At 47.2% G+C, this 143486-nt stretch overlaps 1 protein-coding gene and 1 long non-coding RNA gene across 5 annotated transcripts; both read left to right on the forward strand.

The window, feature by feature from the left end:
• The first annotated feature begins 4685 nt into the window (after nucleotides 1-4685).
• On the forward strand, nucleotides 4686-9148 carry LOC122236947. The gene is made up of 3 exons (XR_006215126.1): nucleotides 4686-5735; nucleotides 7611-7745; nucleotides 8758-9148. It is a non-coding gene; the product is annotated as an uncharacterized LOC122236947 (long non-coding RNA).
• An 8120-nt stretch (nucleotides 9149-17268) lies between these two features.
• Nucleotides 17269-105691, forward strand: ZFP64 (ZFP64 zinc finger protein). Of its 4 annotated transcripts, XM_042980135.1 has the most exons (9): nucleotides 17269-17760; nucleotides 21268-21507; nucleotides 36387-36548; nucleotides 37611-37673; nucleotides 41328-41579; nucleotides 91061-91207; nucleotides 91877-91939; nucleotides 100744-100995; nucleotides 103744-105675. In XM_042980135.1, exons 1-9 carry the CDS (start codon nucleotides 17715-17717, stop codon nucleotides 104451-104453), a joined length of 1935 nt encoding a protein of 644 aa, XP_042836069.1. In that variant the 5' UTR covers nucleotides 17269-17714; the 3' UTR covers nucleotides 104454-105675. The 4 variants fall into 4 exon arrangements, with proteins under 4 accessions (XP_042836069.1, XP_042836066.1, XP_042836068.1 ...); XM_042980132.1 differs by lacking the exons at nucleotides 91061-91207; nucleotides 91877-91939; nucleotides 100744-100995; nucleotides 103744-105675 and adding an exon at nucleotides 47229-48665; XM_042980134.1 differs by lacking the exons at nucleotides 91061-91207; nucleotides 91877-91939; nucleotides 100744-100995; nucleotides 103744-105675 and adding an exon at nucleotides 47229-48665 and having other exon boundaries at nucleotides 21274-21507.
• Nucleotides 105692-143486: the final 37795 nt, after the last annotated feature.

The following is a 143486-nucleotide window of genomic DNA, read 5'->3' on the forward strand; positions in this document are numbered from 1 at the left end:
ATTTATACCATTAAAATGGGGAGATATTCTGGGCAGCAAGAAAATCGTGAACAGTCTTCAGAAGTATATATCTGCGTCTCCAAATATTGATAAAACTTTCCCAAAATGCGTGCACATCCCCACACATACACAGTTAAAAATTCCTTTTTATTATTTATCTATTGATTGATTGATTGATTTAGAGAGACAGAGAGAAAGCACGCATGAGCAGGAAAAAGGAGCAGAGGGAGAGAGAGAGAATCTTAAGCAAGCTCCACGCTCACTGCGGAGTCTGATGCAGAGCTGGATGTGGGGATCGATCCGGGGACCATGAGATCATGACCTGAGCCAAAATCAAGAGGCAGATACTTAACTGATTGAGCCACCCCAGTGCCCCTAAAAATCCCCTGTATTTTTTTTTAAGTTAATTTATTTTGAGAGAGAGAGAGAGAGAGAGAGAGAGAGAGAGAGAGAGGTGGGGGGAGGGGCAGAGAGACAGGGAGACACAGAATCCAAAGCAGGCTCCAGGCTCGGAGCTGTGGGCACAGAGTCCATCACGGGGCTCGAACTCATGAACCGTGAGATCATGACCTGAGCCAAAGTCGGACGCTTAACTGACTGAGCCACCCAGGCGCCCCTAAAAATCTCTTTTTAAAAGGAGCCCTAGGGGCACCTGGGTGGCTCGGTCGGTTAACTGTCCAAACTCTTGATTTGAGCTCAGGTCGTGATCTCACGGTTCACGGGTTGGAGACCATGACGTCATGGGCTCTAGCTCTAGCCTATGGGTTGGGGTCCGAGCTGACATCAAGGAGCCTGCTTGGGATCCTCTGTCTCCCTCTCTCTGCTCCTCTCCCACTCGTTCTCTCTCTCTCTCTCTCTCTCTCTCTCTCTCAAAATAAATTAAAAAACTTAAAAAAAAGAGAAAGTTAAGGTAAAGATAATATCAATAGAAGGATTTTTTTTTTTTTTTAGAAAAAGGATCCCTAAGTTTCCTTTAAGCTTTAGAACTATTTAATTGTCTTTATATTTATGTCCTTAGTTACTGGGGCACTTTTTCGTGTACTCTTGTATTTAGCTGGTGAGTTTTGCTTGATTTTACTTTGTTTCAGTCAGGCCTCTCTTTCCATCCCATGTGGGCTCGGGACACAATGTGACGCCCTACGGGAAGACAGCAAACAGACGTTGGCAAGTCTTCACTGGCATAAAATCTAGACTTGTCCAGAAAATCTTTTTACCACGAAGTTCAAAATTATTTCCTTTCACTGACATGGTTTTTATCTCTTATTTCACTGGAACCCTGTAGGGGGGATTGGCTGGAGGAGCGGGAGCCTGGGTGCCCGTCAGCAACGGCATCACTGTAAGAAGGGAACAAAGTCCTCGGGTGCCATGCACCCCCCCCCCCTGCCCCCTAGTCACCTCTCTGCCTCTCGTCTGTGGACACGCTCCTACCAGCAAGTGACGTGAGCAGCTAGGGCCATTTGGAAAAGAAGCAGGTGACCAACTTACAGACAAAAGCCAGGTGCTGACCCAGCTGGGGCAGAAGGTTGGGGAAAGCCCAGTCTCCGGGGGACACATGAAGCAGCCTGTCCCTGGACAGGCTACCTGCATCCAGGCTTCTTCAGAATCGGCCACGGCCACCTTCAGGTTTGCATCCACCATCACTTACGTTCTCTGCTACCTGCGGCCGGTGGGATCCAAGGGAATAAGTGGCTTTGAATCATTTCACAGGGACTGACTGCTAATCCTCACCATTCCTCTCCCCCAGCCTTGAGCCTCCCTCTAAATAAATCTTGGACAGGGGCACCTGGGTGGCTCAGTTGGTTGAGCGTCTGACTCTTGATTTCGGCTCAGGTCGTGATCTCACGGTTCGTGAGTTCGAGCCCCGCTTCGGGCTCTGTGCTGACAGCACGGAACCTGCTTGGGATTCTCTCTCTCCCTCTCTCTCTCTGCCCCTTCCCCACTCGTGCTGTCTGTGTCTCTCTCAAAATAAGTAAGCTTAAAATTCTTTGAAAATTTAAATAAATCTTGGACAAATGTCTACAAACAGTCTGAAGGGACTGTACAACGTAAGTGTGACCCAGAAGGTCCTCTCTAATGTATACGAAGGGCAGAAACGAGCACAACAAAATTCATGGTGTTTTCTGTTCCCTGACTCAGCAGTTCACACACTTCATGTGTCTCCTATGGCAGTCACTTGGGGAGGCTGGTGAAAATACATAGTGTGGGGTCCCACCCTTGTATATTCAGAGTCAACATTCTCTGCCCAGAAATCTGCACTCTTACCAAGTTGTGCCCCCGAGACGGTGCGAGGCAGGGGTCTGCAGGTGTGGTTCTGAACATTCAAGCATGGCTTCCTAATGGGCCTCCTGTGTGGCCCAAGGAGGGAAACGCAGAGAATCCAAGTCCCCCCATTATCCAGAGGGGAGAAACGCGCCAGGAGGTAACGCAGGACTTGAGGATGCTGTGTGGGAAACAAACACTGCACCCAGAGTCGTCGGCAACTAGAAAGTGGTTTATCGGTCAAAAGAATGAACAGGGTTCGCTATAATCAGCGTGACTGGCTACACCCCAATCATTGCAGTGGACAGAAGATTCCTAAACGAGAAACCAGTGGCTCTCAACCACAATCACAGGGGTGATTTGGTCCCCAGGGGACATTTGACAATACCTGCAGACACTTTTGGCTGTCGCAAGTGGGCAGGTCCCACTGGCATCCAGTGGGTGGATGCCAGGGATCCTGCTAAACATCCCACAATCCACAGGGCAGCCCCCGTGACAAGGAATTATCTGGCCCCAAATGTCAAGAGCGCTGTGGTTGACGAGCTGTCTTCATTTCCCGTGGCTCCTATAACATTAAGCCACAAACTGAGTGGCTTAAAACAGCAGAAATGAATTCTCTCACGGGGCTGGAGCCTGGAAATCCAAAATCAAGATGGCAGCACGGTCGTGTTCTCTCGGAAGACTGGAGGGGAGAATCTGACCATGTCTATTTCTTGGCTGCTGGTGCTGCCCACAATCCGTGGCGTCCTTGGCTTGTAGCGGTATCTGTTCAATCTCTGCCTCTGTCCCCACACGGCATTCTCCTGTGTGTGTGTGCCTGTCTGTGTCTCTTCTCTTCTTACAAGGATACCAATCCTATTGGATTAAGGGCCCACCCTCCTCCAGTCTGACCTCATCCTTACTTACGTCTGCAAAGACCCTGTTTCCAAATAAGGTTACATTCACAAGTACCAGGGGTAAAGTCTTCAACATATTGTAGAGGGGGATTCAGTTCAACCCACGACAGGATCCAGAGCCTAAACTAGGTTATTCATGTGTCTTTTAAGCAGTTCCCAAGTAGGAGGCCATTAAGAAAAAAAACCAAACAAACAAGGAATAAATATGTGGAACTTAGGCCACAAATGAGCCGCTATAACTCAGTGACTTTTCTTAGTCAATTCTGTTCTTTTTTTTTTTTTTTTTCTTTTTCATTCTAGGCCTGGTCAGCCAAATGCACGGACCAAAGTCAACCCCCCCTTTTTTTTTTCTTTTTAACTTGAGCCAAATATACTAGGACACTGGAGTAAAGAGTCATGACACCTTGAAGTGCTGAATAAGTTCTTTTGGAAAAAAAATATGTCACATAACTGCCAACAACAAAAAAAAAAAATGAAGAGGAAGGCAAAATCTCTGGTAAAAATCAAAGAGGAAGTCAGTTGTGATGTTTCAACCGCGAAGTCACCTTCGCGATGTGGGAAAGGAGATTAACAGCAGTGGCTCTCACTGTGCACCTTCCTTCTGCCTTGGACACCTCCTGGCCGTGGCCTTGTTAACACCGGCTTCATGTCCTACGACTACAGGAGGTCTCGGGAACCTTTCATGTCCTGCGGGCAGACATTCGCACTGACCCAACAGGATCTCTGGCTCTCACACTTTTAGTTCAATTTCGGTTACATCACTAGGAGCGCGGGGATGTGCATACATTTCAAAAACCGTATAAGTGATCCTGGTACAATAAAAGCTGACTTTTTTCCTGCAGGCTGCGGGCTTCCTTTTGAGTTATTTATTAAGTTAGTGAGTTATTCGAGAATGTCTCCCCGCCAACCTTTTCATCCCAGGCACACGGTACTAAAATGCCCTGTGCGTGCCAAAGCCGAGGGAAGTACGTCAGTTTCCTCCCGCTGCTCCACCAAATTGCCATGAACTTAGAGGCTTGCAGCAATGAGGATCTTACAGTCCAGGTGCCCAGAAGTCCAAACGCAGTCTCACTGGGCTGGTCCCTTTGGGAGGTGTTGGACCTCATTCAAAGGAGGACCCAAAGAACAGACCTATGCCCAGATCAGGAAGAATTGAAATGAATGTGCCAACTGAGGTGTAGTAGTTTCCTACCGCTGCTGTGATAAGTTACCACCAACTGTGTGGCTTAAAACACGAAGTGGCTCATTATCTTACAGGTCCGCAGGTCAGAAGTCCACAAACCAAGGTGTTGGTAGGGCTGGATCCTTCTGGAGGCTCTAGGAGAGAATCCGTTTCCCATCTGTTCCATCCACATTCCTTGGATTGTGGCCTCTTCCTCCATCTTCAAAGCCAGCAGCTTGAAGGTCCTTCTCTGACCTCTTTGTCCATTACCACACCTTCTGTGACTCTGACCCTCCTGCCTCCCCTCTGTGAGGTCACTGCCATTGCACTGGGCTCACCCAGACAACCCAGGGCAATCTCCCCAGTTCAAGACCCTTCATTTAATCACATCTGGAAAGTGCCTTGTGTTAGGTAAGGTCTCTGGACAGGGAGCTTTAGGCACAGGGACTAAACTGAAAATAGAGAGGACAAGAGAAGGGTTACAAACTGATTGCCGAGGTCCCTTGACCTTCCCCCCACCACCACCTCCCAAGACCACAGGCAAGATGGCGGCCATCCTCCAGCAGCTGGGTGGCACGCATTCTCTGGGAAATCTGCCCAGCATAGAAAAAGGAAACCTGTGGGTGTGAGGAGGTGAAGGCAAGGACACAATGATGCTCAGCCTTGACAAGCAGCCAAGCCTCCCCCCTGCGTTCAGAACTGCCAATCAGCGCTTTCGTGCCTCTTTCTACAGTAAGGTCGGGTAGCCAAGGAGCACGGGACCTTGGCCAAGGCAAAAACAGCTGAACAGAGAAGTGTGAGGCCACCCGCAGGAAACCACAACTCGGTGACAGGGAAAAAAATCCCCTCCCCCAAACATCAGCATCCTCAGAGAAGAGAAAGTATTGCCTCCACAAAGTAAGAATCAGGCGGCATTTTCTTAATCCAGATAACAAAAATAGAGTCCTGGGAAGTTAAAAAACACGAGAGTAGGAGTGGAAGATGGCATAGAAAGCCTGAAAGATACAGTAGAGGAAATATCCCAGAAGGCAAAGCAAAAAGACCAAGACACGGAAGTTAGAGAGAAATGATACGTAACGACAGGACCAAGGCAGGAAGGAGTTCCGCTTCCAAGTGCCGGGGGTTCTAGCAAGAGAACAGAGAAAACAGGGGAAGAGAAAAAGTCGATACAATGTCCCAGAGCCCACGACAGAGGACACTAGTTGTTAGATGACAGGGCTCCTCTGGGTACCCCGTGCCACAGGCGGACATCGACCCCACCGATGAACATTGTCACCAAATTCTAGGTTACTAGGAAACAAGGAGAAGCAGCTAAAAGCTAGTGAGAACACGCAGAAGTTTTCATCTAACAGCACAACGACCAGAGAATGGCATCACACTTAGGTCCTCGGGGACGTGGGAAACACAGCGACACGGAGGTGATTACAGTAGACCTCATTATTCCCAAGTTCAGTATTTGTAATTTACCTGCTGGCTCAAATTTCACACTGAAATCAATACTCGACACGTTTTCCTGGTCATTCAGGGACATGCGCAGAAGGGCAAGAAACTTGGGTCTTGGGACAGCACCTTCCCAGCTGACGTCAAGCAAACCAAGGCGATGTTCTGCCTCCTCAATTCTGCCCTCATTCTCTGAGCAAGGGTCTTCATGGTCTGTTTTGTGCCACGTTTTACACACTGTTTGTGGCTTTTGTTGGTGATTTCAAACTGTTCATTTTTTTTAATGTTTATTTATTTTAGGGGAAAGAGAAAGAGTGTGTGTGTATGTGAGAGAGAGAGAGAGCAGGGGAGGAACAGAGAGAGAGAGAGAGAGAGAGAGAGAGAGAGAGAGAGAAGCCCAAGCAGATTCCATGCTGCCAGCACAGGGCCCCATGAAGGTCTCAATCCCATGAACCATGAGACCATGACCTCAGCCAAAATCAAAAGTCAGACGCTTAACCCACTGACCCACCCAAGCACCCCTCAAACTGTTTAAAACAGCCCCCAAAAATACAAAGCAAAACCACACTCAGATATCACCTCAACACCAGTCAGAGTGGCCAAAATGAACAAATCAGGAGACTATAGATGCTGGAGAGGATGTGGAGAAACAGGAACCCTCTTGCACTGTTGGTGGGAATGCAAATTGGTGCAGCCGCTCTGGAAAGCAGTGTGGAGGTTCCTCAGAAAATTAAAAATAGACCTACCCTATGACCCAGCAATAGCACTGCTAGGAATTTACCCAAGGGATACAGGAGTACTGATGCATAGGGGCACTTGTACCCCAATGTTTATAGCAGCACTCTCAACAATAGCCAAATTATGGAAAGAGCCTAAATGTCCATCAACTGATGAATGGATAAAGAAATTGTGGTTTATATACACAATGGAGTACTACGTGGCAATGAGAAAGAATGAAATATGGCCTTTTGTAGCAACGTGGATGGAACTGGAGAGTGTGATGCTAAGTGAAATAAGCCATACAGAGAAAGACAGATACCATATGGTTTCACTCTTATGTGGATCCTGAGAAACGTAACAGAAACCCATGGGGGAGGGGAAGGGGAAAAAAAAAAAAAGAAGTTAGAGTGGGAGAGAGCCAAAGCATAAGAGACTCTTAAAAACTGAGAACAAACTGAGGGCTGATGGGGGGTGGGAGGGAGGGAAGGGTGGGTGATGGGTATTGAGGAGGGCACCTTTTGGGATGAGCACTGGGTGTTGTATGGAAACCAATTTGACAATAAATTTCATATATTAAATTAATTAATTAATTAATTAATTAATTAAATAAATAAACAAAACAGCCCCCAAGCAGGGGCAACTGGCGGGCTCAGTCGGTAGAGCATGTAACTTGATCTTGGGGTCATGGGTTCGAGCCCCACGTTGGGCACAGACATTCCTTAATAAAATTAACAATGAAACGGCCCCAAGCAAAGTGCCGAAGCGACGTCTAGTGCTCTACAGGCAGGAAGGCTGTGACATCCTTAGAGAGAACATTGGTGTGTTGGGTAAGGTTTGTTCAGGCATAAGTAACAATGCTATTGTCAGACTTCAGTGCTAACGAATCGACAATATATGTTAAATAAAATGTCTTTAAACAGAAGCACACATAAGATTATGCACTGATGAAAATATCATAAGCAGAGGCTCAAGAGACCCAACCTTGTTTTTCGCCTAGGAGCTCTGTAATTCAACGGTTACGATAACTATAGAACACAACTACAGCAAATAATAAGAATCAACTAGAATTTTAATATAGAATGGGTTTTTTATATTATAATACAATGAGATTTTTTTTTTCTTTCCGTGTATAGTTCTGTGAATTTCAACACAGGTATAGATTTGGGTGACCATCACCCCAATCAGGACACAGAATGTTTCCAGCACCCCACCATATTGGCTCATGTCACCTCCGTGCAGTCAAACCCTCCCCCTCCTGTTAAACCCTGGTAAGCACTGATGTACTTCCCGTCACTGTCACTGTCTTTTTAGAGAATGCCAGATAAACGGGATCACCGTATGGGGACGCCTGGGTGGCTCAGTCGGTTAACCGTCCGGCTTTGGCTCAGGTCATGATCTCACGGCTATTCATGAGTTCAAGCCCCATGTCGGGCTCTGTGCTGACAGAGATATCAAGACTATGAAAACATCTTTGGCAGGAGCTGGGTGGAGGGTACGAGGGTATGAAAGTTTCACAACTTTTGGGGGCTCAAACTATATCATGACAAAAGGAGGGTATAAAAACATCTCCCAAAAAGGTTTAAAAAAATTTTTTTTCAAATAGTTTCGGATTCCCACAAGAATGGGAGGGACTCGGTTTCCCTCTCCGCAAAATAAGAACTAGATCAGTAGTTTTCAAACCTTAGTGTCACAAAGAGTGTTCCAACAGCTCAGCAAATACCTGATTTGAATTTCATCTTTAATGTATAATTAACACCATTTGAAAACGGCACACCCAGATGTGTTACATGCTAACTTTTAACACACTGAGGACCCCCAGGAGGTCCGCTTTCAGATTCCGTCTTTGGAGTTCAAACTTTGGAACAAAGTGTCTCTCCCGTCATATATGCATTATATTTGAACCTCTTATAAGTCAATAATTACACAGAATGTAACGACAGGGTTTGGTTTTGTTGGAGAGCAGCGTTGAGAATTTGCCTTCGGGGCACCCGGGTGGCTCAGTGGGTTAAGCGTCCCACTTCCGCTCAGGCCAGGATCTCATTGGGTTTGTGAGTTCGAGCCCTGCGCCCGACTCTGTGCTGACAGCGCGGAGCCTGGAGCCTGCTTTGGATTCTGGGTCTCCGCTCCCTCTGCTCCTCCCCCACTCACACTCTGTCTCTCTCTCTTAAAAATAAATAAACATTAAAAAAAATTGCTTTCATTTTGCTTAAATTCAGGCCTGTATCATAATTAAAGACATGCAAATGAAATCTACAACTTAGCATTTTTTTTACCCATCAGATTGACAAAGATCAGAAATGTGATAATATCATGTGAGCAGGTGGGAGACTGGTGCCCTGACAAGTTACTGGTAGGAGCTCTACGTGGCACAACCCCGTCGGAATCGCATCAAAATTTTAAATGGCGTCGGACCCAGCCGTTCTAGTCTAGGAAAGTATTCTACAGATATACTCTCTCCTGTACCGATATAAAAACAGACACAGATATTTGTTGCAGCTTTGTTTGCAGTAACAAAGAAACTCACAAACGAACTAAATGTCCATTAACAGAAATGGTTTGAATACACTTTACCATACGTAGGTGTACAATGGACAAGTGAACTCTTCCTAAAGCAATAAGGCAGATCTGGAGCCCTACAAACCAGTGTTTCCCAAGATACATTGGCATGAACAAAAGGGGATATAGAATGTTGTTTGCATTATGGTGTCATTTGGAAAACAGAAATGGATGAGTATACATAAACTTTTTTGTACATACGTAGGAAACTTCTGAAGAACGCCCAAGAAACTGATCATAGCAGTTGCTTCCTAAGAAAGGAAACTTGGGGGCCTGAGGGAGGTTGAAGGCAACCCACTTTTCCCTGTACACTCTTTTATGCTGTTGGAGTATTTTCATGTTGATGCATTAACTATATAAAGGAGTGGGGGGAAGAAAAAGCAAGGCCTGTGTATGCTTGCTCCTCTGAAATTATCTAAGTCAATATAACTATTAAAACACAGGTGTGCCACCCTTGGTTAGGGGCCAGGCAAGACTCAAAGCCAACTCTCATCAAAATAATTGGTTGTGTAATCACCACTTAATGCACAACGGGTTGAGTCTTGAGCGGACCCCATCACAGAGGGTTTTAGCGCTTCGTTTAACTGTCCTCTTTTTCTTCGTGGACTTTTATGTTTATGTAAGGGCTGTGGCTGAATATCGCTAGTGAATCAATTTTGGGATACATTTTGCCCTGGGCCCCTTCAAAGATTTCAGATGGGCTTTCAGTGATGCGGTCAGGGGGTGCTGGTTAGAGTCACCCAAGTTGTGACTCCACACTGCGTGCCTGGACCATACGCCCTGAGATTCTGTTCCAGCGCCTTTGGGTGGTGCCTGAGCCTGTGAGTTCCCAGCAAGCTCCCGTGGAGAGTCGGAGGCGCTCTCCAGTTAGGAATCCGCCATAGGATCCAGAAAAGCAACAAAATTGCAAGCCCTACAAGCCTTATTACAGCTACTCCAGTCAGGGCCCAACCAGAAACAGAGAAGCAAACTCTGAGGATTTAGGTGTAAATTTAAAGCAGGGAATTTGATACACTCGGGATAATGGAGCCGAAAAGCCAAACCCGGGCAGTTAGGCAACCAAGAGATTAATAATGACTGGAAGCCACTACCCCTCCTCCCCAGGGATGCGGCTGGGGACAAAGGGAGAAGGGGTGTTTTCAGAGACAAGGGAGTAGTGTCACCTGGCAGAAGATGAGACCACAGTGGCCTGTCTGGGATCTGGGGCCACAGAGCGGACGCAGCCACAGCCACCAAGGTAGAGAGGTTCGGGAAGGCATCCTCTGGCTTCTCCCTTCTGTCCATTAACCAAACCCAGCGGGAAGCCAGAAGTCCTAAAAGCCTGGAAAATACAAAGGGGGGTCAGCTGCCCTGGCAGGGAGAGCTGAGCAGGGGAAGCAGACAATGGATCAGAGGACAACAGACCCAGGGCGGGGCCCCCCTCCTTTGATTAAATATATAGCCGATGCCTTGCGCCATGATTTTCTGTGCAATTGTGACAAACTCTGGGCGGAGACGTGGTTCATACAAGTGCTTTTGAAAGTACAAAGCCCTGGGTTGGCCATTCTTGTTAGCCTCTGTCTGGAAAAATAAGGGAGGTTTAAAAATATTTCCATACCAGTTACCATACAGTTTCAATGGAAATTGAAATGTTTCAATTTTCACTGGAAAATTTTTCAGAGGAAATTCTTCTAGACTCAGTCATCGTATCACACTTTTGTCTGTATGTTTCACTAAAAAGGGAAAAATGCTTTCTTCTGATGGCCCAAGGTTTGCTCTAATAGTGATCTTCCAAAGGAACTTGGATACTATCTATCCGTCCGTCACTTTTTACGTACCAGGCCCTATTGTAGATGATGAAGTAAGGAAGAAAATAAACAAAAGTTGCTGTCCTGAGAACTTACATTTTAGTGGACTGTGCACGATCGCTATAGCAAACTGTTTTTGTTAAAATGTTTACAACAGGAGGGGCACCTGGGTGGCTCAGTCAGGTAAATGTCCAACTTCGGCTTTGGTCATGATCTCACAGTTTGTGAGTTCGAGCCCCACGTCGGGCTCCGTGCTGACAGCTCAGACCCTGGAGCCTGTTTCAGGTTCTGTGTGTATGTCTCTCTCTCTCTCTCTCTGCCCTCCCTCCCTTGCTCATGCTCTCTCTCTCTCTCTCTCTCTCTCTCTCAAAAATAAATAAACATTAAAAAAAGAAGAAGAAGAAAAATGTTTACAATGGGAGAAAAAAATCGGTTACTTGAATCAATGAACTATCTTGCTAAGAGAAGGTTATCTTTGCTCATAAAACTTATGACAGTTAATCCAGTGATTATGACCTTGTTATTCTGGTTATTATTAACATTACCAGGATTTAAAAATGTATATTCTCTTAATAAGTTAAGAAAGTATCTGAAAATCTCCTTCCAGAAATTAAGAAAATAATTCTCATAGATTGATTTTGAAACACTGTGCAAATCTCAGTTCTTCTGCAGTTTATGTTACCTGCCCTCAAAGATTCTAACCTAAAATCATCCTTTATTGGCCTTCTGACTGGAGGAAATCTATTTACCCTTTATGAGACTCAGTTTCTACATCAATAAAATCATGACAATAGTGTCTACCCCTCTATTGTTCTGAGGGTTAAATGACAAACACAGGTAATGTAGGTAATTCCTTGGCAGAGATTTTTAGTCAAAAGAAATATTTAAACCATAGGAAAGGACAAATCCCTTTTTCTATCAGAAACATATTGGAAATTTTGGGTAAATTCAAATACATGCAGCACAAGGGCAATGATCTAGGGGACTAAAACTCAATCTTGATATCAAGAAGTAATAGGGAGGAGTGGAGACTGGGGTAAATTGGCGAGGCCGGGCTTTATATGAAGGGGAGGCTTCTCAGACCCAGGCAAGTGCTGCTATCACACATATGATAATCCAGGCCCAGATTTGCCAGATCTCTCCATTTAAAAAAAAAAAAAAAAAAAAAAAAAAAAAAAAAGAATGCTATAAATCCCTAGTTTTCTGAGAAATTTGTCATCTTTTAAGGATTGGCAATAGATTTCAAGTTCATTTATTTATTTTGAGACAGAGCGTGAGCAGGGGAGGGGCAGAGAGAGAGGGAGAGAGAAAATCGCAAGCAGGCTCCAAACAGTCAGTGAAGAGCCTGACATGGGACTCGATCCCATGAACTGTGAGATCATGACCTGAGCTGAAACCAAGAGTCAGATACTTAACGACCAAGCCACCCAGGCACCCCGGGATTGACACCAGATTTAAATTTATTCTAGAGTCTAGATTTCCAACATGTAGCAGGATTATATCTAAAACCTACAGGAAGTTTGCCATTGCTTGGTTGTATCTTATCTATTAAATGAGAAGTAGTCAAAACCGTAAGAACAGAAGAGACCATGAGCATTCTAGTCAGGCCAAGCCTTTTTAAGAAATGTAATTCTTTTTTTTTTTTTTAAGTTTATTTATTTTTGAGAGAGAGAGAGAGAAAGAGAGAGAGACAGAGTGCAAGTGGGGAAAGGGCAGGGAGAGAGGGAGACACAGAATCCGAAGCAGGCTCCAGGCTCTGAGCTGTCAGCACAGAGCCCGATGCGGGGCTTGAACTCACAGACCGCGAGATCATGACCTGAGCCAAAGTCGGATGCTTAGCTGACTGAGCCACCCAGGTAACCCTAAGAAATGTAATCCTTAACCCAGAAATTCATCTGGAAGGAAACCATATTGAGAAAATGATCTGAAAAGAAAAGGGGAGGAAAAACCCTTCCAAATGGTGTTGAAACAAGTTCTCATAGCCGCTCTGTTCAGGACGGCTGGCAGAGAGAGGCAATGGGTTCGCCTGGGCCAATAAAAAAGCCACTGAGGGTATGACTTGTGACATTTAAAAAGTAATTAACAACATCCAATAGCACATCAAATAAATTATGATGCAATCCTATAATAAAATATCATGCAACCATTAAAACTAACAGTGAGAAGCACAAGCTTGCACACACCAAGAACATCACCATCACCCAAGGAGCTCATCGAGCATAAAGACGCCCAAGCTTCCTGCCAGTCCACCTGTACCAGGGTCTCCACAAATGGAGTGGGGGGAATCTGCATATTTCGCAACTTCCCAGGTGATTCTAATGCACCAACCAAACTGGGAAAACCCTTCTACATCAAAGCCAGTTATGAAACAGTCCGCAAAGTATTGAGTTTGATGAGGATTTGATTCCACTGCATGTGAAAGAAACACACACACACACACACACACACACACACACACACAAGTAACAGTGGCTGAAACAAAATAAAAGTGCATTTCTCCTGTAAACGAAGCCCAGAAGTCGGCAGTCCAGCTGACAGCTCCACAAAGAAGTTAGGGACCTAACCAGCCATACCTAGAGTATAACTTCCTTCTCATAGTCCAAAGTGGCAGCTAAAGCTCCAGCCATCACATCTTCTTTCCAAGCAAGGACAGGAGGGAGTGAAAAAGAAGAAGGGGCAAATGGCTACGTCCACTGTTATGTTTAGGAGATTTCTGGGAAGTTCCATCACAACATTTCATTTACATTGTGAGAATGCAGTCATGGATCCATGTCTGGCAGCAAAGGAGGCTGGAAAAAGTCTTTTTCCAGGAGGCCATGCACTCAGCTGCAAATCAAACATTCTGCAACTACGAATTTGAGACAATCAGTGTATATAAACAGCATTCCCTACCAGAAGTCTAATATTAATATGGTGACTCGTATCGATTTGAACCGTATGAAATTAACATTTTTAACTTAAAATTAGACAAACATCAGCAGTTCATTTGATTCATTCTATTGTATTTCTATGGAAAAATCTAAAAAGATATATAGTACATAAGTGAATACTGGTTATCTCTGGATGGTGGGATCTCCGGTAGCCATACATTATTTGTATAACTTTTAAAAATAATGATCATAATACATACCCCAAAAAGGGAGCTTAAAATGCCATGTAAGTGAAAATCACATTTTTATAAAATATATGAATACAACGTGTGTGTTTATGCATATATACATATACACAGATGTACATAGACACAAAGAAAAAAAGACTTTAGGTATATTTATCAATCAGATATTATTTCTTGGGGGTGCCTGTGTGGCTCAGTCAGTGAAGCATGTGATTCTTGATCTTAGGGTTGTGAGTTCAAGCCCCACAAGGAAGGTAGAGCTCACTTTTAAAGAAATGCTATTTCTGGGTACTATATTATAAATGTGTTTTATTTTCTTCCTTATGTTTTCCTGGGTTTTTTTCCCCAAATTTCTAACACTGACCCTGTAATACTCCTACAATAAGAAAAACAAGCATGGAAAGAAAAAAGAAAAAAAAAGAAAAAACAAGAAAAGAGGGAATTTTAAGACCAGAAAAAACACCACTGCAGTGATCTACATGTACAAGGGTAAATATGGCTGGGCATAGTAGCAAATGGTTAAATTCGAGCTGATGGAAACATACACAAGTTCATTCAACAACAAAAAAATGTATTGGGGCCACCTGTGAACCAGGCCCTGTCCTAGGCTCTGAGAATACAAGGTTAATAAAGTAAGTCAGGTCTATGCCCTCTTGGAGCTTATAGCCAGTGGGGAGATAGGTAATAACCAAGTAAAAATGAAAAATACATAGGGGCCCCCGGGTGGCTCAGTCGGTTAAGCGACCGACTTCGGCTCAGGTCATGATCTCGCGGTTCGTGAGTTCGAGCCCCGCGTCGGGCTCTGTGCTGACAGCTCGGAGCCTGGAGCCCGCTTCGGATTCTGTGACTCCCTCTCTCTCTCTGCCTCTCCCCCCGCTCACGCTCTCTCTCTCAAAAAATAAATAAGCATTTCAAAATTAAAAAGGAAAAAAAAGTAATGAGAGCTGGGATGTGTTGCCCAGTTATACGAGCCATGCACTGTTGTAAGCCGGTTATACGTATGGACCGGCTTCCTCTGAAAAACAACTTAATGAAGTAGCTACTCCTATTATCTCCACTTACAGAAAATTGAGACACAGAGCAGTTGCCCAAGGTCACCCAACTAGTCACCGCGAAGCAGCTCCCGGATTTACGTGGCCATGGAACAGGCGGTCTGCCTCCAGATCCTACAGACTTCACCACCAGTTGGCAAAGCCCAGGCTTTTATCTCAATAAGAATTACCTGCGGCGCTTGTGAAATACGTGCAAATTACCAGGTCTTGCCCTAGGAAAAGCTGCAGTAGGTCCAGACTGGGACTTGAGAATTTGGTCTCTCCAGGCGTTTCTTCTCTGCAGGCAAATAGGAAGAATTCTGGTCCCAACAAAAGGAATCTGTGGCAACAGTCGCAGAGGGGCGCTTACCTCTCAGGGCTTGGGGAGCTGGGGCATCATTGACCGGGAAAGGTGGCGAGGCTGGAAATCGTCTGCATCTTGATCCGGGTGGGGCTGATTGAGGTGTGCACCTGGGCGCACAGTAATCAAGCATTCGAAAATAAACATTGCCCTAAGCAGGAGGGCCTTTCTAGATCCTGTCAGCTGGGGATAGGTATAGTGAAGGTGGTGTGGCAGAGTGCCGAGAGGGGCAGATGCTTTAGATAGGAGACAGGAAAAATCGCCCTAGGAAGGGGACATTCCTTTTGGCCCTGGATGACAGAAAGCATTCAGTCCTGGGAAAAGAGTCCAGACAGAGGGTGGTACAGATGCAGAGGCCCTGGGGCAACAGCAGGATGGCAGAAGGCACTGGCCTGAGCAAAGCAAGAGGGGAGTGGTAAGGCGCGCAGAGGGCGGGGATTGGCCAATTCGCATCCAGCTCATTCCTGCCTCAGGGCTCTTGCTCCCCTCCACCACCTACCACCTACAGATCTTCCCTGCTCTCAGTGTGATTATTAGCTACTCAGAGAGGCCTTCCTTGACCATTCCTGCAGCCATTATCGCAGCCTTGTTTTATGTCTCCTGAGACTTTATCGCTGTTACGAAATCACACTGCTGATAGGACTATATTTAGTGTTGGCTCAATCACTAGCCACTCGCCAAGTTCCATTAGAGAGGTACCAAATCATCTGGATCACCCTCGTACCTCCAGGGATGAGCACAGTGCCTGGCACATTGCAACACACAGAAAGAATTGGAGGAATGAACAAATCCTTAAAGGAAGCAGCAGGGAAAGTTCCATTAGTTATACAGTCATATTTACTGAGAAGCTACTATGTGCCAGGCCCTAGGCCAAGTCGCTGGGGATAAATATAGCAGTGAAGCAAAGAGATATTTTTTTTTAATCCCACTTTCTTGGGAGCTTCTGAATGTGTAAGGGGGAACAGGTAATACACAAGTAAATTATCTATCTCCTAGATCCACGGATCCATGGATGGATAGATACACTACAGAAACATAACGCCAACTGTAATAAGTTCTGAGAAGAAAGAAAAGGCAGACCAGAGAGAGACAGGGAGCAGTCGGGTGAGGGAAGAGGAAGCTTCAATATTAGAATGGGCTAGCCAATGGGGTGCCTGGGTGGCTCAGTGGATTGAGCGTCCGACTTCAGCTCAGGTCGGGATCTCACAGCTCCTGAGTTCGAGCCCCGCATGGGGTTCTATCCTGACAGCTCAGAGCCTGGAGCCTGCTTCCCATTCTGTGTCTCCCTCTCCCTCTGCCCCTCCCCCACCCACACACACTCTCTTTCAAAAAGTAAATAAACATTAAAACATTTTTAAATAGAATGGGTTAGCCAAGACTGGCCTCCCCAAGAACGTGAATTTGAATCAAGACCCGAAGAGAGTAGGGAGTGGCAGGTGGATAAGGAGAGACCGGTAGCACAGGAGACTTGAGGCTGGTGAGCGGTTTGCCGCTGAAGCCCGAGGGAAGTAGGGGACGAGGTCCACCGAGCGGGCACCGGTCAGGGAGGGCTGCGTCCACCAACGACTGGGACTTCACTTGGAAACTTGGAAATGCTTGTTCTCGGACCTCCCACCAGACTTCACTGAATCAGAAACTCTGGGGTGGACCCCGCAGCCGGCGTTCTAGGAGGGGCCCGCCAGGTGACAGTGCGCGATAAAGTGCGCAGAACCCGCGGGGTGGGCGTTCGAGCCCAGTTGTTACTCTTACGATCCACGTGATCACGGTCCTCGGTATTTCACTAGCTGGGCAGGGGACCCGCCCAGCGCTTCGCTGATTTGCCGGGCGCTGACGCTCAGCTGGGGTTTCTCCCCAGCCCGCCGCGCCCCGCGCACCCACCCCCCAACCGCAGCCTGACGCGGTCCCCTCTGCAAAGCGCCCCCCGTGATCCGGGAGCGACGCCCAGGGCGGCAGGTGCAAAAGCGACCGAGCCGGGGAGGCCAGACTCCTCGGCCAAGACCGCAGGGGTTCGGGCCGGGCGGCGGCGGCCGGGGGTGGGGGCGCGTCCCTCGCCGCCCGCGGTCGCCCAACCCGCCGGGACGCTGGTGCGCGGTCCAGATCCCGGGGGATTCCGCGCTCCCAGGCCGCGCGGCCCGGGCGTCGGGATTGGCCCGCAGCTTCCCCCGGGAGCCGCTGATGCAAAGCCAGGCTGGGGCGGCCGGGCCCGGCCAGCGCCCTCTAGGCAGCGGAAGTGGAGCTTGCTTTACATCCGTCCTCCCCGCCTGGCGGAGTTGGGAGAAGGAAGGCTGGGGGGTGTGGAAAAATAAAAGGAAAAGTGCTTGCACCATGTAGATCAGCGCCCCCCACCCTGGCACCCCGGCCGGCCGGGGACCTCCCAGTCTGCGGCCATGAACGCGACCAGCGAGGGCGAGAGCTTCCCGGGCTCGGTGCAAAGTAAGTGCTTTTCCGGGCGCAGTGCGCGCTCCGGGGCCCAGTGCGCGCTCCGGGGCCCGGGCCCAAGCACGTCTGCGACGCAGCGAGCAGGCCCGGGGCCCCGAAATCGGGGTGACGGCCCGGAGCCGGCGTCTCGGGCACCGCGGCGGGCGCGCCGGGCAGGGGGCGCCGGAGTGGGCTTGGGATGGGGGCACCCAAGCCAGGGGAAGGCGGGGGGCGCTCTCCAGCCTGGCGAGACCCCTTGCAAAGGGACGGTGGGGGAGGGCACGCCGTTCAGACAATCGCCACCCCCTCGGGGTATTCCCCGCCCCCCTCCGGGCGGAGTTTGGGGGGTTTGGGGGGTAACTGCGATTACGCTGATGGGAAAACTTCTGCCTTGGCGGCTCAAAAATCATTGAAGTCTGGGGATCCGAGGGTTGCATGAGGTCTGGCGGGCTGGGCTGGCCGCGGCACTGCAAAGCCTTTTACGCATGAAAGGTGGAGATCTGAATGGGGAATGGGGCGGTGGTCGCTTTCTTTGAGTTTGGGATTCATTTGAATTTGCCTGACGAGGACAGCAGCCTGATTCACGTCCCTCATTTCTCCCGCTGCATTGTTTCCCAAAGTGGGGTCCGGAGCCTGAGCGCCAACCAGCCACCTGGGAGCGCGAGCGCTTATTTTTAAAAAAAAGAGAAAAGAAAAAAAAGCTCCCTGGGCCCCACCCATGAGATGGGGGACGTGGGGGAGGGGATCCTTGGCCTTACCCCGAACGATTCGGACGCACACAGCCTAGAGAACCCACCTCTGGCACAGGGGGTTGCAGATACCGGGCGCATAGTAAGCGCTTCTCTTAGCTGTTTTGAAGACATTGCCTCCCAAACTTGGCTGGGTATTCCTTGCATAACTTGTGAAAAGCCCTGATTTCTCTAAACGCCAGCCCCTTCTGCGCCCACCTCCATTATGACTCAGTATCTCCAAAGTGGGGCTCAGATGTGTCCATGTTCAACACCCCCCCACACACACACCCCCAGATTTTTCTGATAGGAGACAGATTTGGAGTACGGAATGAAGATAAAGGGATTCTTTCTGGTTGCTGTTAAAAGCTTGTGCCCGTGCCCAGTGTTTTTTATCTGGTCTGTTAATTCTCACTACAAATGCAGGAGGTTAGGTATATTTTATCAGTCCCAAGTTTTCAGAGGGGGATACCCTCCCATTCAAATGGGGTAGCTTAGTGCACCACCAGACTCCTGCCGGGGGACGGAGACCCTGTGCTGGCCTTTTACAAGCACGATCTCGGTTAATCCTTGGCACCTTCCTCTGCAACAGAAACTTCCCATTTTACAGACGAGAGAGACGAAGCCCGAGTCACTGTAAATCGTAGTGTCTGAATTCTAAGGAAGTCTCGGTCATGACCTGTACACTTGGCCACATCCTGGAGCCATTCTTATTAAGACCCTTCCATACTGGGTATCAGTCTTGTTCGGTCATTAAGGAATCCTCATCGATGCAAATCACTTCATTTCCTGGTTCCTGTTTCCCTGTTAGTCTCATGGGCACCTCAGCGACAGGGAGGCAGTGTTCCAGAGGAATAGAAAAGGCTTCGTTTCTTCCATCCATCGACTTTGATGTACTTAAGTGCACACGGCACTCTGCAAGACGGCTTATACAACGTGGCAACACAGGGGTGCCTGGGTGGCTCAGTCGGTTGGGTGTCCAGATCTCGACTTCAGCTCAGGTCTTGATCTCACGATTTGTGAGTTCGAGCCCCACATCGGGCTCTGCACGGACAGCGTGGAGCCTGCTTGGGATTCTCTGCTCTCCCACTCTCTCTTCCCCTCTGCCGTTTATGTGCTCTCTTTCTCTCTCTTTCAAAATAAATAAATAAACCTAAAAAAAGTAAAATAAAATTAAAAAAGTGACAGCACAGCCCAGCACCGGTGTCTTTAGCAAGTCGGCCAAATTGTATTTCCACACAGAGGTTACTTGCCTTTGCTCAACTTGGGGGAAAAGGGAACCTAATGGAAATATTTATAAATTTTCAGAAAGTTATGATGCATATATACCAACCACATATGCACAAAGGTAGTTTTCATAGGATTTAGACTTGAGGAAAATTAGAAATAATATAAAGACCTTGTAAGTACTGAGGTTATGATGCATGGATAACATATGATCGTGTGCTATTAAATAATAAGATTTATAAAAACTTTAGTGATCTAGCCATAACGCTTATGTGATGTTATGTGGGGAAAAGACCGATTTAACAGTACATTATGATCTTAATTTTTAAGCGTTAATGAATGGAAGAAAATGTTTTGTAATGTTCATGGTACCCAGAGGTGGAAAGATTGTGAGTGATTTTCCTTCTGCTTCTTCTCTTCCCAATTTTCTGTGATTAACATGAGTTTCCTTATGATGAGGCAAAGAAAATTTGAAAAATAAAAATAAAGGTAGTCCTATTAGAGACTCATTCATTGATTGTGTATCTTTTTTATATGTTTTTAACTTTTATTTATTCTGAGAGAGAGAGAGAGAGAGAGTGCATGCGTGTGTGCTCACACAAGCAGGGGAGGGGTGGAGAGAGGATCCCGAGCAGGCTTCACCCCATCAGCACAGAGTCAGACACAGGGCTTGAACCCACGAACCTGTGAGATCATGACCCAAGCCGAAGTCTGATGCTTAACTGTCTGAGCCAGGCAGGTACCTGATTGTATTTATTTAGCAAACATTTACATAGCACTTTCTTATACAGTGCCAGATATTGTGGGAAGTGCTTTGCAAATGTTAACACGGTGTTAACTTTTGGTATCATTATGGTTAACTTTTGGTATCATTATGGACTGTTGAGAAACAGTACCCCTATCAGTTAGGAGTGAATTTTGGCTACAGGTAACAAACTGAACTATCCCAGCCTAATGAAAAGTCTGGGATTGGTTGATTCAGGGGATCAGTGAAGTAAGGATGAGCATCTGTAGGGACTTTAGCATTTCCCTTATAGTAACAACATGGCTGCAGAAGCTCCTCGCGTCACATCCGCATGCAAGTCCAGAAGAGCAGGGGACCAGTGCCAACCATGTCTAATCCCTTTTTATCACGAAAGCCAGATTTTCCCAGAAGTTCCCAAGTATGTAAGGGACCAAGATTATTTAGACTAGTAGTTCTCCTGGATGGGAGCGGGAGGATTGTCCAAGCGGAGGGGTTGGTTTTCCTAACGACTGGGAAGTACAACTACCTTTTGTTGGGATAGGACTAGCTCCTGGTCCTTCAGAGGGCAAGCAGCCCTGCACACCAAAGAACTTTCTTGCGTAAAATGCCACCGGTGTCCCCACGGGCAACGGCCCAAAGGTGTCAAGGAGCCGGAAGTTGGGTCTGGGAACGCTGCTGCTGGCTGGGACAAAAGAAGGGAGCAGAACGGACATCGCGCCAACAACTGGCCCTCGCTGCCGCGAGTCTGGTCGGTGTTGCGATTTGAAGCTGTTTGGAATTGACCGCTTAATTAATCTGTGACTTTGCCTTTGTCCCATGGAGTTCCAGGTGGCACAACGGTGCTGGTGGAACTTACTCCGGACATCCACATCTGCGGCATCTGCAAGCAGCAGTTTAACAACCTGGATGCCTTTGTGGCTCATAAGCAGAGCGGCTGCCCGCTGACCGGCTCGTCCGGGGCCGCCCCCAGCACGGTCCAGTTTGTGTCTGAAGAAACCGTGCCTGCCGCCCAGACTCAGGCCACCACCAGGACCATCACCTCCGAGACCCAGACGATCACAGGTACGGCCGGGGGGACGGGAGAGGCGTCCTGCTTATGTCCCAGGCACCTCCGTGGAACTCATTGAAAACGTGGATTCCCGGGGTCCACCCCGTGGGGTTGTGGATTCTTTTTCTTTTTTCTTTAATGTTTATTTATTTTTAATTTTGAGAGAGGGAGAGCATGAGAGGAGCACAGAGACGGGGAGACACAGAACCCGACGCGGGGCTCGAACTCATGACCCGAGCCACAGTTGGACGCTTAACCGACCGAGCCACCCGGGCACCCCACGGATTCACTCTTTTTAAACAAGCTCCACTGGGAAGCCAGCTGCCCAGCCAGGTTTGGGAACTGCTGGGTGAAAACGTCAAGCGTCAGCAGTTAGAGATGCTGTCACATGTTGAAACAGGCAAAAAACAGATTTCTGAAACAAAAACCTGTACATACTGAGGAAACAAAAATACTTGCAGGAAATACGTTGCATGGGAAAAAGGCAGTTGTTTTGGGTGGTGGGACTATGTGTGTCATCCCAGAATTTGCTTCATTTTTATAAAGGGACAAGCAACATAGGTTTGTTTTGAATCTACCAGCAGGCATTGACGTCCACCCTCCCCCGTGCTGCCTGCCAGAAAGATAGAAAAGTTGGTCCTAGTTCTTGGTTGTGTTCATTTACTCCACCAAAAATAAATTGCAGAGGCCCCCCCCGGGGGCTCCGTCAGTTAAGCAACCGACTCTTGGTCGCAGCTCAGGTCTTGATCTCAGGGTCGTGAGTTCAAGCCCCGCACTGGGCTCCACGCTGGGCTTGAAGCCCGCTTCGAAAAAATTGCAGATGGATCCAAAATTGAAATGGTTTCATTTCACAACGAAACCATCAAAGTTCTAGAGTAAATATATACACACACATACACACTCACATAAAAACACTCGTGCACAAACATATATCTCTACTTATACCTCTATAATCTGTCTCAAGGGACTAGACAGACAACTTTAAAAACATGAAGTCACCCATTATGAGGACACAGTACAAACACTGCTGGATCCTGTGGGGAAATAAAGAATGTAATTCCTTAGTTAAAAGCATTCAGGTTTTTAAATTCAAATCTGTGAGGCGCCTGGCTGGCTCAGTTGGCATAACATGCAACTCTTGATCTCGGGGCTGTGAATTTGAGCCCCACATTGGGTATAGAAATTACTTAAAAATAAAGACTTGAAAAATACTATATATATATATATATATATAAACAAAACATATACATATACATACATACACATACATGTATGTATGTATATGTGTGTATATGTATATACATACATATATACATATACATACACACATACGTATGTATATGTATGTATATGTATATATGTATATGTATATGTGTGTATATGTATACATGTACATATATACATATATACATATACACACATATATATACATATACACATATACATATATATGTGTATATGTATATATATGTATGTATATGTATATATGTATATATACATAGGGGTGCCTGAGTGGCTTATTCGGTGAAGTGCCCGATTCTTGGTTTCGGCTCAGGTCATGATCTCATGACTCCAAGAGTTCGAGCCCCGTTTTGGGCTCTGTGCTCATAGTGTGTAGCCTGCTTGGGATTCTCTCTCTGCCTCTCTCTCTCAAAATAAATACACTTAAATCCTCTAGCAAAAGGAAAAGAATCGTGTGTGTGGCTACAAATAAAGTTACAATTTTTCCAAAGTAAAAACAATGTATAAAATTAAAGACCCACAATTGGGGGCGGGGTGGGGGGGAAACTGCAGCATCGATGGCCAAGGCCTAATGTCCTTCGTATACAAAGAACTCCTAAAATCAGACGAGATCGGGCGCGTTCAGGGTGGTATGGCCGTAGACAGAACTCCTAAAATCAATAAAAGTAGAGAAAAAGAACCAAATGGAAAAGTCAGCAAAGGGCAACAGATGATATACGAAGGGCCACCAAACATGAAAGGATGTTCTGTCACCTTAGTCATTAAAGAAATGTAAGTGAAAAGACTTCGGACAGGAAACGGCTTCCATTTTCCAGGGATGTAAACTCATATAACCTGGGCAATTTTGTGATATCTTTTAAACTTAAAATCTTTCAAATTTTAAAATGTGCATTAACACATTTACCCAGTAAGTCTACTTCGCGGTATTTATCCCGTAAAATTTTATAAACCTATGTATCCTGTAAAATTTTATTCATTTACGGTATATACGGTCAAGAAAGTGGAACCTTTAGGGGTGCCTGGGTGGCTCAGTCAGTTGAACGTCTGACTGTGGATTTCGGCCCAGGTCACGATCTCGAGGTTCGTGAGTTCAAGCCCCGAGTCGGGCTCTACACCGACCATGCAGCCTGCTTGGGATCCTCTCTCTCCCTGCCCTTCCCATGTCTCTCTAAATAAAGAAATAAACATTAAAAGAAAGAAAGTGGAACCTTTGTATATATACATGTATACATCAAGAGACGATGAGATAAGTAGGCATCAGAGATTTGGACAACTGGACAATGAAGTATGACTTAGCCTTGAAAAGGGGAGCTAGATCTTTGTACGGACATAGATTCCCAGGGTAAGTGTAAAAAAAAAAAAAATACACATACATATGCATACATGCATAGTATTCAAGGCAGGCTTCTAGAAGAGGAATGAGGTAGGTAATGTTAATGATAGAAGCTGTACGTCAGGTGACGGGCACTGCTGGGGTGGGAGGGGGGACTGTGGTAGAGAACAAGCATAGAGAAAAACCATGTGCGACTCATCCAAAGGTACAGCTGCCCTTTGGATCCGGTCACTTAGATATTTGGGTTCTTCAGAGAGGCTGAAAAATATAAAATGTCCTACATTTTCAAACTTTGTTGGCCAAACAAAATACATCTATAAGCTTGACGGAGTCTGCAGGCTTCTTCTAGCCTTTCTCCGACACTGTTCAGCAGGTGGTTAGCCTGGAGCTGAGGAGTGGAGAGAACGTCTGACCGGGGGCGGGCCACCAACCTGCACCTTGCTGATTCTGTCCTGTGTTGGTGTTTCCATTTTTTTGGCAATAAGCAAAGTTTTGTGGTTGTCTTCTTAACGCATCCAGAAGAATGTTTCTGCTGAGTTTTTTTTTTCCCAAAGTGTATTTGTTTTTGAGTGAGAGAGAGTGAGCACGAGTGGGGGAGGGGGAGAGAGAGGGCAACAGAGGATCTGAAGTGGGTTCTACGCGGACAGCAGAGACCCGGATGCGGGGCTTGAACTTGTCACCTGCAAGATCATGACCTGAGCCGAAGGCCAACGCTTAACCGACTGAGCCACCCAGGTGCCCCTCTGCTGAGTTTTTAAAACGCTGAAATATAATGATCTGATCACTCACAAGCCTTAAGGGGGCAACCTTCTGATTTTACTGCTGGTCCAAGGGAAGCTGTAAGTGGGGAGGAGACACGGCCAGCGGCCACCACAAGTTCGGGACAGTCCCAGGACTTACACATTTTGGCCTTTACCCCAGCGGCCCTGTCCCCGTTCACTGTCCTCACAGTCAAACTCCCATCACCCCACACACTGGGTACGAAGCCTGTAGAACAATGCCTCGGGTTCAGGAGGCTTTTACTTGTGGCCATTGCCCCTTTCTGGGTTCTGAGCCTTTCCTCGGGCTGTTCCCCGGGCCTGAAATACTTTTCCTGCCTTTACCTGGCATGACCGTCCACACAGAGGATCTGGTTTCATCTCAGGACACCCCCTTCACTCTGGCGGCAGCCCAGCCGAAGTCCTCTGTTTTCCAATGAACCCCGTTTCCTTGCCTTGGCGGCTTCGTACCGTGTTGTTCCCTCTGCGTGGGACTCCTTCTTACGCAGACGTCAGAGCAGAGCTTAAAGGCATCTCCTCGGAGATCCCGTCTCGAACATCACACACACACGCTGTTCCCCCGAGCCAGGCCAGGTCCCTGTAATTAAATGAATATCTGGGGAACAAACTTCAGGTCTGTCCCGTCACTGAGCCATGGGCACCGTGAGGTCAAGGGCAGCACCCCTCCCGTCCACCACCGGATCCCCAGCACCAGCCTTTGCTCAGGGAATGACCAGCTGCCCCAGTCTCCCGTCCGTCGTGAGGCTGATCCCGCACCCACAAACCTGCTCCTTCTTGCGTCCTGTGTCTTTGCTCAAGGACGCTTACCCTTCCTTGGCATTTCTACTACCCTGCCATCCCTCACGCTGGCCATGCCTGGGTTGTGCCGGCCGCCCCATACGTTCAGGCTGGGCCTGGAGACCCCTGTGTGCCCAGCTCATGGCGCTGCAGGGAGCTCCGAGCTCCAGAGACAGACTGCCAGGCTTGCACCCCTGTCTGCCACCCACCAGCCCTAGACCGCGGGCAAGCTGCTCTCTTGCTCTCTGCTTAATATTCCTCGTGTGCAAAAAGAGGTTACGGTGACACCTAATGCTGTTAGGTAATAGAATTAGGTGCCTAATACCTAGTAATCATTGTGTTATTGGAGGACTCTGTGATAATCCACATAAAGGGTCTGGGACGGAGTCATTGGGCTCAGTAAACCACCGCCGTTATGAACAGGTGGCGAATGGACGTGAGATCTGCAGTCTGTTAATCATTCCTGCTTCTGTGCCACACAACAACCGGAAGCCTGCCTTCTCCCCCCTTCTTCCACACTGTTTCGTTTGGTCTTCTGGGCCTGACTCCCCGAAAGCTTGGGCTTCCCTGTTCCATTTAGTGGCAGTTCCGAGACCCTCCCGTGGACCAGAGTCTCTGGGGAGCTTGTTAAAGATACCGATGCCCGGGCCCCACCTCCTGCAGCCGAGTCTCTGGGGCCGAGGCTCAGGCATCTGTATTTTTAACAAGCTCCTAAGGGATTCCACGTCTCGGCCAAGTTGGAGAGTCCCTCGCTGCTCGAGGCCACGGTCTGACCCCCGGCAGGCAGATTTCTCCAGATATTCTCACGCAGACACTGTCCAAACTTGTTTGTGCCTCCCAGTCGTTGACTAAAGCCAAACCTTGCCGGATCGCTCAACTCATCTCCGTCCCTTCTCTGTCCAATAATATAGTTGAATCTAAAAGAGAATCCTAGTAGTAGGTGGATGTAAAGTAAACTTGATTCTCTGCCTGCTTCGAAAGCTGCCTTTTGTCTGGCGTTTGGCTAAAGAACTTTTCTACAGGTGCAGTAATAGTAGATATTGATGCTGGTGAAAAAAATAGTGAGCAGCCCACATACATTTTCTAAGATTCTAAAAATCACGGGGCTTAGGAGTTAGGCTCCTGAGTTGGAATCCCGGCCGTGACCATGGCAAATTATAGGAGCTCCTGGTGTCTTGTTTTCGAAGTGGGGATAAGAATAGATAGAAAGGCCACAGGGTTTGATGGTTAAAGAGTCTGGGTCCGATTGCCTTGAGTTCGATTCCCAGCCGCCCCCACCTGCGGTCAGGTAACCTTGGGCAGGTAACAGGATCTCAGTGTCTGTTTCCCCAGCTATATAACATGCCGGTACTCACCTCAGAGGGCTCTAGCCAGGCCTCCCCCATGGAAGATGCTTAGAGCTGTCAGTGTTAGCCCCTCGTACTTAACCACATCCGAGGGCTGTGAAAATGCAATGAAACAGCACAGAAAATGCGGCTGCAGGGCCCGGCCCATGACAAGCCCCCAGCCAAGAGTAGTTGAATCGATCTCTTGACCCAGAAGGATCTTTCTTTCTCTCCCCTTCTAGTTAATTCCTACCCTTTGGGTCCCACGCTAAAGGTCACCTCCACCTAGAAGCTCTCCGTGATTTCTCACTCCCCACACCCCCGAGGTTACGTGTTTTACCGCTTCCCCACCCGGCACTTATTTATCTCGCTTGTGATTCACTAGCAATTTGGGGATAAGCAGTCTTTAGTTAGCTGGAGAAGTGGGTTCAGATGCTGTCACAGGGCAGGTGGAGACGGTGAATTCAGGAGCAGATATGCCACGATGGGGAGTGGGAGGGCCTGGGGACCACCAGCTGGGAAAGGAAAGCTTCCTGATAGCCAGGAACCGGCACCAGCTTCCTCTTGGTATGACTAGGAGGTGGGCTGGCTCTACCAGGCAGGCTGTGCTGGTCCCCTGTCCTCTGTTCTCCTGGGAAACAGTTCCCAGAAGGCCAGCATGAGCTGGGCCGCTCTGGGACCATGGTGGGACAGGACCACAACTAGACCGCTCCCTCCTGAGACGCCAGATACCCGACATCCCCTCCCCCACGCATGGGGGTGACAGCTGCTTCTCTGCCTATTACAGGTGAGCCTTTTCTCCTCCTCAGTCTTAACTAAGATACCAAATCCTAGGCTTTTCCCCACTTTCTGACGGCTTGCAGGCCGGCTTCCTCAGGCCTCCCCAAACCTCACTTAACATGAGCCCCAAACCAGTTAGAAGTCCTTTGTAGCCACCGGTTACTGAGATGCCCCGTGGCTCTCGTGGAATGACTCTTTCCTGCCGCAATGAGTGACAGACTTACTCAGCCACAGGCATGTCCCTAGTGTCTCTGGCCAGAGGACATTGATACAGGGAAGGTCCAGCCCACCTAGCTGGTTTTGGAAGCCTTGAAAGAGAATCTGAAGGCTCAGTTTGGCCCGTGGGCCCCCAATCAGTGGTTTAATTTCTTGTTTACTGGATTGTAGATCTCCCTGCCCGCAGGGACCTAATCGTCTTGCTTTCCTGCCCCCTCAGCACCAGACCTGGCACACCGGAGACCCTCAATAAAACAGTTCTGGAAGGGACACGGGAAAGGGCAGCTGTAGGATTAGATTAATGTGCGTGTAGCATGTGACTTGGTGTCTGCCCCATCCTGAGGGTCCAGGGAGGGCAGTCCCGTGAGACTGTTGTGCAGCAGACGTGGGAGCCGAGATAATGGAGATGCCTGCCCCTGGAGAATTCCAAGCCCACGGGGGAGGAGAATTTAGTTGCAAGACATACAAAACCAGCCGTCGGTGACAAGTCTGGCCTTGTGCAAAGAGTTAATGGAGTAGATTGGTCCCAGTGGGGAAAGCCAAGGGGGGGAAATGAGATCAAATGTATAATAGTCCTTGAAAGACTCACTGGCCTTTGGGAGGAAGATGGTGGGAAGGGGGTATTTCCTAATGGTGCTTTAGATGTCGAGAAGCTCCAGGCAGTATCTGGTAACAGTGGCTGGAGTGACAAAGAGTGTATGTGCAAGGAACCATGCTTCAGCTCTGGCCTTTATTCCAAAGGAACCGGGGAGCCATTGAAGGTTGTTGAGCAGGTGAGCGGTTTAGTAAGATAAACTATATAATGATTTGCTGGAAGAATCCGATAATAATAGAGCCAATTCTTATGTGAGTGCTTATTCACCATGTCTTTTCTAAGCACTGCATATGAGCCATAAATTAGATGCGAAGAATGATTAATCCCCATGTTACCAATAACCAGCTAAGGCACAAAGGGGTTAAATAGCTGTCCAAGTTGACAGAGCCAGAAAGTAGCAAATCCAAGCCACCTGGCTAGAGAATCTGTGCACTTGACCACTTACACACCAGCCCTTAGAACACCCTCATGACAGTGTTTCTCAAACGTGTCTGTGCCTCAGAAGCCCCTGAAACTTCGGTGAAACGTGGAAATATCCAGATCCCCTTTCCCTGGCAGTAACATCTCCGTGGCTCTGAAAGGGCCCTGGGAATTTGAACCAGCCGATGAAGGCTTGTTTTAATTTTTTTTTTTTTTAACGTTTATTTATTTTTGAGACAGAGAGAGGCAGAGCATGAACGGGGGAGGGTCAGAGAGAGAGGGAGACACAGAATCTGAAACAGGCTCCGGGCTCTGAGCTGTCAGCACAGAGCCCGACGTGGGGCTCGAACCCACGGACCGCGAGATCGTGACCTGAGCCGAAGTCGGATGCTTAACCGACTGAGCCACCCAGGCGCCCCGAAGGCTTGTTTTAAAGAACTACTGAATTGCACCTGCGTTTTACAGAGATCCCCCAGATCTGTCTATTCCCAGATAGATCCCAAGATCCCAAGAAGCTATCTGCATGACTGCCCCCAGGTTTTATGCCTTTTTTCCCCCCACAAAAGGAAAGTTCACACCAGACTGCGGGATCTTAGTCCCAATTCCTACCTTCCGGGCGAGCGGGTCTGGTTGGCTCAGCTCCTGGAGGTATCTGCTGCTGGACCAATCAGCTGCCGCAGAGGAGACGGGGCGGTGTCAGGCTGGGACCTCACGTCGGACATGCGTGAAAACCCTTTGGAGGGGCATGAGTGGCCTTTTTTCTTAGGAGATGAATTCTGAGTTTGCATTTGGTTCCAGAACCCTAAATGTCAATCGTACGCGTGGACAACATTGGAAGAAACAGAAAAGTACAATCGATTTGAATATATGACAATGTAACGATATCCTTAATCTGTAAAGCTCATGTACAAGTCAATAAGAAAAAAGTGAAATGCAATAGAAAAAAAAACAAAAGAAAAAATAGCATGAACAGGGAGTTCACTACAGAAGGTACAGGGATGGATTAAAAAAAAAAATGTCAAAAGGAATTCATCCTCACCAGTTGTTTGAAAAAAATGTGGGTTAACTAAAATGATCTCATTTTGTTCTGTCAAATAGCTGATGTGCTAGCAAAAGTGAAGGGGAGAATGTAAATTGATTTAGATTTGCAGAAAGGATCTTACAATCATGTATCACCAAGGAACACGGTGACCATACCACTCTGACCAATCCTGCAACTTAGAGGAATGTATCCAAAGTATCCAGAGGTCAGTTAAAAATCTGGGGTGGGGGTGCCTGGGTGGCGTAGTCCGTTGGGTGACTGACTTTGGTTTAGGCGGTGATACCACGGTTGGTGAGTTCGAGCCCCTCGTCGGGCTCTGTGCTGACAGCTCACAGCCTGGAACCTGCTTCGGATTCTGTGTCTCCCTCTCTCTCTGCCCTTCCCCTGCTCGTGCTCTGTCTCTCAAAAGTAAATAAACATGAAAAAAATTTTTTTTAATTTGGGGTAGGTGTTATTTATACAAATAAATACCCAGAAGCCAACTCAGTGTTAAAAACAGGGGAATGGATGATATAGCTCAACCAAAATGAAGGAATAGAATGTAGCCATTTGAAATTGTGATGTAGGTGAATGATAGCCTGACCAACAGCTTCAAATGGTGACATTTTTTAACAAAAGGGGACTGTAAATGATTCAAGCCATGATCCCAGTTTTACACGTTTGAAATCTACATACAAAGAATGTGTTAGCCATTAGGTATCATTAATTCACAAATATTTTTTGAGCCCCTGCCCTTTGCCAAGTTCTGTGTTAGTTGCTGGGAGACAGAGATGGAGAGGACAAGCGTGACCTCGGGTGTCTCATCCAACCAGAGGGAGGGGAGGACCACGATTAGATAATTTCCCAAGTAATTTTTTTTTAATTTTTTTTTTTTAACGTTTATTTATTTTTGAGACAGAGAGAGACACAGAGCACGAGCAGGGGAGGGGCAGAGAGAGAGGGAGACACAGAATCCGAAACAGGCTCCAGGCTCCGAGCTGTCAGCACAGAGCCCGACGCAGGGCTCGAACTCACGGACCACGAGATCACGACCTGAGCCGAAGTCGGACGCTTAACCGACCGAGCCACCCAGGCGCCCCCCAAGTAATTATTTTATCACAGTAGAGATTAGTGCTTTAGAGAAAAAAATACAGAATGTAATGAGCACATAATGCACGCGTATATATTGCCATGTTGACGGCCTTGGGCAGTTTTTATTTTCTTCTCTCTGATTTTTCTGTATCCCTAGATTTTCTACAGTTAATGTTTACTTTTATTTAAAAAAAAAAAAAAAAACAACAGGGGTGCCTGGGTGGCTCAGTGGCTTAAGCGTTTGACTTCGTCTCAGGTCCTGATCTCACAGTTTGTGAGTTCGAGCCCCACGTCGGGCTCTGTGCTGATAGTGCAGAGCCTGCTTGAGATTTTCTGTCTCCCTCTCTCTCTTTCCCTTCCCCACTTGCAGTCTCTCTCTCTTTCTCTGTCTCTCTCTCTCTCAAAAGTAATTAATTAATTTTTAAAAATGCAGGGGCTCCTGGGTGGCTCAGTCGGTTAAGCGTCCGACTTCGGCTCAGGTCATGATCTCACAGTTCGTGAGTTCGAGCCCCGCGTCGGGCTTGGTGCTGACAGCTCGGAGCCTGGAGCCTGCTTCGGATTCTGGGTCTTCCTCTCTCTCTGCCCCTCCCCTGCTCACGCTCTGTCTCTCAAAAATAAATAAACATTTAAAAAAATTTAATAAAAATAAAAGAGATAAAAAAGGGGAGTCTTTAAAAATTGAAGGAGAGGGGCGCCTGGGTGGCTCAGTCGGTTGGGCGTCCGACTTTGGCTCAGGTCATGATCTCCTGGTTCGTGAGTTCAAGCCCCGCGTCGGGCTCTGTGCTGACAGCTCAGAGCCTGGAGCCTGTTTCAGAGTCTGTGTCTCCCTCTCTCTCTGACCCTCCCCCCTCTCTGTCTCTCCCTGTCTCAAAAATAAATAAACGTTAAAAAAATTTTTTTAAATAAAAATTGAAGGAGAGACGGGAGAAGCCAGAAGCGCTGGAGGATGTGAACGATGCCGTCAGATATCCGAAGGGCCGAAGGGCCGTTATGCAGAAAAGGAGCTCCCGCTGGTCCACGTGAGCCCAGCAGGTTAAGACACTGAGGGGCGTGACCTCCGAGACATTTGGCTTCTGTAACACTCGTCTAACAGTCTTATATTTTAAGCAGCCTCATAACCGAGTAACCCAACACCCACGGTGCTCTGGCCACAAACCGGGACTTAACTACAACAGACGGGCTCTCGGGTGCACGCCTGGACACCCAGAAAGCCGGGGAAATCCCCCAGGGACAAGAAACAAGACCGAAAGCCCAAAGCAGGTGTGTGAGGCCGTGAGCTGCCGCAGGGTGTGGGGGCAGGGGGTGGATCTCACTGAACGTGGGACTTGACTTTCATAGCCAAGCCAGAGGAGGAGGTGGCGAGGCCCTGAACCGCTTGCAAAAGCCTCGGGTCAGTGGGACTGTTCACACCCCCTCAACGCCTGGGTCACATCACACACAGACACCTAAAGGGGCCTGAGGCCGCCCCCCAGTGACCAAGGCCACTTGAAGCCTTCCCCTGGGTATCTGTAGTCCCTGCTATTCCCAGGGCCTCCTAGAAAGAAGCCAGAGGGGACGGCGGGGACGGGGGACCCTTTCTAAAGCCAGCCCAGAGGCTCCAGCAAGATTGGTAACCAGAGACCCCAGTGCTCCTTTCTCGCGAGTTGAATTCCAGGCACCTGCAACACGCACTATGAACAGTTACGTGCTTCCGTGTTCTGAAATGTCACCTTCTCCCCGAAGCCCTCACAGATCCCCCTACTTGAGACTGCACGGCCCCCCAGCACTCCCTGGACCCCTTCTCTGTGTATCTTCCTCCATAGCGTTTAGCTATATATCTGTATTAGCTATATGGCGTGTGGGTAAGTTACTGCCTGCACCAACTAGAGTGTGGGCTCCATGAAGGCAGGGATTTTTTTCTGAGTGCGGGGAGGGGCGGAGAAAGAAGGAGAGAGAAAATCCCAAGCAGGCTCTATGCTATCCGCGCAGAGCCCGACACGCGGCTTGATCTCACGAACTGGGAGGTGAGGACCTAGGCCAAAATCAAGAGTCGGACGCTCGGCTGACTGAGTCACCCAGGCACGAAGGCAGGGACTTTTGTCCCTTTGGCTCACTGATGTGTTTCTAGTGCCTAGAACGGTGTCTGGCCCGCAGTAGGTGCTTAATAAACGAGGGACGCCTCGGTGGCTCAGTTAAACAACTCTCACTCTCTCTCAAAATAAACAAACATTTAAAGAAATATTTGCTCTGGGGAGCCTGGGTGGCCCAGTCAGTTAAGCGTCGGACTTCAGCTCAGGTCACGATCTCGCAGCTGTTGAGTTCAAGCCCCGTGTCGGGCTCTGGGCTCACAGCTCGGAGCCTGGAGCCTGCTTCGGATTCTGGGTCTCCCTCTCTCTCTGCCCCTCCCCCACTCATGCTGTCTCTGTCTCTCAAAAATTAATAAACATTAAAAAAAATTTTTTTAATATTTGCTGAGTAAGTCCATGAAAAATGACAACAGCGGTAGCAGTTTTCCATGCGTGATTTCTACTCTTCACAATAGCTCTAGGAGGTAGGAATAGAAATTGTACCCATTCTCCAGGTGAGGAAACTGAGGCTCAAGGAGATAAGACTTAAGAGCCCAAGCTCTTGAGCAAACCCTTTCTGGTCTTGGACGCAGCTACTTTGGGATGACTCACTCATTATGTGTCATTAGACCCACCCCAAAATGACCCCTGCAGCTGGGTGCCTGGCTCCCTTTGTTTCCTGCTGCCTCCCCCAGGACACCAAAAGCACAGGCAATTTGTCTATTTTGCCTAAAGGCGGAAATAGACAAATGGAAATCCATCAAACTTCTGTGCATCAGAGGAAACAAGGCTGAAAAGACAACCTTGAGGTGCCTGGGTGGCTCAGTCCGTTAAGCAACTGACTCTTGATTTCGGCTCGGGTCACGATCTCACGCGTGATTCGTGAGATCGAGCCCCACATCGGGCTCTGCGCTGACCGTGCAGAGCCTGCTTGGGATTTTCTCTCTCCTTCTCTTGCTGCCCCTTGCCCCCCCTCAAAATAAATAAATAAACATGTTTTTTTAAAAAGGCAACCAAGGGGCTCCTGGGTGGCTCAGTTGGTTAAGCGTCCAACTTCGGCTCAGGTCATGATCTCACAGCTCGTGGGTTCGAGCCCCGCGCCCAGCTCTGTGCTGACAGCTAGGAGCCTGGAGCCTGCTTCAGGTTCTGTGTCTCCCTCTCTCTCTCTCTCTCTACCCCTCCCCCCACTCACGCTCTCTCTCAAGACAAATATTAAAAAAAAAAAAAGTTTTTTTAAACCCCAAATGTCTTTGCGAGCCTGCAAACAGACTTGAGCACTGTTGAACACCTTGTTGTCACTCAGCAGAAGGGTGTGCATTTGGGGGGACTACGTATATCGAGCTTCGTTGTTTAAACATCTCCCAAGATGTCGCATGATGAATCGGGTTGAAGATGAAAAGTAACCGTGTACGCAGAAATACCTGCAAAGAGTAGCAGGTCGTTGGAGGAACAACACAGTTCTTGCCGTTCTTGCAAAGCAACAACCAGGAGAGATGAACTCCCTCAGTTAGACAAAGCTGCGTTAAGTGTTACTGAGGCGCATGGAGAGTGTTCTCAAACTCGACCACGCATCAGAACGACCTGGGTGGCTTGTTAGGACACAGGTTGCTGGGTTTCTGAGTCCGTGGGCTGGGGCGGGACCGGAGGATCGGCCTTGGTAGCAAGCTCGGCCGTGGGCCCAGGGCTGCTGGCCGAGGACCACGCTTTGAGAACTGAGCAGAGCGCTGGAAGCAAAATCCCACGGCGTAAATGAAACGTTCCAACAAGAGGCAAGTGTGGTTGGTACCTGCATCCAAGGGACTCGGCGTGCAGACAGGATATCGGTTTGTCAGAATCTTTTGGCCAGCTTTAAACAAAAGCCACTCAACTTCCGGGGCAACCGGGTGGCTCCGTCGGTGGAGCCTCCGACTTCGGCTCAGGTCACGATCTCGCGGTTCGTGGGTTCGAGCCCCGCGTCAGGCTCTGTGCCGACAGCTCGGAGCCTGGAGCCTGCTTGGGATTCTGTGTGTGTGTGTGTGTGTGTGTGTGTGTGTGTGTCTGGTCCTCTTCCGCTCATGCTCTGTCTCTCTCTGTCTCTCAAAAATAAATAGTAAAAATTTTTTAAAAAGCCACTCAACTCGCCGTGCATATTGCAGTTGAAACCGTGAAACCATTTACTTGCATAGCAAGTGCTGCTGGAACCCAGGCGTTCTTGGGCTTCATGCTGTCCTTGCCAAAGGTCCTTAAGAGGTGGAGATAAGAAGCCTGGGTTTCCTCAAACGTCCAAAGAAATCGAAAATAATTCATTCCATACGTTCACGGTTTCGCCATCGTTAGGACCTCTCAGCCTGAAAAATACACCCAACGAACAGACCTGCCACTGGTCATATTGACTCTTCCTCTGAAACCAAGTCTCCATGTAACAAATTATGTGTCATAAAGGAAGAAAATATTTCCAAACCCAAAACCATAACTGTAGTTAATGAAGTAGTCACAAAAGTTTTTATAAGCAGGAAAAGAAACTTGAGACTGCCTGTTTTATTCTTTATAATAATAAAAACAAAGATCAAGATGATGAAGATGTTTGGTTTCTTTTTTTCCCTTGAAAACTTCAGTAAGAATACAAGGAGTTTTTGATTTTTGTTTTGTTTTTTGGGTTTTTTGTTTTTTTTTTTTTTTTTTTGGTTTTTGTCTGTCTGTTTGTTCGTTTTTGGAATACTTGAGTTTTTAGAGAGTATTTGTAGTTTGGGTCAGAATTCCTTTGATCAGTTCCTCTCCAATTGCTTGTTAGGATTTTGCGATAAAACTTATGAAGGTACCAAGTGCATTTGGCCAGAGATAATAGAAAGCTTGCCTGGTATAAATGATAGGCACATTTCTTGTTTATTTAATAAGTCTAGATTTGGATAGTCTCAGAGTTCTGGCTCAACATCAGATTTCCTTGCTCTTTCCTCATGGTCATAGAATGGCTGCCACAGATCCAGGCATCACATCCTTACTCCAGCACATCCCAAGACAGAAAATGGGACAACCAGGACAGTAAGAATGAGCTTTCCTCGACTGCCTCTTTTTTTATTTTTAAATCAGGAAGAAAATCTCTTCCAGAAGCCCCTCAACAGATGTTCTCTGGTGCCTCACTGGCTAGAAAAGGGTCACAGGATCCGTCCTAAACAGCAAAGGAAACTGGGAAAGCAATTTAACCTGTTCATTCTCTGTGGAGGAGGGTAGGCAAAGGGAAGAGCTGTCGGGTATTCATATGATGAGAGCTAACATCCATCGTATCTTTCAGTTTCAGCTCCGGAATTTGTGTTTGAACATGGCTATCAAACTTATCTGCCCACGGAAAGCAATGAAAACCAGACAGCCACTGTCATCTCTCTCCCTGCCAAGTCACGTGCCAAAAAGCCCACAGCCCCACCTGCTCAGAAAAGGCTTAACTGTTGCTATCCAGGTAAAGGCAGCCTTGGGTCCCGCTTGTGTAAAGGATGTGACATTCACGGATTCCAGGGCCCTCGGTGGTGAATCCCTGACAAGTGGACATAGACGTGCTCCAAAGCGCTTGGCTTAAAAATCAGAGCCCCATAGCATTTACATCATCGCATAGGACCTCTCTCTAGCTGTCCCTGGTTACTGTGCATGTGGACTCTAAACTTTTACAGCCATGGGCTTTGAAATGAAACTCGTGAGTATCCAGGGGACTGTGAATTTTTCTCCCTGTTTTGTAGCTTACAAAGACATCCAGAAAGATTGTTGTTTCCTTTAAAAATAAAGCGAAACTTTGTATTTGGGAATAATTTCAGACTTACAGAAAAGTTGCACAAATAGTACAAAAAAATGTACGTATGCCCTTCATCTGGATTTCCCAAATGTTAACATATTGTCTTTGCTCTGCATTCTTTCTGTATATAAATATTTTCCCCCAAAACCATTTTAGACTAAGTTACAGACATGATGTCCCTTTACCCCTAAATGACCACAATTTATGTTTCCTAGAACCAAGGAAATTCTTTTATATAACCACAGTACAATCATCAAAATCAGGAAATTAACATTCATACACACTATTATCAAACTACTGACCTTATTAAGATCTTACCAGTTTCTCAGTAACGTGAGAAATGAGAAGAAAAACATTTTCCCCTGGTTTAGAATCCAGATCATGATCCCCCATTGATTTGCGTTTTCGTCCGTCTTTAGTTTCCTTTAATCCTAAAGTTTTGTCTTCCATGGCCTTGATATTTTGCCAAGTACAGTTATTTTGTAAAATGCTCCTCGGTGTGGGTTTGCCTGATATTTCTTCACGATCAGATTGGAGCTCTGCAGTTCGGACAGGAAGCACAGAAGTGATACATGTCCTTCTCGGTGCGTCGTATCAGGAGGCACGTGATACCTGTTTATCCTGTGTACTGTGGGGTTAACTTTCATCACCTGGTTAAGGAAGTTTCTGCCAGCCGTCTCCACCCTTAAGTTACTATGTTCCCCTTTGTAATTAATCTTTTCTTGCCTTTATAAGGTTGCCAATTCAAGACTGCCTACGGCATGAAGGACATGGAACGTCATTTAAAAATTCACACTGGTAAGTAACATTTCTTCGGCTCGTACGCCCGGGACGTGTATTGTGTGCCAGGAGCCGGGGATCCAGACGAGTCAGACATGTGATAGGACACAGAACCTCACTGGTCATCACAGGAATACAAATACAAATTAAATAAAAATAAGATGCTATTTCCGCCCATGGTTTTGGCAGAAAATGTTTGAAGCAATAAAATCCAGTGCTGGAACAGATATGAGCAAGCTTAGCTAGTGGAAATGTGAACTGCATTTTTGATGATTAATCAGCCAGAATTAATTAAAATTTAAATGTACATATTCTTCTCATTTTGAGATGATCCTATAAATCTGCGTACGTGTGTGTGTGTGTGTGTGTGTGTGTGTGTGCATAACGACTGATAGAGAGGGAAGGATAGTAAATATTTTTATGTTTACGTCATATCACTGGACACAGGGTGTATGTGTGCTATTTTTGCCATTTTGAAGGTGAAATTGAATTCATAAATACTTTTTTTAAAAAAAGAGGGAAGGAAAGATTGATGGGGCACCTAGCTGGCTCAGTCGGTGGAGCATGTGACTTGTGACTCTTGATCTTGAGGTCGTGGGTTCGAGCCCCACGTTGGCGTAGAGATTACTTTAAAAACAAAGCAAAAGGAGAGGAAAAGAGTGATGCACGGAAAAAGAAAAACGTGATTATTTCTGGTGATTTTAATTTTCTTTAATATACATTTTTATGTCTCCCAGTTTTTCTGGATGGAGAAGGAACTGCATTTAGACTATTTTTAACAAAGTATTAGATACTCATAATTCAAATGATACAGTATGAACACAGAAAGTGTCAATGTGTGTAAGACAGGGATACGCTGAAATGTAGCTGGGGCGTCCCTAATTGCCCCAAGTCTGCCATTTAGCCTCAGCCTTTGGAAGATGAAATATCCAGCAGTTATTTCTGAAATTTGTTGGCCACGGCCAATGATTGCCTTGTTGCAGTGGGGTCATCGTCATGTTCTCCCCAACCTCACGGTGTCACATCATTTGGATTTTTTTTTTTTTTAACGTTTATTTATTTTTGAGACAGAGAGAGACAGAGCATGAACGGGGGAGGGGCAGAGAGAGAGGGAGACACAGAATCAGAAGCAGGTTCCAGGCTCTGAGCCATCAGCCCAGAGCCCGACGCGGGGCTCGAACCCACGGACCGCGAGATCGTGACCTGAGCTGAAGTCGGACGCTTAACCGACCGAGCCACCCAGGCGCCCCACATCATTTGGATTTATTCCAATTAGTGGAATGTTAAGCTATTAAGTCTCAAGAATTGGTAAGCCTTCTCGAGGTAACAAACAGTGGATCTCTCCGTGTGGGTTTGATGTGAACGTCATCAGTCAAGCCTGTTCATCATCGCCAGAGTGAAGTGCTGTCATCATTAATGATGATTGAGGAAGCACTATAAATACTTACGTGAAGCAATGACCTTGAGTCTTCTGCAGGTCCGTAGGGAAAACCTGAGGCACGCGGTTAGCTAAGCCTAGGTTTGTAGGATAGTTTCTAGGTGACTGCAACATCTCCAATCGCATCTTCAAGTCGGAGAGTTGACGAGAAGGCGTCCTCACCTCAGGCACTTTGACAGAGGAGGGCGTGGCCAGGAGCAAGGACAGCAGGCTGTTCTCTGGCCGGAAACCATCCTTCTTCCCCAGCTTCCGGCACCTGTTCGGTGTGGCAGATACGGACGATGGCGACCACAGGAGCTAATCAGCAGCTGACAACCATGAGAAATTACTGTTCATGGACTTTTAAATTTGATGGCTAGCACTTGCAATCTCAAAATTATAATCTTTCACATCCTTTTTAAAAAATTTGTTTTAATGTTTATTTTTGAGAGAGAGAGAGAGAGAGAGGGTGCGAGTAGGGGAGGGGCAGAGAGAGAGGGAGACCCAGCATCCGAAGCAGGCTCCCGGCTGTGAGCTGTTAGCACAGAGCCCAAACGTGGGGCTCGAACCCACGAACCGCGAGATCATGACCTGAGCCGAAGTCAGAGGCTTAACCGACTGAGCCACCCAGGTACCCCTCTTTCATACCCTTTTAGATGTATTCTTAAACCCCAGATGTTTGCTGTAAGACAACAGTGATCGGCTCTGGCCGATGATTGATTTTAACAGTTGGCTACTTAGAATTTGGCCAAAAGTCACATTTAATACATAAAGTAAAAAGGGGAGATCCTGACTTCACCACCCACTTCCTTATCCCATATAGACCCAAAGTCACCAGTCTTAATAGTCTCCTGTGTCGTATTCTTAAATTTTGGCATCCCTGTACGGGGGCTAAAAACACACCAAATCTACTTTTCGCATCCTTTATGAAGTTAATATCATCCAAACCATCACTGCAAATTGCAGTGGAAAACACCATTCAATAGTGGTCATCTGTCCATAAAAGTAGTAGATGCCTACCTCACTGGTTTCAGTGGCCAGGTAGGGAATTGGTTCAATAATTTACGCTCCATCCATACAGTCAACTACGTCAGCTTTCAAAATTGTGTTGTGGCTATTTAATGATGTGACGAGACGTTCGAAATTATTTCCAGTGCCAGAAAGTAGTCAGTGGGGAGGCACTATTGCATTTGGCTCAGAAAGCAAGAACGTCGTGGGTTCTAATCCCGGTTGCTGACAGGATTGAGAAAAGTCACTGAGAGGCCCGGTGCCTCGGAAACAGTATTCGAGTTGACGTCAGCCGAGAAGTGTTTTGTGCCTGATACGCACAGACGCACGTAGATAGTTGCAGAGACCTCCATCGAAAAGTTAGCAGCTGTTCATGGGTGGTAAGTTGGCCTGTGCTTAGTGAGGACAGGTTAGGCTGCTGTCACAGAGAAACCCAAACAGCGGCTCGTACGCGGTGGGGGTTTGTGGGTCTGTCACATAACTGTCCGGAGGTAAGGCAGGTGGTCTAGGGCAGGCAGGCGGCTCTGTCCTACGATCATCCGAGGACCTCGCTTCCTTCTACACCGTTATGGTGCGTCGTGTCCCATGACACCATCCACACACCTGCTGACCGCACCTGCCGTTCACCCCCCCCCCCGCCCCCCCAGTCTTGGAAACAGCCGGCAGGAAGGGCGGAAAGCAAACAGTAAAAGGCAAGCAGTGTCCTTTTACAAAAGGGACGCCTTTACCTCCTCTGCGACATCAGCGAGGGGGACTCTGCTGCCGAATCACGCCTCGCTGCGGGCGAGGCTGAGAAATGCAGCCTTGAGCTGCTTGGCCAGGAGCGCCCCTAAAACGTGAGCCTCCGCGTGCTGGGGCGTGTCCGTGAAGAAAAGGGAACAGGACGGAATGGAGCGAGACCTCCGTGAGAACAGCGTCTTGTTTTACTGAGCCGTACTTTAACAACTTGAGTCGCCTTCTGTGCTTAACTAACAAGGAACTCTTTTCGACGTAGGAGAAATTAGAAAATGCCAGTAGGCAAACCCGAAGGAACTCCCCCTCTCCTGACGTGTTGGGCAGCTCTTTTGCCCGTGTTCCGCGTAGCTCTGGGGCTTTCCTGAATGTTCTTCGCTGATTGCGTATTCCTCTTCTCGTAAGGCAGTGGGAAATAAGCCTGTTTCCTTTTCAGTATCGTTTTCTGATGCCATCTGTGTGTGTGTGTGTGTGTGTGTGTGTGTGTGTGTGTGTGTGTGTGTGTGTGTCTGAAGGAGACAAGCCCCACAAGTGTGAAGTCTGCGGCAAGTGCTTTAGCCGGAAGGATAAGCTGAAGACCCACATGCGCTGCCACACGGGCGTGAAGCCCTACAAGTGTAAGACGTGCGACTACGCTGCAGCCGACAGCAGCAGCCTCAACAAGCACCTGCGGATACACTCGGACGAGCGGCCCTTCAAATGCCAGATCTGCCCCTACGCCAGCCGCAACTCCAGCCAGCTCACCGTGCACCTGCGGTCCCACACAGGTAGGTCCCTCCCGCTGCCTCTCACGCTGTACTCGTAACTGCCTGTGACCTGAGTCAGAAGCACCCCAGAGCCTCGAGTCACAAGCGCAGTAAGCGACCTGGGGACGGGTGGTCATTGCACCGTTCGTGGGTTTGCTTTTCATCTACCCAGAAACGCCTCTGCTCGGTCCAGCAGGGAAGAACGTGGAGTTTATAACCTCGTGTATATCTTTGTGTGGCTTTCTACCTTCTTCACTTCTAAGGTATTTGGTTGAGGAGGTGAGCTAAATGAAATAGAGATACAAATATGAACAATGCACTTTTCATCCGTTTCTGCATAGCTTCCGTATTACTTCCATCCTTTTTGAAGTATGCTCGGATTCGCTCAGCATGGGCACGGGTTCATGGAAGAACCCAGCAGAGTAGGTAACTTACCCAAGCGTGTGCGTTTTCCTTTGGGCGAGTGTATCAGTCAGCTATCGATACAATGATGCTGTGTAACAACCGCTACAAAACCTCAGTGGCGTATTGTAATAAGCGTTCATTGCTTACGGACTTCAGGTCTAGCCGGTGGGCTGGACACTGTGTTGATCTCGGCAGGGCTCAGTCGCATGTGTGGGGAAAGGCTGGGTATCTGTCCACTGACCTTGGCTGGGGTTCTGCTGCCTGTGGGTTAGCTGTCTGTACACTTGCCTTAGCTGCGGCAGTCTGGCTCTGCTCCACATGCCTCTCATCCTCTTCCTGGGGCCAGTGGGCTACCCCAGGTTTGTCCTTCTCATGGCCGTGGCAGGGTACAAGCAGGCACCCCCCCGTGGGGAGGCCCCAGTCAAGCCTCTGCCTTCATCCCACTGGCTGAAGCAGGCTGTATGGTTGGGCCTGGTGTCACAGGTGGGACTGGGCTCACCCACGGTGGGAGGTCACCGCCAGGTTACACGGCAGAGGCCAGAGATAGGAGGAAGGGTAAAGAATCGGGGCCATTTTTGCAAACAACTGTAGTCCAGCTCGCCATCACTCACATCTCTGACGTGAAGATAGAGTCATACCTTCCCAAGACCCACATAAATCACACCCAGTCACAGGATCAAGATTAAAGGCCGGGATACCGTGATCTCCACCAGGTTTGAATATGGCTTCTCTTAACCTAGCGGCCTTGGAAATGAAAAGACAAGTCGTGTGTTCCTACGTTCCCAATGTGCAGTGGTGACACAGAGCCGGAATAATTCCAGTAACCCTGCTGTTCAAAAGGGGAAGAATGGGAAGCCCTTGGCAGTCCCTGCTCCACAGATTTCCAAGATCCCTCTGGGCAAATGTCCCCGGGTCCCCTCACTCTGGGGCCAGGGAATGTTTCCTGGTTAGGCCTTCCTTGGCCCAGCTCCCCGGTTCCCGACCCTCCCCACCACAGCATCCTTCCTATCACCTGCCTGAGCCCCTTCTGAAAAGCGGTGGAAAATGTTCCTTTGAGGAACTTTCTCAGCCTGCTTCCTGCCCACCCAAAGGTACGGCTCTTTGACTCTAGGGTGGTGACAAGTTTGCTAGCAGAGCCATCAGCAAGACTTTGTGAGTTTCCTGTGTGTCTTTGTGCCAAAAGCCACACCCACAATTCTCTCGGAGGCTCTCCTTTCTCCGAACCCAATTCTAGGCACTTTGGGCTTAAAACCTTCTGCTGTTGAATCCCTGGAGGACTCGCGGCCAGCGGGAGAACCTACTTATGCCAACTTTGTTCTTTCGGAGGTCTTAACGAAGAGCCTTACTTTACATCGACACCCCTCGTTTGTCATCCGGTCTTCCCCCTGAGATCACTTTCCTGGATCTGATCTTCAATCCCCGAGTTTCTGTCTTACTCTGAAAACCTTTTACTGACTGGAGATGAGAAATCTTATCTAACCCAGCCCATCTTCGGTTTTCTGTATTCTCTCTGAATTCCATTTAGGAAATGGCCGGTTCTTTTTTGAGTTTGTCTCTTCCTTATCGGACCTCATCCTATGCAGCCTGGAAGCCGCTTTCACGGTTCTGCCCAGAATTGATCTCTTTGCTCGAGTCCACAGTTCAGTAGGTGCATTCTCTGTCTTCTGAGTGGCTACAGGTGACAGTTTTACCAAATGTTTGCCATTAAACAGTGTGCAACTGCCAGGCCTCCGGTCTCTACTTGCTGCCCGGTCCCAAGGCCAATGCTACAGATTTTAGTTTTCTGTTACGGCAGCATTTTGTTTCTAGATACCGATATCCGTCTCAGCTATCTGTCGTCACAGTAATGCGGCATTAACAAAACCTCAGCAGATGTGACAACACGCCGTTTCTGTCCACGTGCTGGGGATCAGCTGGGTGTCACCTCAGCAACTCTGATCTTGGCTGGATTCACTTAACGTGTCTGAGCATCTGCTCGCTGCGGGCTGCTGTCCGTCCACTGGTCTTGGTTGCTGGAATCCAGCACTGCTCCACATTTCTGTCATCCTCCTCCTGGGACCAGGGCTGAGCCAGCCTTGATCCTCCCACGGCGACGGCTGACGGAGGTACAAGCGAGCAAATCCCAACGCACAAGCGCATTTCGAGCCATTACGCGGATCAAGCCCAGTTAACCTACCCTCAGCCAAAATCTAGTGACGTGGTGTCGAGGGTCACGGCAGGTCGTGCTGCCCCTGTCGAAGAGACCATGCGTGATTCCACACGCGGCAAAGGTCGCAGCTACAGGGAGGGAGGAGAGGTGGCAAGATTTGGGACCGTTTTTGTAACCCGTTACAGCAGCTTAAGACATCGGCATAACTGGTGGTCAGTGGGTGTCTTCAGAATTCCCCCCAGCCTAAGTGACAAGAGCCGAAGGGTTCACACGTGAAAGGGTTCAGAATCATTTTCACTTAGAAAGATAAACTTACCGTTGATAGCAGCATCTTCAAATTGGTGTAGAAAAGGTGGAGTCTCCAAGAGTTTAAACGTGTGCCGTGTATGCAAGGTCTCCCTAGAAGGTTCATTTCCCTTTTATAAATCTGCGGCACTTACGAGATTTTACAGAGAGTAAGATTAATAGGATTTGGTTTTTACCCTGTCGTCACTTAGATTGGCTCCATCATCAGTAGCTTGAGCAGCAACGTAAACTTGAGAAAAGATCTGTCGGCTAAGATCGGTTGCTCATTCATTCGGCAACATTCATGAAGTCCCTGCTAGGTCCTAGACACCGTGAGGGTCCCATAGTGGGCAGAAATAAATGTAGTCGTTAGCTTTGGAGAGCGTATGGCCCCGCGCATCTATTACTAACCAGGATGCCTCAGTTAAGAAATCTGTGGTTAAAGAAAAGAAAAGAAAGATGACAAAGGGATTTAGGACCTTTGCCTTCATATCAACAAGTGCTGTTAAACTCTGCAACTCAGCTGTGAGATTTGGTTATCCGGTGTTTCTGGATTTCACCCCGCGCTGATGGCTTTAAAAAAAAAAAAAAAAGGCAAAAAGACTGTCAGTCATTAGGGCAGGGATACGACTGGAAAACCTAGGAGACTTTCCTGAAGTAGAGAGTCTTACTCTGGGTCCACAGATGCCTCCACTCGGTGATGCATGAGTAGAATTTCGGTGGTCCGGGAACTTGGATGGGGGAAAAAAGTCCACCTTCCCTGTCACTAACTGTACCGAGATTTGCCGTGTCCTTCAATTACAAAAAAGGCAACTGGTGTCAGAATAGTGCCTATGACTTGTCGCCAGGAGAGATCACAGATCTTTTCAGGACGCTTGTTGTAGATAGATCGAAATATCACCTCCGCTCTTCTCTGTTTAGAAATTATTATAGTTCTAGACCCGCCGCTACATCTTATTCAATGCATTAATAAAAGCACAGGCATAGGGGCACCGGCTGACTCAGTCGGTGGAGCGTGCGACCCTCGATCTTGGGGTCATGAGTTTGAGCCCCATGTTGGGTGCAGAGATCACTTTAAAAAAAAGATTTTAATAAAGCACACGACATTGCCATAGCGTGAATTTTTCCTTTTCATTTCTTAAGTAACTATTTCAAAATACTTGGTTTCTTTTGGATTCCTGTTGATTTTTATTTTAGTTTACTTTGTGTATTTAAGCAGTGTCCTAAGAAAGGGTCCGGGGGTTTCACTCGCCTGCCAGAAAAGAGTTGATAGCATCAGAGAGGTTCAGCATAAAATTCCGAGGCGGGAGTCAGCAAGCTTTCCGTAAAAGGCCCAACAGTACATGTTTTAGGCTTTTCAGGCCATACAGTTGCTGAAACTGTATCAGCACGATTGCTGTCGCAATTGTTCAGCTCTGCCTTTGGAGCATAAAGCAGCCAGAAGCAACACACGCACAACTGTGCGTGGCTCGATTCCAATAAAACTTTATTTATAAAAACAGGCCGTGGGCTGGCTTTGGCCCACAGGCTGTAGCTTACGACTCCTGGTCCTAGAGCTTAGCGTGCACGATCTTGGGGGCGTGTAGTCCTACAAAGCATCGTTGAGGCTCGAGCCTCTCGGTTTTAGAGAAGCTTGTTAAATTTGCCCCCGGCCATCTTCACTCATTTGTACTTATGAATAAGCCGCTTATGGTGACGTTTTAGGCCTTATACCAAAAAGCCGGAACACGATTCCTTCTCTGAGTTTATGGCCTGAGAAGGCGCACATCAGTCCTATGCACAGATAATTGCCCGGTATCTAAGAATACCAGCCTTGGAGGCAGCCTGGGTTCGAATCCAGGCCCTGCTACGAACAAGTTACGTAGTCTGCCTGGGCCTCATCCGTACGGTAGTGTTAGGAATAATAGTGGTAATAGCCCCCACCTCATGGGAATGTTGGGAGCATCAAACGAGGCCATTCTTGTGGAGTGCTCAGCAGAGGGCCTGCCATCCTGGAAGCAACGGAAGAACGTCAGCTGCTACTTTGCTTGCTTAACCCGTAAAATGGGCAGGGGTCACCCATTCGCGTGAGTTGTCAGTGCCTTAGATGATTTGGACGTGCCATTCATTGAGGAAATACATTTGGAATATCACGTGCACTCAGATGTTTGCAATTTCACTTTCCCCTGCTCATCTTTCCGCCAACATGAATTCAAAACAAAACAAAACAAAAATCGGGCAGCTGGATGCCGTAACTTCACAAGCAAAGAACGCAGCTGGCGATGCGGGATAAATAAATTTTGCGCGATAAACACGTCTTTGTTAATAAAACTCTGCACGAAGTGTAAGCTGGGCGTTTCGATCACTTTGTAAAAGACTATTCTAATTGAGTGCGGAGCTGATTCCAAAATGTGGCCTCGAACCCGTTACGCCACGTAACTCAGTCGAAATCCACGGATTGTGCAAAGTTTCCGCAAGTGCGAACCATTAACTAGCAGAGTGGGCACCTGAGCAAAATGAACGCTAGCTTGATTGCTTTAAAGAACAGAAGTTATATTCACAAATACCCTCTTATTTGGGACAGTTGAATAGCTCTTTTCCATCTCCCGTGTTTCCCGTGGGGTTGGTCACGATCCTGGGGGTTCAGGTTTGGGGAAAGGAAAGAAGCCCCCGTCCCCCTCCCCCCCCTCCCCCCCACTTTTTTTTTTCTCCCAGGGTCAGAAACTAGCAGCTGCGGTTAGAAGGTCTCCACCGCCCGCCTTGGTATAAGCGATTTTCTGGTGTGTGCTTCGGGGGGATCCGCTGTGGTTGTTGCCTGCCTGTTCTTATCGAAACTCACCTTGTGTTGACAGGGGACGCCCCCTTCCAGTGCTGGCTCTGTAGCGCCAAGTTCAAAATCAGCTCGGACTTGAAAAGGCACATGCGCGTGCACTCGGGGGAGAAGCCTTTCAAGTGCGAGTTCTGCAACGTCCGCTGCACCATGAAGGGCAACCTCAAGTCGCACATCCGCATCAAGCACAGCGGGAATAACTTCAAGTGTCCGCACTGCGACTTCCTGGGTGACAGCAAGGCCACCCTGCGCAAGCACAGCCGGGTGCACCAGTCTGAGCATCCCGAGAAGTGCTCGGAGTGCAGTTACTCGTGCCCCAGCAAGGCGGCGCTGCGCGTCCACGAGCGCATCCACTGCACCGACCGGCCCTTCAAGTGTCAGTACTGCAGCTTCGACAGCAAGCAGCCCAGCAACCTGAGCAAGCACGTGAAGAAATTCCACGCGGACGCGGTCAAGACCGAGGCCTTGGACAGGAAGGACTCGGGCCGGCAGAGCAGCCGGCAGGTGGCCAAGCTGGACGCCAAGAAGACTTTCCACTGTGACATGTGCGAAGCCTCGTTCATGCGCGAGGACTCGCTCCGCAGCCACAAGAGGCAGCACAGCGAGTACCACGAGAACAAGAACTCGGATGTGACCGTCCTGCAGTTCCAGATCGACCCCAGCAAGCAGCCGGCCGCGCCCCTCGCCGTGGGCCACCTGCAGGTGCCCCTGCAGCCCAGCCAAGTGCCCCCGTTCAGCGAGGGGCGAGTCAAAATCATCGTTGGTCATCAAGTGCCGCAGGCCAACACCATCATCCAGGCCGCGGCCGCCGCGGTGAACATCGTGCCCCCCGCCCTGGTGGCGCAGAACCCGGAGGAGCTCCCGGGGAACAGCCGGCTGCAGATTTTGCGCCAGGTCAATCTGATCGCCCCCCCCCAGCCCTCGGGGTGTCCGAGCGAGGCGGGCGCCATGACCCAGCCGGCTGTGCTGCTCACCGCTCACGACCAGGCCGACGGAGCCACGCTGCACCAGACTCTCATCCCCGCGACCCCAGGCAGCCCCCAGGAAGGCTCCGGCAACCAGACTTTTATCACCAGTTCGGGGATTACATGCACTGACTTTGAAGGCCTTAACGCTCTGATTCAGGAGGGGACAACCGAAGTGACCGTGGTAAGCGACGGAGGTCAGAACATCGCCGTGGCCACCACGGCCCCGCCTATATTCTCCTCCTCTTCCCAGCAAGAATTACCCAAGCAGACTTACTCCATCATTCAGGGGGGAGCCCACCCAGCCTTGCTCTGTCCGGCGGATTCCATACCAGATTAGAACTGAAAAGCCAAAAGAAAGGGGAAAAGAGGAAAGACGAGTGACAAAACAGGAAGTCGTAAATAGAATTCTGTGAGAGGTTTGCTCTTAATGTTTCTAAGGATTGTTGTGAAACCCCTCCCCTCGTAATAAATTGTAATTTTATACTGCTTAACTATAATTTTTTAATGCTGTAATAATAACTTTGAGGTCACCTCTGAATCGCCGTGTTATTTAGCTGTTGTAGGATTCTTAAATGTTCCCAAGATGATTCCAGTTAGGGGTTGGAATTAAATGCAGTGAGTCGTGAGTACATTTGTTTTGTCCAGCTTGATTTCCCAGTTCTGAGAAGGGTTTTTTCCAATCTCATTAAATTTGTGTACGAGATGGGACTTCCCGACCTCTCTTAAGTTACGGTTCTGAGATTCTCCTTCGAGTTTGGGCCATTAGTGTTTTAGTACGTGGATACCAATCTATTAGCGTGAGGACCATTTTCTACATAATGTTACATGGATACTGGACCCCTCCCCCCACCCTCCACCAAAAAAAAAAAAAAATGTTTAGTGCTAATCAGAAAAAAAAGGAATGGTTTCCTAATAAATTGATATGTGAGTAAAATATACTGAATGTTAATGATTCTTTAGAGCCACAGTATGACTGGGGCATGATGGGTGTGAATTATCCTATGACTAAAGAGAATTTGAAGAAGCAAATGTTTTTAGACCCCTGATAAATATTACACAAACATACCAGTCAACTTAAGTATGCATGGTGTCCAAAGTGACCCAACTGTATAGCATTTCGAAACCTGAGATTGATGAACCTGACGTTTCTGTTTAGATGCAAATGTGATGTGAGTTCCTACTTACGTTTAGGATAGTTTTCTTGGATGCGATTGTTTTAAATATCAACATACGTGCAGTCCCAGGGACCAGATGAGTGGGACTGGGAAAGTACTTAGGGTTTTCGAAAGCGCAGGCTCTACGATGGAAAGGGAAATTTAAAGGTTATTGTTTTGGATTGAAATGCTGTTTGATCAGTAGGTGGCACCAGAGAGCAAGCTAGAATCGCTCAGGCTTCCACCCAAAGACATGAACTTCAGGGTGGTTACCTCTAATTTCCAGCCTTTAGCATGATCTTCAGCTCATGTTGGGCTCTTAGTATATACTGAACGAATGAAACATGCTCTCACAGAGCATGGATTGGGGAGGAGAGGAGGGTTCTCTTGTGAGAGAAACACATTTACAATGTTAGAGAAAACACATTTTTTAACTTTATTTAAGATATATTTATTTATTTGAAGACTTATTTATTTTTGAGAAAGAGAGTACAAGCAGGGAAGGGGCAGAGAGAGGGGGACAGAAGATCCGAAGCAGGCTGTGACTACAGCAACTAGCTCCACGTGGGGCTCGAACTCACGAACTGAGATGATGACCCAAGCCCAAATTGAATGCTTAACCAACTGAGCCACCCAGGTGCCCTAACTTTTTTTTTTTTTTTTTTTGGTAATGTTTATTTATTTATTTTGAGAGAGAGAGAGAGAGAGAGCAGGGGAGGGGCAGAGAGAGAGGGAGACAGAGAATCCCAAGCAGGCTCTGCACTCCCAGTATGGAGTCCTGTGTGGGGCTCAGACCCATGAACCATGAAACCACGGCCTGAGCCAAAATCAAGAGTCGGATGCTCAACCGACTGAGCCACCCAGGTGCCCCCAAAACACATTTTTTCCAGAGTCCTCATTACTTTGACTTTCCCGGCGCACAAAGTTCTCATGCGGATCAGCTCACTTTTGTATAAAGATATTACCCTCCCCCCCTTTTTCTCTGCCAATAACAAACTTAGGAAATACACACAATGGTGATGCAGAAACCTTCAGGGTTTGCCTGTTGGAAATAGGAAAGGCAGCTTCCCTTAGGAAATAGCTATAGAGTTTGAGCTTTCTTTGATCCTTAATATTTGAACATAATTCTGAAGGCTCTGGGATGGTGGGGTTGCCACAATTTATTTTCCTATTAGCAATGGATATAGTGAGCCACTAACCATGATTTGGTAAGAAATTGAAAAAGTTTCCAGCATACTATGTTAATATTTTAATAATTTCACTGCTTTAGAATTCTTGCTTACAGCTCTTTAGCCTACTATTTAGCTGGGGCACCTGAGTGGCTCAGTTAGTTGAGCATCTAACTTCAGCTCAGGTCACGATCTCACGGTTCGTGGGTTCGAGCCCCGCATCGGGCTCTGCACTGACAGTAGGGGGCCTGCTTGGGAGCCTCTCTTTCTGCCCCTCCCCCACTCATCCTTTTTCTCCCTCTCTCTCTCAAAATAAGTAAACTTAAAAAAAATAAATAACTATGTAGCTATTCAGTTTTATCCGGGAAACTTCTAGTACCACGAACTTGTTTTCTATCTTTCTTTTTTTTCCCAGAATGCCCCCTTTTCTTTTTCAACTTTTTATTAAAGAGTTTTTTTTTTCCCCTGATTAGAAATGCAGTGTACATTCAAGGTAGAAAAGATGTGAAACACATACTATTTTTAAAAATTAAAGTTGCTAGGGGCATCTGGGTGGCTCAGTCGGTTAAATGTCCGACTCTTGATTTGGGCTTAGGTCATGGTCTCCCAGTTCATGGGATCAAGCCCCGCATGCTTGGGATTCTCTCTCTCGCCCTCTCTGCCCCTCCCCTGCTCGTTCACTTGTGTGTTCTCTCTCTCCCTCTCTCTCTCTCTCTCTCAAAATAAATAAACATTTTTTTAAAAAATTAAAAGTTACTAGTATTCTTACCACCCAGACATAAAAATTGTGACCATTTTGATGGATTTTCTTTTTTGATGGACTTCCTTTGTTTCTATGTTTATGTATGGTATGCCTTCCACTCCAGTTATAGAGTTGGGTTTGAACTGAACATGCTGTTTTCTGTTTATATGCTCTATTTCTTTTTAAATCTTTGCACCTTGCCTGGCTGCTGCCCTCTATATACACATAAACATGCCTACGCGCGCGCGCGCGCGCACACACACACGTGCATATTTGGATTTTTTTTGTAACAAACCGCAACAGCAAAATGTGTTCCTTGCAACAAACTATCTATAGAAAGGTACAAAAACCAAGCCAATCATCTCCAGCCCCCTTCCTATTCTCATCCTACCCAAGGTTAGTAATGTTAAGTTTTCTCTGCGTTCATACTAACATACATAGTCTCAAAAACTAACATAGAGAAGTTTTTTTTCCTATTTTTCTCGTAATTGTATCACACTATGTATATTTCTCTGTAAGTTGCTCTTACGATGCTGTGTGTTAACAGTGCTGCAGGTGAATACAGCTATCTCTAACTTTCTGCTTAAGCCAAAGGTAGTAGGATGTACATACCACACATTATTCGACCATCTCCCTACTCGTGGGCGTGCAGGTTGCTCCGTTTTCGTTTGCCGTCACAAACGGCAGCGGTAAACGTCCTACCTGGTCGCTCACGTTCAGTTGTGCTTTCGGAGTTTCAGCGAGTGGCCGTGGCTGCTACTTGCATAGTTTGAGATTACTCTTTCGACACGGTAGTCTCACGCGCGGTGTGCATCCCCACCATCACCAATCCTGGGTGTTAGCAATCTTTCCAAGTTTTGTCAAGCTGGCGAGGGAAATGAGCCATCTGGTCTGTGTGCGTTTCGCCAGCTGGTGTTTTCATCTGCCTTTCTGTGGCGCCTCTATATAGACTTGTTGGTGATTTGCATTTCTCTTGTCTGTGAACCTTAAACGCATCCTCCCTCACTTTCCTCCTTGGATTGTTGGGCACTGGAGACACGAACCCCATGTCTGTCACATATTGCTGAGTTTCCTTCCCTCCTGTCCTCTGTCTGGGGACTGTTCTTGCAATGCCATCACCATACAAAAAAAAAAAAACTATCTTTTTCTATAGTCAGAATCTTCTATGCTTCACTTGTGGCTACTGTTTTATCTAGGACAAGTCCTCTCTTCCCCTGAGATGAAAAAAAGGGTTTTTTTTCCTTTAATATTTTTGTGGTGTGTTTTTAGTTAGCAATTTACTGCAGCAAAAATTCCTAGCTATGCCCATAGGACATGGGAATTTGGTGGCTCACACGTGCAGGACCATTTGTTAAATAAGATATTCTTTTCCTCGGAACAGAAATCCTAATTTCACCTGTAGACCAAGTTCTCGAATACACTTGGATCTGTTTCTGGAAACTCTGATTTGTCTCACTGATCTTTAATGTCTTTTCTGGTTTGCCGGCAGCACAGACTTTATTATATTAGCTCTAAGATAAGCCTTACTGTCTTTTAGAATCACAAAGCCTCCCTCAGCTATTCTGTTCCAAGATTTTCTTAGCGATTCTTAGCTATTCTTTCTTCCAAATGAGCTGTTGTTTGTTTGTACTATACAGTATTTCTCAGCTCCCCTCCCCAGGAAAGAAACCTTTTGAGAATTTTTATTAGAAATGTGTTGGGGCGCCCGGGTGGCTCAGTCGGTTAAGCGTCTGACTTCAGCTCACGTCCTGATCTCACGGTCCATGAGTTCGAGCCCCGTGTCGGGCTCTGGGCTGACAGCTCAGAGCCTGGAGCCTGTTTCAGATTCTGTGTCTCCCTCTTTCTCTCTCCTCCCCCGCTCATGCTCTGTCTCTTCTCAAAAATAAATAAACGTTAAAAAAATTAAAAAAAAAAAAAGAAATGTGTCAATGTGATATTGCACCTATAAACAGAATGACTTTTTAAAACATGTTAACTCTTACACCCAAAAACCTTTATTCAAATCCTGTGGTAACCGTTATTCAATAAAATCATATGGTGGCTCAGCCAGTTAAGCGTCGACTTAGGCTCAGGTCATGATCTCACGATTTGTGAATTCGAGCCCCACATCGGGCTCTCTGCTGTCAGCACAGGGCCCGCTTCGGATCCTCTGTCCCTCTCTCTCTCTCTCTGCCCCTTTCCCGCTCATGCTGTCTCTCTCTCAAAAGTCAACATTTAAAAAATAATAATAATAAGTAAAAATAAAATCTTTTAAAAAATCGTATTAATTGACAGTATTAGAAACTCTGGGTCTCCCATATATATAATTTATGATGGTCATAATACAGTCATCTCATTTCTAGGTTCTTTCATCTTGTAATATTTCTGCTACTTTGTTTTCTTGTCCAGTTCTTTCATCTTGTAATATTTCTGCTACTTTGTTTTCTTGTCCAGTTCTCTCATCTTGTCATATTTCTGCTACTTTGTTTTCTGGTCCAGCTGCAATTAGCCTGAGCCTCCAAGAAAAGGTGATACAGCTGACATCTTCCTGTGTCTCCAATTGGAACGTGAATGGCTTCAGAATTTCCCCATTTAATATAATGTACACTGTTCTTTTGAGCGGTAGTTTTTCCAGCACTTTGGTCACTTTGTTCTGCACTTTTCACTTAGAGTTTTTATCAGGGTAGTTTGCTGAATGTTGTCAAATATCTTTGGAGTGTCTTGACATAGCTTTTTGGGGTTTGCACGTAAGTACGCGGATGTAGTGAATTCGTATAGCCTGGTCCTGAATCGCCTTGCGGTCCCGGAATGAGCCATCTCGGGCACATTGGCTGAGTCTTGTAACGCACTGCTCGGTTGCATTTACTGTGTTTCCCTTGGAAGTTCTAGAACTCTAACCATAAGCGCCATTGATCTCTGGGTTTCTTTTTTTTGTGCTCATTTTTGCTTGTTCTGGTAGGTGATGCTACTCTGAAGATAAATTGGCACTCTTTCCTTCTTTTTCAGGGACTTAGCAATAATTTTGCTATCTCGGGAATGATCTGTTTACTGTGTGGGCTGCAAGCCCTTTTTTGTTGCACGTCCTTAACAAAACTTCCCAACTTTTTCTACAGTTACCAGTCTGTGCAGGTTTTATAGCCCTTGTGGCTCGATTTTGGTCATTTATATTTTGCAAAAGAAAAATCATTCACTCTGCTCTAGCTTTCAAGTCGCCAGCTCTATAATTCTGTTCAACATCCTCTTAAAATTATTTTTAAATCTTCGGCATTTGGGGGAGATCTATCAGCTTTCTTTTTTTTTTAATTTTTTTAATGTTTATTTATTTTTGAGAGAGAGAGAGAGAGAGAGAATGCGAGTGGGTTAGGGGCAGAGAGAGAGGGAGACGCAGAATCCGAAGCAGGCTCCAGGCTCTGAGCTGTCAGCACAGAGCCCAATGCAGGGTTTGAACCCAGGACCCGCAAGATCATGACGTGAGCCAGAGTTGGATGCTTAACCAACTGAGCCTCCCAGGCACCCCACCAGCTTTCTTACTGCTACTGGTTTCTAGGGGGTGTTTCTGTTTTTGTTTTGATTTTTTTTTTTTTTTTTTGTATTTTCAGTCTGCTCCTCAGTTTGCCAAAAGGATTGTCTGTTGTCCACTTGTATTAAAGTAAAAGTAAAAATATTAGAGTAAAAGCTTTTGCTTTTATTTACTTGGCTTACCCTCCTCCATTTTATTATTTTCTCTTTTCTCTTTATTCATTCGTTTTCCTACTTTTCTGTCCGTTTAGTTTGTTCCTCTAATTTCCTGAGCATTCACTTATTTTCAGCCTTTCATAATGAAAGCATCGAAAGCTATGTATTTTCCACGGTGACTTCGCCTCTGTTAAAAAGATAATCTTTTAAAGGGTTTAAATCAGGACTGTCACAAATGACAGTCACATGTGACGTGACACAAACATAAAATATTCATGAGTGAAATGTAATGAAAATATTAATGAGGGCATTGGTTTCCACAGGTTACAGCAGGTGCGAAGGAGAATTCGGCGCACGTACACTCACATACCCGATCAGAAATGTTACAGTGAATTCACAGACACGGGCACCACTGCTCAGTGTCTCGTGGGCAAAAGCCACTGCATTCCACCTGACAAAGTGCCTTTGCATTCCCGTGGATGAGGTATTTGCGTTATTATACGTTCCCGTGACTCACAAAGTTGCCAAATATCTCAAAACCAACAAAAGGCACTAACCTGTCGAGAATTCGGTAACCCAAAGCTGGGAACAGACAGGATACCCAGCAATCATTTTTGCCTATTTCGGGGTCTTCCAGAAATGTCCATGATGTCCATATCCCTGTAGATTTTTTTTTTTTTTTTTTTAGTTTATTTACTTATTTTTGAGAGAGACAGAGAGAGTACGAGTAGGGGAGGGGCAGAGAAGGTGGGAGAATCCCAAGCAGGCCCCAGGCTGTCAGCGCAGAGCCTGATGCGGGGCTCAGACTCACAAACCATGCAATCGTGACCAGAGCCAAAACCAAGAGTCGGACGCTTCAACCGACTGAGCCACCCGGGCGTCCCCCTATAGATTCTTATATGAAGTATCCTTCTTTCCTAAATTTCTAGATGCTTTGTCATTTCAATTTTAGGGTGGGTTGCTTGGTTTGGTGGGTTGTCGGACCAGAATCCAAGGGTTTATACAGAGACCCGTTTCTTATTTTTCGAGTATTTACAATTTGTGAAACTGTGTTTTGGATTATAGCTTCTGATGTTCAGAGTGAACGTGTGATCTGTGAAATACGTGCTTTTTGTAATTTATTAGTTTTCTCTAAGGCCATGCACGTGCCCAGGTTTTGCTTGGACTGGCGGGTTATCTATGAAGTAAGCATGGTGACTGAGCTATTCAGTTCCTCTAATCCTCTCTCAGTTTGTGTCTATTTGATAGATTTTGAAAGAAGTAATTTTATTTATTTTTTTAAATCTTTATTTTTGAGACAGAGAGAGACAGAGCACGAATGGGGGAAGGGAAGAGAGAGAGGGAGACACAGCATCCAAAGCAAGCTCCAGGCTCTGAGCTGTCAGCACAGAGCCTGACTCGGGGCTCGAACTCACAAACCGCGAGATCATGACCTGAGCTGAAGTTGGAGGCTTAACTGACAGAGCCACCCAGGCGCCCCTTAACCAAGCCTTTCGTATAACTACTAGGGTGTTTTGCTTTATTGTACTTTGCCCTGTGTCACTTTTTTTTTTTTAATGTTTATTTATTTCTGAGACAGAAAGAGACACAGCATGAGCGGGGGAGGCGCAGAGAGAGAGGGAGACCCAGAATCCAGAGCAGGCTCCAGGCTCCGAGCTGTCAGCACAGAGCCCGACACACTTGAACTCACAAACTGTGAGATCATGACCTGAGCCAAGGTCGGACACTCAACCGACTGAGCCACCCAGACTCCCCAGATAGGCCTACTTTTTAAATCAGCTTATATATCCTTGATGAATGTTACCTTTCTCAAAAAAAAAAAAAAAAAAAATTTTACCAACTGCTGGAATAAGATACATGTAATTTTCAGTTATTCTCTTTTTAATTGGTGTAAACCCTGAGAAGTCTCTTTCATATAAGGATATGGAAACAGAAATTGTATTGTTATAGTGATGCTTCTCAATTATTTTAATGCCTTCTGAATTACATGCCAGAAAATCACATAATGATTGATCCTAACTAGTTGGGTCCATTTGGGTAAAAGCAAAGAGGTGAAAACCACCTGGGATTTCTCTCCCAGGCATGGAGCACTTACCTTCTCAACACTGACACCGTAAGTGCCCACATTTTGTCTTTTTTTTTTTTTTTCTGGCATCCCAGAGATTTTACAGCCCTGTGCGTTGATTCAGTACAGATTATTCATGATGAGTTCTCAAATGATCAAGGTTAGGAAAAAGTACACACAGAAATAAAGGATCTGAGAATTGATTTCCTCCATCAATCCCATAAACCTCTTGAAAAACCTTTGTTTACTCCTGAAACACAAGAACCTTACCTGAAGTCTCTGTCCCTAGAGCGGTGGTTCAGCTCTAAGTTTCCGTGTAAAGAGCCAGACAGCAAATATTTTCAGCTCTGTGGACCACACGATCTTTGTTACGACTATTCAACTCCGCCACGTATCCTGGGAGCCGTAGACAGTACATAAAGGAGTAGGTGTGGCTGTGTTCCAGTAAAACTTTACTTATGGGCATCGAAATCTGAATCTCATAAAATTTTCACATGTCAGGAAATACCCTTTTCCTTTTGTATTTTTTTTCAGCCATTCAAAAAAACTGTGAAAACCATGCTTAGCTTACAGGTCCCGCAAAAAACAGGTGCTGGGCCATAGGTTGCCAACCCTTGATCTGGACCCTGCACATAGTAGGTGCATAATAAATATTTATTAAATAAATGGCAGTAATGATTTTCAGTGGTAAAAGCTGAGATTTCTTGACCCACGATGTGCCACCACCAGGCTGAATGCTGTACGCAATAATCTCATTTAATGCTCCCCTCCACCCATGAGGGCGGTAGTGTTATCCCTCGCATTGTGCTGGGAAGGATGTGTTTCTCAACTGGCCTGGTGTGTGTAAGAATCAGCTGAAAAATGTGCTTTAAGTGCCCACGGACACAGCCCAGCTGCAGAAACTCCAATACGGTGCCTCTGGACAGGTCCTGATAATCTGTATTTTAAATCTAGCACCTCTGGGAGGCGCCTGGGTGGCTCAGTCGGTTAAGTGTCTGGCTCTTGATTTCGGCTCAGGTCATGATCTAGCTCGTGGTTTGTGGGTTCGAGCCCCACATCAGGCTCTGCGCTGACAGTGCGGAGCCTCCTGGGGATTCTCTCTTTCCTTCTCTCTCTCCCCCTCCCCTGCTTGTGCTTGCACTCTTTCTCTCTCTCTCTTAAAATGAGTAAATAAACATAAAAAAAAAGAAAATCTAGCCCCTCTGGGGATATTTCTGATCCAGGCAGTTGTGAAACATCAAGGTATAGAACCAGAGATTCAGAGAAGGTAAGAGACCTTGCCCAGGTCACACAGCCGTTAGCCCTAAGAAGTTTCAACCTAGAGCCAACACTCAAGTGACCTGCCTTCGTTCTAATCAGTGTGTTTTTGCTGGTCAGGACCTTCAGCCCGCTTGCTAAATCAGGGCTTGTTTGCAGGAATCCATGGGCAGAGGGACCTTCGTGGGATACTAAGTGAGACTGGGCAGGCTTTCCTGGCGTGCCCGCCGAGCCCACCCCCAGATGTGAATGACGGATCTAATTTTGTTGCGCCTTAGTTTACAGTATGATTCGGGGAACTCAGAGTTCGCCTCTTTGCGGTGAACCTGGGCACACCCAAATGCCTCCGTGTCGTATTTGCACTTATTCCCCCCGGCCGAGCAGAGCTGGTGAATGCACACCTGTACTGTGACACGGGTTCTCTCGAGGAGATCAAGAACCCAAGGGCTGTGTCCTGGAACACGGTGACTGCGTGCATCCTAGCTACTGAACGCTTTTTCTTTTCAGTAACTCATCCTTTCCGGTTTGGGCTTCGGAAGAATTCTCCTCGGAGAAGTAAAAACGAAATGCTTGCAACTGAAATTTCTCTTCAATCCATTAGCCAGATTTGGATCTTTGGGAACGATTTCAGTAGAGACTAAAAGCGCCAGTGGTTTTCTCCTCCACCCCTCCTGGTTCCTTCAGTGCTGTGCTGCTGTCCTTTCTGGAGATCAGAAATTATCTGAGGTCGGGGCGCCTGGGTGGCTCAGCTGGCTAAGCGTCGGACTCTTGGTCTCGGCTCAGGTCACGATGTCACAGTTCGTGAGTTCGAGCCCCACGTCAGGCTCTGCACTGACAGCATGGAGCCTGTTTGGGATTCTCTCTCTCTCTGTCTCTCCCTTTCTCTCTGCCCCTCCCCTGCTTATACTCTAAGTCTCTCTCTCAAAGTAAATAAAGAACACATTAAAAAAAGAAAAGAAATTGTCTGAGGTGGTCTGAGGAACCAGATTCAACCCCGTAGGGCTTTCCCACCACGGGACTCCCTGCTCTTAGCCCACAAACGACAGGTTCAACAACACAGGCTGCAAAGGGTGAACTCTCGTTTAAGCCAACCCTTCACTTTTTTTCTCTAATCTTTTTTAATGTTTATTCATTTTTTGAGAGAGAGAGTGAGTGGGGGAGGGGCAGAGAGAGAGGGTAGACCCAGCATCGGAAGCAAGCTCCAGGCTCTGAGCTGTCAGCACAGAGCCCGATACGGGGCTCGAACTCACGAACCGTGAGATCATGACCTGGCTGAAGTCAGACGTTTAACCGACTGAGCCACCCAGGCGCCCCGACCCTTCACTCTTGGAAATGGTCTCTCACTACTTATTTCTGTGCTTCCAGTAAGATGGGAAAACAGAGTGAGACAGAGGTCACGTGACTCGCCCAAGGTCCCTCTGCTGGTGACTGGCCTGATGGCCCCTGAGCCCAGCCCGCTTCATACATCATCACTTCCTTCCCCAGCCCTGAGTACCCGGCTAGTGGCTAACGCTCAGAGCCAAGATTACCTTTTTCACTCTGTTTGGTTTAGCTTTCTAATTTCGCTTGGTGCCTCTGACTTCATCCTGTTATGAGAGCAAATCAGGGCCCCCCCAAAAGTCCCCAAAACAGAGAACACAGGCTCCCAGAAAGGTAACAGTCTAATATTGATTTATTAAGAACCAGCAAGGCCACATTGCTATTGTCCTGGGTTGGGGGTACTTTTCCCCTACATAAGCCCCCTTCCCACACACACACACACACACGCACACACGCACGCACACATTTAAAATTATATTTTACAACTGTGTGGGTATAAAGATGGATGAGCCAGGCTGGATCATATTAAATATATTTTCTTTTGATTTCTGAAGCACTTTCATGGACTCTGAGCATCATGCCCACTGAGCTTAATGGAAAAGTCAGCCCCGGGGCTGGGAGATTATAACCAACATGAGAAATGCAAGAGAAGGTTCGTTCTACAGGGAGAAGACGTGGGTTGGGCAGAAAGATACTCACTTGTATTTGTTTTGCCCTAGTTTATTTTATTTTTTTTTACAAAAGCGTTATTAAGACAATATTCATATACCAGACAGTTCACCCTTAAAACTGTATAATTTTAAATTTTGATTAACGTTCATTTATTTTTGAGAGAGAGGAAGAACGTGAGCCAGGGAGGAGCAGAGAGAGAGGGAGACACAGAATCCGAAGCAGAGCCCGACACGCTTGAACTCACAAACCGTGAGATCATGACCTGAGCTGAAGTCAGATGCTTAATCGACCGAGCCACCCAGGTGCCCCCACCCTTGAAACTGTATAATTTAACAATTTTTAGTATATTCACTAACATTGTGCAACCATTACCAGTATGTAATTGCGGAACATTTTCGATACCCCAAGAAGAAACCCCGGCTCCGTAGGAATCACTCTCCGTTCCTCCCTCTTCCCAGCCTCTGGCAACCACAAATCCGCTTTCTGGCTCTACGTTTTTGCCTTTTCTGAGCATTTCACATCCCTGGAATCATACCATACGGGATCTTTTGCGACTGATGGCTCTTATTCAGCGTAACGTTGTCAACGTTCGTGTTGTAGGATGTATCAGTGCTGAATAGTATTCCACTGTCTGGACAGGCCACGTTTTGTTTATCTGTTCACCAGTTGGTGGAAATTTAGGTTGCTTTCCTATTAGCCCTTGTTTGTAAGATATTCATATATTCAGATTTTTCGAATTATTTGTGAACTTTGATCATGATACCCGCTGCGTATTGTGCAACTACTCTGGGTCAGTCACACTAATTCAGTGAACGTCCCCAGCAGCCCCTTAAGGAGCTGTTATTACCCTCCCCATCTTAGAGCTGATGAGATTGAGCGATAGAAAGGGTAAGCAGCTGACCCCGGGTCCCACGGCTAGTTGATTTGATTTGATTTGAATCACACAGTGATTCAGATCTTCTTCTGGAGCCAGAATCCCGCGTCGGAAATCCAGTAAACAGCAGGGCACATCCATCCGCCTTCGCTTGAACACAAAGACAGAGCAGTAGATACGAGCCCAGGGGCCAACATGAAAATGGGAGGGCATGGCAGGGGGATGGGACATTTCTCGCTCAGGTGAGTAGGACAGGTGGAGGTGGTGGGCCAAGGAGGTGCTCCGTTCTCCTACTAAGCTAACGTCCATTGAGCACTCATTGCAGGCCAGGTACTTACTAAGCATTTAACTGCCGCCTCCTACCACCAACTACCCCGAAATCAAGAATGGACCAGAAGAAAGCTCTGAAGTTTCTTCTGGCAACAACAATGGCATCCCTGAGCCCCCAGGAAATAACATCCCTCCATACTCATATCGTATTTACTTTTTTTTTTTTTTTCGAAAATTAACTATGACATTTGAGAAGAATTAGGAAGTTACTTTTTTAATGCTGGTGTGGTTTTGAGCAATGGTGATGGTCATTTACCTTGGACTACGTTTTTCCAGTATTATCCTTGCCCTGAGAGTTGCTACACGGGATTCTGAAGGTGGAACTAGATGTTATTTAGTTCTTAGAACAAGGGAGACTATAGAGCGAATGTTCTGGATCCCATCCACTCTTATGATACTGGCAGTTCATTGGTAGAATCGTTCCGGCTGCGTGTACAGAACGAGGGACAGGTCAGGGGGGCGAAGACACCGGGTTGAATGATTGAGCCCCTGCCTTGAAGCTGTTTATTGTCCAGGGCACCATTGTTTCCTCTACCAAAACTGTGGGTCTGGAGGGCTGAGACTGATCCTGACCACTCTGCACCCCCGGAAAAAGCGCTCAGTAAATGTTCATGGAACTCATTCATTCATTCATTCATTCATACAATAAGTGTTTTTTGGCCACCTACCATGCGCCAGATCCAGTTCTGGAAACTTGAGGGTTATCAATGAGCAGAGAGTGATCTTTGCCTTCATGGAGTCCACCTTCCAGGGCGGGGAAACAGACAACACACAGCAAACAGAATACGAAAGTGTGTTATAACAGTCTCAGGAGGTGATGAGTGCTGGGGGGGAGGGGAGTTCGGTAGGGGGAGAGGGGCTGATGTTTTAAATAGGGTGGTCGGGGAAGTCCTCCCTGAGAAGTTAAGATCAGAACAAAGACTGGAATGAGGGAGGAAGCCATGTGGTTACAAAGGGGAGGAGAATTCCAGAGGGAAAAGCCAGTGGAAAAACCCTAAGCGAAACATGAGAGTGCTTTTCGGTGTAAATGTGGCTGGAAAAGGGAGAAAACGAACAACGGCAGGTAGACAATGAGGATGATGCGAGAATTTTTCTCTATGCCTTGCGCGTGCCTGACATATATCATGATAAAAATTAAAACAAGAATAGCAATTGCATTCACTCTGCAAATATGCTGTTGGTGCTGCGAGGCAGGCAGGACCCTTGCCCTCTGGGAGCTCACGGTCTCATCAGGCAGACAGCACATAAGTGCTCTCGTGGGGGACACGAAAGCATGACGAGGAAGCCAGGTGACCCAGGTTTGGACCGCCCAGGGGAGGCTGCCTACGGAAGGTCAAAATGCCCAGTAATAGCCACAGGTGAAAAGCAGGAACTAAGAAATGGGGAGTGAGCATTCTAAGGGGGGGCGGGAACCTACGAAGGTCTGGAGGGAGAGGGGTCCTTTGCGATTGGAGCATTTTTCCAGAAGGGAAAGGGGGAAAAAGGAAGAACACACAGATCGGTGTTCTTCGTGGTGCATTTGGCGCCTGGGAAGGTTGTTTATCGCAGGAGAAAACAATGCCACACGTATACCATAAATAAAAGACGATCGTACAGTTCACCGTCCAAACTGGGACACCTATGGGAGTGAAGAGGCACCGTTGAGAATGATGTTGGGGGAGCAGATGTGAATCAGCTTCCAGCGTGCCGTTGCGACTGATGGAAGGCCACGGCCAGAAGCTGTCGGCTAATGACTAGAGCTTAGCCCTAGCAGTACGATGCAGCAATGCAACACAAAGCAGATATTAGAGTGTCGCATCCCACGGGTCAGTTTTCCGAAGAAAAGAACAAGTCCCACGCCCCAAAGCTGGTCAAAGGTAGGGTCTCTGACCTGATGCTTTAGACATGAATTGATTAGGAGTATAAACGTCTCTGTCAGCCTTTACCAATCTGTTCATGCTTCACTGTGTGATTGTATTCCCGTTTTCAATGTTAACAGCTGCGGTAGATCAGGTTATTGTTCCAACTCGACACTCCCTCCCTGGGACAGAATTCTATGCATCCACCCTCGCCCATCGGCATCATGGTGGGTGAAATGTGCTTCCCCACCCCCACTGATCTGGGGCAAAGCCATGTGATTTCCTGTGGCTAATGGAGTACTGGTGGACCTGATGGGGAAAATCTCACATTCATTAATGTGCCTGTACGATTCGGCTTATCCTCTTATTCTCAAGTGACCTGTCCTGAGAAGAACGTGCCCTGTGTGGCTGATGGCCCAAGCAGAAATGGGCAGACAAATGGAACTGACCTCAACCCAACCCTCAGCCTAGAGCCAAAGCCAGCAGAGCCACAATGAACTCACAGACCTAGAAAAAAGAAAATAAATATCTGTTGTGGAAAGCCACTGAGATTTTTGTTTGTTACACCAGCAAAGACTGACTAATACAGGAGACGATGAGTGAAAACGTCAATGTATGATAGAATAAGAATTACCATATCCAGTATTCAGTATTTATTTGAACGAGATAATGTTTTCCCTACAATACTACTTTAAAATAGCTTTCATACTCTGGTTTCTCTTCAGATCAAATAAATCTTTCGCCTTTGACTAAAATAGCTTTTGGGGCACCTGGGTGGCTCAGTAGGTTAAGCGTCAGACTTCAGCTGAAGTCATGATCTCGTGGTTCATGAGTTCGAGCCCCACATCAGGCTCTGTGCTGTCCGCATGGAGCCTGCTTGGGATCCTCTGTCTCCCTCTGTCTTCCCCTCCCTGCTCACACTTGCTCTCTCTCTCTCTCGCTCTCTCTCTCTCTCTCTCTCTCTCTCAAGAATGTTTTTTAAAAAATAAAATAAAATCGCTTTCAACACAAATTTGATGAAAAAGTACCATTTGGATATAAATATATCGGGTCTCTCCTCCCATCTTGTTTTGCCTCCTTTTCTTTCCTTTTTTTTTTTTTTCTTTTTTTTAATTTTAATTTCATTTTCCTTTCATGGGCAAGGACACCTGCCCATAGGACTCCCCTCCCAATCTACATAGGACCTGTTGGCCTCCATAGGGCATCTTTTGTTCAAGGCAGCATTTTGCCCGTTGACTCTGAGACCCAGCACCCCCCAGGAGCAGACGCACAGAAGGAACATAGTGCTGGAGATGCCTCACTTTTATGAGACTTCACACCTTCCCACAGAGGATTCTGTTCGTTTCAAGCTACCTCTCACTTACCAGGGTCTTCAGAAAGACAAACAGTTTAAAAGATGGGTATGTTGGGGCTCCTGGGTGGCCCAGTCAGTTAAGCATCTGACTTCGGCTCAGGTCACGATCTCGCGGTCCGTGAGTTCGAGCCCCGCGTCGGGCTCTGTGCTGACGGCTCAGGGCTTGGAGCCTGCTTCCGATTCTGTGTCTTCCCTCTCTTTCAGCCCCCCACTCGCACTCTGTCTCTCTCTCAAAAATAAATGATAAACATCAAAAAATAAAAGATGGGTATGTCGAAGGCCCAATGAGAACTTAAAAATTAGAAACTAAAAAAATAAAAGAACAGGGGCCCTGGAGTCCGAAAGAATTGGGCTCAAATCCCGGTTCGGCATCTTCCCAAATATTTGACCCAGCAAGCGACCTAACCTCTCCGAACCTCAGTGTCTTTTCCTGTATGGCGGGAATAATAACAGTACCTACCTTAGAGCCTCGTAAAGTAGGGTTAAATAAACTAATGCACGTGGAGTAGCTGGCACACAGTAGGCGGTCAATTGATGTAGCCGGATACAAGAGCAGCGCTAATGAGCCGCTCGCTCAGCCCACATGCGTCCTTGGTGAAGCCACCCAGACCTCGCACCCGTCATTGTCAGGGCTGCTCGCAAGCCACCTCCGCCCCGTGCGGTCCCCGCGCTCACCTGGGTGGAGGGCAGTGCCCTACCTGCCACGGCACCAGCCGGTGCACATCGGCCACTCCCACCCCTTCCTTGGAGCTGGAGGACGAGCACATGACCTGGGCTTGGCCCGCCGGATGCTCCTGCCCCAGACGGGAGGGATCGGAATTCACTCACAGTGGCAGCGTTTCAGCGGACGTGTAAACTGGGTGCGATGGCGGGATGGGGGCCGCGTGGGGTCCAGCTTCGGGGTTTCGGCGTCAGTAGCAGAGAAGTCTCCCTGCGTTATCCAAAGCAGATGGTCCCCACGGAGCATGTCATGGGGACACCTGTCTGGCCCGCCTCCCCCGCTGCTCATCACCCCGGCCAGGCTCTCCACGCCCATCGAGGCACTTAGCTGCCAGTAAGTTCCTGTTCTGGTTCAACTGGCCAACGGTTTCTGTTGCCGGCACTGAGCCAGCTCAGGCGTGAACCTTGGCACCTTGAGGCAGAAGGCTGCCCCCCACCACTGTCATGGGATCTCGCCTCCCTTCCGAGAGCTGGGTGGTACCAGCTTCACGGCCGGCCTTTGATTTCATCACAGAAGGGGAACTTCTTAAAGTAATTCCGTCCCCCAATTTTTTTTTGTAAAAAGTTTCAAACGTACAGCAAACTGAAAGAATTTTCTGGTGAATACCCATAGGCTTTGCATGAAGATTCTATCACCATGTTACTATATTTGCTTTTTAACGTTTATTTATTTTTGAGACAGAGAGACAGAGACAGAGCGCGAGTGGGGAAGGAGCAGGGAGAGAGGGAGATGCAGAATCTGAAGCAGGCTCCAGGCTCTGAGCTGTCAGTGCGGAGCCAGACATGGGGCTCGAACCCACAAATAACAAGATGGTGACCTGAGCCAGTTGGACGCTCAACCGACTGAGCCACCCAGACGCCCCTGTATTTGCTCTATGGAGTATCTTTCCATTACAGTACATTATTCATTGAAAAGGTAATACATGCACAGACTGGAAAAATTCAAACATTTCAATGTGGTATCTCATGAAAAATTATTCTCCTTACCTCACCGGATTCTCGCCTCCCTTCCCCCAAAGCAACCATGTGCTAACACATGCTTGTATGTGTAGTTTTCGTTTCTTTTTCTTCTTGCTTCTTTTCAGTGGGCCCTTACTCGACATACTGTCCTGTAGGGGGTCTTCTCTTTTTTTTTTCTTTTTCTTCCATTTAACAATATATCTTTCAGGATTTATTCTGTAAAGTTTATTCAGCACCTACTAGGTGCCAGGCACTTTTTCTAGCCAGCAGGCACCCTGACAGGGTGGAATCATTTCACACCACCATCTGGGGCTGAAGATTCAGAAATCATTCCGTATCAGCTCATGTGAAACTAGTTCATTCTGTTTTCAGATTTTATTTTTAAGTAATCTCTAACCCCAACGTGGGGCTGGAACCCACAACCCTGAGATCAAGAGTCCCAATCGAGCCAGCCAGGCACCTGTAAACTGGTTCATTCTTAAAGGCCCTCCTTTTTCCTTTAGGTTTATTTATCTATTTTGAGAGAGAGAGAGAGAGAGAGAAAGTACACAAGTGGGGAAAGGGCAGAGAGAGAGAGAGAGAGAGAATCCCAAGAAGACTCTGCACCACCAACAAGAAGCCTGATGCAGGGCTCAAGCCCACGAACCACGAGATCACGACCTGAGCCCAAGTCAGACACTTAACTGACTGAGCCACCCAGGAGCCCCAAAGGGACTTTTAATCCAGCGTTTACAAGCTGGTAAGACCCAGGTGGTAACAAAAATGTGAGAAGGTCTGTGTAATACAAAACAGTGAAAGCTTGGCCGCTGGACTTCAGGAGGTCAGAGGCTCTAGGTACAGCTTATTAGTTCTGGGAATTCTTGGGTATTTTCTCTGCCATAGATGAGACTCAGATATTCCCCATCGATCTGTTTGTTTGGATTTCTTTTTTCAGTGCTGCACCTCACCTCTATTCTGTCTCTTTCACATACCCCGTGGCTTCCACCTTGGGTTTTTGCTTTCTCCTGACTTCAGAAGCCCCTGTCCGGTCTTTGTCTCCAGTTTGATCAGATATTTTCAACATTCTTTTGGTTACACGTAACAGGAAACATACTAAAACTAGCAGAAGTAAGAACACTTTGGACAGACAGTGGGTAGTTTCCAGAATCTAAGAAAGAAACACAGGGCTAAGCCCCAGGGAACTTAGGACCTACACCAGGGAGGTGGCTTTGTGGGCATCTTTTTTCATGATCACGCCCATACAGCTGACCTTGGCTTGGCTTTATGCTTTCCTCCGGCAGATGGGTTTTTTGTGGGTTGGTTTGGTTTGTTTGTTTTTTGTTTTTTGTTTTTTTTTTGTTTTTTTTTTGTTTTTTTTTTTTTTTGGTACTTGGCAGAAGGATATGGTCACAGCAGCTCCAGCTTTAACATCATCCCAATTCAGCAAACCCAGAGGGCAGTCCTTCTCTCTCTCTCTGCTTTGGTATATAAATAGCCCAGGAATGGCCCTCCGCTGAGGCACACGCCCAATCCTAGAGCCGCTCTGTGGTCTGGAGGATACAGTGAGCTAGGACGAGCCCATCCTGCCCACTGGCCATCTGTGGCTTTTCCATAACTAGCTGTCTGTGCAAAACCTCCTCGGGAGCTTCCTGGGTATAATCTGAAACCAGCTCTGTACCAGAGGGTAAGGAGAGACTGAAGAGTCAAGCCACTCCATACTAGAGGGTGGTAGCTTTAATATACAAGGGAACATACACACGACACTTGTCTTGGGTGGCTGCAAGACAAAGAGATCTCTACACCCTCCTGCCAAATCTCAGAAGTTCATGTGGAAGCCTGCACTGGGTTCAGTCGTGTACCATCCCATCCAGACGGTCTAAGCACCACATCACTATCTCAAGGCTGCGTCCTTGGGGCGGCTTGTGGGAGTGGGGAAGGCAAACAGAACCCCTATTTCAAGTAGAGAGGAGGGAGGAAGAAGCCTCCGATGGCTGGGGTCCAGCTCATGGGTCAACCGGTGGTCACATCCTCTCCGTGACCTCCCCTAACTCTGCCAGTCCGACAAGAACCACCTCCCCGGAGGAAATAGGGTAGCATGGTTGTACAAAACCATAAACGTTCACTGCAGAGGCCTTAAGCCTCTGCTCCCTCTGCTAACTACCTCTTCCCCTGAGCATTTCCTAGATGTTCCTTAGGGATCTGCCCCGCCCCCACCTTCAGTCCATATGCTCTAAGTGGGGCTGACACACGCCCTGCATGAGGGGAAGGGGTGTGTCACATGCTTGGCCAATCAAAGTACCCTGTGATCTCAGTCAAAGTTACTGGTCTAAAGGAAGGGTTGGCAACTTATTTCTTTTTCTTTTTTTTTTTAATTTTTTTTTTTTTTTTTTTTGAGACAGAGAGAGAGCATGAGTGGGGAAGGAGCAGAGAGAGAGGGAGACCCAGGATCCGAAGCAGGCTCCAGGCTCTGAGCTGTCAGCACAGGGCCCGACGTGGGGCTCGAACCCATGAGCTGTGAGATCATGACCTGAGCCGAAGTCAGATGCTCGACCGACTGAGCCACCCAGGCGCACCAGCAAATTCTTGCTAAAGCAACAGAAATGGTTGCTGATTTCAACAGAAATAATTGATAGTAAAATTTTTTTTTTAGTTTTTTTTAAGTTTATTTATTTATTTTGAGAGACAGAGTGGGAGGGGGAAGGCAGAGAGAGAGAGGGAGAGAGAGAGAGAGAGAGAGAGAGAATCCCAGGTAGGCTCTACTCTGTCAGCGCAGAGCCCAATGTGGGGCTTGAATTCACGAACCGTGAGATCATGATGTGAACCAAAATCAAGATTTGGACGCTTAACCCGTCGACTGAGCCACCCAGATGCCCCAAAAGTAAATGCTTTAGATGTAGGGGGTCATCTAATCCCTGTCGCAGCTACTCAACTCTGTGGTTTCAGCACAAAAGCAGCCATAGACAATAAACATCTATGAATGAGGCCGTGTTCCCAAAAAACCCATTTACAGAAACAGGCAGTGGCCAGATTTGGCCCACCGACCATAGGTTGCCATTTCCTGGTCTAAAGAATGGGCAGATGACCCAAGGCAAGCCAATCAAGCCTAACCGGGGCTAAATCCTGGGACTTCTGTTTGAATGATCAGGAAAAGGGCACTCTCTCTACCTTTCTTTTCCTTGGAGCTCTGAGGATATAAGGCTGGCCCTGCCCCAAATCTTCCAGTAGAGATATATTACTAATCTATTGCATATAACAAATTACCCCAAAACTTAGTGGCTTAACACAAAGAATATTTACTACCTCAGGGTTTCTGTGGGTCAGGAGTACAAGCATAGCTTAACTGGGACTTCTGTCTCAAGGTTCCTCACAAAGCTGTAATCAAGTTGTTGGCTGGGGCTGGGGTCTCCCCCGAAGGCTCAGATGAGGGGGACAGATCTGTTTCCAAGCTCGTTCACATGGTTGTTGACAGGATTCAGTGATTCATGGTCCACTGGGTTGAAGACCTTGTTACCTCACTGGCTGTTGGCCCGATGCTATCATCAACATCTTGCCTCATGAACCTCTCTATAAGGCAGCTCACAACATGGCAGCTGGCTTCCATCAGGGCAAGCCAGCAAGAGAGAACAAGACGGGGTGAGCGAGAAGGAAGACGGTCTCTGTAAGTGACATTTCATCACTTTTGCCGACTCAGCTTATTAGAAGTGCGTCTCTAGGTCCGGCCACGGGGAGGGGATTAGCCAAGAGCAAGCATTTCTGGAAGCCGGGCTCTTTAGGGGCCACATCAGAAGCTGCCTACCCCATGAGAGAACCACCTGGGACTAAACCCAACACACAGCAAAGCTTTGCTGAGAGGAGCAGAGAAACCAAGATGGAGTGATGTTTGAGCCCCTGGATCACGCCAGAGCTGGAATACAAATGTACTCTCAGCCTTCAGTTCTTTGGCACAAATTCTTCTCTTTCTTAAGGGGGAAGAAAAAAGGAAAGGGTGTCTAGTTACTTGCAAGCATACAATCCTGACTAATAGACCCTCCATTACAGAAACTGAGTCGAAGGAAGCCTTGGGTATCTCTAGGCGTTGTTCATCGACTGCTCCCTCTGTGCTAAGTAATGCCCTAAGCATGTTACAACTAGTATTTCATCAACCCTTATGGCAGCCCTAAACAGGAGACAATGCAATAATGCTCTTTTTACAAATGAGAAAACCAAGGCCCGGAAATATTAAGCCATTTGTTCCAAGCCGTAGAGCTATGACGTGGCCAGCTCCGATACGAAAGTTTATATCTTTTGAGTATTGTTCAGGCTACATTGTTCCTCAGTGAGCGTCTCTGGTGAAAAGTTGTCCTTAGACTCTTTGTAAGCCCAGCACCTCAAGTTACATACATTTGCCGTATTGAGTGATCGGTCGATGGATTGATTTAGCAGTCCATAAGCGTGTCAGGCACGCAGACCTCTTGAGGGTCAACTTTTTTAGATCCAGCGTTTCCCTTACAACATTGAGAGGGAAATAGTGTGGGTATTTATTGTGCCCACTTCTTAGGTGACGGAACGGAGACCCAAAACTCATGGGTTCACCGCCATCCCACGCTGCACACTGCCGGACAGGCGATGGCACGATTCGCCATGCCTTCCCCTCGTGCAACTTCCCCCTTCCATATGTAACCTAGGACTCATGCCCCTAACACAAGAGGGAGAGGAGTTGGGGGGACTTACACCTTTGCAAGATGGCAAGTGGTTTGGCATCGAACAGAAATGAGCATAGCACGCATAGGGTACTCCGGCAAAAACTGTTCATTTTCCCCCATCAGCCGATGTGTTCTTTTTTTTTTTTTTTTTTAATTTTTTTAATGTTTATTTATATTTGAGCTGGAGTCTGCTTTGGATTCTGTGTCTCCCTCTCTGTCTGTCCCTCCCTGCTCTTACTCTGTCTCTGTCTCAAAAATAAATATACATTAAAAAAAATTCTTTTTAAATTTTTTTTGAAACAAACGCGGTCCCGGCAGCTGGAAGTCAGTCCATCATGCACTGAGGGGACAAGGTTGAGGGCCCATGGGTGGGGCACCAACAGCAATTGCTACACTCTATAGCCTTCCAGTGTTTCTGTATGCGACCATAAGCAAATACGAAAATATTCTTCCATTACCTCCTTCCCTTTTGCAAAACAAAAAAAGGGACAGTTCTGTCCCTTGCTTTTTTCATTTAATATATTCAGAAAATCTTACCATATTAGTAAAACAGGGATTCCTCATTCTTTTTTATTTTTTTTTAGCAGCTGCAGAGTATCGCATCGTGTGGGGCTTTATCACAGTTTATTCAGCATCTCACCTGTGGACAAACCCTTGGGTTGTTTCCTGGCTTTTGCAATTTCAGAGAGCGCTGCAGTGAAGGATCTCATAGAGGCGTCATTTTGTGCATGTGCCTCTGTATCAGTAGGATAAATTCCCAGAAATCTTCCCCAAGTTTTAGTTGGGCACACATCCACCCTATTAGAATCCACATTCCCCGGGGCGCCCGGCTGGCTCCGTCGGTTGGGCCGCTGACTTTGGCTCAGGTCACGGTCTCGCAGTTTGTGAGTTCGAGCCCCGCCTCGGGCTCTGCGCTGACGGCTCGGAGCTGGGGCCTGCTTCGGACTGTGTGACTCCCTTTCCTCCTCGTGCTCTGTCTCTCAAAAATAAATAAACATTGGGGCGTCTGGGTGGCTCGGTCGGTTGAGCTTCCGACTTCGGCTCAGGTCATGACCTCACGGTCGGTGAGTTCGAGCCCCACGTCGGGCTCTGTGCTGACAGCTTGGAGCCTGGAGCTGGCTTCAGATTCTGTGTCTCCCTCTCTCTCTGACCCTCCCCCATCCATGCTCTGTCTCTCTGTGTCTCAAAAATAAAATAAAATATTAAAAAATTTTTAAAATAAATAAATAAACATTAAAAAAAATTTTTTTTAAATCCACATTCCCAGACTCCCTTGCAGCTACCTGTGACCATGTGACTAAATGCTGGCCAATGGGAGACAACCAGGAAGTGATACACATTCTGGGTTACTGTGTAAAAGACAGCTGCTTGCCTTCCTCTCCCTTTTTGCTCCTTCCCATGGACTGGATCACAGGTGTGGATCTTCACCTTGAGAGAAACACCCCAGGGGCTCGTACAGCAATACGCTAGGACACGGGTCCCCGGCTGATCTCCTGCGGCATCATCCGCCAGAAGTAAACCTTCTATTTTCATTCGTCACTTTTATTTGGTCTCTGTTAAAAAAAAAAAAAAAAAAAAACTCAAAGGACTAGCGTAACTAAACACAGGATCACATCACGGCCTGCATTATAGTACAGCTGAACACTAAGTGTTCCAGATACAGCCCCTTCTGTCTTTTTCACCAATGTATCCCCAGCACTCCCAGCACAATGTAGGTATTAAGTAAAATCAGCATTTATAATAATTGTTATTATATTTTATAACAGTTTTTTTTTCTTTTTCAAATTTTTAAGTTCTAGCTAGTTAATATATAGTATAATATTGGTTTTAGGAGTAGAATTTAGTAGAAGTAGAATCACTTACATATAACACCCAGTTCTCAGCCCAGCAAGTGCCCTCCTTAGTGCCCATCACCCATCTAGCCTATCCTCACCCCCCCTCCCTGTATCAACCCTCAGTTTGTCTTCTATAGTTAAGAGTCTCTTATGGTTTGCTTCCCCCTTCTTTGTCTTCCCTTCCCATGTGTTCATCTGTTTTGTTTCTTAAATTTCACATATGAGCGAGATCATATTGTATTTGTCTTTCTCTGGCTGACTTATTTCACTTATAATACCCACTAGCTCCATCCACATCGTTGCAAACAGCAAGATTCCATTCTTTTTGATGGCTGAGTAATATTCCATTGTGTATGTATATATGCCACATCTTTATCCATTTGTCAGTCGATGGACTTTTGGGCTCTCTCCATAGTTTGGCTACGTTGGTAATGCTGCTGTAAACATCGGAGTGCACGTTGCCCTTCGGATCGGTATTTTTGTATCTTTTGGCTAAATTGCTACCTAGCAGTGCAATTGCTGGGTCATAGGGCAGATCTATTTGTAACTTTCTGAGGAAGCTCCATACCGTTTTCCGGAGCGGCCCCACCAGTTTGCATTCCCACCAGCGGTACAAGAGGGTTCCCCTTTCTCCGCACCCTCGCCAACATCTGGTGTTTCCTGTGTTGTTACCGTTAGCCGTTCTGACAGGTGTGAGGTTATCTTGTGCAATAGTTTTCAAAGTTAGTATCATGTAAGGGGAGTAGGCGGGTGACTGCCGACAACAATGACAAGTAACATTCTTCATGACGTACTGCTTGTCGATCCCTTTCCATACACTCCCTTTGAATACTCAGGAAACCCCTTTGAGGTAGGTTGAATTATTATCCCCATTTTACAGATGAGACTGAGGCTCGAGAGGTTAAGAGGCTTGTACAAAGCACACATCTGCGAAGCGCTGGTGAGACTGGGCCTTAGCATCAGTGAGCGTTCACGGTCTTCGTGGTCAGAGTCATTACCACTGTCAGCATGGCTGCTTCTCGGGCGAGGAGAGGTGAAGTAACTTCACCTTGTCAAACCAAGCCTGGAATTGGCCTCTGGATGTGTCCAAAGCTGAACAGGAAGAGAAGGGAAAGAGGGAGCAGGAAACGGTTGAATGTATCCTGTCTGCCTTACAAGGCCATGGAGTCGACCTCCCACCGGCCTCCTTTGCCTCATCGCCAGCATCCCGCCCACCTCCGGCCAGACTGAGGCTTCTCAAAACGGCTATCTCTTACCTCCTGGTCTTTGCACAGGCTGTTGCTGTGCCTGTGACCCTCTTCACCCCACTTCTGTACCTGCCCAAGACCGACTCACCCTGTTACGAATCGGCCTGTGGCAGGAAGCGTTCCCTGACCACTGTGTGAACCTTTATCACACTGTCTTATAACTGCCTGTTTCCTTATTTTCCATCGTCGTTCATCTGTGACTTTCTCAAAGGCCTGCTGGTGCATTCCTGGAGGTTAGCACAGTGCCTCAAAACCGGAGAGAACCCCATAAATGTTTGGCCAACAAGCGAATGGCTCTGGGGCAAGCCCTAATGGACAACGTCAAGAGTCAGGGAGACTGTGGCCTAAGACATGGAAACACGAAAAGAATCTGCAGGTGACGATCGGTCTGGGTGATTTCGATGTTGCTGGAAAGGGATCGGAAACTCACTTTTCTCAGGACTGGCTAAGACAACCGACAACCCATGTTGCCACACCCTGCCCGAGATCTAGAAGCTTAGAAGTCTTTTCTTTTTAATTTTTTTTTTAAACGTTTATTCATTTTTGAGAGACAGAGAGACACAGAGCATGAGCGGGGAAGGGGCAGAGAGAGGGAGACACAGAATCCGAAGCAGGCACCAGGCTCCGAGCTGTCAGCACAGAGCCCGACGCGGGGCTCAAACTCACGGACCGTGAGATCATGACCCGAGCCGAAGTCGGACGCTTAACCGACTGAGCCACACAGGCACCCCTAGAAGCTTAGACGTCTTACTCTTAGACAACATTCCTTTATAGTTCAGGAACCACCAAACCTGTAGGAATCAGCAGGTGACCTGGAGGCCATGTTCTCTATAAATAAAGGCCCTGATACACTGTGGCACCTACACGGCATCCTCCTCCAGTACGTCATTTCATTACAGATTCTAATCCATGAAGGGGAGGGGCTGGGGTGTGGGAGCAGAAAGGAGAGATGTGAGGTTGCGAGTAGTGGTTCTGAACATTTTTTTTAAATGGTTATTTTGAGAGACAGAGAGACCAAGCGTGGGAGGGGCAGAGAGAATCCCAAGCAGGCTTCACATTGTCAGTGCAGAGTCCAACATGGGGTCAGTCTCACGAACCACGAGATCATGACCTGAGCCGATATCAAGAGTCGGACGCTTAACCGACGGAACCCCCCGGGCGCCCCGTTATGAACATTTTCGAATAAGACTGTGCCCTGGTGACTTTTTTAACTAGTTCCCTTTTGTCCCCCCAGTCATTTTCATCTTAAAAGTTACATATGCTGCCGGGAATGTAAATTGACACAGTCACACTGGAAAACAGTTTGGCACTTCCTGGGAAAGTTGCAGGTGAGCATATGCTGTGATCCAGCTCTCCCTCCCCACCGCTGCACGTCTCAGCCGTACCGTCGGTGAGAGGCACCGGGGGGACGTTGTTAAAATGCGGATTCTGAGGGGCGCCTGGGTGGCTCAGTCGGTTAGCCGACCAACTTCGGTTCAGGTCATGATCTCACAGCTCGTGAGTTCGAGCCCCGTGTCAGGCTCTGTGCTGACGGCTTGGAGCCTGGAGCCTGCTTCGGATTCTGTGTCTCCCCCTCTCTCTGCCCCTCCCCTGCTCACACTCTGTGTCTCTCTGTCTCTCAATAATAAATAAACGTTACATTTTCCTTTTTAATAAATAAAAATAAAATGCAGATTCTGATTCCAGTGCGTCCCTAACTTTAACACAGATACAGATCACCGGGAGACCTTGTTAAGAAGCAGATTCTGACCTCAGTGCTCCTCAAACCATAAGGTACAGAAGAATCGCCTGGGGATCTTGTTAAATGCAGATTCTGGGCGTAGAGCAATTTACACCCAAGAATCAGGAGATCTGTGCAAGAGTGTCGATAGCTACATTGCTCATAATTACCAAATTGGAAACCGCCCATTGGCGGCGAAGGTGTCAAATGTGGTATATTCAAGTGTGGACTCCAGCTGCCTGCCTCACCACGGGCGCATCTCACACACTTCAAGAAGCACTTGAAGGAATATTACTCATGCAGCTCAAAAGGCGGCAAAACTAAGCATCATTATTTAGGTGACGAAACTGTTGTTGTTGTTTTTCATCGAAGTATGGTTGATGTACAGTGACAAAACTATTTTTAAATCATAATTACACAAAATTAGAACTAGTGAAAGAAGGTGGCAGAAGGCAGGAGACGCTAACGGACAGGAGCATGTGAAGCATTTCTTTGAGGGGCGCCCGGGCGGCTCAATCAGTTAAGCTCCGACTCCTGGTTACAGCTCAGGTCATGATCTCAGGTTCGTGGGTTCAAGCCCCGCATCAGGCTCTGTGCTGACGGTACAGAGCCTGCTTGGGATTCTGTCTCCCTCTCTCTCTGTCCTTCCCCTGCTTGCTCACTCTCTCTCTCTCTCTCTCAAAAATAAATAAGTAGGGGCGCCTGGGTGGCGCAGTCGGTTAAGCGTCCGACTTCAGCCAGGTCACGATCTCGCGGTCCGTGAGTTCGAGCCCCGCGTCAGGCTCTGGGCTGATGGCTCAGAGCCTGGAGCCTGTTTCTGATTCTGTGTCTCCCTCTCTCTCTGCCCCTCCCCCGTTCATGCTCTGTCTCTCTCTGTCCCAAAAATAAATTAAAAACGTTGAAAAAAAAAATTTATAAAAAAAAAATAAATAAATAAATAAGTAAACATTAAAAAAAATTTTTTAAAAGCACTATTTTTGGTACTAAGACCTTAAGTTGTCAGTGGTTACAAGGATGTTTGTTTCATTCCATAAGCTGCACGTTTGCGTCTTATGCACGCCTGTAGGTGTGCCAAATTTTATGATTTAAAATGTTTTAACTAATGAGATTGCCAAAAAGTATATATTAAGATGTCATTCAGACAACTGATGTCCTGTCCCCATGGATGATGCATGTTCCCAGTTCCCTGGTCTCTGCATTCGTGTGTGTGTGTGTGTGTGTGTGTGTGTGTGTGTGAAATGTAATAGAGAGATGCTGTTATATATGTATGTTTTTACATATATACATACACACATACACACAATAGCATAATTTATCTACTTTTCCGTCCTTTGAATATTTCACTTAACATATCTTGAGAATATTCTGTATCGGCACACAGAGAAATACATTATTGTCCATTATGGTCATATAAAATGTATCACATTGTATGACAACCATCACTTGGGGTGCCTGGGTGGCTCAGTTGGTTAAGCGGCTGGTTAAGCTCTTGATTTCAGCTCAGGTCATGATCTCACAAGATCAAGTCCTGTATCAGTCCCTGTGCTGACAGCACAGAGCCTGCTTGGGATCCTCACTGTCCCTCTCTCTCTGCCCCTCACTAATTCGTGTTCTCACTCTCTCTCTCTCTCAAAATAAATAAACATTTTTTTAAAAAAGAAACATCAGGGGCGCCTGGGTGGCTCAGTCGATTAAGCGCCCGACTTTGGCTCAGGTCATGATCTCGCGGTCTGTGAGTTCGAGCCCCGCGTCGGGCTCTGTGCTGACAGCTCAGAGCCTGGAACCTGCTTCGGATTCTGTGTCTCCTCCCCCTCCCCTGCCTCTCTGCCCCTACCCCACTCCTGCTGAGTCTCGTTCTGTCTCTCAAAAATAAATGTTAAAAGAAATTTAAAAAAAAGAAAAAAGAAACATCAGTTAAGTATTTTAATTATTACTTTTTAACTATCAAGCAGGATGGGAATACTGTCCCTATTTTTTTTTAAGTTTACTTATTTATTTTAAGAGAGAAAGAGGGACGCCTGGGTGGCTCAGTCGGTTGGGCATCCAACTTCAGCTCAATTCATGATCTCGTGGTCTGTGAGTTCAAGCCCCACGTTGGACTCTTTGCTGACAGCTCGGAGCCTGCTTTGGATCCTGCGTCTCCTTCTCTCCCTGCCCCTCCCCCGCTCATGTTCTGTCTCTCTCTCTCAAAAATAAATAAACATTAATTTTTTTTTTTTTTTTTTAAAGAGAGAGAGAGAGCAGGGCAGGGGCAGAGAGAGGGGGAGATGATTACTTCCATTTGTTGCCTGGTGTTCCGTGGTATGGTTAAACCTTAGTTTAACCTAACCAGTCCCCTGTTGCTGGGCATTGTTAGGTTGTTTCTCAATGGTCTGTGGGTTTTTGGTTTTGGGGGGGTTGTTTTGTTTCGTTTCGCTACGATATTAGTGTTGCCACAAACATCCTTGCTCCCTTGCGCACATGTGCAGACGTTTCTCTGGAGAACAGATGGAAGCAGAATTGATAGGTCACTGGCAGGGCACGTTTAACAAAGTACTGTAGGGGCGCCTGGGGGGCTCCGTCGGTCGAGCGTCCAACTTCGGCTGGGGTCACGATCTCGCGGTCCGTGAGTTCGAGCCCCGCGTCGGGCTCTGGGCGGATGGCTCGGAGCCTGCTTCCGATTCTGTGTCTCCCTCTCTCTCTGCCCCTCCCCCGTTCATGCTCTGTCTCTGTCTCAAAAATAAATAAACGTTTAAAAAAAAATTTTTTTTTTAAAAAACAAAAAAAAGTACTGCTAAATTGCCCTCTGCAGCACCTATGAACCTTCACGCTCCCGCCACCAACGCGTTAGAAGACCAATTTCCCTGCACTCTTGCTAACGGTAGATGTTACCAGCATTCTTAATTTTCACTGATCTGATGCGGGGGAGGAGGGGGGGGCTGTGTGTGGAATTTAGGGTTATTTAATATTCATTCCCTTATAATTAGCGAGGCAGTGAGGCTGTATAACTCTTAGAGGTTTGTTGCCCAGAATCTGCTTTTAACAAGATCACCAGGTCATTCTTCTGCACATGAAGGTCTGAGAAATCACAATCCACGCCTTAACAAGGTCCCCGGGTGATCCGTATTCATGTTAAATTTTGAGTCACGCTGGAGTCAGAATCTGCATTTAACAAGGTCCCCAGGTGATTCTCCTGAACAGTAAAGTCTGAGACGTGCAGCGTGGGGGAGAAAAAGCCCATGCTCACCTTTGCTAATAACGTGTGTGGGTTTAATCTGTTCTGTCAAGAGAGGATATAAAACAGTATTTCAATTTATTTCAACTTGCATTTCTTTGCTCATAAGTGAGCTGGCACTTTGTTTTTCCAACTTCTTACAAGCCATATATTTTTCTTTCTGGCGACCAGCTAGCCACGGATGCTTCCTGCTTTGCTTCAAACATGACAAAGCTGATTTTCTTAGAGCCTTTGCTCTGGATTCTTCTCCCAGAAATGCTCTCTCTCTGTTTCTTCCCATGGCTGCCTATTAGATCAGGTGTTAGCTCGCAGGTCTCTTCTAGCCAGACTCAGCTGCCCTCCCCTGCACCACCCAGTCACCCTGGGTCACACCACCCCATGTCATCTTGATTGTGGTACCCATTGTTATCCGAAGTGACCTTTTGCCCTCATTCATTCATTCATTCATTCGTCCTCTAGCTGCCCTGCGGGATCTTGTTTGTCTTGCGTGTGGCTCTATACCCAACACCTGGAACGGAGCCACGCAACAGCGAGAAGTCAAAAAATAATCAGTTGAACAAATAAATTCTTGGCAGATGAATGAAGAAGTCAGACTTGCTCCTGTCTGCCTTTACTTCCTGTTTGGGAACCATTTGTACCTGGAAAACATTTACCCGTTCTTTCATTCCCGTATCCATAGTGGAGAAAAGGTAAGGGACAGGACAGCAATGAGGTGAGCAATGACTTTTTCTCTTAAAAAAGAAAGCACTTACGTGCGCCAAATGCAATGAGTAGCATTGAATTCCTCGTTTAATATACATATACTGAAGGTGTTATGAAAGCAGGGAAGATCTGCAGCTCCTGAGGGTTCCGTAAAGTCAACACAGTCTCGTTTGCTTCCCATTTATTTCCACGGGAAACAGCGTCTGTGCCTCGTTAATTGGAACCCCCAATGCCGGGTGAGTGGGAGCTCTTATTATACATGACAACTTGTACTGGTAAACTAATACTCGTACTCCGTTATAGTGATTGTTAACTCTTACCCCCTCGGCACTAGACGTTGTTCTCTGTACTTTGCATACGGAAACCCATTCGTCCTCACGACTTGCCCTAGTCATATGAGCATTGCCATTTTACTGATGAGAAAACTGGAGCACAGAACGGCTTTCCCAAGGTCACACGGTAACGGAGCCAGGATTTCAACTCAGGCTGGCTCTAGTCCATGTGTTATTACATTTTACTGCCTCTCAATCTTTATGATGCTCTGTAAAGAGATGTAGAGGGATAAGGAGAATCTTTTGTAGAACTCAGAGGGCACCGTTTAGCTCTTGGCAAGAGACTTAAGTGATCAAAATTACAGATCTTTTCCCTTTAAAAAGTGGCAAGGGTTGAAAATTAGACTTTCCGGAAGGGATACACCCTGTGGAGGAAGTATTTTGAAATGCATGTTTGACCGTAGTTTCTTTGTTCTGTGATTTTGTGGCCGAAGGACAATGAAAAGGTGTCACCCAGAAAAAACCTCATTCTGCGTGTTTAAACTTAGCGATAGAATTTTCTAATCTGTTTAAACATTGTCCAAGCACAGTGGTTTGAAATCCATCTGTTAAAGACGTAGTGGTGTGCCCTCTTTAGTTTAATTTGCAAAAGCCTCGGGTTTGATTATCAGGGAAGATGAAAATTTATGAGCTGGATTTCAAGAAAATAGTCAATTTGTATAACTGGTGAATGGAATTGGAGGAGAAGTGTGATTTATCATAGCCATTGAGTGATACCCTGCTTTTACGTAGATCTCTAATCTAGGAGTTATATTTTTTGTTTTTGTTTTTTTTACATTTATTTATTTTTGAGAGAGAGAGTAGAGGACAGTGTGAGTGGAGGAAGGGCAGAGACAGAAGGAGACATAGAATCCCAAGCAGGCTCCAGGCTCTGAACTGTCAGCAAAGAGTCTGATGCGGAGCTCGAACCCAGAAACCGTGTGATCATAACCTGAGCCAAAGTCTCATGACCTGAGTGAACACGCTTAACTGAGCCACCCAGGAACCCCTCAATTTTTTTTTTAATGTTTATTTATTTTTGATAGAGAGTCAGAGAGACAGAGCGCTAGCCAGGGAGGGGCAGAGAGGGAGAGAGACAGAGACACAGAATCCGAAGCAGGCTCCAGGCTCTGAGCTGTCAGCACAGAGCCTGACGTGGGGCTCGAACCCACGAACCGTGAGATCATGACCTGAGCCAAGACGCTTAACTGACTGAGCCACCCAGGCACCTCAGTTTTGAGGGGTTTTTTGTGTGGTTTTTTTTGTTTTGGGTTTGTTTTTTTTTTAGTAGGCCCCATACCCAGCGTGGGGCTTGAACTCACCCCACCCCCCAGAGATCAAGATTCGACTGGTCTACGAACTAAGCCAGCCAGGCGCACCTCCATTTTTCTTTCAATTTTTCATTTAGACCCTTCAAGTCAAGCCATTAAAACCATACATGGTAATAAACTTAATTTACACAGTAACTTTGAATAGATGTATTTAAAAAATCATAAAACGGTGCCTTCAAAAAAATGAAACATTTTATCAGTTGCTGTCATTACTTTTGTGAAAACCAATAATTTTGCCTTTTTTTGTGTTGGAAACAATGCATGCAGGGAAAATGCAAATCAAGACCACAGTGAAATATCATTGTATATTCACATGTCTGATAATAACGAGTATAGGAAAGGATGTGGCTCCACAGTATCTCTCTCTCCCTTTGCTGGCAAAAATGTAATGTGGTGCCAGCACATTAGCATAATCTCTTAAAGGGTCACGTGCAATCTGAAAATGTGTACATTCACTTAAACTCTGACACTTTTTTTTAATGTTTATTTATTTTTGAGACAGAGCATGAGCAGGGAAGGGGCAGAGAGAGAGAGAGAGACACAGAATCTGAAACAGGCTCCAGGCTCCGAGCCGTCAGCACAGAGCCGGACGCGGGGCTCGAACTCACGAACTGTGAGATCATGACCTGAGCCGAAGTCGGACGCTTAACCGACTGAGCCACCCAGGTGCCCCAAACTCTGACACTTTTTTAGAAGGGTCACAGATGATACCCACACGCTTCAGAAAGACTGGGAAACAACCCAAGTGCCCACCACCAGGAGGGCAGATGAATAAACTGTGCTATTTTCACAGCACTGTGGATGCTTTTAGCAATATAATATGGGGGATTCCTAGAAAATTACATACGCTTTTTTAGTTCTTGAAAAAAACTAAAATTGTGGGGCACCTGGGTGGCTCAGCTGGTTAAGCGACCGACTTCGGCTCAGGTCATGATCTCGCAGTTCGTGGGTTCGAGCCCCGCGTCGGGCTCTGTGCTGACAGCTCCGAGCCTGGAGCCTGCTTCAGATTCTGTGACTCCCCCTCTCTCTACCCCTCCCCTGCCTACACTCTGTGTCTGTCTCTCAATAATAAATAAACGTTAAAAAAAATTTTTTTAATTAAAATTGTCTTTTAAGATTACATGCACGTGCAAAAGAACTTACTGAAAAGATAAAGCAAAGGAATGAAGTGTATGGGGTTTAGGTTGACAGCCGTGAAATTGGAGGAGGGGGCCATAGGAGAGACTCTACGTAACACTGATGCTCCCAGCTTTGGGCTCCCTAATATCTCTTATATCCTAATAAGCCAGGGACCAAACAAGCCACCGTTCAAGCCAGCAATGACCAGTAATGACCAGGTGTCACGTACCAAGGATTAATCCAATCCTGGGCACCTGAGCTGATGAAATGCCATATAAATATCAAATACAAACACATACACACCGCAGGCAGTATAAACGGGGTGCCAGCGATCTCCCATCCTTCTGGCTGGGGGCACTTTTCCAGAGGCAACAACCACTGTCCCCAGTTTATCCAGTATCCTCTTGAGACATTCCACCAGACACAATAAAAGTAAGCACATAATAGGTTTTCAAATGGCTTTATGTGTATGTGTAACTACACGCACATCCCAAAGGAGAGTTTAAAGGTTGGGGCACCAGGGTGGCTCAATCGGTTGGGCATCCCACTGGGACTCAGGTCATGATCTCGCAGTTTGTGGGTTCAAGCCCCCGCCTCAGGCTCTGTGCTGGCAGCTCGGAGGCTGGAGCCTGCTTCGGATTCTGTGTGTCTCTCTCTCTGCCCCTCCCCTGCTCATGCTGTCTCTCTCTGTCTCAAAAATAAACGTAAACATTAAAGAAAGAAAGAAAAGTTTAAAGGTTAAAAAAAAATTGGCTCTATAACTTAATCCCGGGGCACCTGGCTGGCTCAGTCCGTAGAGCACACGAGTCTTGATCTCTGGGGGGTGAGTTCAAGCCCCACGTTGGGGGTAGGGATTGCTTTTTTTTTTTTAAGTCATAAATAAGTAATTTAACCTTGAGTGACCTCAGCTGGCATTACACAACCATCCCTAAAGTCAATTCAGAACTTGAAAATCAGCGGGAAGTTGGAGAACAGCTCAGTTTTTGAGAAAAGTAAAAATGTTCATCCCGCAGGCCCTACCCCACGATTTGCCAACCGTAACCCCAAGGAGACGGGTTACAGGCGGCTGCCGAGCCCCACGGGGCCCGCCCTAGCCACAAAGTAAACTTTCACCATCCTTGCTGTCAGACACGCAGATGCTTAGGCCCCCGTCCCCACGGATTCAGAGCCGAGCCCGGGTCCTTTCTAACGAGGGCCCTCTCGTGATTCGCAGGTTGGGGCAAGCTTAGGGTACAGCCCCGCCTTGAGCAACTCCCCGATTTGTAGAAAGTAAACACCTGAGCGGTGTAGGTGGCTCTCTTGCTCCCCGTGTTAACCTGATGCAAGGACAGGTCCCCCTCGGGTCTCATCAAGGTCCCAGCCAGTCTGAGCTTGAACGCCAATTAGCTCAGCACCTCCCCTCCCCAGACCACGCCTCAGTCACCTGCTAGGCAGGCCCACTCCCCTGCTGGCCCCGAGGCTTCTCGCGCGTGTGGTCCTAGACCTGGGGCGCCAGAGTCACCGGACGAGGGACGGGGTGTGGGGGCGCCGTGTAGAAATACAGATTGCCGGGCTCCGCCGCCTGAAGCCAAAACTGTCCGAAATCTGCATTTTTAATGAGCTCCTCCATAAAGTGGTTCATCTGCCGTTGGAGACTCTCTGGCCCCATTTAAATTTTAAATGCGAATATGCTGGAGGTCGTGCTTCTCAGCCTTGGCTGCACGTCAGAATAACCTGGGGAGCTTAAGAAAAAAAATATATATATATGTACGCTAATGCCCAGGCTTCAGCCCAGACCAATTAAGTCAGAATCTAAGAGCACGGCCTGTGCAGCCGCAGCGGCAGTGGTACCACCTGGGAGCTCGTTAGAAATACCGAAGCTCAGGCCCCACCCCAGACCCACTGAGTCAGAATCTGCATTTTAACGAGATCCCCGGTGATTCGTGCGCGCAGGAAAGTTGGAGGAGAGCTGTGCTTCTGAAATTTTAATGGGCAAGCGAATCACCTGGGGATCTCGTTAAAATGCAGACACGGTCTCTGCAACTTTAATGTGCATGCGAATCACCTGGGGAGCTTGTTAAAATGCAGATTCTGATTCGGCGGGTCTGGGGTGGAGCCCGAGAGTCTGCATTTCTAACGAGCTCTCGGGTGGTGTGGGCTGCAGCGGCGCGGCCCGCGCTTCCCCGGGACCCCCCCCCCCCCCCCCCGAGGCCTTGGCGCCGGGCCAATCAGCCGTCAGGGTTCTTGATAAATCGCCCTGCTCGGCCGAGGCGCAAAATTGCCGGGACGTGCGCGCTCCGGTCGCGGGGTTGGGGGGAAATTTCCGAACTCCGGGAAGCGGTGGTGGGAGAGGCGGGCCACTGGCGTGCGCGGCGCCGGGGGCCGCGATCGGCTCGCCATGTCGCGGCGCAAACAGGCCAAGCCCCAGCACCTGAACTCGGAGGAGCCGCAGCCCGCGCGCCCGGGGGTCGCCGACGCTGCCCCCGAGGGGGTGGGGCTGTCGGGTGAGTAGCGCTGCGGGCGGTTGTTCGGACGGTCCCGGGACCCGCGTGGGGGCGAGGCCTCGGGCGGGGAAGGGCGGCTGAGGCCCCCAAGTGGAGCGCGGCGGCTCAGCCCTCGGCGCCCCCGCCGCGCGCCTTTGTAAATTACACCTCCCCGCGAATTCTCTCTCCCGGGGCGAACTACGCCGCGCCCCCCGAGCGCTAGCGAATCGCGAATCTTCTCTCCAAGGCGCTGGGCGGGCGCCCCGAGACCCTGTCCGAGGCCGGCTTCGGGGTGCGCCGGCGCCCGGGTCCTGGACCTGCTTCTTTGGCGCTGGTCCGGGGCGGGGCGCCTGGAAGGTGAGCCTTCTGAGTGCGGCGTCCCCAGCCCAGGGGGATTTCCGAAAGACGTCTGAGTGTCCGCAGGGGCCGGGGTGGGGGACGGGACGCAGCAACGAACGAGCAAAAATCCCGCTCTTGCTCGAGTTTAGGGCCGAGTGGGGTCGGGAAAGATGGGACTCGAGATAGAGCGGTGAGGCGTAAGGTGCGTTGGGGGGGAGCGCCGGCTGCAACCCTGAAGCAGGGGAGGAGGTATTTCACATGGTCCGGGGAGGGCCTCCCCGAGGTGGGCATCGTCAAAGGGTGTGGGGGAGAGGCTTGGAGGTGGCTGGGGGAAGAGGAACCAGGTAGGAGGAACGGCCAGTGGGGGCCGCGGGGGGAGTCATCGAGGTTGTAGCCTGGGGTGGGGGAGGGGGGTTGGGTCCAGTAAGGACTTCACCTTTTACTCGAAGCGAGGCTCTGGAGGGAGGGGTGTGTTGAGCAGAGCAGCGCCACGGTAGGACTTAGCGGGCCGAGCCGGCTGCAGAGTGGCTGGAGGGGCTCGGAGCGGAGCTACGAGGCCCCCCGACTACCCTAATCCCTCAGGGCGTTATGGTCCGTGGAGCCTCGGCTTGTGGAGAGCTTTGCTAACTCGCTAAATTCCTGCGTCCACCCTTGGGCACCGCCCCCATTGGAATCTCTGGGGTGAGGCGGGGCTGGGGAATCTGTATTTCTAAAGCGCTTCCGTTCCGATAATCTCGGCCTCGGATTAAGGTAATGTAAATTCTCACTCGATCGCCTCTCCCTGCCCTTCACCCGCAGTTCCTTGAGAATCTCTCCTTAGTCCCAAATGAACTTTCTTCTCTCCCTCTCTCTGCATTTTCTCGGCCCAGGAAAGGGAGCAAGGGACCTCGGGTCAGACGTCCAGCAGTGCAGATCGTTCTGGTGTGGGCTTTGAGAACCACATATCCAAGGAGGTGGAGGAGGGGAGAAACTTAAGGAAACTACTCCTCAAATGATAGTATCTAAAACTGAAGTTTGGCTGGATGGTATTCCCATTAACCAAAACTCCCTAACTACCTTTGTGCCCAAGGACCATGATGGACCCAGGTTGCCACTGGTTGGGGGGGTGGGGGGAGCAGGCCCCCTGCTGATCTTCTAAAAGAAGAACTGGGGGGTGTTGAATCTTTTGGGGGAAGCCATTATCAAAGAGCATAACCAGAAGGACCCCTGGCTGTTGGTCAGTGCCATGGGCCTCTTTTCTCAGTATAGTGTAGTAGAGACCCCCTCTGTTTAGAAGGCTTGTGGCGCGGTCTGTACCGTGCAGTATTTGGGGTGCCCCTGTGGGAGCAGGGCATAATCAGAACTAAACACTAGCCACCGCTGCAGAGACAAAAAACCTTCCGACTGACGCGGTTTTTCCCCTGCATCTTAGGTCTGTCGAGCTGAACAAAAGGCCCACCTCCTTTTTGAGGTTTGTGGAGGTCTTTGCTTTTAAGGTTAACTGGCAAATGGGTTGGCAACTCAGATAGGCTTTGGAAGAACTAAAACACAGCAGGTCAGCTGGTAGGACTTCAGTGGTGACCAGTTTAAAAAAAAAAAAAAAAAAAAAGCCCTGAGGGTAACCTTCTAAAAGGAACGGCAGTTTTTCCTAGGGTTAAAGGGCCCACTGTGCTAAACGGGGTCCTGTCAAACGTGGCCCACCCCCACTTTGAGATGAGAAGGGACCCTGTCCCATCTGCACGGTGCTCAGGAGAATGTGGGCTTCGAGCTTTCCCTGGCTTCCTGGATGTTTAAAAGAGAAGGAAGTCCCTTTGGGGGGCCCTTCCATGCCACTCCACATTTTACCTGGATGCCCCTTTCTACCATTGGACAGTTTTGTTACCACTTTCACCCCTCCGTCTCTTCAGCCTGTTTCCACACCTTCGTGGCACGATGTGTCTCCCTCCCGTGGAGAATCGTGGCTCACGTGCATACACGTCAATAAAAACCGTAATGATGATTTAATGACTTAAGTAACAGGTCCTTTTATATATACTAAGACTTAACCTTCACCTAAACCTACGAAATCAGAGCCGCGATCCCCATTTTAGATACGGAAATGGAGGAATAGGGAAGCGGAGCAACTCTCAGGGGCCACAAGGCTAGTAAATGATAGAACCGAAATTTGAAATTTCACAGCTGGCTTCGCGGTCAGTTCCCGAAACTACCGCGCCTTACGACCTCTCACGTAGATTTCACTTTTCAATCTTCCTTGGTATCTGTGGGATTAAAAACCCTCCAGAATTTGTTGTCTTTAAATTTTTTTTTTTTTTAACGTTTATTTATTTTTGAGACCGAGAGAGACAGAGCATGAACAGGGGAGGGGCAGAGAGAGAGGGAGACACAGAATGTGAAATGGGCTCCAGGCTCTGAGCGGTCGGCACAGAGCCCGACGCGGGGCTCGAACTCACGAACTGTGAGATCATGACCTGAGCCGAAGTCGGACGCTTAACCGACTGAGCCACCCAGGCGCCCCCAGAATTTGTCGTCTTTAATATGCATTGCTAGAGTGCAAGGTTTGGGGTTTGCTTCCAGGGCACATAGTGATGGGTTTCAGATCCGGCAGGTGCGGGTTCTGATCAGTTGGAAGACTTCTAGCCCCCAGCCCCCTAAGCTTCAGCATCTCCTCTGAGCCAGCCCCTCAGAGCTTGCAAAAGTGTGGTTGCCAGGGGTGCCTGGGTGGCTCAGCCTGTTAAGCATCCAACTCTTGAGTTAAGCTCAGGCCACGATCTCCGTTTGTGAGTTCCAGCCCTACATCTGGCTCTGTGCTGACAGCGTGGAGCCGCCTTCTGATTAGGTTTGTCTCTCTGCCCCTCCCGTGCATGGGCGCGTGTGTCCTTTCTCAAAAGTAAACATTTAGGGGCGCCTGGGTGGCTCAGTCGGTTAAGCATCCCACTTCGGCTCCGGTCATGATCTCGCGGTCCGTGAGTTCGAGCCCCACGTCGGGCTCTGTGCTGACAGCTCGGAGCCTGGAGCCTGCTTCGGATTCTGTGTCTCCCTTTCTCTCTGACCCTCCCCCATTCATGCTCTGTCTCTCTCTGTCTCAAAAATAAATATTAAAATATTTAAAGTGTGGTTGGCAGATCAGCATCAGCTGGGAACTTGTTAGATAACGAAAAAATCACCAGCTCTACTCCAGCTCCACTGAATCAGGAACTCTAAAGATGAAGCCCAAGCTACCTGTGCCTTAATAAGCCCTCCAGGTAATCCTGGAGCACTTAAGCGTTGCCTTGGCATTGGGCTCCTATTTTAATGTGCCCAGGAATCACCTGGGGATCTTGTTAAGGGGCAGATTGATTCTGTTGGTCTGGGACCTGAGGTTCTGCTTCTCTAACAAGCTTCCAAGTTACGCTGATAACTAGAAGCTCTGGGACCACCCTTCAAGTAGCAAGGGCTTAGAGCATATGCCGTAATCACTGGGGCCTGTTTTAAAAGTATGGGTTCCGGGATGCCAGGGTGGCAGTTGGCGGGTTATCCAGCTCTTGATTTCGGCTCAACTCCTGATCTCACGCTTTGTCTTGGGAGACCGTGCCTGGTGTCTTGCTCCCTGCCCCTCTGCTGCCCTCACTTGATCTTTCTCTCCTCCTCTCTCAAACTTAATTTTTTTTTTTTTTTTTTTTTTTTTTTTTGGTTCCTGGGATCTGCCCTTAACCCCAACCCCAAGTTATCTGCAATGAGCACTGGGAAGGTACATTTAAAACCTACAACTTCTTGGGGCGCCTGGGTGGCTGAGTCGGTTAAGCGTCCAGCTTTGGCTCAGGTCATGATCACCCGGTTCATGAGTCCGAGCCCCACATCGGCCACTGTGGTGACAGCTTAGAGCCTGGAGCCTGCTTCGAATTCTGTGGCTCCCTCTCTCTCTCTACTCCTCCCCTGCTCATGCTCTCTCTCTTCTTCAAAAATAAATAAAAACATTAAAACCTACAACTCCTGGGGCGACTGAGTGACTCAGTCCATTAAGCAACCGATCCTTGATGTAGGCTCAGGTTATGATCTCCTAGTTTGTGGAATTGACCCCTGCATCAGGGTCTGTGCTGACAGCACAGAGCCTGCTTGGGAATCCCCCCACCCCCACCCCATCTCTCTGCCCCAACCCTGGCTCATGCTCTCTTTCAAAATGTTTTAAAAATAAATAAAACCCACAATGCAGGTGATCCTGACACGGGTGTGGGGGCTCTCCTGTACATCGTAGGATGGTTTCAACATCCCTGGCCTGTACTCCCTAGATGCCACTATCCCCTATGTGTGTGCACATCTGACAGTCCAATGTCCCCAAGCATTGCCAGATGTCCGCTGGGGGCAAAATGACCCTCCGTTGAGAGCCACAGGATTAGGTCACTTGTTCACATCCTGTTAAGGGGCTCTGAGCACCACCCTATTCAGATGTGACCTCTGCAGGCCTTTATTCCTGAATAGTGTTTACGTGGCACCAGCTGGGTCACATACTGAGAACTTACATTGTGCATTTCTTAACCCTACAACTCCGACAGGTCAATGATCCCTTCTTCAAGGGTAAACTAGGCTCAGAAAGGTTAAGTTTCAGTTAGCAAGTTGCTGAGCAAGCCCTGTACTGGAGTTGGTGTCCTTCCCAGTGTGCTCAACGGCCTCTCCTGGTAAGAGGTTCGCCTTGACAAATCTCTCGCGGAGAATGGAATCCACCTTGTATACCAGGAGCAAAAAGAGTCCCAGTTCTTGGCCTCTAATTCCTACAGGAGTCAAGGCACATATATTTTCAGACCGCAGACCTTGACAGCTTTTGTTTTCCCTTGGGTTTAAATCTATTTGGAGAGGAATCCCTTGATCTGCTAGGAATGCTTGGTCCTTGTGACAAATTCTTAAACCTCCCCATTAGCTCAGACCACATGAAACTGTGTGACCATTTTGGCCCACAAAAATGTCCGTCTTGCATGGTTCTGCCATTGTCGCAAAAGGATGCCGTGAACTTCGACGTTCACGTCACGTTCGCCGTTCGACCTGGTGCTGGGCTTCAAAGATGACAGCGTGGCCAGTCTGGTTTCCTCTGTCCCACTATTCCCCTGCCCTGGATTACTTTGAAATGAATCTGCTACCTAGGCCTTGTAAGTATCTGTCCCTAAATGATGAGAATGCTCTCAAAACCGATATTTCATCTTCGCAATCTGAAGGGATTTTTTTTTTTTTTTTCTTATCGAGCTTTGAGTGCTGATGTTTCTCGTGGTCTTGACTGGCTCCTTCCAGATTCAGAGAAACTCCTGATCGCAGAAATCCTCTCAAGCCTTTGACTCTGGTTCCTCCCTGCCCCCCATCTTTAAGCAAGGTGTTGAAACCATGGTCTTTGTCTAGGAGTTCCGTGGTGCTGGAAGTGTGGTCTGTGACCTACTGAATGGAGACCAAGCAAATTCAGAAACTGAGAAAGCTTTTAAAAATAGCTTGATGTTTTCAAGGCACCCAGCTTTCTGTCCTCTCAAGTAACATTTGGCCTTTTTGGTCCTATTTCACTTGTAATTTGTTACAACTTATAAAAAATGTCCACGTGTGATGGATCAGAAAACGTCTGCACACTAAGCTTTCCCTAGGTCATATGAGAAGCACTGTTGCAAGTTTTGCCTTCCTGGATCTTGCCAGTTGCGTGTCATGTTACCATTTCCCTTGTCCCCTGTGTTTCCTGGAAGCTGGTAGTTCAAGAAAGGACTTCTATAAGGCCAGAGCGTACTTGGCTTTGTTTTTAATGTGTCGTCTTTTTTTTCCCCCCCAAGGCTGTTCTAGCCTAAGACGCACCATGGTGGTTCCATTTGAGAAAGTAACGCTTTTTTTTTTTTTTTTTTTGTCTCCATTTCAGCTTCAGAATTAGATAATGATCCCAAACCAACTTGTCCCGCCGTGGATGGCAGTGATGCTCAGAAAATCCCTGCCATGGCCCTTGCCCCAGAGTCGAAGGACCAAACTGTGATGCTTGGAGAAAGGACCTTCAACTGTTGCTATCCAGGTGAACCCCCAAACATGCCGCGTGGAGCCCCTTCTCTGTACCGGGTGCTGGCGGACGAGCTCTGCCTCGCTTTACCCCCTGAGCCCCTGTGCTGTGTTCCCACATGGTCCTGGCACACAGGAGCATTCTGTGTGTTCTAAGTATTCTGTATGGCATCTGAGCTCAGTGTGACTTCCCAGAACTTCAGATTTCTGGTAGCTTCCTTTTGGAGCTTTATTTTATTTTTTTTTTTTTTAGTGAACTTTTTTTGTCAAAAACTTTTTTTTTTTTTTTAACGTTTATTTATTTTTGAGACAGAGACAGAGCATGAACGGGGGAGGGTCAGAGAGAGGGAGACACAGAATCCGAAACAGGCTCCAGGCTCTGAGCTGTCAGCACAGAGCCCGACGCGGGGCTCGAACTCACGGACCGCGAGATCGTGACCTGAGCCGAAGTCGGACGCTTAACCGACCGAGCCACCCAGGCGCCCCTGTCAAAAACTTTTTAATGTTTATTTCTGAGAGACTGAGCATGAGCGGGGGAGGTGTACAGAATCTGAAACAGGCTCTAGGCTCGAACCCACAGACTGCGATTATGACCTGAGCCGAAGTCCGATGCTCAACTGACTGAGCCACCCAGACCTGCCCAGCTTCTTTAAGAAAAGCCGTTGTTGTTTTTTTCCCCTCCTAGGTTGCCACTTCAAAACTGTTCATGGCATGAAAGATCTGGACCGCCATCTGAGAATCCACACAGGTATCCGTTTGTTTGTTCAAAGCTTGAATGTTTAAAAAAAAAAAAAAAAAGGATATGAATTTAAGTGTTGGCGTAGAATGTGGTAAGCAGGCCAGGAAGAGTCGATGCCTCGTGAAGTGGTCTCGTGGGGTGGGCTGTGACCTCAAAGGTCAGAAGCTAGGGGAAAAGTGCCGGGAAACCTGTTCCAGGAGATTGGATCAAGGCTGTTCACGAAGGGCTTTTCTGAAGATTCTTGAAGTATGAAAGATGGCTCTGTAACCAGACAAGACCAGGAACATTCCAGCAGAGGGAGCAGCAGGGGCGGGGGCTTAGAAGGCACAAAATGAGTGGAGGGAAGGCTCCGCGGAGGCCCTGTGGCCCTAGTAAATGTCAGATGAGCGTAATGAGGTTGCTTCTTAAAGGTTCCGTCTTGAGAGCAGCCAGCTGCTGAGAATACACAGAAAATGGGCTGGAGCAGAGGAGTTTCCATGATCTACAAATGATCCTACTGTGAGCCAGATCTAACCTGTGCAGCTCATTTGTCGTCTGTGGCTGCTTTGGCCCCACAGTGGCATGGAGTAGTCACTAGAAAGACTGTGGTGCACAGATGTCTAAGATATTTACTATCCGGCTCTTTCCAAAAACTTTGCCCACCGTTGGTCTCGGGTCCTAGTCCATGGGAGTTAGGATATTGGTCTGTGGGGCGCCTGGCTGGCTCAGTTGGAAAAGGATGTGACTCTTGATCTTGGGGTTGTGAGTTCAACCCCAAATTAGGTGTAGAAAGGACTAAGAATAAAAATAAAAAAAATTACTGGTCTTTTGGCTCTTACAGAAACTGAAGTGGCTTAAACCTAATCCACTTTCTCTCGAGTACGACTTAAGGGAATACTCCACAGCCGGTAGAATAGCCCTGTCCTCCTTAATAGAGACCTTCATCTCCAAGGCAATAGCCCTGTCATCCTTAATAGAGACCTTCATCTCCAAGGCAACTGCTCTCGCACTCCCGACTCGGTTAACCAGTGGGAAGCCAAAGTAGGGGAGGGGCTTAAAGCATCCCTCCCTCAGGCCATGTCCTGCCTCACCCCCAAGCAGAATCCCTGATGACTCCTGGGATGGAAGCAGAACTTGGTCATGGCCACATCCTGCATCGAGGAGGGCTGGGAAGTCCTTTCCAGAAGGACAGCCTCCTGCCCAGCTGAACTTGGGAGCTCCCATAGGCAGGCTGCTTTCTGGGCAATGAGTCATGTCTGCTAGAAGTGGGCATTGTGCCATGCAAACAAGAGAATGAAGGGTCCTTCTCACCAGGGAAGGGTAGGTCATGAAAGGGGGAAAGGGGTGTGCTGCAAGCACGAGGGCAACGAGAGCGTGGAACACTGTCAGGGTGGACCGAGAAAGCTGCCAGAGACTAGATTAATAATCTATTGGAAAAATAGAGCGTGTTGGGGATACAGGAAGTAGGCAAGGCCCTGTCCTTGGGGTTCAGAGTCTGCGATCTATCCAGAAGGGGGGGTGGACAGACGGCTTCCCTATGGGATGGTTAGGCCCTTTGTGTCCAATGCAGATGTTCTAGTTATCTGAATCTCTTCACCAGGGGCAAAATAGGAGAGGGGTCTGGGCGCTCACAGCATCTCTCCCTCAGGGCATGACCCTGAAGGTAGTATCCCTCATCATTCATGGAATAGTGAGAGCCAGCTAATGGTGGCTTTAAAACCAAGGTATTTCTATCCTGTGACCATCCAAATTAGGTATGGTGGACAACCCCCATGGTTCCGGGGAGTCGGGCTCTTCTGTTGTCCCTTTGACACCCCGAGGATGTAGCTCACCTAGGCATGGGCTGAGGAGGCTTCCTGCCCCTTCGAGGTACATCCTGGAAGCTACAGGTCACCTGGGTTCGTGTCTGATGGGCCAAAACTTCATCACGTGGCTACTTTTAGCTGTGGAAATGGAGGCTGCCAAAGTCTTTGGCCAGCTTATAAAAGGTTGTTTACAAAAAACCCGGAACTGATACATGGGCCAGATGGCATCCCCGACAGATCTGAGAGGCAGGGGTGGTGACGTGTGCTGGTGATCATTTAAGGCTTCAGCTGGACCTTTGCCAAATGGATAGAACAGTGGTTCTCAAAGCACTGTTTAGAGCTGCTTTTACATCTAAAAATCGAAGACTCCCCCCCCCCCCAAATTTGTGTTTTATCCACAGTTACTGCATTAGAAATTAAAACCAGAGGTGCCTGGAGGGCTCAGTCAGATAAGCCTCCAACTCTTTGGCTCAGGTCATGATCTCCTAGTTCGTGGATCTGAGCCCCACGTCAAGCTCTGTGCCAATGGTGTGGAGCCTGCTTCGGATTCTCTCCCTCTCTCTGCCCCTCCCCTGCTCACGCACGTGCGTGTACACACTCTTGGAGATAAACTTTAAAAAACAAAACAAAAAAAAAAAAAACTTTAAAACATCTGCTTAAAAGTAACAGCCGGGGTGCCTGACTCAGGACATGCCACTCTTGATCTTGGGGCTGTAAGTTCAAGCCCCGCATTGGGTGGAAGGATTACTTAAAATCTTAGGGGCACCTGGGTGGCTCAGTCGGTTAACTGGCCGACTTCGGCTCAGGTCATGATCTCGCGGTCTGTGAGTTCGAGCCCCGCGTCCAGCTCTGTGCTGACAGCTCAGAGCCTGGAGCCTGTTTCGGATTCTGTGTCTCCCTCTCTCTGACCCTCCCCATTCATGCTCTGTCTCTCTCTGTCTCAAAAATCAATAAACGTTAAAAAAAAAATTAAAAAAAAAAATCTTAAGAACGTCTCTCAAAACTTGAATAAAAACTCCCCCAAAAATGTGACCAGGGGCATTATCTGTACCTTTGCAAATCTCCTTGTTGAAGTCAGCTGGATTCTCACGCCTGTAGTCAGTCCATCACCGTGTGTTTTGAGTTGTCGGAAGAAAATGTGGCCTCTCCCATGTAGTTGAGATGGGAATATTGATCGCCATTTCAGATAACGTTCTTTATTCTACCCAACCCAACAAAGGGTGGTTTCTTAAGGATTAGTTGCTGTGTAGAATCTGTAGCCATATCCATAACCTTTTCACACCGTTAAACTAAAATCCGTTGTTGTAATTACCTTGGCTCTTAACTCCTGCTTGAATTTTTAGATGTCCTGCATTAGTCTCTTGAAAATACTGGTTGACCCACTCACGTGATTCTTCCAAATGTTGACCCATTTCATAATCCTGTAGGGGAAAAAAAAAAATCCCTTCATATTCTCGGCCTCCTCGGGGGAAAAAAAAAAAAAGTCTAAGAACCAGGAAGCTGTGCCCTCAGGGGAGGGACTCCATTCTGACGTCTCAACTTTGCGCTCAGAGCTGGGATGTTACCCTTGCCCTGTTGGTAATTTTCCTTGCAATGACAGGTTCGCTTAGTTCGTTCTTTAGATTTGCCGGATGCCAGACCTGGGGCAGGAAAAAAAAAAAACCCGTAGTTGGTCTGCTCTTTGAAGTCCAAGTGGTGTGGACACCTAGCTTGCATCCCAGCCACGTGACGGTGCTTGTTCTCCAGACAGCCGGGGTACTTGGGTTCACAGCGGAGTGCTTTCTGCATACTTCGTATTTCGCTACAAGGTGTTAAAAAAAAAAAAAAAAAGCTTCAGGGGGAGTGGCTTAATCAGAGCAATTTGCTGCTGGGAAAAGCTACTCCTAAGTGAAAGGAGCTCTGTGCTCCCTGGGAGGGCATGGGGTGAAGGGCATCCGTACTGCTGGCAGAGCTGATGGTCAGTACTCGGGCACCTGCAATTCTGCTCAGCGACTCCTGTGGCAGGTGTAAAGGTCAACAGTGAAAACAAAGTTCCCCCCCCCCCCCTTAGTCAAAGGTATTTCCATACTACTACGGGCTCTAGCAGAAGAGACTCCGGGACCCCCGGGCACTCACGGACTGCACTTTGAGAACCGTAGAGGGTGGAGTTTGAGGGGCAAAGGCAGGAGGGTGGGGGTGCCGCAGGCACAGGAGTGGCTCAGAACGGGGGGCCTGTGTACCCAGAATGTGGGCTTGCTGTGGACTTCTATTTGGGAAGAGTAAATTAGCAAGCTGGCTGTGATCACATTGGAGACTTCTTGGAAAACCAGACCTTGATCGTGGATCTTATTACCTTTATCCTAAAGCTACGTCTTCTCGAGGCTCCGGGGTGGCTCAGTCGGTTGAGATTAGGACTTTGGCTGGGGTCATGATCTCGAAGTTCATGCGTTTGAGCCCCATACCAGGCTCTTCACTGTCCGCAAAGAGTCTGCTTTGGATCCTCTGTCTGCCCCTCCCCACTCATCCGTCCTCCCTCTCTCTCAAAAATAAACATTAAAAAGAAGTCCTGTTTTGTCTATATAGCCCAAATGCCAGTTTATCCTGGATGAAAAAGTGTGTAATGTTTTATTAGAGCGTGCAAGGGGAGGAGGGGGGAGAGAAAATCCCAAGCGGGCTCCATGCTGTTAGCACGGAGCCCGACGTGGGGCTCAGACCCTCGAACTGCGAGATTGTGGCCGAAATCCAGAGTCCAGAATCGGACGCTTGGCCAGCTAAGTCACGCACACGAACCTCTCCTGGGTGAAAATACTTAATCGAAGTGAAGATGGCCCTGTCCTGCAGCACGTTGTAACAGGAGTTGGGCTTAAGGTTTCTATTCTGAGGTTTTACTTCCTCACTTGGTGGCGGCAGCAGGTTAATCAGTCATGAAAGGAGTGGAGGCATTTTTCTCTTTTCCCTCTGCCAGTAGACCGTTAACTGAACGTGTGCACACTTTTCCTGGGAGCCTTGATAGAACATGCCAGCAATGCTCTCTGCTTAGGACTTGCAGCAGATGGAGAGGGGAGTGTCAATTAGGCTATGAGGACAATGTCCTCTCAGTGGCAACTAAGACTGCTCGGCCCCTTCCGGTGTCCCCCAGAGCCCATCATTGCTTCTCGCCTTGTGGTCTTCTGTCCAGACCCGGCCGATGCAGCGGCCTCTGTCCGGAACCTGCCGGATAAAGTCGGTCTTGACCTTTTTTTTTTTTTTTTTCTTTCCTGCCATGGATCCTTGCCAGAATGTTTTTCAGTGTGATAAAATGACATTAAGCTATATTTTAGTACAATTTGCCAGTGTTCAGGGGAGACCCAGAATCCGAAGCAGGCTCCAGGCTCTGAGCTGTCAGCAGAGAGCCCGATGCAGGGCTCGAACTGTGAGATCGTGACCTGAGCCTAAGTCGGAAGCTTAACCAACTGAGCTACCCGGGTGCCCAGTGTGGTCTTCTACTAGACTAATCCTTTCTATTCGAAACTATAGTAAAGACCAGAAGTGAAAGCATCACCTGGGATCTTGTTAAAAAGGCCGAATCTTGGGGCTAACCCAGACGTGATGCAAACTACGTTTTTACTCTTTAAGTTCGATGCAAGAACTAGGAGATGGTGGTCAAAGGGTGCAAACCTCCAGTTCCGAGACGTACGCGTCCTGGGGATCTGACGTACGGTGTGGGGACTGTTCAGTTACTGTTACATTCTTGAAAGTTGCTGAGCGTAGATCTTAAGTGTTCTCACCACAAAAAAAGAATAATTCTCTGAGGTCAAGGAGGTGCTAACTAAACTTCTAGTGGTGATCCTTTCTCGATATATTCTTGTATTAAGTCATCACGTTGGATGCCTTAAGGTCCTGTTCATGAGATCACCAAGCCGGACAAAACCGCCTAGTGATGCAGCCTTCCTCACCCCCGCATTAGTATGTGCAGGAACCCAGAAGAAACCCTGTTTAATGTCGGGTCAGCTACTAGATCCTGTCTTAATTGGGAAGTAGTGACGAGCATAAATGAGGCTTCAAGAGACCCGCAGGTATGAACATGGTTCCTGTCTATTGACCGGGGTCTCAGGTCAATTATTAGTATGACTATATTATTAGTATAGCGTGTTGACTGCACAGTGGGTTGGAATGCTAAATTCCAGTTAGAGGTAGTAGAAATAAAAATCGCTTCCCGTATAAGGTCTTGGACCCCCTAAACCTTGCCCGCAAGCCCTGAATTAAGAACCCCTGATCTGGAATGTTACTGGTCATCCCGGGCAAGAGAAACGTGTGACCAACCACACCCTGGCTTTTAAAAAGCCTTTGCCTGGGGGTGCCTGGCTGGCTCCGAAGAGCTGGTGACTCTCGATCTCGGGGCCGTGAGTTCAAGCCTCTCATTGGGTGTAGAGATTACTTAAAGCTTGAAAAAAGGATTTGCCTGACAGCAACGCCTCAGCTTGAATTCTATTTCTTTGGGCGGCACAAGACCTATACCTAAGCCTATGGTCAGTCCCAGGGCCAGGGAGGCAAAATTCTCCTGGGCGGGGGCGCATGAATACTGGACCAGTGAATCGTTCACTTCGGGGTACATCTCTGACCTAGCGATTTTAATGGTCGTTGATCTGTTTTTTCCTGGTTCGGACGTTGTAATTTGACCTATTCCTAAACCATTATCCTTGTTATTAAATCTTAATTTGTTTGGGGTAAAGTTCTACATAAGTCACGATGGGCTCGACGTCCTGCCCCCTTCCTCTTTTCCAGAGTCCGGTGGAATTGTTGTCAATCAGGTAGGTAGTCTTGTCTCCCACCCCCACCCTGGGGACACTGGTCAATAATCAGAAGACCTTTTTGACTCTTAACACTGGGAGTGGAGGTGCTCCTGGCATCTAGTGGGAGGTGGTCAGGGATGCTGCTGAACATCCCACAGTGCACAGGAGAGCCTGCAGGAAAGAACTAATTGACCAAAAAGGCGATATTGAGATTGAAGACCCTATGGTATTGATCTCTTCTCCTTGAGCAGATCTCCCTTCTTCACCGTCATATGTGTATACGGATTAGCTGCTGCGTATCCTAATTTCTTCTAGTTTATTAAATTGCCTACGGTTCACCTTTAGCCTTTTGTTAACCATGAACTCAAGTCTATAAACATTCCTCTGAAAACAGGGATAGGCTCTAGGTTTTGATCCATGGAGCTCTCCCTGTTCATCTCTAGGGAGCTTGTAATCTGATTTTGATTCTTGAACAAAAAGAGTTTTAAAATATGCTCTTGGGGCCCCTGGGCAACCCAGCTGAGCGTCTGGCTCTCGATTTCGGCTCAGGTCATGATCTCTCGGTGGCATGGGTTTGGGCCCCGCATTGGGCTCTGTGCTGGCAGCTCGGAGCCTGCTTGGGATTCTCTCTTGCCCTCTCTCTCTGCCCTTCCCCCACTCAAACTGCCTCTCAAATAAACTTTAAAGTAAAAAATATATGCTCTGACTTTTGGAAAACTGTTTGTGAAACCATATTCATTTCAGAAGTTTGAGTCCCATCTGCTTGGTTTTATCTTTTCAGTATGAGTTTCTCCGTGGCTTTCGCCATGATTTCTGTTTTGCCTAACGGTTGATACTCTTCTGGCACTTTTCCTACAATGTTTTTCTGTCCTAGAATACGTGTTTCCTAGAATAGGTTTCTACTTGTCATTTTTATTTACCTTAAGAGCATTAAACTGACCCCTTAAATGCGTTAAAACTTTTAACAGGGAAACTTAATCCATTTATCTTGACTTATACGTAGTTTGACTTTTACTTGTGTTCTTTTGCCTCTCTTTTATGGTTCTCTTGGGGTTTGGAAGCAATAGTTTGCATTTTATTATATCCCACATCTTCCTTTTTTTTTTTTTTTTTTTCCTGATGTACACAGTTCAAGCGTGATGCCCTGAGTCATCCACTGGCTTTATTTTCTCTTCCCACTCCATGCTAGTTCAAGTATAGGACTCCATTTAAATAATTTCTGTAGAACTTTTGCAGACACTGCTCTTGTCTTGCTGCCATCCAGGGTTGTTGAAGGAATGATAAGCTGATCTGAGCATTTCTTTCTAAAAGCTGGAAGATCTCCTCCTCATGCCTCTACATAAGCCATCTGAAGACCCGTGGCTGTCTTTCGTGTAGAGAAGGAACTGTTTTCTCTGTTCTGTCCTAGACCGTCTAGAACTGGCTTTTCATGTCTTGTACTTTCCCCGTTGTCCTTTTGGGCAGCCGCCTGGGAGATTCTTTCGCCCCATCATCTAAGTCCTCTTGAGACCACCTTTCTGCTAGACAACTTGGAGTCTTGAGAGTCCTGGGAGAACAGGAAGTGTTACGAAAATGAAAAAGGTTTGCTTTTAGAACCTCAGGTTCTTGGACATGTCTTTTGTGGTTCTGGCTTTCCCCCTAAGCATTTGTTTGTTGGGTAGATTTTTTTTTTTTTTTTTTTTTTTTTTTTTTTTTAAACCTGCGTATGATCAGTCTGGAGTGGTTGTAGGGGAGGGCTGGAGCACTCCTCGGAGGAAATGTTCTGGCAATAGGGTTCTGTTCTCCAGAATCTCTCTGGCTCCTTGAGGCCTTTGCGCTGTTGCTGTGGTTGTAAGCACCCTCACTTTCTAATAGCCTGGGGGTAGATGCCGTTGCTGCTGTGGTTTGGTAGAAGTAAGGGAGGGAGTCATCCCGATCATTCTGTGTGGTTCGTCAGCTGCTGAGCCAGAAAGCCGTTCTAAGATCCCTACACCTGAACTTGAATGCTTCTAATAATCCCTCGCTTTTTCCCAAACCGGGTTTGCCCTATGATGTTCTCCTTCAGTCTGATTTTAGCTCATCCGCTTCTTCAGATTCCTTAAAATTTGTGAGCCATCAACGAAGAGCCCACCTTCTCGAGTCCCAGTGCGCTGAACTATGGTATCTTCCTATCTGGGCATTTGGACCGAAGAAAGAGGCAGAGACCCCTATGTCCCGGCTACCACCTTGGTCAGATCTCTTTGCCACCCTCTTCACAGAGAGACCTTTAACCCCTTGAATCTTCCTTATGTGTTTGAAGGAGACAAACCACACAAGTGTGAGTTCTGTGACAAGTGCTTCAGCCGGAAGGACAACCTGACCATGCACATGCGTTGCCACACCAGCGTGAAGCCCCACAAGTGTCACCTGTGTGACTACGCCGCCGTGGACAGCAGCAGCCTCAAGAAGCACCTGCGGATACACTCGGACGAGCGGCCGTACAAATGCCAGCTCTGCCCCTACGCCAGCCGCAACTCCAGCCAGCTCACCGTGCACCTGCGGTCCCACACAGGTAGGTCCCTGGCCTTGGAAACCTGTGCCTTACTTGTTACCTAGCCTCTTAACCTTCATCTCCTCAAAACACAAGCGTCTGAGGTGATTTGATGGTCCAAGCAAAAGGACTGGAATTTTCTGTGGTTTTTCACCAGGAAGACAACTTCCAGTAACACATGGAAGTCGGACAGCTGGGTTCTCTAACTTTCATGGACCACAGCTGGGGAGGAATACCCAAGACAGCAGTTAAGCAAAGGCTGTGTCTCCAGAGTCCGATGTATAAAGTAGGCATTTCCGTCATTGTACAGAAACCGATTCCATGCCTTAATTCAGAAATGTGACAAAATTAGTTGACGGGAACTGCAAATCCCAAGTTTCTAGTTTCTGGAAATCAGACTTTGCCACGAGCTTGCTCTTCCCCTGGTGAGACCCCTTTTGAATAACGATAGAACCAGCCAGCTCATGGTGGCTCAGGAAAAATGGGGGTTGGGAAGCTCAAGAGGCTGAGAAAATTAGACTTTTCAGTGAATTCATAGAAGATGGTGAGCAGGCTGAAAATGCTGACATCTGAAACTAAGTTAATCAGTAAATAAAATTCCAGCAGACAAATGGGAGGCAGACGTAGAGTTGGGAGCCCATCCTTCCAGCCAATGTCTTACTGCCCTGAGAGCTCTGAACTTGAAACTGGCACGTAGACCTGCCAAGGCCACATAGCTCAGAGGAGAAGCTAAAGCCGATTTGGCAATATGGCCCCAACTGCCCAGTGGCAGATAAAACCCATGACACCTATGTCTAATCCTAAATCCGTCTGCCCTTCCTAAATCTAAATGTCAGTTGTGGATCATGAGTCACGGCAGGAAACGAGTGATCTAAGATGCACCAAAGCGAACCAACCCTGGAGTTAACCAAGTACTTGGGTAATCATTTCCATCCTAATTGGTATCTTCCCACTAGCAGAAATGTTGCATCCAAGACGAGTTCTATGAGAAGGCAGTGAGAACAAAGTATGAATTAAAACGAGAGCTGCTGTCTACAAAGGTAAAGAAATTTCCCAGAGATTAGATGAAAAAAAATCTGATTTGGATAACTGAGAATAAGAAGTTAGAAGTTCGGCGTCACTAACTAGGCCTAGGAAACAAAGAAAACAGAAGTGAGAAAATCAAATGAGAAAGAATTTCCCAATTCTAGAGAGCTGTGAGAATGGACAGGGTTCACAAGATTCCAAGCACAGAGGGGGTGGATGGGGAGCGTCAAACCTAGGAAAACTTCTCAGTGGTGTTGGCTTCTAAGGGGATAGTGGAATAGTGTCCTCAAAGCTGGGAAAGGATTTTGAAGGAAGAATTCTATACCCAGCTAAACTTCCCGAAGTATGCAAGTAGAAAGTAGGCACAATCTGCAAGAAGTCCAGACTTCCAGCCAGTCTGCTCATGGAAGTTACTGGGAGATAGGCTGTTCTCCAGGGAAGACCTAATTTGGCATGAGATATTTGATGTATATTTGAATATAGCTAACAGAGTTTGTGGTAAAGAAATCTCCAGATAATTCCTCTGTAGAAGGTTTAAGAGAAAATTCAATAAATCAGAAGTTAACCCACAAGAAATTTCCCGTAAACTGTTGCATAATTAAAAGACTGGATGACTCTGAGATTATGGCAAGATTCTTTTTTTCCTCAGTGCATAGTCCAGTCAAGAATTAAGCTAAACTGTGAACCAAAGTAAGCATGAAAGAAAAGCAAATCGGTTTGACCTGGATACTATCCCATGGCCCAGGTGTGACAGTAACCCTCTAAGGAGGTGGACGGAATTCTGGTCCAGTATTTGCCTCTGGTGAATATGACCTATACCCAGTCACAAATTGTGATTTGATTCTAACACTGAAAACAGCTAGTTAAAGCCTGGGAATTCACTGGTCAGAATGCGAATGTTCTGGAACTTAAATGTGAAAATAAAGCTATCCTGACGAGTAGGAAGACATAGTGTGGTGATGAAGAGGAAGGACTCCTCAAGAAACCTCTCAAGCTGACAGACTAGAAGTCGGGAAGTTATTACCCAATGTGGGAGGTAACACCAGAAGAATAAAACCACCTACCCAATAATGGAGGGTAGGGGGAAGGATGGGTGTGTAGGATAAGTGAGATCCTCATCTTTGCTTAGGTTCAGCTGATGATGATTAAAGTAGGAACCTCCCAAAGCACTAAAAACCCTCAGCAGTGCCTCCAGAGTACAGAAGGAGGCTATGAATTTTCAGTACTTGTTGCTGGGCAGCCTATTCCCTCATTGATTTTATAAGTAAAATTCAGTCTAATCGTAAACTTTGGCTTATATTACTAAAGTTTCCTATCGATTGATCTAATACAGCTCAAATGCTAGAAGTAAGCGATTAGGTCCCAGTTGGATTTGGAACAACTGTAACCTAAACTGTACCCCTTCCACGCCAACTCTGAGGCGTGAGAGTCAGATTCGAAAGTAAAGTGACCTCATGAAGAGCACGAACTTGGATATCATGGTGCCTGAGTTTAAATCCCTGCTGTTTGACCTCCCTAAGCCTCCATTACCCCATCTATGAAATGGGGGTTATGGTACCTACTCCTAAGATTGTCGTGAGGAAAAGAGAAGGTCACGGACGTGGTAAGTGGTGCTGTTAGGGAGTCACTGGTAGGTAGAGTTCAAAGACCCAACTGTCTCTGCGGCTACAGGTATTCTGACGTATGTTTGGGGGGAGCTCTTTCGCCTGCCCGCTCTAATGGAAACACACCTTCCGTTGTTAGGGGACACCCCCTTCCAGTGCTGGCTCTGTAGCGCCAAGTTCAAAATCAGCTCGGACTTGAAAAGGCACATGATCGTGCACTCGGGGGAGAAGCCTTTCAAGTGCGAGTTCTGTGACGTCCGCTGCACCATGAAAGCCAACCTCAAGTCGCACATCCGCATCAAGCACACGTTCAAGTGCCTGCACTGCTCCTTCCAGGGCCGGGACCGGGCCGACCTCCTGGAGCACAGCCGGCTGCACCAGGCCGACCACCCCGAGAAGTGTCCCGAGTGCAGCTACTCGTGCTCCAGCGCGGCCGCCCTGCGCGTGCACAGCAGGGTCCATTGCAAAGACCGCCCGTTCAAGTGTGACTTCTGCAGCTTTGACACGAAGCGGCCCAGCAGCCTGGCCAAGCACATTGACAAGGTGCACAGGGACGAGACCAAAACGGAGAACCGGGCCCCGCAGGGCAAGGAGGGGCCCCGAGGGAGCAGCTCCCAGCACGTGGCCAAGATAGTGACCCAGAGGGCCTTCCGCTGTGAGACCTGCGGCGCCTCCTTCGTCAGGGATGACTCTCTGAGATGCCATAAGAAGCAGCACAACGACCAGAGTGAGAACAAGAACTCGGACTTGGTCACCTTCCCGCCCGAAAGCAGTGCCTCGGGGCAGCTCGGCCCCCTGGTCTCCACGGGGCAGCTTGAGACGCCCCTGGAGCCCAGCCAGTGCCTCTAGTTCAGCCAAAGAGGGTGGTCAGCTGTCTGGATTCCAGGCAAATGCCCTCCGAGTTGAGGCCGTCAAGCCAGACTTGAGCTGCCAGCTCCGGGGACGGCTGCCCCAACTTTCCAGGCCCTCGAGGCAGTGGCCACAGTCGCTGGCATGAGAACCAACGCCAAAGCACCAGTGTGGAGACTGCCCTCCACGTTGCCGTCTAACCTCCGAGCGTCGTCTAAGCAAGCGGACCCAGGCGTCCCGAGTGGGGGGGGGGGTGTGTCCATCATGCACGGCTCTATCCAGTAGGGATGGTTTCGTGATGGTTTCTGATCCTAAAACGAATCCATCTGTGATGGGATTATTAAACTACTTAGACGACATGGAAAACCAAACTGATGCAAACAGTGGGGAAGGTTAGGAGGACAGCGGGGTATGTGGGGGCCTGGGGCGGCTGGAAAAGTTCTGTTTCTTAACCTGGGTGGCGGTGATGAGTGTTCGCCTTATGCGCTCGTGTGGTTCCTTTTAGCGTTGTCTTCTAATAAACAGGCAGACTCCTCTGTGGGATGACGTAAGAGGGACGCTCCATTTTTGTCTTTATGCCCTTGCAGTAGAGTGGTTATGGCATGGGTTGCCCCAGCCCCAGCCCGTTGGGTAACGCATTCTGAATGCACACGGGCTTTCTCCGGGTCTCTGCTTCAGGGAAGTGAAATGCAGTTGGATCTGTAGGTGGCACCAAAGATCAAGCTAACACTCCCTGCGCCTGCCATGCGCATTGCGAAACTCCGCTTCCGTGCTTCGTGAAGAAAAGACTAGGGGCCCAGTGGGGCCCCAGCTTGGTTCTGGGACACGTGATGCATGAGATGGCCGGAGCTTAGAGTCTCCTCCCAGTAAGCACTTGGTATTTGCTGCGCCAACAAGTGGAAACCCCACCCTCTTGTAGATGGACATTTTGCTTGGCCGAAACTTCGGAGGGCTCTGGAAAGGCCAGTGGATATGTAATTGATCCAAAGCTGTTTTGTTCTTTGACACCTTTCCTCACATCCGGTCTTTGTGCCCTCGTCAAGTTAGACGTCTGTGCTTTTAAAACCAATTAAGTCGATCCATTGTTTTTGGTAAACTAGGAAAAAAGGACGTGAAAATTTTTATAGATTGTTTACAGGGGAATAAATGGTTTACTTACGAAACAGCAAGAGGTATGTAGCTTACTTTGCTATGCGTTCTGTTGTTTGAACGTATCTGATTGAGGTGTGGCATCAGGTGAATGATAAAACCCCGTCGGACCTCTTTGTTGCCAGAAGAAAAGATGATAAGTGATGGAAACGCGTGATAGAATTAATCCTTGCTTTGCAACTGTGGTTTTCCACTGTTCAAGGGAGTGTTTGGTTACCGAATGCCAGTGCATTGTACTGATGCTGTTGTCACATTTCTCCTGTTTGTCACGAGTCTTATCTGTGTTTCTGTTCTAGTAGCAGGGGGCTGTTGACCTTTCAAGTGGGAACCCACAGATCGAAATCATAAACGTTCCTCGAACTTTTGGTATCACAGCTCTTCAGATAAACAGGAACAGCCTTTTTGAGAAGGCCGATTTTCCCCCCCATTTTGTATGGACTTTCAGAGGTCCAAGATCCACCCTAGGTATCATCCAGCAATTTGGATTCCCTATAGGGCAGAGGTCAGCAAAGACTTCCGGACCAGACGGTAAATATTGGAGGCACCGTGGGGCCACCAGGTCTCCCTTGTGACGAAACTCTGGTTTTAGCACAAAAGCAGCCATAGACTCTAAGAAAAAGAATGAACTTGTCTGTGTTCTAATAAAACTTCATAACATAGGGGCGCCTGGCTGGCCCAGTTGGAAGATCATGTGACTCTTAGTCTCAAGGGTCGGGGGTTTGAGCCCCATGGGGGGGTGTCGAGATTATTTAAATAAAACTTTAAAAAAGCAACTTGATAAGATAATTCAGGAGGTGGGAGAGTAAACTGGCTATCCCTTGCAGGATGAGACTTCAAGCGGACAGTCAATGCCAAAACTACGGGAAACCGCCATGACGGTGCAGACCAGTAAAGCCAAGTTTCTGTGCCTCGGTTTGCAAAGTCCCTGTTGGTCTGAAGGGGGGAATTGAGCGTGGTGGCAGTTTGACTTCACCTGGACTAGGAGTTGGTGAGCTTTCTCAGTCAAGTGCCAGATAGTAAATATTTGGGGCTCTGCCGGCCTTTGTCTCTGATGAAACTATCGCACTGTGTTCATTTATGCTGTTGTAGCACAACAACTCCACTCTGCCGTTGTCACTGCAGGAGCCAGAGGCGATAGGTGAGCAAATGGGCGTGGCCATGTGCCGATAAAACTTTATTTACAAAAAGGGCCATGATTTGGAGGGCCAGAGTTTGCTGACCCCTGGGCTGGACTACTGAGTGCAAGCAACGGGGTAAGTGATTATGGGTTGAAAACGTGGAGAAGAGCCACTGAGGTGGCTAAATGTCCTGGGGTCCCTTCGAGGAAGGGGCTATTTCACTCAACAGATGAGTTCAAGGCGGTAGGCACTGGGGAAAACTGGATCCTCCTGATTCTTCTTCAGATGGGCTATAAAGTCTCCAGGGAGGAGTCCAGAAATCAAGATGATGACCTCATGTTCTTGTCTGCTCATGGTTTCTTGCTGCCTTCTAAACCCTATAGACCATGGATTTTTTTGTCCCTGCATTTAGCTCCTTTCTTAAAAGGATGGACCTCCATTCCTCTTGCCGTGGCCAGACCTTGTGCTAAAACTTCACCTGCATTCACTGATCTCCCCCAGTGCCATCCAGAGCTGGGACTGGAGTCAGGGAGTGGGAGGCACTTGCCCAGAGCACCGAAAGCTACATGACCGACAAATATTTTGATCGGCGAGCCACGGCGCTGAGGTCAGCCACTTTGTTTTTGTGAAGTGGCATTAGAAGTTGGCCTGGGACTTAGGGCAAGCCATCGGGAGCAGACTTGGATCCTGTCTTTAAAATTGCATTAAAATACTGACCTTGATCAGTGAGATGGTTGGTACGACTTTGCATTGGCACCTGAGGGGACCGCCTCACCCACCTCACCCTGGTTCCTGCCTCTTGTCCAAATGCAAAAACCGAAACACAAAGGTGAAGGAACTTCCTGGAACAGACTTAGGTTTCAGCCGCTGGCAGGGTAGCTCCAGAATCCAAGTTTTTAACAAGAGTGCGAGGCTGGGTCTCGGAGAAAAATCTTGTTAAGCTAATAAGTTGACCTGAGCCGGGGGTGATGACCACCATCCCCAGGAAACCTTTTGATGTAAGCGAATGGGGTTGAGGAGGAAGGATGCGAGGAAGGCCAGCCTCTGGCGGTACCATGTGGCTGACCTCCAGCCAGAGACTCAGATTCTCAGTTGGCTCCTCTGCATGTGCCGCTTCAGGCATTTGGCATCATGATAAAAATCACCCGGCTTAGAACAAAACCGAGGTTGGCTTACCTGTTTGTCCTTTTCTTGTTCAGGGGGGAGGCAGATTGGGGAATGACCAAGACCTAGCACTGTAGCTTCTGACATTGGGGATCGTGGCTTCTGTCTTCTCACCCAGGCTGGATCTTCAACATGTAGCCCAAGATGGCGGCCCTTAAGCTCCCACCAGGTGGAAGAGGCCCATCCCCCTTCCCCTTAACACTACCGAGAAGTTCTAGGTAAACTTCTGCTCGCCTCCTCCAGTTACGTAGCTGGTCACACGGTAGTGAAGGGTGCCGGGAGGTGGTGGCTCTGGAAGAGCCTGTGCCGAGTTAAAACCTGGAAAGAGACCCCAGATCGTGAGTGTTCTCTGACCAGTAATGCAGTCATGCGGCCTCCTAAAAGTTGCAGGTGACTTTTCTAGGAAACCCCTGGTCTGGATCCTGAACCCTCGGTGTTCTCCACACAAATCCTTCCATCTTATCAGGGTTTATTGGCCTTCATCCAAGGTCTTCTGTCCCCCTTGTCCAGTGGGTCTCCACCGTGGGTACAGTCACCTGGGAAGCCTTTAGGTATTCGGAATCTATCTTGGGGCAGGGGGATTGGCATCTCTGGGAGTTCTGCAGGTGATTCTAAGGTGCAGTGGGACAGCTGCTCCAATTCGAGGACCTGCCACGTTATGTTTTCACAGAAGGGCCAACGCTCGACTGTTCTTGCCGTGTTGAAATTCTTAATTTTTTTTTAACGTTTATTTTTGAGAGAAAGAGAGCTGGAGTGGAGGGGGGGGGGGGGGGGGGGGCGGGGAGGGAGAGGGAGACCCAGAATCCAAAGCAGGCTCCAGGCTCTGAGCTGTGAACACAGAGCCCGATGCAGGGCTCGAACCCGTGAACCGTGGGATCATGACCTGGGCTGAAGTCGGACGCTTAACCAACGGAGCCACCCAGGCGCCCCTTTTGAATGATGTAGGCTTCGATTGCTGCATTAAATAAGCTCTAGCAGCAGATCTAGTGAGTGCTCTCCCTTTGCAGTAGTGATGGTATTTCAAGATCACTAGAGCCGTGATGTTAAAATGCCTGATTTCCTTTGACTTGGTACCTATATCCAGAATTGACGGGCCCGGTTGGAGCCAAGTGCAGGAAGCTCCTCTTTCCTGCCCGAATCCCGGACCTCCTGGATTCCATCCGTGGTCCCTTGATCCTATATGAAGGCCTCTAGTGCTGATGCAATTTCTGGGTCTGGTGTCCCTGGTGAACTTGCACATCTGTCATAACTTGACCTGGTAGCACCAGTATTTGAAAACTGCCCCCCCCCCCGACCCCGTACCCCTGCTCAAAACACCTTGCGTTAGGAGGCTTCCCCAAATGGGCTCCTTGTACCGTCTTTTTCTGATAGGCTGTTCTTTAAGATGACTCAGTGCTCACGTGTCCGTCTAAGGAACTTTGGCCCCTAGAAAATACCTTGTACATTCGTCCGACCGTTCTGACGTTCTCAAGACACTGCTTGCACTCACGTTTTATCATCTGTTTCTTGGAAGGCTGCAAAAGACTGGCTTCGGCCTAGTACCAAAGGTAGGCTTTTTGCCCAAGGCTGGGAGGGTAACCTGTGAATACAGAACGGTTAATTCTAGTATTCAGCCTGGTGTCCCGAGCACTTGTTTTAAGCATCCTGGGAGGGGAATGGGGTTTCAGGTGTATTGGTGGTTACTTATGGCTGTGAAACAACCTACCTCCATTTCTTTTAGTTTTGGTAAGTGGTCCCTTCAGGAGGAAAAGAAATTGATTCCCTGCGTATAGTTCTTTTTAAAAAAAAAAAAAAAAAAAAAAAAACACCTCTCTGGATTTTGACAAAAACTAGGTCCATCTGCCTCCCGGGTGGTTCATACATCCCCGGTTGCCAGAAGACCTTTCCGCTCTCCGTATCTGAGGGAATCAGAGGTGCAAATGTCCTTTGGAAAGGTTTCCCCTTTGAAAGAAAAATCTTTATTCCAGAGACTCCTTTCTTCCCTGGCCCTAGCCTGGTCTCTAGCCCAGGGGTCAGCACACTTTTTTGTAAAGCAGGTAGTAAATATCTTCGGCTCTGTAGGCCCTTCGGTCTCTTTTGCAACAACTGAACTCTGACCTTGTAGCATAGAGGCAGCCGTAGACCGCACGTAAGGGAATGTATAGCTGTGTTCCAGTTAATCTTCATGGGCAGTGAAAGGAGTTTCATGTAACTTCTCACGTCACAAAATACTTGCTTTGATTTTTTGTTTAAGCAATTAAAACTCTAAGAACCCCTCTTCACTTGTGGATTATACAAAAACAGTTGATGGCTTACCATGGAAAAGCCTGGGCAAAGTTTACACAGGATCTCTGGTTCTTTGGACCTATAATTCTCATAGGAAGTTTGTTTATTTTAATAACAGGTTGTTGGATGGCTTTGGCCCCTGAGCTGTAGTTTCTAACCCCTGCCGGTCAGAACAGCTTATGAACTTTTTTTTAAAATTTTTTTAAATGTTTGTTTAGGGGTGCCTGGGTGGCTCAGTCGGTTGAGCGTCCGACTTCGGCTCAGGTCGTGATCTCATGGTCTGTGAGTTTGAGCCCTGCATCAGGCTCTGTGCTGACAGCTCAGAGCCTGGATCCTGCTTCGGATTCTGTGTCTCCCTCTCTCTCTGACCTCCCCCGTTCATTCTCTGTCTCTCTCTCTGACTCAAAAATAAATAAACATTGAAAAAAATTTTCAACGTTTATTTTTGAAAGAGCGTGAGCAGGGGAGGGGCAGAGAGAGAAGGAGAGGCAGAAACCGAAGCTCAGGCTCCAAGCTGTCAGCACAGAGCCTAACTCAGGGCTCGAACTCACGAACTGTGAGATCACGACCTGAGCCGAAGTCGGACGCTTAACCTACTGAGCCATCCAGGCGCCCCATGAAAATGTATTTTTTAAACCGCTCTCCTTTCTTAGATTGTTTTTGACGTGATCAGAACATTTGAATATTCTTTTGATGTGTACTGTTCCCAAATAATGCTTTTATATTAACAGTTCAAATATAAAAGCCTGTGCCATGTAGTGGTCCCTATAATCGTTCGTGTTTCTCAAACGTCTAAATGATAGGAAGTGAGTTTGTCAAATGTTCACTTGATTAGCTCAACACATCATCGTCAAAGTCATTTATGACTATTGTTTATATTTCAAAAGTGTAATACATACACATAGTTTAGAGAACAGTATCAGGGCACCTGGGTGGCTCAATCAGTTGGGCATCTGACTCTTGATGTCAGCTCAGGTCGTGATCTCAACGTTCTGTGGGTTCGAGCCCCACATTGGGCTCTGCATTGCCCGTGCGGAGCCTGCTTGGGATTCTCTCCTTCCCTCTCTGTCCCTCCCCTACTCGTATTCTCGTGCTCTCTCAAAATAAGTGAATAAACTCAAAAAAAAAAAAAAAAGTATCAGGATGTGCTATGAGCAGTCTCCCTCCCATCTTGGTCCCTCTTTGTCCCTCTCAAGAGGCAGCTAAGATCTTTGTTTTCACACAAGTTTTGATTTCAAATTTGTCATCGTAGCTGGTTTGGTGTTGGGTTCGCTGCCCAAGGTTTATAGTCGTGAGCACTTCAGGCACGTGCTGCTCTCCAACACCTCTGCTCCGCATGGCAACTTTGCAACACGGGTGATGCTGGCCCCACTCTTTTCAGAGGCTCCAGTGGACTTCCGGGAGAATGGTCATCAGTCACCAGCAGGGAGTGGTCTCCAGACGTCTTGTGATTCTGCCTGTTGTCTGCACAGGAAGTGCCTTGGCAGGGCGCGGAGGTCCCCCGTCTAGCCTCACATGCTGAGCGGCGATGATTCTTGCCTCCCACCTTGCGAATGACCTCTCTCCATTCCCTCTTCCTTTTCTGCTTCCTTTATCTGCCCGGGGGCCTCTTCCGTGACGGACATGCGCTACGACGCTAACTGCGTAGCCCCTGCAGTCCCCTCAGAGACGCGTGTGACCTGGTGCGTGACCAGCGGCCATTCCAATAAAGACACATGGCCTGAAGACCAGCTCTTGAGGAGGATTCGGATTTCAAAAATTGTTCTTGAAGAGGTGTAGGATAACGGGACACCTCCCCTGACCTTTCTTGCATTTTTTGTATCTGGTGGGCATGGTCGACCATTAAAATAAGCCCACGTTTGTGTAGTCAGACTAAACTGGAATTCGGCAGTGCTTTATCTGGAAAAAGACTACAGTGGAGGGAACGAAACCTACATCCTGACCAGGGCCACTCAAACTGGAAAGCAACACCCTAGATGGTGTAGCAGTCAGCTGTTTTGGAGACAATGTTGCGTAACAAACCACCCGCCCACCAAAACATGGGGGCTTTCGGCAGACATTTACTTTTCTCACTTGTGGACTCGGCAGCTCAGTTGTATGTTAAATGAGCTGGACTCCAGGTTTGGGGTTGGGTTCCAGTCTATTCTGTGAACCTCCATCTTCTCCTGGGGTCAGTGACTGTCACGATCTTCTCATGGCCGATCCCAGGAGCACACGAGGCAAAGCAAAACTCACAACGCTGGTGAAAGTCTCTGCTTGTGCAAGCCCAACATGAGGGGTGAGGAAATACGTGTCCTGTGCTCTGGGAGGACTGCAGAGGTCAACAGCCAAGGATGTGGGCGCCTCATCCTATTAGAGAAGAATAGGAACCAGTTGACTAATCTAGGGATCAGCATTCTACAATCCATGGGCTACATCTGGCCAGCCACCTGTTTTCGCAAATAGTGTTATTGGCATCTCAGTATGCAGGTGGGCGAGATCATTCCAGATTCACATGTGATCGTGAGAAGTAATACAGGGCAAGCTCTTGTACGGTTCACCTTCTTTCCCCCCAGTGATGAGCCCCCCCATTTTTGTACAACCCTTGAGCTAAGAACGGTTTTCATATTTTTAAATGGTTGAAAGAAAAAAACACTTTATGATCTATGGCAACTACATGAAATTCAGGCTCCTGGGTGACTCAGTTGGTTAAGCATCTTGAGTCTTGGTTTCAGCTTAGGTCATGATCTCGTAGTTTGTGAGTTCGAGCCCCGCTGTGCTGGCAATGTGGCACCTGTGTGGGAGCCTCCCTCTCTCTCTGCCCTCCCCACTCACGTTCTCTCTCTGAAGTATTCTTTAAAAAACGTACATGAAATTCAAATGTGCATAAATAATACTGCACCAGAACACAGCCACACCCCTTCACTCCCTTTGTCTGTGGCTGCCTTTGTCCTGCGCTGGCGGAGGAGAGGCAGAGACCCTGTGTCCTGCAAAGCCTAAAATATCCAGGACCATGGTCCTTCCACAGGAGATGTGCCCACCCTGCCCTAACCCGCAACACTTGATGTGCAGTGTGCTGGCAACAGCTTGCCTTTGGTTTGGTTGGTTTGGGTTCATTTATTTTTCCCCCCTTGTGGGGGAAGCCAGTGTGGGGCTTGAACTCACAACCCTGAGATCAAGAGTCTCATGCTCTACTGACCAAACCAAAAGCCACACCCCAGTTTGCCTTGGTTTTGTGATTGCTGTGTGTCAGGTGTTTTCCCAAGTGCTTTACCACCACCACCACCACCACCCCTTCCCTGCTTAAGTCATGTGACCATCACAAGAACTGTAAGGGGGGTGTGGGGGGTGGGGAGCCTTTTTATCCCCATTTTACATATGAATCAGCTGAGGCTTTGGAACTGGCCAAAAACGCCTAGGGTATGTTATGAGTGATGGAGTCACCATTCGTACCCAGACACCCCAATACTGAGCTGCTTCCCCCGTATTAACCCCTGAGCTGTTCCAGGTCTTTCTGCCATGTCCCCAGTGGTCCTGGGTCCGGTGGATTTTAGGTTCTCTTGTGTGCTGCTTAGCCGACGAATGAAAACAGAACGTCAGAGGAATGTACCAGAAGCACTTGGCAGGGCTTTTATATTCTCTATCGGAACTCTTTCCATCCCGAGAAGCCTGTTTCAAACGCTACCTCCTAATTTTGCCCGACCAGAAGGACTCTCTGTCTTCCCTTTTCCTTCCCAAAGCAGACGTCGCTCTTGTCAAATTCTGTTCGCAGGGATCGTGGCTGTTGTCGTTGTGGACACGTCATACCCTCCACTGGGCGTATAGACAGCAGGGTGCTCGCGTCGGTACTAAATTCTGTGGGTGTATGGTACCTTCCAGATTTGCATGTAAAGTACGGGAAGCACCGACGTGACACGCTATGATCAGGAATCTTGAAACTTTGCCTCTGGTGTCCGGGAGGACGTGAAACCCGCCTGATGTCGAGTGGCCCTTGGTAGGGAGCATGGATGAGGCATTTTCTGGTATTGACAGTGTTCTGTCCTGGAGAACTATCGATATTTTTTTAGGAACTCTGTTTTTGCTTTTGTTTTACATTCATTTTTTAAAGAAACAGAGTCCACGTGGGGGAGGGGCAGAGAGAGGAGACACAGAATCCGAAGCAGGGTCCAGGCTCTGAGCTGTCACCACAGAGCCCGACGCGGGGCTCGAACCCACAAACCATGAGATCATGACGAGCCGAAGTCGGACACTCAGCCGGCTGAGCCCCCCCAGGCACCGCGCATCCTTAGGTCTTGAATGTGAACTTCAGATACAGCGTGGTGGTTACGAACCCAAAGGCTACAGTCAGGATGCCTGGTTTGAACTCTGGCTGTCGTTTAATTAGCTTCATGACCTTGGTCCTATCACTTGAGACCTCTGTGCCTTATTTCTTTATGAAATGAAGATAATGGTAGTGTCTCCTCACAGAATTGTCACAAAGATTAAATAAATTAACGTATGTATGGGGCGCCTGGGTGGCGCAGTCGGTTAAGCGTCCGACTTCAGCCGGGTCACGATCTCGCGGTCCGTGAGTTCGAGCCCCGCGTCGGGCTCTGGGCTGATGGCTCGGAGCCTGGAGCCTGTTTCCGATTCTGTGTCTCCCTCTCTCTCTGCCCCTCCCCCGTTCATGCTCTGTCTCTCTCTGTCCCAAAAATAAATTAAAAAATAAATAAATAAAAAATAAAAAAATAAATTAACGTATGTAATAGAGCGGGACTAGTGCCTGGTATATAATAAGCCCCAGGTAAAAAGCTACCTAATTATAATTTATGTTTGTAAATGAGTAGTTAATAACTGCAGACAGTTCTTACCCCTGCCTACCAGGACGTGCAAGAGTTTCCTTGATCAAATCAGTTACGTGTGACTTTGGAATTAATTCTGTACTGTTTGCGTTGGATTTATTTTGTTAATAGAAATCTCCAATGCTCATACTTGAATTGGAACAGACCACACATTTTGCCTTTTTTCGTCTTTGGTCAAGTACAAAATGCCTGTGTCTTGCAACGACGTGGACAAAAAAAGGAACAGAAATCATCTGTTTATTATGAAGAAAATTCGGTTCCTCGGCCAAAGATGGGGGCAAGAGATTCTTGTGCTCCGTGAGGGGGAGACTCCCTGGAAGAGGAATTCAGCTATATTTACCAAAATATAAAATGCGTCTCTCCTTGACCCAATGATTCTCCCTGTAGGGATTTCCCCCATGGAATGAGTTTAATGGAGTATGCAAGTGATTACGTGTCAAGATGTTCAGGGCAGCGTTGTCCGTGGGACCACTTAGCGGGATACAGCCAAAATTTCCTTAAGTGGATGACCGCAGAAACCTTAGTGGCCTTTTTCCTCTTTCAGAGGTGTGGTTGATGTGGATAATGGTTGAAGGTGAGCAAAAAGTAAGTTACAGAACACCTGTCCCCACTGGTGTTCACAAAAGAGGTTATGTGTGTGGCTGTTGTCTCGAAGGATACAAAATAACCTTAGAGGTGGCTGTCCCTGTAAGTGAAGCAGGTGTGAGGAGAGGGGAGCTTTTATGACTTTACTAGCCTTCTGTTAGGCTCTTTACAGCAAGCAAGTCCTACGTAAATAATGAAAATAGCTTTTAAGTTTATCCCCCCTATTCTCATTTATTCCCCTTGATGTCCACATTCTGAATACATACGATACGTTAATTTAAACACGTAAAATGCTTTAGGATTTAAAAGCCCTATGAACGTCTTCCTTCTCGTATTTTGCTTTGCTCCCTCCCTGCACCTGTCTCCGCACCCCTCGCCATCCACCTTTGGACATTTTTAACTTCGCTTTCTGCCAGCGTCTGGAGAAACCTCGGACAACAAACTGAAAAAGTTCTTTATGACGCAGTTTGCGAATTGCACAGAGTCTCGTCTTTCCAAACGTGAGCCTGGAAGAATTGATCACCTTTGTTTGTTACTTTCTGAGATGCTAATTTCAGGATAAAATAGGAATTTACTCCATTAGCACCGTAGTCATCTCAGCAGCTGGCCCTGTTTCCGTCTGGAAAAAAAAAAAAAAGATTTTCAGTCATACAGTGGACCTTTTCACTGATTCTTTTTTTTTTTTTTTTTTTTTAAGTTTATTTATTTTGAGAGAGTGTGCAGACAAGCAGGGTAGGGGCAGAGAGAGAGAGAGGGAGAGTCTCAAACAGGCTCTGCACTGGCAGCAAAGAGCCCAACACAGGGCTCGAACTTTGGAAAATGTGAGATCATGACCTGAGCCAAAATCTGTATATAGTCAGACACTCAACTGACTGAGCCACCCAGGCACCCAACACCGATTCTGTCGATTATTCACCTCCCACTCTTGTGCTTTCCTCTGATACGGTATTTCTCAAGAATTTTACCACATCTTTTAAGAAGAGGTAATATTGTAATAGGAGACGACACGATGTATTACTGATATTTCAGAAGAAATACTTCACACCAGAATAAAATGTTGATGTTAATTTTTAAACTACTGCAGTACGATCATTTTTATTATACAAGTTAGATCCATGCTTGTAGGAAATTTGGAAAATACAAAACAAAGTAAAATTACCTCTGATCTCGGCCTCAATTCACAGGCAACAGTTGCTGACATTCTGCTCTATTTTCGTAGAGCTTGGTCCGCTCGGTGTGTTTTTACATCATTGCTTAATGCCGTTACCGCGTGCACAATTTGACATCTTTATCTTCCCTTCTTTAAAATGTAGCAAGACATTCCCCCATGTTCTCGTGTGTACTACTTAGAAGTTACTTTCCGTCGTTCCCTCAGTGAACATTCGGGTTTCTTCTAATGTTTTTATGATCAAAGATAATGGCGTATTTATCATCTCAATGCATAAAGCTCGTTTCAAGATAGGATTATTTTCTTCAGATAGATTCCCAGAAATTGAATTACTGTGTCAAAGGTTATTAGCATTTTAAGACTCTGGCCAGATGTTGCCAAATTGCTTTCCGCAAAGATTACCCCAGTTTTACACTCGTCGGTACTGAGAGGTCAAGTGTACTTTCCCCTGCTCCCAAATTAGGTGTTACTTTGCTAAGTACCATACTAATTTAGTTAAGCCAGTTATCATTATGGCATTAGTAACTTTTAATGGCGTTAGCAGATTTTTAAAACTCCATACATGGTCATATTTTTACATAGTTTAAGTGACCTATAGTACAGTGAATAAATGGGAAAAATGATGATGAGTATCTTGATAGTACCAACACACAAATAGAAAATTTACCAATCCCTTAATCCAAGGGCACAGAAAGCGCTGTATAGAGGCGCCTGGCTGGCTCAGTCAGTAGAGCATGCAACCCTTGATCTCAGGGTCATGAGTTCAAGCCCCACGCTGAGTGTGACAATTACCTTAAAAATCTTAAAACGAAAAAAAACACTGTATAGACATAAAATCATTTGCAATTTCACCCCTTCATTTAGCACATGATGATTGCAGTAACCAGCAGAAAGGGAAATTATTAAGAATCGGGACTTTTTGCCCCCACGTTGGGAGTTTATCCCCTGCATGTCGATTTCCTTAATCGATATTAAATACTGCTTGTGTATCAGTCGTAGGACCGTAACTTCTAATCGGACAGTGATGTTGATGATGAGCAAAGTTGCCGGCACAGTTAGTTTTTTGGTAATGACTTGGCTTGAAAATTGTCCGGCACCGGACCCGTTTTCAATTGATTATCTTTCATTGCTAATAGCCTCAAAGACTGTTTCTACTCCTGTATTTAAATGTAATCTTGATAGCTGAACAAAGCACGGGTCGAGGAAAGGGTATGGGGGTGGGGGCCGCAATAAAACAAATGTACAGCTTTGCCGGATTTCAGTTAACTCTGAGGGCAGCCCGAAAATCGGAAGTGTGCAGCAGCTAACTAAGCTCCTTATGTCAGAAAATGGATGGAAACCTCGGTGGGGGGAGCGGGGGAGACTGTTCCCAGCGAGCGCTCAAAGTTGACATATTAAAAAAAAAAAAAGAGAAATACTTATCTAGTATCAGGGGCTACTCATGCTGTCATTTCTGTAACTGTGTTTGATCATTTGGGATAAGACTCAAGACTTGCACAGTAGCTTAGTTTGAGAATAGCTGGGGAAAAAAAAAAATAACGGAAAAATGTGTGACAGGGATAATCCATCAATGAAAACGTAAGACAGCATAAAGATGATATATGGTTTGTTGATATTTTTATTTTTATTTTGAATTTTTTTTTATTTATTTTTGAGAGAGCGAGAGACAGAGACAGTACGATTGGGGAGGGGCAGAGAGAGAAGGAGACACGGAATCCGAAGCAGGCTCCAGGCTCTGAGCTGTCAGCACAGAGCCCGACGTGGGGCTCGAACTCACAGACCACAACTGAGATCATGACCTGAGCCGAGGTCAGACGCTCAACCCACTGAGCCACCCAGGCACCCCACAGTTTTCTTATTTTTGAATAGTGTCCACACGGTGGGGTTGTTGTGAGGGCTCCATGATGTATTTTATGTAGCATGTTTCCTGGCATGGTACCCACACATCATGAATTCTCGTTAAACGCTGTCTTCCCATTCTCTGTCATTTCAGAAAAAGGAACAATCGGCTGTACTTACGTAATTGGCAACTAAGTAATGAGATCACGAACTGTGAGATCATGAACTTAGCGGAAGTCGGATGCTTAACCGACTGAGCCACTCAGACGCCCCTGTTGATGTCATTTTTAATATAGAGACTCCTGGCACCCACCATTACTGGTTTTGTATCCATAGAATGGGATCCTGTATAAGCTCCCTGAAAAACTAGCGCTAAGAGAACAAAACCCTCAAAAAAAAAAAATACAGAACAAAACCTTCAAGAGTATGCTCTCACCCCCGTAAGGGTGCCATAGTTAACACAAAGATTGTATCACTTATAACACTGTTAAGGAGAACACAAAAGTCGATGCCCTCAGTTCAGCAATACTCACCGAACACCTACTATGTGCCTGGCATTGCACATGACAGAGACACGAGAGAGAGATCTCAATATATGATTTTATTCCTTTCCTTTTAAGTAATTGTATTTTATTATTATAAAAAGTAATATATAGGGGCGCCTGGGTGGCTCAGTTGAGCATCTGACTCTTGATTTCGGCTCAGGTCATGATCCCAGGATCTTGGGATCCACGCTGAGCTCAGAGCCTGCTTAAGATTCTCTCTTTCTCTTGGGGCACCTGGGTGGCTCAGTCGGTTAAGCGTCCGACTTCAGCTCAGGTCACGATCTCGCGGTCCGTGAGTTCGAGCCCCGCGTCGGGCTCTGGGCTGATGGCTCAGAGCCTGGACCCTGCTTCTGATTCTGTGTCTCCCTCTCTCTCTGCCCCTCCCCCATTCGTGCTCTGTCTCTCTCTGTATCAAAAATAAATAAACGTTAAAAAAATTTTTTTTAAAAATTCTCTTTCTCCCTCTGCCCCTCTCCCCTACTCGCACACACTTGCTCTCAAAAAACAGAAAAAAAGTAATTTGTAGAAGATTTAAATCTTACATATAATTTAAAAAAAAGATGAGGGACAATTCAATAAATGTGCTTGGGAAAATTGACTACTGGGGCGGGAGGGAAGTAAAGTTAGATTCTGCATTTACAAAACTAGATCCCCACTGATTAAATAGCAAAGCCCCAAAAAAATTGCTGGTTGTGGAAGAATGTATGGAAGAATATATTTATGTTCAAAAGACACAAAAGCCATCAAAGAAAGATTTTAGATAGCTCCAGCTCTGAAATTCCGGTTATAAAAAGGCACACAGTGGAGTTAAAAGGCCAGCAGGACGCTGGGTGAAATATTTGCCTCCCGTATTAGACAAATGACAAATCCAGAATCCACAAAGAACTCTTTGGGTACGAAAAAGACAACCCGATAGGGGGAAATGTGGTAAAGGCTGTGGACGGGAACAGACACCTGGTCAGTATGCTATGCGGGAGGCTGGACGGAGCCTGACTCGGGAGAATGGACAGGGGAGCCCATTTCCAAACGTTGAGACTGGCAGACGTTTTCCAGTTGGCGATACCACGTGTTGACGAGGGCTAAACAGGAGATACGAGGGTCCAGTCCCCATAATCTACGAACTTGCTACGTTGCGGCCTCAAGGCGGTGTCCATAGGCTTCCTCCACTTTGACGTTTCCTTTTCCCCTTCGTACCTTGGAGGGGGCGGGGAGCACCTGGGTGGCCCAGTGGGTTAAGCTTCCGGTTTTGGCCCCGGTCGCGATCTCGCGACCCATGCGTTTTGAGCCCCACATCGGGCTCACCGCTGTCCCCATAGAGCCTGCGTGGGATCCTCTGTCCCCACCTCTCTCTCCCCCTGCCCAACTTGCACTCATGCACATACATGCACGTGCTCTCTCTCAAAAAAAATTTTTTTTTAATCTTCAATACATACCTTATGGGGAGATTCTTTGATGCCATGCAAATGTCCTGTTTCTCTACATTTTCTGCCCCCTGCCCCACACTTTAACACCCATCAGTGCTCCGTGGCTGCAACAATTACTCCCGTGGTGTTTGCCAAATGATGATTTTTCTTTTTTTTTTTTAATTTTTTTTTAACGTTTATTTATTTTTGAGACAGAGAGAGACAGAGCATGAACGGGGGAGGGTCAGAGAGGGAGGGAGACACAGAATCTGAAACAGGCTCCAGGCTCTGAGCTGTCAGCGCAGAGCCCGACGCGGGGCTCGAACCCACGGACCGTGAGATCATGACCTGAGCCGAAGTCGGACGCTTAACCGACCGAGCCACCCAGGCGCCCCCAAATGATGATTTTTCAAACTCTGGCATTGCTTTCTCACTTATTTACTGGAATTTCTGTAAGGAAGCAGTGCCCTTTCCCTCCGCCCCCCCATTTATTTATTCGAGTATTGACTTGGACCATTTATTATTTCTATGACTTATTTGGTTGCTCAAAGTGGTTTATGTTTGGCCATTGAGATCATCTTCGTGGTGGCTCCTGTGTCTTTCCGTCACACCCTCACCATTTTTTTTTAATTTATTTATTTTGAGAGAGTGATAGCGAGTGAGTGGGGGAGGGGCAGAGAGCGAGGGAGATGGAGAATCCCAAAGCAGGTTCCACGCTGTCAGCACAGAGCCCAGCACGGGGTTCGAACTCACAAACCGTGAGATCATGACCTGAGCCGAAGTCCAGAGTCAGCCACTCAACCGACTGAGCCACCCAGGCGCCCCTGCCCTCATCATTTTTTAAGCACTTCCTTGCTTCCTGGCACCAAAAGATGTGCCAGGCTCGTCTGGCACATTTCCTGCCCCAGCCCTGGAATTGGCCGTTTCTAAAAGGAGCCCGGGTTTCTTTTATTTGAATAGTATTTGAAATCAGTCTGGGCACAAAGTGTGGCTCTTGCTACTGGGCATCTCCAGACTATATCCTGCGCCTTTCCGGGTCCCCTCTTTCCTGTCTTGCCTTCCTCCCACTCACCTTCCAGGTGGTAACAGGAATAATCTTGGAACATTATTTGGACCGTATCATTCCTTTGCATAAAACCTTTGATGGGTGTCAAGGTTGGGTTGAGATAACAGAACACTGCACATTCGAGCATAGCCAGCCTTCCTCAAGACCAGCCACCAACAACACCGGCCTGCCACATCTTGGTGCGAGGTTGACACACTTTTTTTGTAAAGGACCACAAAGTAAAGATTTTCAACTTTGCAGACCGTTCAATCCTGCTGTCGTAGCCCCAAAGCAGGCACAAACACTGTACAAATAAAAGCGTGTTCCAGAAAAACTTGACAAAATGTGCGATGAGCTGGATTTGGCCTGCTTTAGCAGGTGTAATTTCAAAACCTTGCCCGAAGGCACTATGAACTCTTAGCCCTCTGTAGGTAACACCACAGTTAATATGAAGTTGTCCAGGAAGCTGCCTCAACCTCTCCACCCCACCCTTGCCTCAAGCCCATGCCTGCACCTGCCCCCAGCTAACCTCTTCCTCTGTGGGCCGGGTTGCTTACAAGTGCCTCCCACTGGCAGTCTCGAACCTGGAACCCACGGGGAAGGGGATTCTGGGAAATGTCCAAAGGGCAACAGACAATTTAGCCCAGTGGCTTCCCATTGCCTGCGAGCTAAACTTCACTCACACCATGGCTGCCTTCTCCTCCCCTTGACCATTACACACTCCACTATGTTCCCCTCTGTTCTTCAAGCCTGCCAGCCTCTTTTCTACCTCGGGACCTTTGTACATGCTGCCCCATTTGCTTGGAATGCTCTTTCTTCCCCTCGCCCAAGCCTAGCTCTTTCTATCAGATCCCAGATGAAAGGGTGCTCTCTTGGACAGGCCTCCCTGACCCCTTTATTTTTAATCCCCTCCCTTTTATTAGAATCTGCCTTTTCAGAGCTAAAGGGCTGTTTGGTTCCTTGTCATATCTGCAAGATTTAGAACAGTGCCTATCACACGGAGGTGCTCAAATACTTACTAAATGCATTTAGCACTTACCACAATTGGCTAATATTTCACTTGCCTCTTTACTGTTGACTAATCACTGATCTGCTTCCTGCATCCATATAAGCGCTTTTAGGGAAGGGGTTAGGACTATCATTTCTTGCTTATACCTAACCCCTAAAATGGTACCTAGAACACAGTGGGCATTCAGTAAACGATCGTTGAATGAATGAATGAATGAACCCCACACGTTTAGAAAACCTTATATGGATAGAAAGTCCTAGATAATCATGGGGCTCAGGTAAGATTGCATCGCAGACATTTTTGTTTATTAAGTATTTTCTAATATCCATGTAACGTCTAGACCCCGCCCCATATTGCAACGTGGCAAGCCATCCGAGGAGGGGATCTCTGGACTTGGAGGGTCCCGTCTGAGTTTAGGACCAGCACACCCTGTCAGTTCTTTGCCTCACCTTAAGATGTCACTAAGTGACTTGGCCACGGCGTCTGCAGGGCTCTTGCTGAAAGGGCTGGGGGGCCGGGAAGGGAAGGGAGGAAATGACGGGTGTTATGAATAAATCTCCCAGTTCCGCCAGTGCCTGGCAGACAAGGTGACAAAGTGCTGATGTGCTCCCCCGGCTTTACGGGACGTTCATTAGCACACCTGATATTCCGGAGCCCTGGAATCTTCTGTTTTCCTCTGCAGCCAGAACCTTAATAAATCAGTCCAGACCCGATAAATCATGTCACTTCATGATTGACTCCGTGTTGTGAGTCCAGCCCTGTCCCTAGGGTCCTGGGATGGACTTAAATGTTAATATTTCTGTTCTCAAGGAGTAGTGGGGGAGTGGAGACATACCGGAAGGAAGTAAAAATAATAGAAAATCCTACAGGCAACGTGGTATCCTAGATCCCAACAGAAAAGGGCGTATTAGGGGGAACACTAGTGAAATACAAAGGAAATGTCTAGTTTAGTTAATAGTGTAGCAATGTTGGGGCGCCTGGGTGGCTCCGTCAGTTAAGCGTCCGACTTCGGCTCAGGTCATGATCTTACAGTTCATGAGTTCGAGCCCCGCATCGGGCTCTGTGCTGACAGCTCGGAGCCTGGAGCCTGCTTCCGATTCTGTGTTGCCCTCTCTCTCTGCCCCTCCCCTGCTCATGCTCTGTCTCTCTGTGTCTCAAAAATAAATAAAACATTTTAAACAATTAAAAAATAGCGTAGCAATGTTAAGCTTGGGGTTTGTTCATTAGGAGAAGCGAGGTGAGCCATACGCACAACTCTCTGTACTATCGTTACAAGTTCCCATAAATCTAAAGGTAGTTTTAAGAGTGTAAGACAATTAACCCGTGTAATCTTCAGGTCTTAAGACACAGGGATACAATGTACAGCCTGGGGAATATAGTGAACAATATTGTAATAACTTTGTGTGGCAACACATGGCAGCTGGATTTATCTTGGGGGTCACTTCATGGTGGGTATAACCATGGCATCACTGATAATATTGTTTGCCAGCTACACTTGAAAAGAGTGTGTAAGAGTGTTGGCCCGGATGGCATGGGTATATACTGTAGGACTCCAGACACAGTAGAAGAATTCCCAAAATCAAACAGCCCTGGGACAAATCTCTTCCCCCACACACCCCCCACTTACCAGCTGTGTGACCTTGGGCAAGTGACTTAACCTCTCAGAGCATTAGTTTTTTGTTTGTTTGTTTTTTTAATTATTTTGAGAGAGAGCTCATGACAGTGTGGGAGGGACAGAGAGGGAGAGAGAGAAAGAGAGAGAGAGAGAGAGAGAATATCCCAAGAAGGCTCCACACTGTCAGCACAGAGCCCGACGTGGGACCCAGTCCTACCAACCATGAGATCATGACCTGAGCTGAAATCAAGAGTTGGATGCTTAACTGACTGAGCCACCCAGGCACCCCTTAGTTTTCTTTCTTTTTTTTTTTTTTGTAATTTTCTTTTAATGTTTTTTTTTTAATTTTTTTTAATGTTTATTTCTGAGACAGAGAGAGACAGAGCATGAGTGGGGGAGGGGCAGAGAGAGAGGGAGACACAGAATCGGAAGCAGGCTCCAGGCTCTGAGATGTCAGCACAGAGCCCGACGCGGGGCTCGAACTCACAGACCATGAGATCATGACCTGAGCCGAAGTCAGATGCTTAACCGACTGAGCCACCCAGGCGCCCCTTTAATGTTTATTTTTGAGAGAGAGCCAGAGTGGGAGCAGTTGAGGGGCGGGGGAGGGGCAGACTCCAGGCTCTGAGCCGTCAGCACAGAGCCCGACGTGGGGCTCGAGCTCACCGCCAGAGAGATGGTGACCTGAGCCGAAGTCAGACGCTCAACCCACTGAGCCACCCAGGCACCCCACAGTTTTCTTATTTTTAAATAGTGTTCACACCGTGGGGTTGTTGTGAGGGCTCCATGATGTATCTTACGTAACGTGTTTCCTGGCATGGTACCCGCACATCATAAATTCTCGTTAAACGCTGTCTTCCCATTCTCTGTCATTTCAGAAAAAGGAACAATTGGCTGTACTTATATAATTGGCAAGTAAGTAATGAGAAAAGAGATTTGTATTAGGTCAGTGAGGTGAGCTCACTCGAATGAGAAAAGCAGGAAGGGGACAACGATCTGGCCAGAAAGCCAAGAGGATCGTTCTTGATCCGTTTTTAAGTCTATGAAAGGTACTTTGCAGGCTATCGAAGGAGGCCTTTTTCTATGAAAACAGGTCTTAAAAACTTGTGTTCCTTTTTCTAATGTAAACTAAGAGATGAACCATAGTTTATGGAGGTCGTTCATCACAGCACTGATTGTAAAAGGCCAACAATTGGAAACCAGTTAAATGCCCTCACGTAGGGAGTCTGGCTCAATAACTTGGGGTTCATCCTTGCCATGGAAGTCTCTGAAGACATTTAAAAATATATAGCAGGGGTGCCTGGGGGGGGGGCTCAGTCGGTTAAGTGTCCGACTTCATCTCAGGTCATGATCTCGCGGTCCATGGGTTCGAGCCCCATGTCGGGCTCTGTATCGGCTCAGAGCCTAGAGCCTGCTTCTGAGTCTGTGTCTCCCTCTCTCTCTGTCCCCCCCCCCCCCACTTGTGCTCTGTCTCTCTCTCAAAAAATGAATGAATGTTATAAAATATATATAATAAAACCATGTTAATAATTAATGATAATAATAAACATAAAATATATGTAAACGTTACAAATACATATACACATATTTTTTGTGCATTTATATATATGTACATATACACCAAGTATGTACGTGTGTGTATACGGTATGTGATGATATGGCATGGTCATATGTGAAGGTGCGTAAGCAAAAAGGATGCAGGATTGCTTACACTGTGCTACCATTTACCTATCAAAAGAGTATATACGAGTATTTATTCACGTGTCCATCCACTACCACTGGAAAGATACACAAGAACCTGGTAAGAGCAGTTGTTATTTGACTGGCACCAAAGAGACCATTCAGGTTATATCCATCTCGTTAAAATGTTATTGCCGGTAAAATTTAAGAATGCATGGCGTACTTCTCCCACGTGTTTTTAACATTTTCTCATGAAAAATTTCAAACATATACAGAGGAGTGAGGATCACCATGCCCCTCTCTGTACCCAGGACCCAGCTTCAACAATCAGCAACCTTCTGTCGTTCTGATTTTGTAATGCCGTCACCTTGTTTTCATCAATTACATAAAAATAATCATTTCATCAATTACATTAAAATAATCCCTGTACTCAGAACTCGGATCTGATCAAAGGAAGTTAAAAAGGGTTTTAAAATTTCCACGTAAATTTTCTTGCTAAGAAGCTTGACAGGGTGATCAATACAAGACTTCTAAGCCAAAGAATAATTACTACATGACTATAAAAGCCTGTAGGGAGGCGGAATTAAAATACGAGTTTTAGGAGAAAAACTCCTTCGGTAATGATGTCAAATCGCAACAGCTCATGCGTATGTTATTTAAATGGATGGACCAGGATACGTGGTATTCAGGCTACTTTATATTTAAATACACGATGTAATTGCCCCAGAATCCTTTTAAGCTATTTAAATCTATGAAAACATTTTAGATACCAACTTTACAACATTTACCAGAGTATGTACTTCTTAAAAGTTACTTTAGGTGGTGTAAGAGAAAAACAGGTTGAAGGTCACTAAGTGACAGAATCCGTGGTATTTACTTCCAAGTCTCAGGGAGCTGTTGGGGGACTTGGCTAGAAGGTCACGTGTGCCTGAAGTCTGGAGAGAGGCAAAGAAGCCTGGGACCTGAGACTGAGGTCTGATCCGTGCGTCTCTTTCCCACTATCCATTATGACCGTGCTGGATCATTCCAAGAATGCAAGGCTGGCTTAATGCATGCAAAGCAACCAATTTAATTCACCCATGACAACCCAGGGCCACAGATGTTCAAGTCTCCTTGGCCACTATCCATGTGCGGGAGAAATAAACACCACCAGCCACGGTCCCTTCCTTGACTCGCCATTGAACCCGTTTGCCTTGGAGACTCTTTGTTCACTACGTGGGTGGTGGAGGGTGCGACCCACGTATGCCCTGACTAATTGCCTTGAAACGATGGTGACCACTCTGCTCCTCTCCCTGGCTGCGTGCTCGGTCTTCACACGGCGTCTTTCCAGATATGGCTCGTTGCCTGTCTGTCTGCAGCTGGGATCCCCATAGAGCCCCGGGTCCCAGCGCAGAACTACCGAGGCATCTCTTTGGGAATCTGCACTTGAAACATCTCCCCTCTCCCAGGGGTTTGGGCCTTTCTCCTGACCGTTCCTTCTCTGACCCCTCTGTGGGCTCTGCTTCCTCCCGCCACTCCCCTAAATACCTATGCCCCCGCCCCTTTCAAGCATCCACCTTTTTGTAGCTGACTTCCACATTCTCATCGCTTGAGTCAGCATATATGGAGTACCTGTCGAGGAATGCGTGTTAGACCTTGACTTTGATTCACTCATCGATGGCCCAGAGCAGCCCTCTGAGGTAGGTCATCATGGTCCATCTCTTACGAACAATGAAAACAGAAGCTCGGAGGGAAAAGCAGCTTTTCCAGCGTGTAAGGACTAAAAGCAGGTTTTGAACTTGGGACAGTCTGACCTCTTAATCTCAGTGGCCAGTGTCTCACTTGTGCTCTCAAATGCCTGGAACATGATTTGCTACCTCTCCCGGCCCATCTCCCATGCCGGATGTCTTCTGTTGGCCCTTCCAGAACCGCAGGAGGTAACCCCGTGTCCTGAATGTTCACGCCTCCTGGAAACACTCTTCTCAGATCTCTGACCTCATTCTTCCGCTCTGCAGGCTCACATTTGTCCCTACTCTGCTACTACCGAAAATAAGTTGAAAGTACAACGACATGCTCTTTAAAAAGTTCTCTGAACTTCGTGGCAGGGCCAAAAACAGACGAACTCTTTCAGTTTGGGAGGCTTCTGTACTCAGAAGCAGAATATTGCTGCGTCCCTGTACGGCCGAATCTAAGTGACAGAATACACGTGGCCCTATGTACCCCTTGGTGTAAGTGTAACCTTCACTTCCTTTCCTAACCTCATCCTGGACCTCTTCCTCCACTCTCTTGACTCTATCACTGCTTTAGTACTCATCCAAAATGAGGAATTAAGGATCATAAACGCTTTGAAAACCAGCACAAACCATAGCAGAGTGCAGTGGACCAGAAGGCTGATCACGGTGACCTTGGGAACAAATCTAGCTTAAAGATGCGATCTCCCCAGAAACAGGCTTTTTAGTTCTTTGGTTTTTATTTGGAGAGAGAGAGAGAGAGAGAGAAAGCGCAGTAGGGGAGGGAACAGTGGGGGGGGGGGGGGCGGGGCGGGGGGGGGGAGAGAATCCCAAGCAGGCTCTGTGCTGTCAGTGCAAAGCCCAGTGTGGGGCTGGAACCCACACACCGTGAGATCGTGACCTGAGCCAAAATCAAGAGTTGGGCGTTTAACCGACTGAGCCACCCAGGCACCCCGTTTTTGGCTCTGGATCCCTCACTGCTGTGGCTCTGACTGTAAAATACATGAAATATTTACTAAACACCATGGCAAATCTGTCCCCCCGCGCACGCGCACACACACACACACACACACACACACACACACACAGTGACACTGTGCTGTCCGGGGCACCACACATCCGCGGTCGTGGCTGACGCTGTTCAGATCTCAGGGAAGCACTTCCCATCTCTGGTCCCATGTCTGCAAAACACAAGGCACTTGCTTCTGAATCCGCGAAGACCTGTGCTTGCGCTGGTGCCTGACATAAGACAGACCCTGCCCCGCGGTGCCGGGAGCACTCGAGCAGCAGAAGCGCTGAGGGAGGAGCAAAGGGATGGAACTAACTGGAAGCTCCCACTGTCGCATAAACCCGTCAGGTACATACATGTGCAGGCATGTACCCAGCAGCACCAGAGCATTCCCTTCCCTCTCGTCGTCCAAGTTCACGGTGACGCGCTTCCCCAGAGCACGGGACTGGTGCCAGTTGCACGTGGCAGCTGAGGAACGTTGGGTAACGTTAAGTAACTCATTTTACTCTTAAATTTGCTTATATATTGGGCTTGATGAACATGCTTAGATTCTTGACATTGACATTTAGATGAACACTGAATGCTGGCCCTGAAAGTTTTATTGTTGGGGCGCCCGGGTGGCTCAGCCTGTTAAGGGTCAGACCCTTGATTTCAGCTCAGGTCATGATCTCATGGTTCGTGAGTTCAAGCCCCACATCAGGCTCTGCACTGACGGTGTAGAGCCTGCGTGGGGTTCTCTCTCTCTGCCCCTTCCCTGCTCATGCTTTCTCTCTCTCTCTCAAATAAATAAAAAAAAAGTAGTTTTATATTTATAATATATTTAGGGGAATTTGGCTAAAGCTTATATATATATATATATATATATATATATATATATACACATTTTAGTTTTGTTTAAATAATTTTGACATGAAGCGGATGCCAGTTATCATTCGTATTTACCTTTCCATCTTAAATAATTTTGAATATTTTAGGAGAAAAATATTTTTAAATATTTATGAAGTATTTAACATTTAATGTTTTAGAGAACATATGCTCAATTTTTTCTTCTTTAAATATAGTTGTATTTGATTATTTTTTTCATCTTTTAGATGATTATTGTCGATAGCAGGAGTCAGCAAGTAACAGGATCTTATTTCTAAAAGCCTAAAGGCTCTGTTCAGCTATATTTAGTCCATAATGGCTAAGAATGGTTTTTGTATTTTTTTAAGTTTTTTTTTTTTTAACATTTATTTTTGAGAGAGACAGAGCACAAGTGAGGGAAGGGCAGAGACAGAGGGAGACGCAGAATCCAAAGCAGGCTCCAGGCTCTGAGCTGTCAGCACAGAGCCCAACACGGGGCTCGAATTCAAGAACCGTGAGATCATGACCCGAGCCGAAGTCGGATGCTTAACTGACTGAGTCACCCAGGTGCCCCTGTATTTTTAAAAATTTGTAAAACGGGGGCACCTGGGCGGCTCAGTCAGTTAAGCGTCCATCCAATCCTTGATTTTGGCTCAGGTCATGATCTCACAGTTTGTGAGATCAAGCCCTACGTCAGGCTCTGCACTGACAGCTCACAGCCTGCTTGGGATTCTCTCTCTCTCCCTTTCTCTCTGCCCCTCCCCCACTCACATTCTCTCTCTCTCTCTCTCTCTCTCTCTCTCAATAAATAAATAAATAAATAAATAAATAACATTTTTAAAAATCTTTAAAGATTTGTAAAAGAAAAAAGAACATATGAGAGAGACCTTATATAGACTGCAAAGCCTAAAACACTCTCTGGCTCTTTACAAACATATTTTGTCAACCTCTGGTCAATAGAATATAAATTACGTAAAATCTTGACTGTAGGGGCTCCTGGTTGGCTCAGTTGGTGGAGCATGTGACTTTTTATTTTATTTTATTTTTTTTAATTTTTTTTTAACGTTTATTTATTTTTGAGGCAGAGAGAGACAGAGCATGAACGGGGGAGGGTCAGAGAGAGGGAGACACAGAATCTGAAACAGGCTCCAGGCTCTGAGCTGTCAGCACAGAGCCCGACGCGGGGCTCGAACTCACAGACCGCGAGATCATGACCTGAGGCGAAGTGGGCCGCTTAACCGACTGAGCCACCCAGGTGCCCCATGTGACTCTTGATCTTAGGGCTGTGAATGTGAGCCCCACGCTGGGTGGAGAGATTACATAAAGCTAAAACAAACAAAAAACTCTTGGCTATAACTGTGTATTTCATAATTTTATTGAAATGCAAGCATTTGCAAAAAGAAATGGGATATGTAATAATTATTAGATAATGTAATAATATAGGATAAATAATTACGAGTTATCTTCATTACTCATTCAAGTAATCTCAGAGGACCAACCACAGAACACCAGATGTGCAATAATAAGGAAATTCTCCCACCTTTGATAGTTTTCTGACTTTCAGGAGCTTCACACACACTTTGCCTTTGTCACTGTGAATATACTTGTCAACATAGGAGGATTCGATGATTTGTTTAAAATTTGTTTAGGTTGATTTATGACTCTGCGGGCCGTGGCCGAAATCTGCTGAATCGTTTGTCTCTAACCCTTGCGTGCATTTGAGTTTGGGTCTTGCCTTAGCCTAAAAATTTTTTACCGGACTCCAGAGACCCAGCCTGTGTCTGTCGCCCTCTGTTGGCATCGGGTAGAGTTACCATAGTTTTGCTTCTGCTTGGAGTTCGTTGAAATCATGAAAAGGTCTGAACTGAACCTTCATAACTAGAGAAGTTTCTGGGCTGTGTGTTAATACTCTGGTTACATAATCATTTAAAAACAAAGCAACAGGGGCCCCTGGGTAGCTCTGTCGGTTAAGCGTCCAACTCTTGATCTCAGCTCAGGTCATGATCTCATGGTTTTGTGAGTTCGATCCCCATATCCCGCTCTGTGCTGGTGGTGCAGAGCCTGCTTGAGACTGATTCACTCTCTCCCTGTCTCTATGTCCTTCCCCCACTTGTGCTCTCTCTCTCTCTCTCAGAATAAATAAATGAACATTTTAAAAAAATAATCAACGAAGATGCTTTAGGAGGCAACATTTTTATCCACCACCCCCCCCCCCCAAAAGTCATTCTGGTCAAATTCTTTGTTTTTACTAATCACCATCCTTGTTGCAGAGGTTTGGGGCCAATGTGTCCCTTCGGTCTTCTCAGACTTTTTTATTGATTACTGATAATATTTATTGATGACTGAGAAGGAGACCTAGCTTCCAAAGACTGGATGGAGGAAAGAACACACAAGGCAAAGAGTGGGAAACCATTGGTGTTCCCAAAGAAGAAAGACTCAATCCCCTTGCAAAGGGAAGCAAAATACAGGAAGAAGGGGAGAGGAGGGTGGAGGAGAGGAGGGAGAGGGCACAGGTCGCTGAGCGAGCAGGAGGAAAGCGAAGGAGAAGGAAGGAGCCCCTGGGGCTCTGACCCCCACTGAGTTCTTATCAGCCTTCTCCACCCCTAACTGCCTTACTCCGGCTCGGCTTTTACCTGTGACACCAGTTTCTTTCTTTCCAGGTGAAAACAGGAATTGCTCCTTTTAAGGGTAAGCTTGGGGCTCCTGCTCCCGTAGCCAGGGGCCACACTCGCCACTGGTCACATCCCCCTCCTGAGAGCAAAAGGACCATTCTTCCCCAGAGCCTCACCTGGAGATGTTCCTTCGCAATCCATTCTGCTCTCCCTCACTGCTCCTCCCCACCCATGTCCTGTAAATAAATAAATAAGCAAACAAACAAACAGAATTCTTCAGGGGCGCCTGAGTGGCTCAGTCGGTTAAGCGTCCACTTTCAGCTCAGGTCATGATCTCACGGTTCGTGGGTTCGGGGGCCCGCTCTGGGCTGTGTGCTGACAGCTCAGAGCCTGGAGCCTCCTTCAGATTCTTTGTCTGCCTCTCTCTCTGCCCCTCCCCCGCTCGTGCTCTGTCTCTCTCTCTCTCTCAAAAATAAACATTTAAAGAAATTTTTTAATTAAAAAAAAAAAAAGAAACATTCTAGCACACTCGCTACCTGTTTAAGAATCCTCAAATTGCCCACAGTTCTTTTAGAAGGCTCATCATATTTTACATGAACTCTCATTTTATCGCTGTGAATTGGGACAAAAAGGTCTTAGCAGCTTTTCTGTTCTGTTTTTGAAAATACTGATTCCAAAAGGAGGGCTGAGGGACCCTTTTCCCCACCATAGGATTTTATTTTTAAATTCAGATGCAGGATATCTAAGTCTTTTCCAGCCTATACATTTATTTATTTACATGTATTTATCTCCCCTATTTCCATCATTGATAATATTTTGATGTCTGTAAACCTACCAGAAGGAACTGTCCCAGGTAACCAAACATAAGTCAGTACAGAGAGAAGTGGGGACACAGACGCTTCTTCAGAACCCCCTAAAGAGAGACTGGCCACTGACAGTTTAAATCTTCAATGCTTTATCTCTTTGTGCGAGTCTTGGAATGCCATTGATACCTTCTTTGTATTTATAATTGTTTTAATTAGCCACCCAGCAGGAGCCCCTCTTCTAGCTGGATTATAGGCAGCACAGCAGGACCCAACAACCCAGTTAAAATAAAGCACAGACTTTATGGCTCCCTTAATTTCTTTTATCTGTATCAATTTTTTTTTTCTTTCTTCCCTTTCATTTTTCACTCTCTTGTTCTCCCTTCCCACCCCCCTCCCCCGGTGTTTGTGGAAGGCAGGGGCGAAAAGCTTCGACTCCTCGCATGGTATTATGCTTTTGAAAAACCAAAAAAATTATGGAGAAAACGCGACCGTGGATATTTATCAGCAGTTCACATCTCCGAGAGGCAAGAAGCGCACAGATGTGCTTGTCCACTGCTCTTGGTAACATTTCGTAAACCTCGATGTGATGGTATCTTGAGTGATTACGCTGAAATTGATGTCAGTTGCTAAACCCTTGTGGGCAGAGGCAGGGGCAAGTCTGCAAAAAAGGCGTCTCTGTTGCCCCTGGTGTTGTTTGTTCTTATCGACCACATCCTTCTTTTGCGGATGGAAATCTGGAGGATCAATTATGATGCAGATCTGACACCATTTCCATTTGTGGGAGCCCCGTGGCCAGGGATGTTTGGACTTTTGGAAATTCTTGCATTGTTAAGATTGTTTCCCCCTCCTTTGAACTGGATGCTGCCATTGGTGTGGCCGCAAACAAACTGCCTGACCCAGAGCGAGTCCTAAGGACCCAGCAGAAACGCAGAGTTGGTGGCTTCAGAGAAAGACCCGGGGTCTCCCTTTATGTGTGAATCTATAAAACTCATTTTATAGAATCAAAATTAAATTCTGGAATTAAAACAGGACTGGTCCGCGTGGAAACATTCATCATCTCTAAAAGGAATCCAGCCCAAGGCTGCAAATAATCTAGTTTAATTTTTTTTTTTCTAATACTCAGAAGAACTTGTTTCCATTTAAAAAGAAACGATAGCTCCAGTTATCAGAAAGGGAAAAGGCTTTGAGCTGGCTTCCGTATTTCAGTTCATTTTAAAGTCGTCAATGTTGTTGAGCTTTTTATTTTTAGAAGTTTCCAACCGTAAACATTGAGTCTGCCCTAAAGCAAGCAGCCTGACACACTGTGGGAGGGGGGTTATTTTCATCTTGTGTACGAATATTACGTATTTGAGTGTCTTTAAAGCCGAGGGTGGTTATAATTTAAATTTCCTCTTGTTAACCTGAATTATTTTTGGCTTTGTAACCAATCAGAGACCCAGACATCCACTTGCTTTGTAAAACAGGAACACACCACAAATACCCAGAGCAACTTGTTGGGTGCAGTTGTAAGGCTTTGAAATTCAATGAGAAGATTGAGAAGTAGCAGGCATCCCTGTGTGAGCTAGAGTCCTAAGGGCTGGGAGATTCTTGCAGGAACCTCGTGTCCTTGAGGGGCACTAAATTACTAAAGGATATAGTAGCGAAGCCTCTTGTGTCCAAAGCTGTCATGTGCGGTATATGTGCTCAAAAAGTTAATATATTTTGGTGGTTGCACGGCATCGTGAAATGCACTAAAAATCTCTTAATGGTTCGCTTCAGAATGGTTAATTTTATGTCACGTGAATTTCACTTAGAAAAAAAATGAAACGATCTTTTTTTTTTTTTTTTTAATTTTTTTAACGTTTATTTTTGAGAGGGAGTCAGAGAGCGAGCCGGGGCGGGGCAGAGAGCAAGGGAGACACAGAATCTGAAACAGGCTCCAGGCTCTGAGCTGTCAGCACAGAGCCCAACACGGGGCTCGAACTCACGAGCCGTGAGATCGTGACCTGAGCCGAAGTTGGACGCTTAACCAACGGAGCCACCCAGGTGCCCCAAAATGAAATGATCTTTTAAAAATAGTGAGATAATAGAATATAAACACCAGTAAGATAATAAGATAATTTTCTATTTTAAAATGTACAGGGCCACCTGGCTGACCCAGTCAGTGGAGCCTGCAACTGCCAGTCTTGGGGTTGTGGGTTCGAGCCCCACGCTGGGTATAGAGATTACTTAAAAATAAAATCTTTGAAATAGATGAGTAAAAGAAATTTACACACTTTTTTTTTTTTTAACATATACTCTCTGGCTTAATTCCGGTAAGATACAACCCGTTCTCGAGTCCACATTTTGAATATTAATTTCATTTTGTGGTGCAAAACAGGGACCCAACTCACCTCTAGTGACAACGCAAGTTGTCCCGTCAAATAAATACAGTGGTACTTATCCCGTCAAATAAATACAGCACTAGTGGTATTTATCCCGTCAAATAAATACAGCAGCTGACAAGTGACACCTAGTTTTCTACGTGTTGATTTACAGCTTTTGTGGGTGCTTTTCTTTGCTTAAATGGTATTAGAGTGGAAATGCTGTGCTGGGGAGCCAAGCAGCTCTGTAGTGAGAGCAGCTAAGCCCTTGCTCTGAGCCCCCCTCCCTCTTCTCCACTGAGGGGTGGACCACCCAACCCTCCACGGCTGCTGCATGGGTGCCCCAGCCAGCCTAAGTAATGGAACAGTTTTGTTTCTATGATTACTGTCACTGCTGTCTTTTTTATTTGCATAAATGGGACAACAGTGGACCCACGATCAAAGGCAGAACATTCTCCTACATACAGAGTATGGTTTAAAGTCTGAGTAATTTCTTTTTTAATTTTTTTCTTAACGTTTATTTATTTTTGAGACATAGAGAGACAGAGCATGAACGGGGGAGGGGCAGAGAGAGAGGGAGACACAGAATCGGAAGCAGGCTCCAGGCTCCGAGCCATCAGCCCAGAGCCCCACGCGGGGCTCGAACTCACGGACCGCGAGATCGTGACCTGAGCTGAAGTCGGACGCCCAACCGACTGAGCCACCCAGGCGCCCCGCAAAGTCTGAGTAATTTTAAAGACAATTCTGTGTGTAAGCTAAAGGTAAACAGAAATATTTTTTAAAAGAAGTATTTTCCAAATTATCTGAGAGATTCTTACTCCCCTCGCAGATATTATTGAGAATATCTGTGCATCTGTAGAAATGCATGCATATGCACACAAGAAGTCCCCACTGTTGTAAAATATTATATGTTAGCCTGTGCATCGTGGGAAAAAAGTTGGCGAAATCTGTTATCCCTAGAGTGGGTGGCCCCATAGCCTCCCCTCCCTATAGAACAGATTCTGTAGCACTCAAACTTTTTTTGTTTATCTTGTCTTCTTTGTCCTGTATCACCAGTCCTGGAAGCAATGCCAGGCAGGAACCCTCCATAAATTTGTTGAATTATTGTGTGCAGTAAATGTGTAATCAGAGGCACCCCGGGTGGCTCAGTTGGTGAAGCATCCAACTTTGGCTCAGGTCATGATCTCGCGGGTCGTGGGTTGGAACCCCGCATGGGCTCTGTGCTGACAGCTCAGAGCCTGGAGCCTGTTTCAGATTGTGTGTCTCCCTCGCTCTCTGCCTCCTCCCCCGCTCACACTCTGTTTCTGTCTCTCTCAAAAATAAACATTTTAAAAAATTAAAAAAAAGAAAAAAATAAAGGGACTTACATAAAGTAAGTTTGGCTAAATTGATGCCCTTATTGGCATAAGGAAGATACCCTGTAACGATAGGCTGGTCAATATCCAACAAAAGACAGACTTCCTACTTTATTATTTACTTTCTTTTTTCTTAATCACGAACTGAAACGACAAGCGTGTATTCTTAGGAATTTGTTAGAGGTCACTGAGCTCCTGAAGGGACATGCTGATGGCTCCTGAGTTGGCTAAATTATATTAGCAGAGGTCCACAGCGTCGGTTCACGTTGCTTGCCGGCTTCAGATGCTTTTCAGCTACAGCTCACGAGGTCCCTCCTGGTGACATCACTCACATCTGTGGCGACTTAAGCCTCCTGTTTCTTTGAAAACGGAATTTGAGAATATGAAGGGTTTATACTCTCTAAACTAATTAGCAGTGACCAGTAACTTGAGGAGGCCAGCGTGCCCTTCAGGACACTCCGTTTACCTGGGAGTCTCGCCAAGTCAATCTCGCCACTTCTAGGGCCTTGACCAACCCCAGTAAGGGAGGAATGGAGGCATGCTCTTTTTAAAAATAGAAAACTAATTAAGTATAGTTCTCGAGATTGTGTGTGTGTGTGTGTGTGTGTGTGTGTGTGTGTGTGTGTGTGAGATGTGACTTTGCAAACAAATGTAGCATCCTGCATTAGAGAAATGGATTTTAAAGGAGAAGGTCGTGCTTTGCTGAAGGAAGTTTAATTACATGAAGCAGGGGCACCTGGCTGGCTCAGTCGGTGGAGCGGGTGACTCTTGATCCCAGGGTGGTGGGTTTGAGCCCCACATTGGGCATAAAGTTTACTTTGAAATACATACATATTTTGAAAAAGGAATAATTATATAAAGCAATTGGTTAGATCAGTACTTTAAAAGACAAGACCATAGGGCCACCTGGCTGGCTCAGTTGATAGAGTGTACGACTCTTGATCCCGAGGTTGTGAGTTCGAGCCCCACGATGGGTATAGAGATTACTTAAAAATAAAATCTTTAAAGGGGCACCTGGGTGGCTTAGTCAGTTAAGTGTCTGACTTCAGCTCAGGTCATGATCTCACAGTCTGTGGATTCCAGCCCCGCATCAGGCTCTGTGCTGACAGCTCAGAGTCTGGAGCCTGCTTCGGATTCTGTGTCTCCGCTCTCTGCCCCAGCCCTGCTCACACTCTGTCACTCTCTCTCTCTCAAAAATAAATAAACATTTTAAAAAATAAAATCTTTAAAAATTAAAAACAATTTTAAGAGAAGACAATAAGTGAATTTTCTTGCCTAATTACAATATATGAAATATATATATAACATAAATACATGATTTATTTTGTTCCATTCTGATATGGAACAATCTCGAAGATGTAATAAATGAAGAAAGCAAGGTATACAATGGTGTATATTGCGCAACAGAAAATATGCGTGTAAGTGGTAGATCTATATACATCTTCTTGCATTTGCATAGACTCTCTATGGAAGAAACGAGAAACTTACAATAGCCATGATCAGTCACAGTGCCTTTCTGAATCCATGGTGGAGCTCGAGGCAAAAGGAAAAATCAGTTAGACTGACCCTGTTTTTATTTAAAATTTTCACATTTTGTTCATAACGGATTTTTTTCCCATTAATTTTTTTCATTTCCATTAATTTCATCTGCATTATTTTTTTTTTAATTTTTTTTTTAACGTTTATTTATTTTTGAGACAGAGAGAGACAGAGCATGAACAGGGGAGGGGCAGAGAGAGAGGGAGACACAGAATCGGAAACAGGCTCCAGGCTCTGAGCCATCAGCCCAGAGCCCGACGCGGGGCTCGAACTCACTGACTGCGAGATCGTGACCTGAGCTGAAGTCGGACGCTTAACCGACTGAGCCACCCAGGCGCCCCATCATCTGCATTATTTTTAATGCATTAAAGTGGTTATTTCGATTATTGAGGTTTGGGCCCCCCCTTTAAATTTTGTGCCCAAGATGAATGAAGGATCTCTTCATCCTAGCCTTAGCGGTGGCTGGTCTTTCATACCGTTTAAGCTTATTTTCACCATATGCAAGTATGATTTATGTTCAAAAACGGGGGGAGCGTGGCAGGGGGGAAGCCACAAGTGGTAGTCGGAGCCCTTTGCAATCGTGGTTCTTAATCTTTTGGGGGTTAGAGATCCCACCAAGAACCTGATGAAAGCTGCAGCCCCTCTGTGTATACAAACTACATTCTGCCTTTAATTCCAAGAAGGGTCTGTGCAAAGTCCATCTTTTAAAGAATGTTCCCCAGGGGCGCCTGGGTGGCGCAGTCGGTTAAGCGTCCGACTTCAGCCGGGTCACGATCTCGCGGTCCGTGAGTTCGAGCCCCGCGTCGGGCTCTGGGCTGATGGCTCGGAGCCTGGAGCCTGTTTCCGATTCTGTGTCTCCCTCTCTCTCTGCCCCTCCCCCGTTCATGCTCTGTCTCTCTCTGTCCCAAAAATAAATTAAAAACGTTGAAAAAAAAAATTAAAAAAAAAAAAAAAAAGAATGTTCCCCAATTAGATACCCACGCAGCCAAATTTCCTCTTTCAACGCGTATTGATTTTCCCTACACTCTCTCGACCACAGGAGAGAACTGAATGTCTTATTCTTATTTTCCACACCTCTTTAGTTATTTCTTACATTATATCCTCTTAGGTTGTTTACTGGGGGGACGAACGATACAGTCCTTGCTCCCCCGGTGACAGTCACCGCTTTTGTGGTTGCTGGCAAGGTTACTGAATTGTTCCCCAAGCGAAATGGTGGGTCACGGGTTAGGTACCATCCTAAAAAGGAATCATTGCTCTGGCTTTATGTCCTGTTGGATTGGGAGAGAAGAACCCCTCCAGCCCTTCACTCAGGCCTGGACCAAGGTGTCTCAGCCTCAGCAGTACTGGAGGTTTGAGCTGGATGATTCGTTGCCGTAGGGGTTGTTCTGTGCATTGAAGGATATCTGGCAACATTCCTGACCCCTTCGATGCCAGTAGCGTCCCCAGTCGTGACAACCCAAAATGTCTCCAGACAGTGCCAGATGTCCCCCCGTGGGACAAAAACACCCCTGAAGATTTGGTGGCTGCTTTCCAATTTTCTTCCCAACCTTGGGGGAGTCGTTTGCCCTTCCTGTAGTAACAACGCACTGGGTAAGGCAACGTGCGATGAGGCGCTTAGGGATTCACGGAGAGCTTAGTTCTGAGGTTCTGCCCTTTTGATAAGAAATACTGTTGTTGTGGCGTGCCTGCGTGGCTCAGTCGGTTGAACTTCAGACTTCGGCTCAGGTCATGATCTCGCGGTTCGTGGGTTCGAGCCCCGCGTCGGGCTCTGTGTTGACAGCTCGGAGCCTGGAGCCTGCTTCGGATTCTGTGTCTTCCTCTCTCTCTACTCCTTTCCTGCTCACGCTCTCTCTCTCTTTCTCTCTCTCTCTTAAAAATAAACATTTTTAAAAAAGAAAAGAAATACTGTTGTTGTTTGTGAGTCCTCAACCCTGGAGAAAGTCATGAAGACCTTCCCTTCTCTCAAGGGGACCCTCCTAAACCATCGCCTTCTTGGTTGGTTGGGCCTTCGCTCCAAGAAATTAAAACGCAACCACTGACCTGTTACAAATGCCCAGCTAAAGTAATTAATCCCCAGTCTTTATGACCCCCCCAACTTTACTTCCGCACTGTGTTTATACCGAGCGCCAGAAAGCATGGCTTTCTGCTCCCGTGTAACCAGAATCCTACTCGTTCGTCCCTTCAAGAATGCCATTGCCAGGAAGATCTCAGTTGTCTCTTGGAGCTTGAAAGTATTCTGCCCAACAGGGCTTAATGGAGCGTCCAGATGCAAGAGGCATTCATGGTCACTGTCCCCTCCGGAAATATGACAGCTCCTCCGTGGAAATGGATCCTACACTTTCAATGTTGCAGGATTCAATGGAGGGTAACATTTTTAACCTACTTGTTGGGAGCTTCATATTTCTAAGAGGGAACAGAGACGCCTTACGTCCTCCACAACCAGCAGGAAGACTTTTTTTTTTTTTAAAGACTTTTGTGCGTTTTCTTACGAGGATCTAGTTGCCATCACATTAATGTTAAGTGAGATTAATTTTTCCCACCCCTAACTGTCAAATACGTGGACCGCACAAAAATGTTTAAAAATTGAAAGGTACAAAGAATCCAAACAAATCATGATGAGTATCAACACACACAGGGAACGCCACGGAGACACTGGGATGTGCCCATCTAGTGAATGTGGTTATTAGAAGGAGAACTCAGAGCTCAGAATTAATCCCTCGGGGCGTCTGGGTGGCTCAGTTGGTTAAGTGTCTGACTTGGGCTCAGGTCATGATTTCACGGTTCGTGGGTTTGACCCCCACATCAGGCCCTGTGCTAGTAGCTCAGAGCCTGGAGCCTGCTTCGGATTCGGTGTCTCCCTCTCTCTCTGCCCCTCCCCCGCTCATGCTCTGTCTCTCTCAAAAATAGATAAACATTTAAAAAAAAAAAATTTTTTTTTTAAAGGAATTGATCCCTGAGCATCAGGGCCAATACCACATCTGTAGAAGACGTAATAGCCCATAAGTGATTCTGGTAAGAAGGGGACTAAAGTCTGAGCCAAATTCTTAGCCAATCTTTCTTCATTTTGTTGGGTCAGAATACTTTTGAAGATCCTGTGTTATTTTGGTGTTTGGGATGTTTGCTTGTCATTTCTGGCCGTTTATGTGTGTGACTTGTTTAATAAGAGGTCATTCAGTCACATGATTCGATATTCAGAAGGTACAAAGGGATGTGCCGTGAAAACATTTGCTTTTCTTGCCCGGCCACCATTTCCCCATCCAAGAGGCAGCCACTGTTGTTGGCTTCTTGTATATCTTTCTGGAGGTTTGTGTTTTTTTTTTTTTAAGTTTATTTTTATTTATTGTGAGAGAGAGAGAGAGAGCAAGCGGGGGAGAGGCAGAGAAGAGAGGGAGACAGAATCCCAAGCAGGCTTCAGCGCCGTCGGCACAGAATCCGATACAGGGCTTGAACCCACGAACCGTGAGATCATGACCTGAGCCGAGATCAAGAGTCAGATGCTTAACCCACTGAGCCACCCGGGAGCCTCTCTGGAGGTTTTTACACATTTACAAACAAATTGTTTTATACTGTCTTTTATTTGTCGCTGCAGAGGAAGCATATTAGGCTGACCTGTATTTACTTTTTTCCACTTGCACGCGTTTCCTAGAGATTGAGCCACATCATCCACACGGAGAAAGTTACCTACCACGTTTTTAAAAACTGGTGTGTAGTATTTCAATATATACTTGTACTTCATGTTTTTAACCAGTAACCTGCTTATCGCCATTTCCGTGGTTCTACTCTTTTCTATGACAATAATGCTGCAGTGACCGTTTGTAAATACAAAAGCAAAATGTAGCAACCACCTGAATTCTCAAAACTCTTCGGCACTGCACATCAGACTCCAAAGCCGCCCTAGAAATTTTTTTTAATTATCTTAAATTAATTTTTTTTAAGATTTATTTTTGAGAGAGAGCACGCAAGCGGGGAAGGGGCAGAGGGAAGGGGGGACAGAAGATCCGAAGGGGGCTCTGCACTGACAGCTGCGAGCTTCGATGCGGGGCTCAAACTCACGAGGCCTGACATCACGACCTGAGCCGAAGTTGGACGCTCAACCAACTGAGCCACCCAGGCAGGTGCCCTGATTTTAAATTAATTTTTATAAAAGGCTTAGGATTTCCTAAGATGGGTCGTTGCTAGTATGTGCATACCGAATGTCTGTGTCTCCCCAAAATTTATATGTTGAAATCCTACTCCCCCCGCCCCAGGGTGATGGCATTAGGAGATAGGGGCTTGGGGGAGGTGATTAGGTCCCCAGAAGCAGGCCTTGTGATGGGATTAGAAGAAGAGACAGGAGGGAGCTTGCTTCCTCTCACTGTACTCCAGAGAGAGCATGTGAGAATAGAGAGAAGGATAGTCCGCTGTCTGCAAACTGGGGAGCAGGCCTCACCAGATGTGCTGGCACCTGGATCTTGGACATCCAGCCTCTAGGCCTATGAGAAATAAATGTTTGTTTTATAGGCCACCCAGACTGTCTATCATAGTTTTGTCGTAGCAGCCTGAGTTCACTCAGACAGTCATAGATGTATTTATCTCCAGGGGCCATGGAATTGGAGGAAGCACTCTCGTTGCAAGCTACATGAGTCCAAACTTCTTAAGCTGTGATGGAAACCCAGCTCACATACACTTAACCAAAACAGGAAATGAGTCAGATTACTTCATTGAAGAGGCAACTGATATCTCCATATCTGCCCTGGCTTCAGGCATGGCTGCATCCAGGTGCTCAGATACCATCCCACAGGCCCTGCTTTTCTCTTAGGCGGCCTCTTTGTGCAGGATCCTCAGGAGCACCAGGCTTCTGTCCTCCCAGCTTCCAATCAACACCAAGAGGGTGTATCTTCTCTAAAGGTTGCGTCAGAGGTTCTGAACAAAAACTGCATTGTGTTTTTTCCCGATTGGCCTGTTGCGGGTCCTGAGCCCACCTTTAATCCAATCTCTGTGGCCAGGGAGATTCAGTACTGGAAGAGAGCCTCTCCGTCCACTCCCTTTGGTCCTATCTTTGGATGGGATGGAGTGGGGATATGAGGGCTGTGGCAGCCCCTTGTAACGATGTGGCGACAAGTCTGAAGATGAAGCCAGTGCAAGGAGAAGACAGAGAGAGAGGATGGAGACACCTGAGCGCTGGTGGCTTTACTGGGCCACCAAACCCACCTGGGGCCGCCTACCTCCAAGGCATCTTGCTATATGAGATCATTGAATGCCCTGAGCATTTAGGCTGTGGTTCGGTGCAGCTGAAAAGATCCTAACGGTTTACAGCATCCCTGTGAAGTAGACGTTCTGATTTCCATTTCACAGATGAGGAAGCTGAGGCTCAGAGAGATTAAGGTTCTGGCTGAGAGCAAACAACATATGAAGGACTAGATGACCGAAAATG

This window comes from Panthera tigris, chromosome A3, assembly GCF_018350195.1.
Source record: "Panthera tigris isolate Pti1 chromosome A3, P.tigris_Pti1_mat1.1, whole genome shotgun sequence".
Classification (NCBI taxonomy): domain Eukaryota; kingdom Metazoa; phylum Chordata; class Mammalia; order Carnivora; family Felidae; genus Panthera; species Panthera tigris.

Excerpts from the sequence above, each read along its gene's own strand:
- ZFP64 (XM_042980132.1), top strand. The coding sequence starts at position 17,715 with ATGAACGCGACCAGCGAGGGCGAGAGCTTCCCGGGCTCGGTGCAAA. Across the intron at positions 17,761-21,267 it reads CTTCCCGGGCTCGGTGCAAA|TTCCAGGTGGCACAACGGTG; the intron begins GTAAGTGCTTTT and ends TGTCCCATGGAG. Across the intron at positions 41,580-47,228 it reads GCACCTGCGGTCCCACACAG|GGGACGCCCCCTTCCAGTGC; the intron begins GTAGGTCCCTCC and ends TTGTGTTGACAG.